This window comes from Piliocolobus tephrosceles, chromosome X (genome assembly GCF_002776525.5).
Source record: "Piliocolobus tephrosceles isolate RC106 chromosome X, ASM277652v3, whole genome shotgun sequence".
Classification (NCBI taxonomy): domain Eukaryota; kingdom Metazoa; phylum Chordata; class Mammalia; order Primates; family Cercopithecidae; genus Piliocolobus; species Piliocolobus tephrosceles.
The window spans coordinates 85,054,431-85,198,609 of NC_045455.1; the positions used below are offsets into that span (position 1 = coordinate 85,054,431).

At 43.4% G+C, this 144,179-nt stretch overlaps 2 protein-coding genes and 1 long non-coding RNA gene across 6 annotated transcripts; all 3 read right to left on the reverse strand.

Moving 5' to 3' along the window:
- Positions 1 to 42,359: 42,359 nt before the first annotated feature.
- TEX26 (testis expressed 26) lies at positions 42,360 to 83,297 on the reverse strand. Of its 4 annotated transcripts, XM_023208668.3 has the most exons (7): positions 83,177 to 83,291; positions 76,154 to 76,238; positions 64,612 to 64,777; positions 60,807 to 60,963; positions 51,428 to 51,604; positions 48,773 to 48,934; positions 42,844 to 43,014 (listed from the first exon to the last, which is right to left on the reverse strand). In XM_023208668.3, exons 1-7 carry the CDS (start codon positions 83,235 to 83,237, stop codon positions 42,953 to 42,955), a joined length of 870 nt encoding a protein of 289 aa, XP_023064436.1. In that variant the 5' UTR covers positions 83,238 to 83,291; the 3' UTR covers positions 42,844 to 42,952. The 4 variants fall into 4 exon arrangements, with proteins under 4 accessions (XP_023064438.1, XP_023064437.1, XP_023064440.1 ...); XM_023208670.2 differs by lacking the exon at positions 76,154 to 76,238 and having other exon boundaries at positions 42,360 to 43,014; positions 83,177 to 83,297; XM_023208669.2 differs by lacking the exon at positions 64,612 to 64,777 and having other exon boundaries at positions 42,360 to 43,014; positions 83,177 to 83,297.
- Positions 83,298 to 91,735: 8,438 nt separating this feature from the next.
- Positions 91,736 to 110,249, reverse strand: MEDAG (mesenteric estrogen dependent adipogenesis). Its single transcript, XM_023208667.1, has 5 exons — positions 109,764 to 110,249; positions 98,677 to 98,786; positions 95,058 to 95,170; positions 94,339 to 94,624; positions 91,736 to 91,940 (listed from the first exon to the last, which is right to left on the reverse strand). Exons 1-5 carry the CDS (start codon positions 110,036 to 110,038, stop codon positions 91,816 to 91,818), a joined length of 909 nt encoding a protein of 302 aa, XP_023064435.1. The 5' UTR covers positions 110,039 to 110,249; the 3' UTR covers positions 91,736 to 91,815.
- A 21,555-nt stretch (positions 110,250 to 131,804) lies between these two features.
- LOC111540398 lies at positions 131,805 to 132,633 on the reverse strand. The gene is made up of 2 exons (XR_002730976.1): positions 132,536 to 132,633; positions 131,805 to 132,101 (listed from the first exon to the last, which is right to left on the reverse strand). It is a non-coding gene; the product is annotated as an uncharacterized LOC111540398 (long non-coding RNA).
- Positions 132,634 to 144,179: the final 11,546 nt, after the last annotated feature.

Consider the following 144,179-nt stretch of genomic DNA (forward strand, 5'->3'; position numbering starts at 1 on the left):
TATGTTAATTATATTTCTATTTTGATAAATACATGTTAATGATTTAAATATATTAATAAATGTATACATATGATATGTAACACTAACATTAATTATATTTAATAGCCTAGATGGTTTGAGGTTGTATTTAACTTTTCATTCAAGTGGTTAAATCCTAGGGAACTGGTGACTTCTGGAAGAGACAAGGTGGAGAGGAGAAAACCCTTGCAAGAAGTTGAGCTTCCAAGGAGTCCGAGGGGTGTCCTAGTGGGCAGTGCTGTGAGAACCTCAATCACTCTCCCTTCTCATAGCCAAGCCCCCCCCAGACTCCAGCACTAAACGGTCTCGTTTTTCAGCCTGGACCCACTCACTCATAATTCATCCTCCTACGGTGTTGAAATTGCTCTTTAAAAAAAATTATTATTATTATTTTGTGGGCAGTGGTCAATGGCCTAGAAATTGCTTTTGCTTCAACGTTGATTTGACATTTTCCGAATTTTCTTCCCACCAAGCCACACCGCCTTTGACCTGGCCTGTTACTGAGAAGAGTCAGGCAGCGCCCAGGACCCTGCCTGTTCGTTTCCATGATGTTGCCATTGATTAAAACCTTGGGGCCTCCATTCCCAGCCTGAGACTCGCTCTTCTGAGGTGCTTCAGCCGTTAGTGTGATCATCTTTCTACTGAGGATTTTATTTTTTGGATCAGTTCAGAGCACTACAGACAAAATTTTGTGGCTAATAAAATAGGAAAACTATGTTGAATATAAACTAAGGTGTACTAAAAAGTACCAAGGCTAATGTTTTTCTAATCTGACCCATACCTTGGCCCCAGAAGTATTCCCCAAAAGAAAACCTCGGTCTGTGCTGGGGGCAATGGCAACATCACTGCACTAGGCTGAAGTGAAAACCTGGCATGGTAGCTTCGACTGATACATGAGTTTTAGTGTTTTCTGAAAAGGGTCTCCTAACTTTATCTTCATACCACAAACATGTATCTGTTTGTGTGCATTCATACATGAAAATGGATTCCATAACACAGTGATTGTTCACTTCTCTTTTTTTTTTTTTTTTTTTTGAGACAGAGTCTAGCTCTGTTGCCCAGGCTGGAGTGCAGTGGCGCGATCTCGGCTAACTGCAAGCTCCGCCTCCCGGGTTCACGCCATTCTCCTGCCTCAGCCTCGGGAGCAGCTGGGACTACAGGCACTCGCCACCGCGCCCAGCTAATTTTTTGTATTTTTAGTAGAGACGGGGTTTCACTGTGGTCTCGATGTCCTGACTTCGTGATCCACCCGCCTCGGCCTCCCAAAGTGCTGGGATTACAGGCGTGAGCCACCGCACCCGGCCACTTCTCTTTTTTTTATTTTACTTTTTATTTGAGGAGTCTCGCCTCACTGCAACCTCTGCCTCCTGGGTTCAAGCAATTCTCCTGCCTCAGCTCCCAACCTCCAGGTAGCTGGGACCACAGGTGTGCCCCACCACATTGCGTAATTTTTTTGTATTTTTGGTAGGTACGGGGTTTCACCATGTTGCCCAGGCTGGTCTCAAACTCCTGAGCTCAAATGATTTGCCTACCTTGGCTTCCCAAAGTGCTGGGATTACAGGCGTGAGCCACCGCTCTTGGCCAATTGTTCATTTCTGGGTTGAAGAGCAGCGTCACTCATCTGGTCCCAGTGATCAGTTTATTGCAGTATAGCATGCTGATGACATCTGTCATCCACCTGGGGTTCTGGATGCTGGCCTTGTCCTAAAGGGTTGAAGGGTGGAAATGAACAAGCATATGCCTTTTTAATGATCAGACGTTTTCAGTTGTCTCAAGCCATTCTTGCCTGTAGGATGCATGTGTAACATAATATAATTTTCTTTATTTTCTCTTTCAAGTGGAAAAAAATTGTTTCATAGATTTGGAGAGTCAACTTTATTCTCTCTCTCTCTCTCTGGGAGGGCATATTCTGCATCCCAAGGGCTTTGGGGCAGCTATAATATCTGGGATAGATTATACATTTCCTGAGGGCAGAGACTGGGTTTCTGTATTCCCAGCACCCAGCACAATGCCTGGTCTGTGACAGAGGCTCAAATATTTGTTAAGATAATAAAAGAATGGCTTTAAAAATAGAACATATCCTGGAATGGGTCAGGCATTGTCATTCCTAAGCATATGTCCCCTGTGCTTTTTGTCTTTTGAATTTCTGATTCTGTCATTCAGTAAGTTCTCTGAAGAGAAGCCCTAACATAGCTACCTAAACTGATATAACCGTTAACGGGGGGAGGAAGGAAAGATTCTTTTCTATTTGTCATTCATTAAGACATACAATAAATCACATGATGGAATCACATGTAATTCATCATTCCATCTGATTTTAGAAGCAAAATGAAGCTTTATCTTGCACTACATAGAGAGATCATATTTTATTTGCATTCTACAGACTAGCAAAATCCAGCATGAATATATTATATTCAAGGACACAATTTATGTAATCACACCACTTAAGAAGCAGTTTAAAATAGCAAATAAAATCAAACTGTAGCACTCAGCATCCTTATCAAATGAAAATCACATACAAAGACCCGCTTTCTTCTTTTCAACTTCAGCTGCAGGGACCAGAAATAAATAGCTCCATCTTCTCTGATCATGATTAAGGTGTCGTCAGGCATAGAGAGGATGCGCAGCACGGGACCCCCATATGACAGCCTCCGCAGCGCAGCAGGCAGCAGGGAGGAAACCTCTTTCTGTCGGGCCAAAGCATTAGCTCGCTCCAAATACTCTAGCTGCAGATACGTGCGGAAGACACCCTGGAGGATAAAGGACAATTCATGAAACGTCCACTGTCTTTCTGGCTTTCAAAAATTCTCCTTACCATCTGGGCATGGATAATTCCTTTCTTGGACATAACATCATTATTAGCACATAAACGCGGCTGCCAAAATCTTGGGGGGTAATAGCTGGGGTGTGCCTGTTGAGCCGAGCCCAGAAGTCTGTTACCTAGCTGCTGGGCTTGCTTCTGATCCAGTTTCTTTCTCTAAAGAGGATGATGATGATGGTGATGGTTGTTATTGAGAGTGTACCATGTTCCATGCAACACAGACCTTCCTCTCAATTCTCAAGATAACTGTGGGAGATAGGTTCTATTGTTCACCCCATTTTACAAACTGGGAAACTTAAGCTTAGAGAGGTTAAATAACTTGCCTACAATCATAACTAGTAAGTGGCTGGCCAGAGACATGAGTCCCCATTGGTGTGACACTCCGCAATCCTACCCACCAGGAAGTTGCCTCATTTCGAATCTTAGCAGTACACCTGCAGAAAAAACTGGTCAGACTGAAGGGGTCGGGGATACTTGGGGCTTGGGAAATCTACGTTTTCTCTCCATGTTCCCCCAAAGCCCTACTTCATTAGAAGCTTTCCTTCTTTTCCCTGGAATCCTGAATGTTCCTTCTCAGATCACATGACAATGAGACTACTTGTATTTAATTTGGTGGGGAAATTGGCCAAAAGTCTGAATAGAGAGGTGTTTTTGTTGTTGTTTTTGGACAGAGTCTTGCTCCGTCACCCAGGCTGGAGTGCAGTGGCGCGATCTCTGCTCCCTGCAGCTTCTGCCTCCCGGATTCAACCAATTCTCCTGCCTCGGCCTCCGGAGTAGCTGGGACTGCAGGCACATGCCAAAATGCCCGGCTAATTTTTGTATTTTTAGTAGAGATGTGGTTTCACCACATTGGCCAGGCTGGTCTTGAACTCCTGACCTCAAGTGATCTGCCCACCTCAGCCTCCCAAAGTGCTGGGATTACAGGCATGAGCCACCACGCCTGGCAATATAAATGATTCCTAAAGGGAGAATCCTTAATTCATTCTAGGATAATGGAAGTACACTGACGGACATGACGATGAAGAATGTTAAAAGTAGCCTTCTTAGCCTCTGGTTATTATACATTCCCAATTTGGAAATATTAATCATGATGATGATCATATTTGCTGAGAATTTATTCTGTGGCATCCCCGTTCCAAACACTCATCTGATTATCACCAGATGCCGCTGCCCATGGCGTTTCTTGCTCACTGGTGTGTTCTTGCTTTGGGGTGAAGTCGTGGATGCACCCTTCAATCCTTAGTTTTAGGATACCCTTCTAGGAACTTGCCTTAGTTACCGAAATTCCTAGTGGAACTACTCCAAGTATAGCCAGACATGGCAAGAATTTGAAGATTGCGAGCAAGCATGTCCCCTTGGTTCAACTTCAGGTTGGCCAAAGGTACTGAGGGGCAAAGGGTACTCCAGAAAGGAGTGGGCTTGGAAATAAATACATTGTGCAAATTCCCTGGAACTCCAAATCTGATTCACAAAAAACCCAGCTTACCCCACTGAATTCTGCCCACTGCTTCACAGTCTGTTTTCATGAAAAGTTATTTTATTTGTTAATACTCTAGAGAGAAAAAAAACCCAAATCTGTTTATAGAAATTACTAGATTGCTGGGGAAAGGGCTATAGAAGGAGGAGGAAATCTTCATATAAATTTCACATTCAAAAATGCATAATACTCAAAGATCTCTGGAACTCCAGAACATTAATAGGACGGTTAATTGAAATTCAGTGCAGACACCAAAGCCCTTCTCCAGTGAGAGACCTGGGCTCCTAGACCTTTTATTTTTTAAATCAAGCCCTAATTAGCAGAAGAAGCTGTGGGTTCCTCAGTGTTCATGCTTCCAGGAAGTCCCCCTCCGCCCTGGTCAGTTCCTGACGAAACACTAGTCTCTGTTTAGGGGTCTCATTTTGAGTTAAACAGCAAACCGAGTTCAAAGGACAAGGGTGGTGAGGATACTCGCTTGGGTGTAAACTGAGACAAAAAGACGTGTAAGTCATGAGAATTATTTTCAAATATTAGCAGGATCATTCTGTAGGAGACAGAGACTTTTTTCTGGGTGGCTATACAGGCAGACCATTAGATGAACCCAGTGATCCCTGCCTCCTGATATTCATGGCCTGTATTATTCTCATGCTCTAAGTAACTTTCTTGGCACCAATAGAATACCTCAACGTTGAGAAGATGTCACTTCTGTGATGACATTACATGAGATCATAATTTGTCTTGCCAGCAGACTCGCTCCCTTGCTGGCTCTGATGAAGCTGGCTGCTATACTGTTAGTTGCCCTATAATGAAGCCTACATGGCAAAGAACTAACGGCAGCCTATGGCCAACAGGCAGCAAGGAATTGAGACCGTTAGTCAGTGAATCCTGGCAACAGTCACGTGAGCTTGGAAGCAGATCCTTCCCCAGGCAGCTTTCAAATGAGGCCCCCAACCTGGTGAAACCCAGCTGAGGGTCTCCCCTCTGAGGACCCAGCTAGGCCATTCCTGGATTCCTCATTTACAAACACAGTGAAACACGAGGCAGTTGGATCACTTGAGGTCAGGAGTTCGAGACCAGCCTGACCAACATGGTGAAATCTCATCTCTACTAAATACAAAACATTAGCTGGGCGTGGTAGCACATGCCTGTAATCCCAGTTACTTGGGAGGCTGAGGCAGGAGAATTGCTTGAACCCGGGAGGTGGAGGTTACAGTGAGCTGAGATTGCACCATTGTACTCCAGCCTGGGCAACAAGAGCGAAAGAGTGTCTCAAAAAAAAAAAAAAAAAAAAGTGTATTGTTTTAAGCTACTACGTTTTTAATAATTTATTATGGAACAACGAATAACTAATACAGTGGCTGAAAAGTATAGAAATTGGGCTAAAGGGTAGAATGTCAATAAGACTAATTTGAGCTCATAGAGGAGAAAAAAATATCTAAGGTCAGAGCTTTCCAACCTTGAAATGGGCTGACCTATAAGGTATTGAGTTCTTTTTACCTGAATGCATTCAAGCACATGCTGGCTCATGGCTTAGCAGAGAAGAGAATTTGAGAACCAAAGGGGTTAAACATTAAGAAAACTCTAAGGTCCTTTCAAGCCCCAAGATCTATAATTTCATGAACGTATTTTGAAGGCAGCTTCAATAGAGCTGGTTGTGTTACATGTCTGTGTTGGGAAGTAAGGTGTTGGTTTTCTCATATATCCCAGGGTGTCTGCCTTTGAGCAGTAATGACAGTTAATTGGAGAATATGAGGTGATGCCTAGTGTCCAACACACCGGGGCATTGCGTCATGGTGAGTCAACACCCGGGGCCAGTGTAGGGGCCATGAAGAAAGACGCTAGCTGTGCAACCAAGCTCAGCACCAGTTCCTGCTAAGTCATGCACCAGTGGAGACATGTCACATTCCCGGGGCGGGCTGACGGTGCAAAACTTCACCATGACCACTAGACAATACCGTGCACACAATATTTAACATATATTTTTGGAATAAATGTACAAACAAGCCAAAACACCCAGAGGTATGGCTTCAACAAGGGTCAGAGATGGAACAGAAAGCAGAAAAGGAGTAGCATTTACACACTGGGCTCAGGCTGCCCCCCAAGATCACCTCTGTGACTGTGGAGCCAAGCCTGGGAGAGCTGTGTGTCCCCCTGGGCACTCTGAGGTTCCAGACAGGATGGCAGCAGGGAAGGGCCATGCGGTGTTGTGAGCTGCATGGTGAGGCTATGGGCCATCAGTTGGGCTCTTGTTGGCCCTGAAGCACTGTGGGCTGTGCCAGAGAGACCCAGCCTCCTCCTTCCAGCCCAGAGCTGAGGAGGAGCACGTGCTTCTGCATGAAAGGACATGATTCTCAGTGGGACACCCAGGGACACTGAACTCTGCCTCCACACAGTGATTCAGTCACTGGAGACACTCAGACTGAGCACCAATGGTAGGTCAAACACTGTGCCAGATGCTGAGGCTTCAGAGCTGAAAGATGTGCTTTTGTGGCATTCACTATCTAGTAGGGTCACAGACAAGCAAACCAACCCTGTAACAGAAAATGGTAAGTTCTATATGGGTAACTGCAGACCACTATCAGTTTAAAAGGAGGAGCATCTAAGTACAGTATTTCCAGGAAAGTTAGGACACCCTCCTGGCTTTGCAAGGAAGCCACAGGGCTTGGTATGCTTCTGGGCTGCGACCACTGTTCCTCTAGATGCCACCTACGTCTGAAACATCCTACACATCGTGCCCTGCCTGAATGTATGCTTTAGCACTCCTTCCCCTTCTTGGCACTAAATTTTGATGAAGTAAGTCAGCATTGCATAGAAAGAGCAAAGGAGATACTTTCTGGTTCTTAGCAGGTACTAGAATACAAAACCCTAGAATAGTGGAAAAGAAATGAACAAAGACCACATTTGCCTGCTTCCTTTGCAGCTAGATATGACACATGATTAATTTCTGACTAAAAAGTTGCAAATGCAAGGGTCATGGGCAGCTTCTGGGAGTTGTCTGTTAAGGGAAGGGGTGAGTTTTTCCTTGACACGCCCCCCCCTTCCTGTTGACTGGAATGAGAGCATGTTATCTGGAGTCTGAGCAGTCACATTGGGCCATGAGGAGGAATGCACAGGCTGAGGATGGCAGAACCACAGAATAGAAGGGGTCTGGTCCCTGAAAGTTTCATGAAGCCACTTGACTCCTGACTTCCTACCTGAGAGAGGAAAAAGCTTCTGCCTCACTTAGGCCTTTGAGGTTATGTATATTCTGTCACCTGTAGTTAAAGCCAATCCTAACTGATATAATGAGCTTTAGAGACAGACTAGAGTTTCAATCTCAAATCTATTCCTTAGTAGCTGAGGGGTTTCAAGCAAGTTACTGAGATTATTTAAACCTCATTCTTTTCAGCTATGAAATAGGGATAAGAATCCTTTTGATGGGGGCTCTTTTGATATTCTGGAGACTATGAAATAAAATATATAAAGACCCTAAAGCAACGTGGACTCACAGTTGGAAGTCAGTGACTGTTTGATACATAAGTGAAGAGAGAAATGGTCTCATGGCTCCTCAGTGATGTACTGGGTAACATTTTGCTGAGCAAAAATGGCCCCAGATAATGTATTGCCTGTCCTGGTCCCCCACCGCCTCTCCTCGCACATGCTCCACTGGATGTGTGTACCAGGCAGCATGCGGACTCTTGCCTCTGTGCTTTTGCACATGCTGCTCCCTCTGCCTAGGAGGCCTTGCTTCTCTCTCCCTCCTTTATGGAGCGATTCTCTTCATCCCTCAAAACTCAGCCCAAGGTTCACCTTACAGGAGGCTCCCTGACTCCTTGGTCTGGGTTGGGTGCTCCCACTGAACCCAGGCTTAATTCTACCGCGGTTCTGATCTTCCCCAGGACACAGACCATAACTTGACTGACTGCACCATGGGGGCTAAGACAAAGCCTCCCACAGTAAATATGTATTGAAAGAAGGAGGGAAAGAAGGAAGGAGTGAGGGAAGAAAGGAAGGAAGGGAGGGAGGGAGGGGAGGACGGAAGGAATAAAAGAATGGGTGGATGACTAGGCAGGCAGGCATTCTAAAAGTATAGGTAATGACACTACTTTGGTTTAAAATATCTGGGATATTGCTAAAACACTGAATAATTTATCTGTTTAAATAAGATGCTCCTCTCTCTTCCTATCAGGAAGTTTGTTTCTTTTCACACAAATGAAGGTGCTGTGGTCTGAATCTTTGTGTTCTCCCAAAATTCATATGTTGGAATCCTACCTCCCAATAGTACTGGGAGGTGGGGCCTTTGGGAGGTGATTAGGTCATGAGGGCAGATCCCTCATGAATGCGATTAGTGGCCTTATAAAAAGAGGACCCAGAGAGACCCCTCACCCCTCACCACGTGAGCACACCGTGAGATGGTGCTGCCCGGAAGCGAGGAAGCAGGCCCTCACCGGACAGTGAATCTGCCTTCATCTCGGACTTTCCAGCCTCCAGAACTGTTAAGAAGCAAATGTTTATTGTTTAGAAGCCACCAAGTCTAAGGTGTTTTGTTATAGCGGCCTGAACAGATTAAGACAGGAAGGGGCACTTTTTAAAATACGTGTTATTTAACATTCCCTTCCCATGGCAGGTGAAACGCTAAGCACACCTAAACTCCCACTGACGCCATGGAATCTGGGGCTCTGCCCTTGAAAAGGGCACCTGGGGACTTCACCAGCCTACAGTCTGACAAGAGTGTGTTTTTGTTCAAACTCCAGGAACGAGATCATAGAGATTTACCTTGAATACTTTTTTCCTATAATTTAAGACATAATCATGAAACCTTAACAAATAGAGCTTAAACAGCTTGTTCTTTTATGATATGTATTTTATTTTATGATATGGGTACAACCTTATTCATTAAGATTTCATATTCTAGGTTAACCAAGGTGGCAGAGAAAAAGTTTAAAATACCTCATTTCAGCAGATTGGGGTAAGGAAAATGCCCAAACTCTCTGGACAAAAATACATATAAACCAGTGATGGAATAAAAGTCTGGTCTCCCTTTTTTTTTTTTTTTTTTTGTTTTTGTTTTTGAGATGGAGTTTCACTTTTGTTGTCCAGGCTGGAGTGCAATGGCTCGATCTCGGCTCACCGCAACCTCCGCCTCCTGGGTTCAGGCGATTCTCCTGCCTCAGCCTCCCGAGTAGCTAGGATTACAGGCGTGGGCCACCACTCCCAGCTAATTTTGTATTTTTAGTAGAGACAGGGTTTCTCTATGTTGGTCAGGCTGGTCTCGAATTCCTGACCTCACATGATCTGCCCGCCTCAGCCTCCCAAAGTGCTGGGATTACAGGCATGAGCCACCACTCCCGGCCTTTTCTCCTTTTTAAGAAAAGTCTTTAAATATCGTGTTGGTCTAGTGTACAAAGTAATTTAAATATATTTTCCCATGTAAACTGTTCAGTAAATCAGATGGGTTTTAAGTAGAAATTACAGTTCAGAGCTGAGAGTGATCTTATAGATAGATGATCTGGCCTAATTGGTTCATGTGGTTAAAGCTTTAACTGTGGTTTCAATGATCCAACTTTATGAAACCCATTTACTTTATTCTGTGACCTCATACTCTGTTTCATTATGCATTTGAAAGTTTCCAGATCCAGCAGCTGTCTTCCTCTCTTTTCATACTCCTGAACGCAAAAAAGAATAATTAGCTATGAACATAAGCTGCATTTTCTTTAGTCTAGGAGCCAAAGTCCAAAGAATTGAATGTCTAATTAGACTTACCTAAACTCTGTCAGTTTCTAACATGTATCTCTTTTGTTCATTTCTCTGATGCATTCACAATTTGTTTCTAATTCCATTAAGAAGTGACAATTTAAAAAGAATTTAATCTTCATTGCTATTTTATAGAATTAAAAGGATTTTCACTGAAAAATCAATCTTCAAAAAGAAAATCAAATTACCCAGATGAATATTTCGAAAGTTCACCTGGCCAATTCCTACCTGAAAGGAAGGGTGCATTTAAGTTTTGTAACTCTTCAAGGGTCATTTGATATTATCTTATCAAAACAAAAAGAAAATAAATTAAAAATGTATAATGCTAATAGTAATATCTATAAAATACAATTTCTGGAAACCCATAATTTCTCTCTTCGTGAGGCCAGTGAGACAAGCTGAGCCTCCAGGTAACTTTGGATATTCCAGCCCTCACTGTTGTGAGTCTCTATGCCAATTCAATTGATTCCACAACCCCAAATTCTAGGGTAGGGTTGGCTTTACTGGGTGGATGGAAGGAGGAGGTGGAGAGGTAGTGGGAGGACACGGAGGTTGGATAGGCTTTGACTTGAGAAAGAAAAGAGGCAGCCTCCACACCCCCTCAAAAAAAGCATCGGGAACTAGACTGAATGAGAAAAGGGAGTCTCCAAATATTTTACTGTGTCAGATTTGAAAGACTCTGTCCCCTGTCAGGGGTCCTGTGTGTTAGAGCTGCCCCTGCCACATCCCGTGCTCCCCAGCCCATCTCTCACCCATGCTGAGCCAGGAGGAGGCCTTGGGGAAATTGACCTGCCATCTCTTTTTCTGGGGTAAATTTTCTGAAGCTGCGGCCATTGGACGGAGGTACTCTGGTGTTAGTGAAACTGGATCTCTTTTAGTCAGTAAACATCACCAGAGAATATCTCCTCCTCACCTTCAGTCTTTTAGCTACTGTCTCACCAATTTGCCTTTTATAAATGAAAATCCCCAAACATCTGGCTTAGAATGAATAAACTATCACGAGTGAGTACAGCCGAGTCAGGCTCTGATGTTGTTACACTGTCTCATGAGGCCTGAGGCAAATAGCAAAGGAGGAAATTGGCTTTTCTCCCAATAGGATCATCTCCTGAAATCTCTGTGTACCAGTCTCCAAGCTGGTGGCCCTTCCTGTGAAACTCAGACTGACACCAAGGCTACTGAGAGATCCGCCATTTTATAAAATTAAAGCATCTTTCAAATTGTGACTTGAATGATCTCACAATTACTTTTCATCGAGGAACAAAACCAAGGACCCAACTCTAGAGTGGAGGAGACATATGTAGCCTGAAGTTTCTACTTGAAAATTCTTTGTAGGGCTCTTCTGGCAAGATCCAAACCCCGGAGGTAATTTCAAAAGTTAACTGGGAGAAAGATCTTACCAGTATTTAAACACATGCAAAAGATATTTCATCAAACTGAGAGCCATTCCCCTTATCAGACAAAAGACATTACCACTGAGTTAATTCAAAGTGTTCTTTGGCCAAAGCCTTCTCTAGGATCCAGAACAGCAGATAAGAGTTTACCCGGCTCACACACAACACATGAGAAAAACATACTTGGGTCTGAGCTTTAATAAAAAGATCCTGTCTCTAAGAACACCTAGATGACTTCTCCTCCTGAGTTCTAGATGTGAAATCCAGAAGGTGAAACAACTTTTTAAGGATTGGAAAATTATTTCTCTTACTTTGGGAGGTCGAGACGGGCAGATCACGAGGTCAGGAGATTGAGACCATCCTGGCTAACATGGTGAAATCCCGTCTCTACTAAAAAATACAAAAAACTAGCCAGGTGAGGTGGCGGGCGCCTGTAGTCCCAGCTACTCGGGAGGCTGAGGCAGGAGAATGGCGTGAACCTGGGAGGCGGAGCTTGCAGTGAGCTGAGATCCGGCCACTGCACTCCAGCCTGGGCGACAGAGCGAGACTCTGTCTCAAAAAAAAAAAAAAAAAAAAAAAAAAAAAAAAAAAAAAAATTATTTCTCTTAAGGTTAGAAAATTATAGGAAAGACACGCTGCTGTCACAGTTTTTCACATTGTATTTTTCTGAGCCCTTACAATTCTAAATATCAGATATAAATACTTTATTAGCCCATAAGTTACATAAAACACATTTGTTTTGTAGATTTGTACAAAGGAATCAAAATATATTGCCTATATATCCCTACCACAAACTTTCATTTTTTCCACTGTACCTGAATATTTTTTTTGTCTTAGTTTCAATACTTCCTGAAATTTTTACTGCGATGGATTGCCTGTCCACTAACTACCATTTTATGTGGAATTGCCCTTTTGCCTTTCTCTACCTTCATCACTGAAAAAGAAAAAACAACAACAAAAATTGCCCTACCTCCCAGGAGGGGGCTCCCCAATCCAGAAAGAGACTAACTCATCTTCTCTCAATACATTTCCTGGAAATGCTGCTGAGAGAGTGGAGTGAAAGCCATCATTAATAATAGCAATGAAGGGCATGAAATCTAAAGGGAGTACAATTATATAATTTATAAAGGGCTTTGCAGTAATTTTCATGTAAGCATAAAATGCAACCAAAAAGCCTTTTTCCCTTCACAAATTCTCCTCAGAGCCATCCCCCACAAACATCCCACCGCACCCCACCTCCACCACCAAACAATCATGACACACCTACACCTGTCACGCCTTTGGAGCCGGGGAGGTTTGCTGTCTGTCCTCTGGGGTCATTTTACCATCACTGCCTCCTGGCCACATCTTCTCTCACTTCCTGCCTCCCTTCTCCCACTCTCCACAAAAATAAGGAAATGGATGAAAGGTAACTACAGAAGATTTGTCAGGCTCTCGGCACAACACTATGTTAACTAAGTTTCCTTTGCACTTAAGAAAACAGTTCTTAAATCTCACAGACCCCATCAAATGTTCATATGTCACGAAGGAAAGCAAAAATCCAGTGATCATTAGCCAACTTCTTTTTTAAAGGCAGCAACATAAATACGTTTTGGAGAAACACAGCTAGAAAACAGGGCCATTATTGTGCTTTTCCTTGAAAATATAAATCAGGCCTTCACATAATTGCATGTTTTTAAGGCAAATTTGGAACACAAAGCAGAGAAAACATATGTCCCTTCTGGGTACTCCTGTGCTTGGCAGGGCTTGGAAATTCGTAACTGCCATCGACAGCAAGTCACATTGTATCACTAAAAAGCTTGAATGACTTGTTTTCCTACAAATAAAAACAGAGGGAAAAGCCTGACTATTTCATATCCAAACTATCACAGCTATAGTGACAACCATAAATAATTTAGTCTGCAGTTGTGGATTCAATTTTTAAAGGTATTATCTACTGCCCAGCAATGCCTTTTGTTTCATTCAAATACAATTTCATAGAAAACTACCCGGATAATTCCCTAATATCCTATATTAGCGGGAATTCACGGAGCTATGATTCTGCTTGTCCTTACGTTGCAGTTTCCCCAAAGCAAGTGGGTTTTATGATTAGAGTGGTTTTCCCATAAGGGTTCATTTGCCTGCTGGTTGCTCATTTGCATTGCAAATGAGCTCTCCTATTGTTACAACCCAGCATCTCCTTGCCTGTCACTGTAAGAGTCTCCTCTGTTGGGGTGGTTTAGGGATAATTTCACGTCTACCACAAGGGAATTGACTAATTCATCGAATATAGTATCCTTTTGAAATTCTGTTTCTTGAGTGGCTGTCTCTACAGCTTTAGAAAATAGACAGATAGAATCAATGGTCTTAAGACTCTGAAAGACAAAGTGACTCCAGAAGATCTGGGGCTTTCCCGGGGTTGAAATTCAGAGGATTCTCTAGCAGCTTGTCCTGATGAAGAGGAAAGGAGGGAAGGCTAAAGGGAGCTCGTCAGTGAATCTAGATTGTTAAACCACTTGTGTAAAAATGGAGACCAGATATTGCTTAAACAAGGGAAGGAGAGCAAAAATGGCGGGGGTGATTGTGCTGGGAACTTTCAAACCTACCCCAAGCTGAAACTTGAAAGAGAGTTGTCTCTTTAGCCATGTTAGGAGCCAAAATTTAGAAAAGTAATTTTAAAATAATGAATGCAGGCTTGGACAGCACTGTTACTAATATCTAGCCTCTGTTGAGGTTATTATGTGCCAAGCACTGAGTCTTTTACGTGCACGTTTCTATTAATCCTCTCAGCAACTCTGCAAGAGAAATACAGTTATCGTCTCCATTTTATAGATCAGGAAACTGAGGCACAGAAAGGTTGATGAACTTGCCTGGCTTCCCACAGCTACTAAGTGCTGGAACCAGGATCCCAGTACAGGAGAGCGACGCTGCTCACCAGTCACTCGAGCCCGGCTCTCCAGCCTCTGCTTGAGGTTCCCCAGCTACCTCCAGGGAGAACACAGATGTATGAGCAGAGGGGGAGTGGTGTGGACTTGCCAGCCTCTAGTGCCCACTATCACCTCTCTTCTCATCCAGTGTAAAAATTAGTGTAAATTGTTCTAACCCAAGTTCCTGGTCCCTTAGAAATGAACCTTAAATGCCTTTACTTGAAGGTGTTCTTCCTTTATTCTTCTTTTAAAATAGTTAAAAGTAATGATGACCATTAAAGAGTCAGATCCTTCCCCTTCCCCCAGTGAGTATAAAAGACTTCCCACCATCAGGATATCACAGCTTATGTAAGCTTTTAAGAGGATCCAAATTTGTTGCAAGGCACGGCCCAAGCGTTTTCCAGCTCACTTCTCTAAATTAATCTGAAATGAATATATTGCTACTTTTCCAGCTGCTCGGGTATATTCCATGGCCTCTTAGTGGCTTAGAAATAAAGAGTGTTGCTTCCTCCAGCCTTACCAAACAAGCATGGCAGAGCTCATCTGGCCTGTGTACACCAGTCAGCTGGTGAAGGGGGACGTTGAGAAGGCTGTTCAGGCAATGGCCACCCTAGTAGGGAAGGTTAAGGTGGATTAGCTCTGTGTCCTGAGCACTGGATGGTGGAGTGGGCCTTAAGCAATGCATCTGTACCATGAGCAAGGCATTGGAGGAAGGCAGAGAAGACGAAGCTGGAAAGCACCAGCCAACCCATAGAGTCGTCTCCCTTCCTTTACAGTGGGGAAACTGAGACCCGGAGAAGTATCTTGTCTAAGGTCACATCATGGATTAGTGGCAGGAATAGAAGGCTTGTTTTTGTCTACATTAGAAATGGGATTAGTTTATCCTCTTCCTGGGACAAGTTGATTGAAACTCCCTCCTTGAATTGAACACAAAATTGGGAAGAACAGGGATATTCCAAGTTGTCAACTTCCCTCCTGTAGATTCCCTCACATCCTCTCTCCTGACTGCCCTCCACCCAGCCCTGCCCTGCCAGGAGATGCCAGGTCCCTGCCAGGTCCTGTATTGTATCTTCTTTCTAGTGGGTCTCCTGAGGGCACCTCCTTGCTGTCCACCTGTAACTTTTCCACGTGTTAGTTGCAATGGGAACAAAGGCTCTAGCCATACCCTCTGGAGTTCTAGGCACCAGATGTTCAAATAAAGATAAAAAAAAGGGAAGGCCAAGAGTTTGGGGACAGGATGAATCAGAGCAAATCCAACCTTCCTGCTCATTGTTGTAAACTGTAAAAATGGCCCACACTCTTTGCCATATAATTTGGGGCTTGGCTTGTGACTTTGGTGAGTGGAAAATTAGAAAACATGATGCCAAAGAGGCTTTAAAAGGTATGCACAATGGGTGTGTCCTCTAGCTCATTTGATCTCCGTGAGAACATGCCCACGCTCGTCTGCTGGAAGCGGAGAGATACATGGAGCAAGCCAAGGGGCCCCCGTTCCCAGCCAAGTTCATCTTAGGCCAGCCAATGGCCTGCTGGGTTTCAGATGTGTGAGCCAGCCAGCTACAGCCAACAGAATTCTCCAGCTGATGAGCAGGCACCTGAGAAAACCAGTGAGTACTGTTGTGTGCCACTGAGGTTTTGTGGTTATGTGTTATGCAGCATGACTCTGGCAATCCATAACTGATACACTGTCTGTTAACTTACATTCTAGTTGGTTCTACCACAGGCACATAGTCTGAAGCATCACCCCTTCCTTTGGTATGTGTTGTAAATCATGACTTTCAAATTTTCTCTTATATCACAACCCTCAGTAAGAATCTGTTAAACATATATATGCACACATGTTATCGATTATATATATATACACACACACACCATATTTTGTGAAACACTATAGACCTTTAATTTGTGTAATGTGCTCTTATTCTTTTTTCTATTCTATTCTATTTCCTTTTCTCTACCCCTAAGCTGTGTCTACTATACACTAAGCCGATGTCATAACTCACTAGTGGGCAGAGAGCTGCAGTTTGAAAATCACATCACGTTTTCCCACGAGACTTTCTTATGTTAGACATTCGACAGGTATTTTCTGTGCTCTTGGTACCCTTCTCAGTAGTGGGCACAAACAAGCACTCAACAAATGTTTGTTGAAATCAACTGGATTGAGAGAAGCTTACAGTTACGAACTTCCTGGGTTTTTGTCCCAAATCCCTGCATTCGAGATCTAACTTTATTTCCCAAGATTTCAGAGACATGACAAAGACGGTACCCTTCTGGGAGTGCTGTATGAGTCATTCTTCATAGTTCTAGCAAATTGAAGAATCATTTCCAATGCTGGCCCTACCGGTGGTCTGTCTGCCCGCTCTTAGTGGACCTGCCTGTAGAAGCAAGGATGCGGTCCTGCATCTGCCCTGCCTGGCTGTGTGAGGGTGGGAAGACGGGGGGCAGGTGCCATATCGTATCACTCATTGCTTCTCTTATGTCAGGCTGGTGTCTGGCACACAGTAGGTGCTCAGAAAACACCTGTCAAATTGAACCGAAGTGTCATCAGGCCTCCAGGTCTGTTTCTTTATCGTTAATGGAAGGAAATTCGACCAGGTTCTTTCCAGCTTTAAAAATCTAATTCTAAGTAGCGTCAACTAGATCTGACTCTCTGCAGAGGTGGAATAAGCAGCTACTACATGCTGTGTTCCAGCTGTGTAAGGAAAGGCCCCTCCCCTTACAGACATGCTCCTCGCTGATGTGCCGGGCAGACCAACTGGAGCGGCACAGCTTGGCATTAAGGCATTCAGTCTTGCCAAAATACAAAAACGTCTGCAAAGGTACATGCAAGCTATTATCAGTCTTTTACACCAGACTGAGAAAGCAACTTCCAGAACTTTCCCTGGGAGCAGACCCTGAGAGAGGGAGGAGTAGTATACAAAGGAGCTGACCTGCAGGTAGGGAAACAAGCTTGGGGTCCTCAGAGATGGAAGGAGTATGACGACACTGAAGGTGAACTTGTACCAGCTCACAAATGGCCCAGTTCAGCTGCTTACTGTCTCCCCTGGGCTCTTTCCCAGTGTCTCTCAGCAAAGAAGTGAGCGGTGAAGCTCAGAACCTCTTCATCTCCTCTATCCAAAGCCAATATTCTGCTCCATGAGCAATGCTGGCTCTCGTATGTTCTAAGGCAAATTAAAAATAGCTGCTGTGTGCTTATTTTTCTGCAGCGAATTTAAACGTGTGCCACTGAGGCCATCCCTTTTTACTTTGAAGTGGCATCATCCCACGTCCTCCCACACAGCCTGGATCCTGCACCAGCCCACACACACCTCACGCTGGGAGCTTCAGATCCTGTCACTATTCCAAGCTGGCAATGACGAGCCTTGGGCCTCAGAGGCACCCCACCAAACACAGGCCAGTCACAAGCAATATGGCTTGGGTAACTGCAGTCCCCGAACTGGCTAACCCAATTAGCAAAGGATGGAAACCAGGTGGAGTTATTTCCGTGTCTTGGCTATTGTCAACAGTGCTGCTACGAACATGGGTGTGCAGACATCTCTTTGAGATCCTGATTTCAGTTCTTTTGGGTATACGTTCAGAAGTCGGATTGCTGGATCATATGGTAGTTCTATTTTTAATTGTTTGAGGAACCTCTATAAAGTTTCGGTTATGCAAGATGAATTAGTTCTAGGGATCTGCTGTATAGCATTTCACCTATAGCCAATGATACTACCAAAGTCAACAATACTGAATGCACTTACAATTTTGTTAATAAGGTAGATCTCACAGTAAGTGCTTTTAACACACACACACACACACACACACACACACACACACATGGCATGGGGAAAGTTTTGGAGGTCATGGATATGTGTATTACCTTTTTTGTGATGGTGGTTTCATGGGTGTATGCATTTGTCCAAATTCATCAAATTACATACATTCAATATGCACAGTTTATTATATATCTAGTTGATAAATAAAGCAAGTTGATAAAGATCAATAAAAAAGCTCAATATTGTATATCTAGTTGATAAATAAGGCTAAAAAAAAAACCCCAAAAACAAAAAACCCAGCTTGACCAGAGTTAAAAACTCACTCTCAACCATGAAATATGCCCCACAGAGCTCCATCATCCTCTGACAGCTACCAAACCTTCCTACTTTATCCCAGCAGACTGAAAAAAGACTTGCTGGGAAAGGGAAGGTTGAAGTGGAGCCAACACAGATGACTTCTGTGTGCCCCAACTTGAGAGGGGACCAGAGATAGATTCCTCGTGAGGCTTCACCATGCTTGAAAGTGCAGGCCGGGCGCGGTGGCTCAAGCCTGTAATCCCAGCACTTTGGGAGGCCGAGACGGGCGGATCACGAGGTCAGGAGATCGACACCATCCTGGCTAACATGGCGAAACCCCGTCTCTACTAAAAATACAAAAAACTAGCCGGGCGACATGGCGGGCGCCTGTAGTCCCAGCTACTCGGGAGGCTGAGGCAGGAGAATGGCGTGAACCCGGGAGTCGGAGCTTGCAGTGAGCCGAGATCCGGCCACTGCACTCCAGCCTGGGCGGCAGAGCGAGACTCCGTCTCAAAAAAAAAAAAAAAAAAAAAAAAGAAAGTGCATCACACAGGCAACAGGTTTCAGACTTTCTTGACTGTGACCATTTCACAGGACTCGAATGACTCCATCTTCACTTGGAAGCAGAAGTTTCACACTGCTTGTGCTTATCCTGGAAGCTGCACTCTGACAGTAACTGTTGGTCAGTATTTTAGATGCCAATCATATTCCAGTAAATCAATTTTCTGACCCATTGATCTCACCCACAGTAGGAAGATCCCTGCCTTCAGGAAAGCCTCTTTTGAAATATTATTTGCACAGGTAACTAAGGCAAAAGGAACAAAACCCAATTCTTAACTCCTTATAATCCATTTCCACCTTACTGTTCAACATTAGTTTTATTTCTGCTGTCCATCAAGGCCCATCTCAAATGCTACCTCCTCCAAGAAGCCTTCCTTGTTCCCAAAACCACAAGTAATTTCCCCCTCTCAGTTTCCCTGTTAGGATTACGTGTCTTTTGGATACAGTCTTCCTCTCCCATTGAGTTCCTGCTTCCTAAAAATCAGCCATGAGTCCACCATCTGCACAGATTTTGCCATTTCGGTGTTATTTACTGAATATTTTTCTTTAAGGAGCCTCACTTATTTTCTATACTACCATCTTTAGCCTCATTCTAAACAAAAGTAATCTTGAAATAATGGATTTCATGTACTTGTTATACTCTTACAGCATGTTAACATGTAAATGACATTATTAAAAATTTTTAAATCTCATTATGGTACCACCTAAAAGCATCTCTTTTGAGGAAAAATTGTGCTAGCTGTGTAAAGCCTTGAGGGGCTGGATGTCGTTTAAGTTTGATTTTTCTCTAGGGCTCAGTCTATGGAATTGCTCCATAAATGTTTGCTGAATTGAAATCAAGTGCAGTGGATTACTGGAAATTATTTACACACTAACATTGTTAGCATGAATCTGATTTATCCAAAGAGGTGATTGTCACTCTGGAAAGTAAAGAATGGGATTGGACTGGAAAGGAAGTGGGCATAGAAAGGGAAGTATTGGTGGGCATGGGAAAGCCAGAGGAAGAAACTGGCAGAAGCACACCACGTGGGTACGGGGGTGGCTGGGAGGTGTGCGAGTTTGGGGAGGGGGGTTATAAGCAGCAAAGGCGGGATGCCACCTTCTGCAGAAGGCCACGAATCACCTGTTCTGGACCTGGGCTTTAAACGGGGTCACTGGCAGAAGGCTAACTTCCTGGCCTTGCCTAGGGGATTCCAGCCCAGTCCCAAGGCCCCGCCTGGCAGACTGCCCTGGCCCACCGATGTGGCTGCGCCCCTACGTTTTCTGCGCTTGGGCTCCGAGCCAGGACTGCCCGGTGCGGAAGTTCCTCTTTTCCCATGGAGTGGCTGGCTGTGTGTTCTCCGCCGGGTGAGACAGGCCCACAGCAGCCAACCCGGGGGTCGGCGGCACTCGGCGGCCTCTGTTCGTCCACCGGCGGAGACCCAGTGGGGCAGGTTTGGGCTAGATGCATCACGGGTCCCTCAGGATCGCCGCTGCGTTCAGGATGCTGCGCAGACCCCACCCGAGACACAGGTCCATCAGGGTCTCGGTGAGACTGGGCCCACCCAGCCCGCATGTGACTCCCTTCTGTGCAGCACAACAGCCATCTTCCCAGAGGTGGTTCCAACCACGAAAATGACTCTAGATGGTAGGGGGATAGGCTCTCTGCCTTTATTGAACAAGATGGAAGACATCAGGCTGAAAGCCCTTTTTCACCCACTTTAGGAAGAAAAGAAAGAAAAGCAGGAGCCTGGCACGGTGGCACGTGCCTGTATTCCCAGCTACTCAGGAGGCCGAGGCAGGAGGATCACTTGAACCCAGGAGAGATCGAGACCAGCCTGGACAACATAGCAAGACTCTGTCTCAAAAGATAATCATAAAAATAATACTTTTGTCTTATTTATTCAAAAATAATGAATGAAAAACAGGACAAGAAAGGGGTCTCTATCCCAGCCACTCATTTCTTAAATACTTTTAGTTCTGCACATGTAATATAATAACTAAGTAGTAAACTACTAAGGAAAAAAATCCACAGTAGGTAAAGATTGTAATCACATAAAGTCTACATCAAAGTGAATCTGACATGTATTTCATGATAAGTTTGATTGTATTACATGGTAATTAGATATGGGACAGTTTGTTTAAGCAATAATCCTAATTACAGTTAATTTTACAACAGCACTTTGGGAGCTGCTCAGGAAAATTCCCAAAGGTGCCTGAGATTGCATTTCTTCCATGTGAGTGTTTATGTCTTGAGGAAACAGAGGCAACAATAGATTCTAGTCTTCTATGCCCCAGCACTGTGCCCTTTCAGATCTGTGCTTAGGAGAGCATCATGCCTACTAGTCCCTTGCTTAAACTTTCTTCGTTTAAAGATCTTGCTGGCTGGATCTTCTTGAAATAGAAAGATTAGGGGAATACTCATCTCTCTGGTTGCCAAATAGGGCCGCAGAAGTTTGCAAGCTCATTTCGTCTTGCCCATAACTTGGCTCAGGGGAAAGGAAGTTGTGTCCTTTAGGGCCCAGCTATAGGTTATAAGCTGGACTGCAGGGCTTCTGTCCCCTGTCATCAGGGGTCTGCCTTCTTCAGGGTTCAGGATTCGTGGGTGATTAATAGTGCCCCCTTTAGGCAGGAGGCTGGGAGCATCGTGATAAAACCTGGATGTGGCTTGGATTCTGCGTGTAGGATCCATTCTACAGAACCCAGAAACCCTTTAAGGACTCGCTTACTCTTGGTACCCTGATTTTTTTTTTTTTTTTTTTTTTTTTGAAACGGAGTCTCTCTCTGTCACCAGGCTGGAGTACAGTAGTGCCACCTCAGCTCACTGCAACCTCCACCTCCCGGGTTCAAGCAATTCTCCTGCTTCAGCCTCCCAAGTAGCTGGGGCTACAGGCAGGTGTCACCACGCCCAGCTAATTTTTGTATTTTTAGTAGAGATGGGGTTTCACCATATTGGCCAGGATGGTGTGGATCTCTTGACCTCAGGATCCACCCGCCTTGGCCTCCCAAAGTGCTGGGATTATATAGGGGTGAGCCACCGCACCCAGTCCGGTGCCCTGATATTTTATTTCGCCGCTTCCAAAGAACACCTAGAGGAAAGAATCCTCTACTAATGGCAGGCCCTACACTCCAAAAGGCCAGACCACGCTTCTCTGGGGTCAGGCAAAGGGAGGATGGAGAGACGGGGTGAAATGAGTGAAGCAGGATTTGGGCAGATGGGAGAGAGGAGAGGGAGTAGAGATGATTCTGGAGCATGGAGCACTTAAACGAGGTACTTGGGGCAACCAAAGTGAGAGCACTGGGACTTGGCAGGGAGGGGACTGACGGGGGAAAGAAGGATAGGAGATGGGAGCATTATAGGTGCATCACAGTTTTAGCTGGGGCAGTCGAGTATAGAGCTACAGCTGTATGGGTTACGATATTTAATTTCCCCAACTGTCAAGTGGTGATCATCACGGTGCCTGCCTCACAGAGTGAAGAGTAAAGCAAATGTTATAACATGTGTGCAGTGTTTAGAGTAGTGCAAGGCATGTAGCAGGTGCTCCATGCATGTTGACTATTATCATTATTATCATTGAAGCCAGGACAGCCTTCTACTATCCTACAAGAGGCTGGTCACAAGCACTTGATGCTCTAGCTCACAGCTGATTGGGCACAGTATATGATTGGGCACAGTATAAAGGATGTCCATCAATCCAAGGACTATTGAAAAGATGGGCTGGACCAATGCAAGTCTCTCTCAGTGTTTAAACTAGCACATTTGCAAAGTATCCTGGCGGGACCGAAAGAAGCAGGTATGTGGAGTGAGCTGGGTTGTATAAACAGTGGGGCTCCAGGGTAAAAATTTTGAGCTATTTGTTCTTGGATCCCTGAATATCCTTTGAATCCAAAGCCATTCTCCCTCCAGCTTAATAAGGACCAGCCCTGAAACAGCTTCTTGCTTTAAGATTTCTGTGAGATTCTTTGTTATTCCACCTGTGTCCCTACCACAAAACCCTTTGGCCTGAGTCAACTCCAGGGGATTCTGTTCCTTGCAATCCAAAAAGCCAAAATAGAAGGAACTAATTGTCTTTCTGGTGGAATGTCCACACATGATTCCTATCTTCTTCTCTTTGCTTTTCTCTTTATTTTCTACAGTGAGTCTAAACAGTTCATAATTTTCTATAATGAACACTTATTTTGTAGCCAGAAAAAAAAGTATTGTTTAAATGAAAGAATTAGCCCATCCATTTGTAGCAAGCAGAAGGTTTGCAAGAAAAAGACCAAGGAACTTTAGGTCAGATATGTGTTCAAGTGACTTTCTTTCTTTCTTTTTTTTTGAGATAGAATCTCACTGTGTTCCCAGACTGGAGTGGAGTGATGTGATCCCAGCTCCCTGCAGCCTTGACCTTCTGGGCTCAAGCTCAGCTCCCCCAAGTGACTAGGGCCACAGGCATGCACCACCATGCCTGGCTAGTTTTTAAATCTTCTGTAGAGATAAGATCTCACTATATTGCTCAGGCTGGCCTTGAACTCCTGGGCTCCAGTGATCCACTTGGCTTCGGCCTCCCAAAGTGCTAGGATTATAGGTGTGAGTCACTGTGCCTGGCTGAAGTGGCTTTCTAACTAGCCAGTCATGTGACCTTGGCCATGCTGCCTCACCTCTGAGCCTTGCTCCTAAAATGAGAAGGTGTGTTAAGGAATCCCTAGGTTTTGTTCTGGTTCTAAATACTGTTGCTATCCCAACTGTTACCCAGCTTAGCAGAATCTGTACCCACAAAGCTGCAGCTAGTCTGCGGGGGATGGTTTACTTGGGAGTCAGCCTCTGTTCAACACTGAAAGCAGCTCCTTCAGAATGGGAGTGGGCACAGTGAGGGAGCACTGCTGGAATTCTTCACTCATGTCTTCCTCCTTCACCTTACTTTGACCAGCATTTATTAAAAACATACCCTACACCAGACAACATGCTAGCTGCTGAGACAATGAAGACAAAACCAAGGACAGAGAGGGGAGCCAACAATATTACAGTGCAGTAAGTGCCATGTCAGAGGCTGTCCTTGGAGCTCTTCAACAACACAGAGAGGAAGCCCTTACCTCTGGCTGCCAAGGTTGGGTGGGGAGGTGCTTCCCAAAGGAGAAGTCACTGGAAGGGTATTAGTTTTTCAGGCAGACAACAGGGGCTGTTCTTCCAGGAACAGACAGAACAAGTACAACAGTGCAGAAGCAACAATGAGCTGGATGCTCTATGTAATCATGGAGCTGCTAGTGGTTAAGCATGAGGAAATTCTGGCACCAGCCAGGAAAGGGAAAGAGATAAGACCAAAAAATGTGTAGGGGTGGGATCCTGAAGGAAAGCGCAGGTCATATTAAGGAGGTTGGATTTCATCATCCCTAAGAAAATGAAGAGCCGTCTCAGCAAGGCTTCAGAGAAAGACAATTTTCCTTGCAGCATGAAGGAGAGATTGGAAGGGAAGGAGACCCTTTGCAGCAGCCCAGGACGGAACTGCAGGGGACCTGCACCAAGGCAGGGCAGGGGGGATGGAGATAAGCAGCAGCAGTGACTGCAGGGCTTGGGGAGAGGAAGGATGGCTCCTGGGCTCTGACTGACACAAGGGAAGAAGCTGTGAGAAAAGGAGAAAAGAAGTGCAGTTTAAGATCGTTGATTCCACTGGAGTCATCAAAGCCCCTTTTGAGATATCTGGGTAGAGAGGCTTACCAGGAAATTAGCAATAAAGGTCTGGAGCTCAGGAGAGCTATGGGAGGCACCATCACAGCAGGGTGAGGTTACTCAGAAAAGGGGTCCCTCAGGACAGAAGGTGGGAAAGAGTGTCTTGTCCTCCTGCAGAAATGTTAGTGTCATTGATGTCTGTGTGCACAAGGAATCAGGCATCTGATGGCAATGGTCGAGATTAGTACTTCAGAGGTGACTGTGCATGCAGATTAATAGAAGATCAGAATTTGGGATCTATACTGGAAAATATGAAGCCAGAGGATTTAGGAACAATGGAGATAAGAGTCAGAGACAAGCCTTGGAGCCAGAGACATTGCAGCTTGCCCTAGCATGAGTGACGTATGGTGGGTGGGGGTCCCACGGATCCTAAAGGTGCAGAGCAGCCTTTCCCTGGAGGCAGGGTTTCTCCACCTGTTGTCTGACTGGCTCCTCCATCTTCAGCATGCTAGGAGCTGCTGCAGCCTCATTCCGTAGGAATGGTCCCACCATCCAATCAGCTGCCCAGCCTCCCAACCAAAATCATCTTTTACTCTCCCAGAAACGGAAGCACCATCTGACCTGCCACCGACACTCAGAAGTCCAGCCATGATTTTCCTCTTTCTCACCCTCATCCCCTTTATCTACCTAGGATCATGTCATTAACTACTGTCCTCCAGTTGTCTGCTGTCACTGTGACCCCCAACAGCAGTGGTTTCTGGGGTCCCCTAACTTTTGCCTTTCTCCACGATCCTTCTGGATCCCAGATCTACTTTCCTGACCCTTCCTTTCCTCATGCTACCCCCTGCTTGGAGCCTGGGGATTCCCCCATCCCGTGGTCAGCACGGCCTGCACTGCCTTCCACCTGCCTCTCTCGGGTTTTCTGACCTTGGGCAAATTACTTAACTTCTGTGATCTGAACTTTCTTGTCTGTGAAATGAGGTGGTTGGACCAGGTGATCTCCAAGAGCTTCCTACAATTTTTCTGCTGCACTTTAAAGAGTTTTCTGATGAGTCTCCCCCACCCCAACTCACACAAACCCCAGGCTTCCAGGTCCCCTTGCCCGCCCAGTCTGCCCTAAAACCTTCTGTTCGGTTTTCCCATCCAAGGCACCTCTCCATTGCAGCAGATGTGGACACGGAGGTTGAAGCCTCTGTTACAGGTCAAAGCTATGCTGGTTCACTGGTGGGTGTGGGACACAGCCCAGGCCTCTCTATCCATCTGTTCCTCTTTGTGTCTGACCAAGACTAGATCCAGTTGAGTAGGGACAGGTCACATGATTTTATCATACTACCTAATTAAAAAAAATCTCTGCATTCTTCATTAAATGTTTTCATGTTTTTGTGAAGGCCAGAGACTTCCTCACCAGGAAATCTCTAATTCAGGCTTCCTTTGACAGTGTATTTAGGTTTGTACTGACATATCCAAATGCAACCATCATGGGTCATTCCTGTGCACTCTCCCCATTCCTCAGTCCTTTTACCAGGACCTGCCTGTCCCCACCTGCTCCCAATGTTTGCGTTTGCCAGACCACCCTCTTCTCTCCTTCCTGCCTTCCTGTTTCTGGCTCTTGTTTTCATAACCAACACACATCCACTCCCAACACCCCGTTACGCTCTTTTATTGGTAAGATCCACTGGGCCCAGTTCTCACTGGGAAGATCCATTGGTTTAGCACCCAGCCTGCCCCCAGTGGACCTGAGCTCCACCCTTGGCTGCTGTGATAACCAGTGGCTGTCGGTGGAGCTCTCATTACCTGCTCTCCTCCTTGCCCACAGGTCCTTCACACACCTCCCCCTCCATCTCCAGCCTGCTGAAACACAGACACAGAACGGAGACTGAAGATGTCCTGTGCAAACAGAAGTTTAAATAAAGCTAACCAGTTCAGACAAGAGCTAATCCAAACCATCACAGGGGTGCATTTGTGTGGCGGTCAGATCAGAGCCAACACTAACATCCTCAGCTCCCTTGAATTCTGTGAATTCTGTCTGCAGAATGTGCTTACAAGGCTGGGAGACATCGGCCTGCTTCAGATCAGGAGCTGGCATGCCCTGGTTGCCCATGGCAACCCAGCTGCACGGGAGTGCTAGCGTTTGTAAATGTGTGTGGGCTTAAAATTGTATTATTGATTCTGTCTGGAAGACGATAGTCTGATTTGTATATAGCTCTGAATAAATTACTCCTTATCCTTTACAGCCATTGGAGTATGAACCTCTCTCTTTCTCCTTTTCTTCTTCTTCTTCTTCTTCTTCTTTTTTTTTTTTTTTTTTTTTAGAGAGACAGCAAATTGTGTCAGCAGATGTGAAATGAAATGTTTCCCATAACAACCATACTAGAGGAATCAACATCCAGGGCACCAGCCTGGAAAGTGGTCCAGGCATTACTGAATAAATAACAAACGGATTTGGGAGAGATGGAGCCTCCATCGGGTAGTCTATTCCAAAGAGAACATACGGTGTAGTCTGAATTACAGTGAGATGCAGCCAGGAATAGAGAGACAGGCAGCTCCACCCTGGACTCCATCACTTCAACCTGAGCCCAGGCTTTCTCTTTTGTCTTCTCCTCTGTGTGGTATATACTCAGGTGGACTGAATTATTGCCCCAATTCCTCCTGCTCCTTGTATCCATACTCTTTGCCCTATAACTCTGTGGATCCTCCTACAAAAGGCATCATGCATTGCCCTTGACTCTGGGCTTGGTCTTGCAGCTTGCTTTGACTAACTGGTAGAAGTGGCAGGGTGCCAGTTGCGAGCCTAGGCTTTAAAAGGTTTCAGGAGTTACCACTTGCCCTCCTGTCATCACTGTGAGAAGAGTCTGCCTCTGGTAGCTGCTATCACTTTAGCTGGGACCCAAATGAATACACATGGGGAGAAGTCACCCCCTGCATATCCAGCCAGATAGACAGCTCTAAGACCTACTCCAGCCTAGACAAGCCACGCCAGCCAAGCAGCAGATGCATGTGAAATAAATGTTCATTGCTGTAGGCCACCAGGATTTTGTAGGTGCTTGTCATGCAGCAGTAGCTGACTTCTTCCATTTTTTTAACATCATGGCAATCAGTATCACTGACAATGGAAAAGACAAGAACAACATACCTCAGCTCTGCATTTCAGCAGTCACTGATCACAGGCCTTATTGAGAGAAAATTCAGATCATGCATTACAATTTCAACTCATGTTGGGTCCTCACTGTGCACTGTGTCATCAAACCTGGCATTGCCACCAGGAGCATTCTGGAGGCCAACGCATCTGAGAAGCTCCAAGTAAATTATAAGACTCTATCTCCACCACCGCTTTAGTGCCCATGAAAGTCTTGTTCAAAGATGGGTGGAATTACACTCGAATCGAGGAGGAATAATGGCACTATACCTCCCAGAATGCATTGTAAACATTGCCTTCAATTAATCTCAGAATGAACACCTTTATCAGAATGCCAACCTCATGCTCCTTCTATCTTCCACATTTCCACCCTTTAGTCAAGTTTCATATTATACAAGTAGGTTCAATCAATTTTCAACAAATATTTATTGAGCACCTAATGTTGACTGGGCCCTTGGAGCACCATGCTAGATAACAGGTTGAACAGAAAAAAAGAAAAAAAGTGGTTGCGTTGCGTCGTTAGGGAAGGTAAGAGTCAAGACTGACTCCTGACAGGGCATCTGTCCTGAACAACTGGGCAGATGGAAATGTCATTTTCTAAGCTGGAAACACTTGGGGAGTTGCTGATTTGGGAAATATCAAAATTTCTGTTTGGAATATATCGTGTTTGAGATGCTTCTGAGACATGAAAGTAGAGATATCAAATGGTTAGGTATCCAGATACGGAGCTCAGAGGAGAGGTCAGGGCTGAGGCTACCAATTTGGAGGGTCACCAGCATATGGATGCCATTTAAAACCACAGGACTGGAGCCTAGGTGAGATTTTCTAAGCAGAGAGCACACATAGAGAAGAGGGCCCATGAGGATATTTAGAGGAGAGGCAGAGGAGGACTAAGCAATGGGACTGACAGGGGAGCAGCTGGAGAGATAGGAGGAATACCAGGAGACTGTGCAGGCAGACACTGGTGCCTGCCATGCTGTGTTAGTTCACTTTGTGTTACTATAAAGAAATATCTGAGACTGGGTAATTTCTTTTTTCTTTTCTTTTTTTTTTTTTTTGAGACGGAGTCTTGCTCTGTCACCCAGGCTGGAGTGCAGTGGCTGGATCTCAGCTCACTGCAACCTCCGCCTCCCGGGTTCACGCCATTCTCCTGCCTCAGCCTCCCGAGTAGCTGGGACCACAGGCGCCGACCACCTCGCCCAGCCAATTTTTTGTATTTTTAGTAGAGATGGGGTTTCACCATGTTAGCCAGGATGGTCTCGATCTCCTGACCTCGTGATCCGCCCGTCTCGGCCTCCCAAAGTGCTGGGATTACAGGCTTGAGCCACCACGCCCGGCCGACTGGGTAATTTATAGAGAAAGGTTTGTTTGGTTTACAGTTCTGCAGCCTGTACGAGAAGTGTGGTGCTGGCATCTGCATCTGGTGAGGCCTCAGGAAGCTTACAATCATAGCAGAAGGCAAAGAGGGAGCAAGACAGAGAGGAAGAAGAGGTGCCAAGGCTCCTTTAAACAACCAGCTCCCATAGGAACTAGCAGAGTGAGAATTCACTCATTACCATGGCAACTGCACCAAGCCACTCATGAGGGATCCACCCCTGTGACCCAGACACCTCCCACTAGGCTCAACCACCAACACTGGGGATCACATTTCAACATGAGTTTGGAGGGGACAAACATCAAACCACAGCACATGCTTTTCCACCCAGCAACCATTCTGCCCATCTTTCCCTGGCTGACAGAAATCTGCCTTCGACTAGGTGTTGGGGGTTATGCCCTTCATGAAAGGAGGAGTTTCTCCCTCATCTCAGTGGGTGAATCAAGCAGCCTGAGACAAGCATGGCAACCCACTTTCCTCTCTGATTTGGGTTTAGTCATAAGTGTTTGACACAACTTTGGCCAATCAGACGTAGGTGGAAGGCTGCTGGGTGACTTTTAGGGAAAGGTTTCTCTGCTCTTAAAAAGTGATAAGAAAGGAGAAAGCAGAGTTCCAGTCCTGCCTCAGAGGGGGCTTCTGCATGGAGGTGCTGCAGAATCTTGCAACCAGGACGAATGTGAGGACTAAAGCTCACACAGTGAGGAATATTTCATTTAAATCACATGTTGAATTAGCCAACTTAGGAGAATTCGCTACCACCTATTTTATGTTGTAAGGTAATTAATTTTGTAAATATTAGGCATTATGGGTCTTCTATGACTTTAAGCCAGAAACATCTGAAATGGTACTTGTGGTTTCAAGTCAACCTGTTAACTTGACCGTTAACCTATAACTCAATGGTTTCTTTTACCTTATTTGGGGAAATAGCAATTACCCAATCTGTTAAGTATATGGTTTGTCAATCTTAACACTAACTTAATATTATGTTTACAATTTGTTTCTTTCAACAGTCAAAAAAACAAATTATTCTGCCAAGCACAGAGCATGTTTTAGCTTAGTCACCACAGAAGAAACAGATCACTTCTAATTATGACATTTCGTCAACACTTGGCAAGTAAGAAAGATGGGTTGAAAGACTGCATCGGAAATATTCTAGAGTTATTTTCCTGCTAACATGGAAACAAAAGGATTCAATGTGAGAAGAAAAAATAGATTCCTAATGGTCAAGAGAACAAGAAAATTAGATAGAAACTTAAATATAAAGTACCCGGAAGTCAAAATGTTTGAAATGACACTTAGCGCCTTAATAAACCAGATTTTAAGATAATGACTGTAGAGTCTGTATCTTCAAATGGTTTGGGATGTCCTTACAGCTCTTTGAATAGTATTCTCTTTATTCAATTAATGCTTCTGAAAGAGCTTTAATTTTACATTAATCAAAAGCCCTCGTGATATTCTCAGGATGTACTCAAATTCAAGAGTTTTTTTTTAAGTGCAATTAAGTTATCAAGGCAGAGGCTCTGATTACAGGGACAAAAATTTCATAGCAACAGCCCATTAAACACACTGAGCCTGATGCATTACTGTACACCCCAGTTCATGCTAGGCTGTGGGCGAAGTGGTCAGGCTTCCCAGTGAATGGAACCGACGTCCCTCTACCTTCCTCCTGAGGAGCAAAATACTGCTTTGACAACATAAACCGTTACCTTATACTACCCATTTTTACAGCAAACAACTCTCCACCTGTAATCCAAGCTAATGGAATTTTTGAAAATTCTATGAGAGTTTTAAAAAGCAAGGACTGAAAATAGCTTTTTCTTACCTGTTAACAGGAGAGGTTTCTAACATTCCCAAAGCAGAACTTCTTCCTCTCCAGTTCATGGTATCACACAGCAATACTTCCCAAGTTCTCCTTTACTGGTTAGAATCATGTACACTTAGTCCCATGGAGCTATCACTAATGATCAGAGAGATGCCTTGGGAAGAAAATTGTGCTGTTTTTATGCTGGGAGCAGCTGATGCTAATGAGATCTACTCGCAGTGGAGGTTCCGCTTCCACTGTCCGTGCCACGGTTTGTTACTGGAGTACCAGGGTAGATTCCTCCTCTCTCCACTCCTCCCCAGGTAAGTGAATCCCGTCACATGTGAAGGTAATTGGTGCTCCTGTGGAGTTGAGGTTAGGGGAGGAAATGTCAGGGAGTCAACAAAGAGGAAAATAACTTTGTTATTGAACGTACTGTCTTATCATCTTGCCCAGCCAGGGTGAAATCAATAATAATTCTGACTTACATTTGGGTGCCACCTGCCATCCAAGACTGAACCCTGATTATCCAATTCCACTCCTCCCCAACCTTCCTTATCTCAGATGCTAACTCCATTTTTCCAACTGCTTAGGGCAAAAGTTTGGAGTCATCTCCCTCCGGCTTCTCTCCCAAACACACAGTGAGTCCATCAGCAACTCCTTCGGCTCTACGTCCATACAGGTGGATTCCATCCGAATCCACCACTCCTCGTTTTCTTTCCCAATACCTCCCAGCACAAGCCACCCATGACTCTCACCTGGGCTTCGCAATAGCCTCCTAATTGGTCTCTCTCTTTCCATTTCTGCCTCCCAACAATATATTCTATGCAGGGAGTGATCTTTTTAAAACAGAATTTGGGCAGTGTCAAGTCTCTACTTAAAACGCTGCCATATTTCTTTTCTCGTTCGAAGTCCAAACTCAGAGGCACACCCTGGTCTATACTTTGACCTGTCAGACCACACCTACCACCAGTCTCCCTCATTTCTCTGGAGCCACATTGACCTGCTCTTAGGACAGGCAGGGCTCCTGTGCTGGTTCCCTCTGCCTAGAAGGCTCTTCCCCAAGATGGTCCCAAGATTCTCCCCTCCTCCCACACCTCCACCAGGAATGAGGTCAGTGCCACATTATGGGGAGGGCTTCTCCTACCACCCTCCCTACAATAGCAACCTCTCAGGCCTCTTTATGCCCTTAGCCTGTTGTATTTTTCTTTATACTTCTGAACTCGACATCGTGATACATATTTACTGGCAGATTTATATGAAATACATGTTTGTATTACATGCATTTTATGTTTTTTCTCATACTTTCTTACCTGTTATTATAGCATATATTTGTTTATTCGTTTATCAATTTTCTCCCTTCAGCATATTAGCTCCATGAATGTACATTTATCCCCTTTCCTGAGGAATTCCCAGAACCTAGAACTCTGCCTAACAGAGTTGAAGAATGAATTGGCACTTCCCAGTTTGCCCATGGCCCCCAAATAGTTCATTTACTTAATCCCTGTAATAACTGCTACAGGGTTGCAATCCTCACCTACATAGGAAGAAAAAAGTCCAGATAAGATGTGATGCATGTGAGGTTTCATAATCAGTAAACAATACAGCCATTTCTTTTTGGAGATGGGCCAGCCCAGCTCTCTGTCCTCAAGTGCAGGGTTCTTTAAACTTCACAAAAATGACCTCTCCCAGCCTTTTTTTTTTTTTTTTTTTTCATTTTTTTTTTTAAGGGTGGGGATGCTCTAATTTTAAATACTACATGTAAGATATCATCTAGTACAGAACTTTGATATCAATTCCTCCAGATGAAGTTCCCTGGGATGGACATCTGTGTAGCTTTGTTTGGGTTGGTTTGTTTGTTCTGCCTGATAGCTTTATTACCTCTGTTTGGCTCACAGGAACTCTCTCCTATCACAAGCCCATTCCATTCAGTTAGGTGGAGCTGACTTCTCTCTGCCTCACTTATTTCCTAAGTTACTATCACCACTATTAATTGGTTAATTTGCTAAACACTTCTTCAGGCTCTACATTTATGTAAAGATGTACAATTTTATACAATGAGATCATACCATTTTGTAACCTGCTTTTTTCACTTAGCGAGATATCTAGACTGTGTTTCCATATCAATAAAAATAGACTTAAACGTGTGCATAATGCTTCATTCTGAATTTCCTGAACGGTTCTGTATTGATGAGCATAACGGTTGTTGACATTTTTTTGGAGTTTTCTATAGTGCTGTGCGTGGGGCCCTAAACAGTTAAGAGAAAAAATTAGAGAACGTGCTTAGTCGGGGTAAAAAGGAACAAATATTCCTAGAAATGGGGTCAACTGCAAAAGGCGCACTAGCACTCAGGCATCCTGTGACATGCGCTCAGCTCACAGCCCATCTATGCCCCAGCGTCCTGTCCACAAGCATTCAGCCTCCTTATAAACTCCCCTGCCAGGCCCTGCCCCTTGGCAGACAGCCTTCCTTCTGCTGTCTTGCCTGTTGTATTCTTGCAACATAACTCCCCTTTCTGTAATAAACCTGCCTTTCTAAACTCATTCCTGTCTTGGTAAATTATTTTACTCCCACCCGGCAGCCTCAGACAATCACTGACCATGACATTTTGATGAACCATCACTACAAAAACCGGTATGTAACTTTCCCATTTGTGCAAAGATGTCATTAGCGTAATTTGAAAATGGAACTCTGAAACATATTGGCAAACTGTCCCTTGGAAAGATTGTACCCAACTTACACCTGTTACGAGTTGAATCGTGTTCCTCAAAAAGATGTGTTGCATTTTCAACCTCCAGAACCTGTGAATGCCACTTGATTTGGACATAGGGTCTTTGCAGATGTAATCAAGTTAAGATAAAGTCCTGAGGGATTAGAGTGGGCCATAATCCAATATGAGTGGAGTTCTTATAGGAAGAGGAGACTTTGGACACAGACACAGAAGGAAGGTAGAGAATGCCATGTGACGACAGAGGCAGAGATTAGCATGATAAATCTACAAACCAAGCAATGCCTAGGCTACCAGAAGCTGGAAGAAGCAGGGAAGGATCTTCCCTTACAAGCTTCAGAGGGGCATGGCCCTGCCAAACAGAAAGAGTGACAATAAAAATTGTAAATACATTTAAAAAACATATTTTTTACTTTTCCTGAAATCCTATTGGACTCATATATTCTAACAGGGAAACAATTAGCCAGAGATAATGTAACCGAACCCACATCCAGCAGCTCGACACTCAAATGCCAAACACAAGGGACAAAAATTGGTGGGAGGAAAAGTAGGTTTATTGGAGAGCCAGAAAACCGAGAGGATGCTGGACTATGGTCCTAAAGCACCGTCTTAAGCCAGTACACATTGTAGGTACTTTTCATGTTAAGGGCAGGGGAAAGAGGAGGGAATTGAGATCAAGAACTAACCAGTAATCACGGACAACTGGGTGCCAGCAACGGTCTGGGGAGGTTGGGAATGTCTTTGTCCTTGGTCAGGTCTGAATGGCCCTATAAATCTTTAACAAAACATAGCTGTTTAACTATGTCTCCTTCAATCCCCAAGTGTTTTGTAAACTTCATGACTGTTGCTTTTGCATATTAGTGCTCTAAAATTATCTTAGCCTATGAGCAGGAATGCGTAAAGGCCTCTTAAACAAAAATGGAGTAAAATAGTTTGTTGTTGTTGTTGTTGTTATTAGGATAACTTAGCAGCCCTTTTAAACATAGCGGGTACTCTTCATTTCACCAGTCACTCTCCCTGTGGTCTCACTCCTGGCCCCCTTCCCTCATTTAAGTTACCTGCCAGGCCCCCTGTGATACTGTGACTTACAATAAGAAATACCTATTTTGGTCTTCGTCCAGTTTGCTGGCACGCAACTCCTGGAATTCTTTGAAGTGATAAGTGATGTGTCTTTTTGTACGTGAATGAGATGTCTGAGATGACTGCTGAGGAAGGAGGGAGGCTTCAGGATAGACTCCACATGCAGGCTGGTTGCCAGGGGAACCAATCCTCATTAGAGAATTGAGACTTTCAGCTCCATCCCCCAATCAGCGAGAAGAACTGAAGTTTGAATTAATCACCAATGGCAAATGATGTAACCAATTATGCACATGTAATGAAGTTTCCATAAAACTCAAAAGGAGAGCTTTGAAGAGGTTTCAGGTTGCTGGACATTGGAGATGCCTGGAGGAGGGTGTGCCTGAAGAAGGCCTGGCAGCTCCTTGCATCTTCCCCCATACTGTGCCCTATGTAGTCCTTCATCTGGCTCTTTCATGTGCATCGTTTGTAATATCCTTTATAATAAACTGGCATGTGTGAGTGAAGTGTTTCTCTGAGTTCTGTGAACTGTTCCAGCAAATGATCAAACTCAAGAAGGCAGTCATGGGAACTTTCAATTTGTAGCCAAGTCAGACAGAAGCTGTGAGTAACTTGGGGACTTCCTACTTCCTGTTGGCATCTGCAACGGGGGGCACTCTTGTTGGACTGAGTGGAATCATCCAGCGGGTTCATTTTGTCTGCTGCCTAGATTGACCCAATTTATCAAGACAAGGAAACTGCAATAGAGAAAGTTTAATTATCACAGAACCAGCTGAATGGGAGACTATAGGTTTATTACTACACAGATTAGTCTATCCAAAAATTCTAAGACTAGGATTTTTCAAGGATAGTTTGATGGGTAGGGGGCCAGGGAGCGGGGAGTGCTGATTGGTTGGATCGAAGATGAAATCACAGGGAATTGACGCTGTCTCCTTGTGAATAGTCAGTCCCTAGGTGGGGGCCACAGGACCAGACCGTGAGTCTGGGTAGAGCCATTGGTCATCAGAAATCCAAACACCTGAAAAGACATCCCAAATCTTAGGCTCTACAATAGCGATGTCATCTGCAGGAGTAATGGGGAAGTTGTGTTTCTTATGGCTAATTTGTTAGTCCTACAAAGGCAGTCAAGTCCCCAGACAAGAAGGGGTTTGTTTTGAGAAAGAGCTGCTACCATCCTTGTTTCAAAGTTAAACTATAAACTAAGTTCCTCCCAAAGTTAGTTCAGCCTATGCCCAGCAATCAACAAGGGCAGCTTGAAGGTTAGACACAAGATGGAGTTGGTTAAGTCAGATCCCTTTCACTGTTACAGATTTCTCAGTGTTATAATTTTTGCAAAGATAGTTTCATGAGTCCTCATCCTGCCAGGTCTGCGCTAACTCCAGGTAGTGTCACAATTGAATTGAACTGTGAGCTAGGAGGACACCTATCTGGGGCTGGAGAACTATTCGGTGGGGGAAAAACCCACACATATGGTCACAGTAATGTTCTGTGTTGCGTGAGAGTAGCTGGAGAGTATAGAAAGAGAAAACTATCTTGCTTTCTTGCCTATGCACCCCCGTAGGCATTTCAGTTTGAAACTCTTGCTTTTGAAAATAGCCTAATTATAGCAGCTGTACATCCAATAAAAACCTGGGCCTTTACCTTGATCCAGAAACCCTTTCCTGATCCTTCAGGCTGGGTTAGGCAAACTCTTAGAAATCCCATAACTTTCTGCACATGGCTCTTTTAGGATGCTACTAAGATTTCCTTCTGTATTTGTTAGGACCCTGTTGATTACAAGTGGCAGAAATCCAGCTCAATCCAGCTGTAGTCAAATCAAGAAATGAACTGTTCGTGTGGCATGGGTGGAGATGGTTTCAAGGATAGACACTCCAATCTCATCAGATTCTTTCATTCCTCATACATCCTCTCTCAGGTCTCCATTCTCTGGGGCTGGTTGCTGTTGTGGGACTGGGAGGAAGACCACGGGCAGCTCTGAACACATCTTCTCACAGCCTCATAGCAATAGTCCCCATGGAAGAAAATCCTGGGCCAAACCCCAACCATGGCCAGAGAGGAAAGGTACCACATTCAGATGGTACCTGGCCCAGGCAGGGCACAGAGAGCCTTCAACTGACATCAGAACCACATGGCTGAATGGGGGTGGGAGAGTATCCCCCAAAGTGAGGCACACTGCTCTGGGCTGGCAAAATTGTAAATTTCATTACATTTGCCAACGTGTCTGTATTCTTTGCTAGACTCTTAGATCTTTAAGAATAGAAGAATAGATTACTGTGTCTTTCATTTCTGTATCTAGTACAGCAGGGTGTCTGGTATGAGAGACTTTAAAAATATTTAAAAATAAATGTTAAATGAAGGATAAAGTTTAAATTGTCATGGTCATATGCCTTGAATTTTCTGGAATAGTCCCAATTTTGGGATATGTCTATGATATCTTTTTTTATTAAGATTATTCTTTAAATGAATAATTTCCCTATTTTATAAAACTTTTTATAAAATTACATTCAAAAGTTTATTGAGTACCTGGCCATACCCTCTGTGGTTTTCGTTCAGCAAGTCTGGCCAACTGTTTCGGTTATATCTTCTTTGACTTTCGAATTCCCTTTAATTGCTTTTTCTGGCCTGGTTGGTGCCACAGGAGGTTAACCCTTTGGATTGCATCTCCGTCAATACCTTGCTGGTAAGCATCCATTGGGCTTGTCAGTGAGAGCCATTGCCAGGAGATCAGATTATGTGAGAGGGAAGGAGAAGCAAGGCTAGAGGAATTTTTCCCCTCTTGTTCCGTGACATGTCCCCCAAAATGACTCTGTCCCTTCCAGGGCACAGCAGCTCCCCAATAGCCCAGGCTGTCACAGGGAGAGATGGTAACAGCCTTTCTTCTCTCTCAAGTCTCTGGGAGCCTTACCCCAGGTTGATGTCCTCAGTAAGTAGTCCCTTTATTTAAGCCCCATCATCTGAAACAAATGGGGTGGGTTCTGCTTCCTGCTTAGACCTTGACTAAACTACCAACTTAACCTTCGCAGGTGCAATTTACCAATTAGATCCCCTCTCTACTTCAGTGGTTCTCACTCTTTGCTGTGCGTGGGGATCACCTGGGGAGCTTTAGCACCTGTGATCTGTCCCCAGACGTTCTGACGTAATTGGTCTGGAAAGTGGCCTCGGCATCAGGATTTAAAAAATCTCTCCAGCTCATTTGATTGGGTAGCCAAGGCTGATAAGCACTGCTCCAGCCTCACACACCTCCTGTACAGAAAGGAGAATTCTAACACGTAGTGAAAACAACTTCCTTTAACCTGCGTTTTATTTCTTACTTTCTTACAAATTATTGAAGCCTTCCTTCTAAAGGGATGTTGTTTTCTGCTTATTCATAAAAGCATTTTTAAACAAAGTGGAACAATTTTAAATGCATTTACATAACTGTTTCTTTAAGAGGTTCAAAACAAAGAACAGATATTTCTAGAAAGCATAGAAATCCACTATATGTACTTGTATTTTGAATAGGGTGTATGCAAGGGTGATGGCAGTGGCTGCTGTCATCATGCCAGCTGCAGCAGGGAAGCGCAGCTGGGGCTGTACACTCCCTGGTGCCAGTGGGGGCCCTGCCTATTCTGAGTTGGGACAGGAGCTCCCCATGTGGCTACAGCCACCCAAACCACAGCTGCAGACCCAGGCCTCCTGCTCTAGGGAGCAGGGAGGAGCCCCACCCTACTGGGTGAGGCTACAGCCGCCCAAAATGCAGCTGTGGATCAGAGCCTTCCTGTGCTCTTGGGAGAACCGGGAACAGATAGGATCTGCCTTCCCAGGTGCTGCTGCAGCTGCCTCATTCGCGGCTGCAGACCTGGGCCTCTTGCTCCAAGAAGCAGGCAGGAGCTGGGGACTAGTGGGAGCCCTGCCTCTTCTGAGTTGGTGGGGCAGAAGCTCCCAGGTGCAGCTGCACTGACCTTCCAGGCACAGGACCTAGGCCTCTCTGCAGCCTACACCCTCGAGTGCCCCAGGAAGGACCCCTGTCCCTGCAGGCTCGGGGGTGTCTGCTCCCAGTGCCTGGCCTCTCTCTGCTCCCAGTGCCCGCTCCAATCTCCCAGCAGGGTTGAGACCAAGTCCCAGTGGGAGGCTGACAGAGTCCTCGGTGGAAGGAAGTGGATCCCCAGTAAGGGCCCACCCTCAGGCCAGGGAGAGCCTGAAGACTAGGGGCTAGGCTGCCGGTCCCATGCTCTGGAGTGGGGACTCAGGGTGCCTCTTCCTGGCCCACCCATGGCCGCCCATGGACCAATCGGCATGCATTTCCTCCCTTCTGAGGTCCATAAAAGCCCTGGGCTCAGCCAGAGCAGGGCAGAGGATGGCCAGAGGACAAAGAGGGCAGAGAGATGATGGGACCAGAGGGCCAGCTGCAGAGAAGAGCACCCTCTCCACTGAGAGCTTCAGAGATGACCTGCCATCAGAAAGGGGCTGCCCACTCCTCTGAGCTGTCCTAACACTAAATGAAACTCCTCACCCTTCACTTGTGTGCCTCATTCTTCCTGGATGCAGGACAACAATTTGAGCAAAGATGCTGTGGCCACAGAGGTTCCCAACCAGAAAAAAATCAACAACACCCCAGAAATCCCCTAACAAGGGTAAGTTTTTCAGGAAGGAAAAAAAAAGAATCAAAGAGCCATTGGGGGATACCACAAGAAAAACAAATTGCAGGATTAGTAACTGTTGAAAAACGACTATCTTACAAATATAATAATAGAGATTCTAGTGCCACATAATTAACTCATGCCAGGTCCATGGCTGATCTGGGTTTGCCGATCTTCTCTGAGAATGAACCAGATTAAAGCACTCACAGCTTCTAGCACATTGAAAAAAGCAGTGGCTACTGGCCTCATGAGAAACTTTAAAGTGTTCCATGTTTAAAACACCCTTGCCATTTGGCAGATTTTAAGATACAAGAGAACCTCGACCACACGCTTTAAAATGCAATTGCTTTTTAAACACATTTGTTGATGGTGATAGAATTTAATATTTGTGAGAAAGAACTGATTCTACAAAGCTTTTCCTCATTTCGAGGGTCCCAGGAATGTTGCATCTAAATAAACGCTGTGCCTCTACCAGTCAGTTATTGCTACATTAGCCTCTGGCATGCAGCAAACAGCATTTATTTCTCATTCACAGTTTGTGAGTCATTGGGGCAGGTCAGCTGGAGTGACTCGTTTTTCTCCTGGGACCAGTGAGCAGCCCGGGTTTATTTCTTCTAACAACCCATTAGCCAAAGAAAGCCTCATGGCTATGCTCACATACAAGGGCAGGGGAAATACATTCCGTCTTTAGTGGGAGGCACTGCAAGGTTTACATGACCAAGGGTGTGGATACAGGGAGAGATGAAGAATTGGGACCAATAATTCACTTTACCACCGTCCCTAAAGCAAAAGTCTGTCAAAGATGACATCTCAATACTGTATTTACAGGTAGAATATCTTGCTCTAGAGTGATATCACTGACAAGTTCTAGAACCCTGTAGGTAAGATGACTTTTTGTGTCTGGACAGATGGCAGTACTCATCCATAGGCTGTCTGCCCCAGGGCAAGGCTTTTCTTGGCTGCCCTACCCCCAGAATACCTAAATGATCTCCAAAGAAGTAATCAGGGTTTGAGGGGAGGAGGAGAGCATTGAACAGGTGGTGCATGGAGAATTTCTGGGGCAGTGAAACTATCCTGTGTGATACTATAATAGTGGATAGCTGGCACTATGCTTTTGTCATAACCCATAGAACTTTATAGCACAAAGAGTGAACCTCAATGTATGTGAATTTTTATAAAATCATTTGGGAGGTGAGGGATCCCATCTGGGACTCCCAAGATGTAGAGATAGGTTAAAAACTTAAGATGCATGCACAGACATGTCTGCAGTGGTGAAAAACTCAAGTCCTACACAAAACTTTGCTACCAAAATTTGAAGAAGACGAATAGTATAAAAACAACATTCATGGGTGATCTGCAACTTGAATCAATAGAAATTTATTGGAATTATATTTCAATAAATTTATAGAAATGTGTTTACTGTTGTGAAATAAGTTACATAGAATACAAGAGTCTATGCTATCAGAAATACAATGGCACTCACACCATGATATGACTCTTGCCTCCTTGATCTCTTTTTGTATGACTTTTCCCTGTCCCCAGCCAACTCACTATGTATGCGTCAACCAGTCTACCTTCTTCCAGTTCCTAGAACACCAAAATCGTTACTATCTTAAGGCCCTTGCCTTGCTGTTATCTATGCCTGGAAAGGTCTTGCCCCATCTCTCCATGTGGTTGGCTCCTTCTTCTCTTGAAGTTTCATCTCAGACAGGACCCTCTTGGTGCCCTCCTCTAGAATGGAAGTTCCATTACTGTCTCACTAGTGCATTATCCCCATCCCCTAAAGCCCTGCTTGGCATGTAGTAGGTGCTCAATAAATCTTGTGGACCAAAGGGGCTACTCATTCATTAATATTTGGCTCAGGGCCCTGATGGAGTATGGGCCTCTGCTTTGGAACGGTTGCTGTGAGGACAGTCAGGAAGTCCCACACTACACACACTAAACCAAGAGAGAGTCCATGTAAAGCTCCTGGGTGGCCACTCTGACAGTCTTAAGCACTCTAAGAAAGGCATAAAAGCAGCTTCATGCTCAAGTATTGACCCAGATCTGCAAAGGACGTTGGGGTGGGGAGACGCTTAGCTGATAAATAGAAAACTACCCCTGTCTAAAGCAGGGATGGTTGGGATATGACTGCCTTGGTACAAAATGGGAGCAGGAAATAGGACAGGCCCAAACAAGGGCTCAAAAAAGGAAACAAACAAACAAACCCCAAAGCAACAACAACAACAACAAACTCTTGCTGCTGGTGGGAAACCTAGAGGGCAAGCTTCTTTTCCACACGAGCCCTGCTGGCAGCTGTGTGTGTGTGTGTGTGTGTGTGTGTGTGCACGTGCGTAAGAGCACGTGCAGGGGATGTAGTGAAAAGTACAGTGTGAAATGAGGAAATAAAGGATGTCTTCTCAGTCAGTAGCCATGGGAGGAACGGGGAAGTACAAGGCCCTGAGAGCATAGAGATGATGGCATTTTTATATACTGGGGGGGAAACCCAAATCTAGTAATGACCATGTGTAATAAAAACTACTAGTATCATGAAAAACAATATACTTCCAAAACCAACATTAGAGGGGAAAATGAAGAAAATTAGGAAAAGTAAAACTAAAAAGAACAAACAGCAAACGGCAAGCAAAAAAAAAAAAAAAAAAAAAAAGATATAGAAAACAAAACCCAGTATGTGAAGCATCACAGTTGCTCTGTACTGACTAAATTCTCTGAAGACAAAGACTGTCATGTTAGTTACAAAATAAAAGCCAGGCATAATTTATTTCTAGAAACAAAGTTATAAAGACAGATTGGAAATGAAAGCAAGGACATACTGAGCAAATGCAAAGGTAAAACCAAAATCAAACCAGCACCAATAGCAACATTAATATCAACTAAAATGCAATTTAAAGCCAAAAAGCATTAACCAGCCAAAGATGAATAACATATAAGGGGCAATGTTAATCAATGAAGAAGCTCTGTATAATTCATAAACCCTAATAGAATACAAAATACAGCAGTCACATACATAAAGCAAAAAACCCAGAAATACAAGGGAAGATTAATAAAAATATATGTATTGTGGAAGGTTCCAATATTCTTTCAGAATTGGACAATTCAAGTATACAATTGAAGATATAAAGGATTTAAAAAATACAATAAACTATAATTTTTTTCTCATATTCACGTAACACACAATCATATACTTGATTAATCGCATTAAATAAAACTGTAATTGATTTCCCAAAAGCAGATTTTTAAACTTTCATTCATTCAAAGAAGAGATAAGCAATAAAATGATTTTTTAAGTCTCTAATTACTGGGACATTAAAAAAATCTCTTCCACGTAATTCCTAGTTCACAGGAGAAATCAAAATTGAAATCACAAATTAAGTATCCAAAAGGGAAAAGAAAAAACACTGTATCAAAACCTATTGGATATAGCTAAAGCTATGTTCAGGGGAAATTTTGTAGCCTTAAATAATTGTATTATTTAAAAAATAAAGCAAAGCAAAAGACACAAATTCATGACTATCACAACATAATTGAAGCTATTTGCATCTCATTTTTCCTTGATAATTGAGAAAATGACTAAGAATGTCCTCGTGCTTCCATTGATTTTCAGATTTTCTTCACTTGTACTATTTTCTCTTTTCATTTCTTTGTTTTGTTAGTGTCACAGTGAGTACGAATAAAGCGATCAATAATTTGTCTATCTGAAAAGTATGAAGAAAAACAGGATGAAAATTTCCATGTAAGTATTTAAATACTAAATTGAGAAATTCTAGAAAGAAGAAAATATCTAATAATGTTACTAAATACACAAATTGGATAAGAGATCAAAATAATAGCAGGCTATTATACCTAATACCTAAACAGGCACAGTTGTGTAATTATTGATTAAGAAGAGTAAACTTAATATTCAAGGGACAGAACACGAATTTCAGAATGAAACAGGCTTAAGTTTCAGTTCTGTGCTGGCAAGTGTTAGCAAATGATTTAACCTCTCCACTTCCTCAGTTCCTCATCTTTGAATACAGCCAGCAGTACTTGCCATGCACAGACGTTGGAATAGATTAGGGATACTGTGTGTGAAGCACCCAGACAGTGCCTGGCCCATCAAAAACAATAAATGGTCATCTTATCCTTTTATTACTGGGTGCATAGTAATAAACAGTGATGATAAACAATACAGATTATTCTTCCAAAATTTTCACAGAAGCCAGGGCTGTTTTTGTACCCACCAACATTGGTAAGCTTTGCTGTCCTTGAATGGTAACTGTCTGACCTTGGGAAGGCCCTTCAACTCCCCTCCCTGGCCTCCATTTCCTGATCTGTAACATTAAGGAGTCTTGTCTGGTTCTGAACATCTATGATTCCCTACTCCTAATCATATATATTATATATATATATATATATATATATATATATATATATATATATATAATACTTTTTTTTTTTAGATGGAGTCTCACTCTATTGCTCAGGCTGGAGCGCAGGGGTGCGATCTCAGCTCACTGCAACCTCTGCCTCCCAAGTTCAAGCAATTCTCCTGCCTCAGCCTCCCGAGTAGCTGGGATTACAGGCATGCGCCACCATGTCCAGCTAATTTTTGTACTTTTAGTATAATCCCAGACTCCTGAGCTCAAGTGATCTACCTGCCTCGGCCTCCCAAAGTTCTGGGATTACAGGCAGGAGCCACTGCGCCCAGCCCTTAATCATATATATTTTTAACAGTACAGAGTGGAGCTGTAAAACTTTATTCACTCCCAGCAGTTATCACCCGTGCAGCCAAAACCAAAAAGGAGTGAAAATGCAAATGATGTCATGCCCATATTCAATGTTCATGTTATCCTGCTCAATGTCACAAATGCCAGTGGAGGCCTGTAGATCAGGGATGTCTGTGTGTGCATGTGTGTGTGTGCATGTGTGTGTTTGTTCCTGTTTTCTCTCCAATTATGTCTTTGTTTTTGTGATTTCATGTTTAATTTTGAAGCATCCCTACCGTACTCTATACCTTGTCTCCAGTATTTTTTTTAGTTGGGTATACTTTTCATAAAGTGAAATTCACTAATCTTTTGTGTACAGTTTGATGAAGTGACATGTGCATTACTGTAATCCATGACCACAGGATGATATAGATCATTCCTTCCATCCCAAAAGACCCTTCATGCCCCTTCCCAGTCAACACTCCCTACTTCAAGACAGCCACTGTTCTGGTTTCTTTCATCAAAGGTAAGTTTTCCCAGTTGTAGAGCTTCAAATAAATGAAATCATACAGAAGGTATTGTTTTGTGTCTGGCTTCTTTCATTCAGCATGGTTTTGAGGTTCATACATTTTGTTGTATATATCAATAACTAATTTCATTTTATTGAGTGGTATCTCATTATGTGAATATGTCACAGTTTATCTATTTTCCTACTGTTGGAGATTTGGGTTGCATCCAGTTTGAGGCTATTAAGAATGAAGTGGTTATAAACATTCTTGCACATGTCCTTTTATGGACATATGGTTTCCTTTCTCTCGGGCAAATACCCAGAAGTGGAATTTCTGGGTCATGGAGTAGGTATATGTTTATCTTTAGGAGAAGCTGTCAGACCTCTTTCCACAGCGATTGTCCTCTTTGATGGCTGGGCACAGTGCCTCATGCCTGTAATCCCAGCACTTTGGAAGGCCAAGGCAGGTGGATCACTTGAGGCCAGGAGTTTGAGACTAGCCTGGCCAATATGGCAAAACTCTGTCTCTACTAAAAAATCGAAAAACAGTTAGCTGGGCGTGGTGGTACACGCCTGTAATCCCAGCTGCTTGGGAAGCTGAGGCATGAGAATTGCTTGAATCCTCAAGGCAGACGTTGCAGTGAGCTGAGATCGCGCCACTGCACTCCAGCCTGGGCGACAGAGGGAGATTCTGTCTCAAAAACAAAAACAAAAATAACAACAAAGGAATGGTATTCAGTACTCTTTAACATTGCCACCAATGCTGTACGGGGTTCTGACTGCTTCCTCTCACTGATATGTGCTATTGTCAGTCTTTCTAGTTTTAAACATTTTAAGCATTGTATCTATTACCAAAGAATTTATCTTAATATAAGAAAAAAATCCTTTCTTCTGATACCAGAGATAGACATACACGGTTCATCAAGTTTTGCATGAATTAGTAAAAAAGGATGAGAGTGTGTAAAATTTAATGTCAATTTAACTGTTCAAAAAGGCTACCAGTTGTAAGTCAATGATACCAATCTTTATTATGTATAAATGAAAATTCATTTCCTCATGATTTTGTTTATGCTGTTGCTTCTGCCAGGAATGGTCCTGCTTCTCTTTACTATGCAGATTCATCTTTAAGACTTAAAGGATCCCTCTTCCAGGCAGCCTTTCCTCATCTCCTGTCCATCCACAGGGTTGGGAGTACCCCTCACAGGCTGCTACCATACCCAAAGATTACTTTGATTACAGAACTGGTGACATTTTAATTACGTGTTTATCTCCCATACCAGATAATGAGTTCCCCGAGAAGAAGGGTTCCTTATTTATCTTTGTATCAACTGAGCATTTATTGAGTAAATACGTTGATTCTTAATACTGAATCACAGGCTAGGAAGAAATACCTTTTGCATGGCCATTTGTGGGAGTTTCAGTTGGAGGAAGAGATAGGGAGGGAGCCATAGCTGAACAAATTCACAGAAAACTGGGTTTCAGATCATTTTACCTTTCAACTGGGGACAAAGTGGACTGATGACACAGTCTTTACCAATAGGAAACAGTTGCCCAATGAGCAAGCTTTTGAGTGGTCTGAAGCAGACTTGGGGATTAAAACAATTTTGAAAGTAGAATAGCCACCAAAGATAACTAGTTCAACCTCCTCAAGTTATAAATAAACTGAATACCAAATAGTGGTGACACAGAGTTAGTGGAAATGAAAGGTTTGCCTTCAGCTCTCTTTCCTTTATGCTTTCACAGCTTTATTTTTTGTCATACTGGAGTTTTCTCTTCTCTGTGTTTCACCCCCTACACACACACTATTTCTCTCCCACACCCTCACCTCCTATCCAACTTTGTCCATTACTTAAGAACTAGCCTGGTCTTTTCCCTTTCTCTCTCTCTCTCTCTCTCAAAATGTACCTGTTCTAGGCTCCTATTCCATCAAAGCCTACCACCTATGAGAGATAATTCTGTAAAATAATTTAAGCTGAGTTAATAATAATTCTGCCTAACACATCTGCCAGGTTCTTAAATTATCTGCATATATACTCAGCTACAAAAGCTCTGCTGTGATATTCACCAGCTGAAAAGCATCAGTGCCACCCCTGACACTAGAAAATGACAAGAGGTTTTGGGCAGAAGAATTCAGAGGGAATCTTCCATTTGTTTTTCAGCTTCTAACAAAGCTGGCATTGATGAGTGGGCCATTCTACAGCAGAGCTTGGAAAGAGGAGTGAAAATCCATGGGAAGCAGATCTTGCATCAGCCCAAGGCAGCACCCAAGAGCAAAGCTCTGGGGCATGAGCCTTTAGGCACCTGCCCCTCGTGCTGCCCCGAGGGAACCAGGAAAGCAGAAGAGCTAAGAAGAAACAAAACCTTAGCTTATTCTAAGTTACCTTGTTAGCTAACAGGTCATACCTCACCTGTCTGGGGAGGAAAGCCCCATTAGGTGGACAGAGTGTTTACCTGAAAGATCAGCTTACGGTATCTTGGTATCTCGGAGAATGTAGATCCAAGGCTGTCAGAGCACTTTGAGGAGTCCCTAGTTCACCCTCAGGGGGCGCCACTAAGGCTTGGATTGCACCTGACACACAGTAAGAGACAGCAGTGCCTGCAGCCACCATGGTTTCCATGGGGGCAGAGAAATGACAGCTGCATCTGCATTGCAAGTCCCTGGGCAGATGGGAGCATCTGCTCAGCAAAGACAAAAATCCTCTTTCTACAGGGCCCAACAGATGTGGATCCTAAAGGTAAAAAGAGCTTCTTGTAAAATGCAGCGGATAATTTAATATACAAAATTGAGAGCAAGAACAGGCGGGCTGACTTGAGCTTGCTGCAAAGCCTTGCCTGGACCCTCTGGGAAGATTGAGCCGGTGGACCCTTAGGAGCCTCTTGGTTTTCTTCTGAAGTGCCAGACTGGCCCAGAGGCATCTGTGGAGAGCAGGGAGGCATCATACTCCCTCCATGTTCCTTTCTCTCAACAGAAAATGCATACTCCTGTCTCAATAGGAGGGAAACACCTGCTTCTTGTACCTCCCTGAAACCCAACATTCAAGTTCTTAGAAGGGTCTTTAGGCTCTCAGCCATAATGTGTGAGAGTGGAAAATACCTCCTTTCTCCCAAAACACACACACACACACACACACACACACACACCCCTCCCTGTCAGCCTTGCCTACAGTAGGTTTTCAGTGTTCCTTAGGGCAGGAGATCCCAAAAACAAGGTTTTCAGTGAGGATTTCCGAGGTGCAAGCTCTTCTGATTGTGGCTGGGGACAGCACCTGGAGGCCCAAGAGAGTCAGACGAGAGACAAAGAGCACTTGGAGGGATCCCACATGGCCAGTGGAAGTCCCAACCTCATCACAGGGCACACAATAAATTAGTAGCCCCCAAATAGCCTAGAGCACAAAATGGGGTACAGAAAATGGTCAGCTGGGTACAGGAATAAATATTAGACCTTTATTGGTATTCGGTTTTTACTTCCTTCTGTAAGTTTGTATGTTTTATAAATGTATGTGATACATTAGTTTAGTTGGCATATGAATATATTTTATATAAATTTTTACATCTGCATCGGGTGTTGTGCCCACAAATGAGGAGGAATGGGGGATGTGTGATCCCTCACGTAGGATGCTGAGAGGCAGGTTACAGGAAGAGCTTAGTCTCCTCTCCTCAAGCTCTCTTATTCTCTGAGTTGACATTCTACACACTCTCAGTTAGACTGACCAGTTGCCCCTAAGATGCTCCCAAATAATTCCAGTCACTTGGCTGCAAACTAGGATAAGTCTTTGTCATGTGGAGTGAAGCGACATCAATGGCATTTGCTCTCCTTGAGAGAGTGACATATAGAGATTCTCCTGTACCTTAAAAAGCCTGTCACAAAAATGTACCAGCAAGAGAAAATAAAGATTAGGCAAACTACAGCAAAACAATGTGACTGTACAAACACCCAGAGGAGAAATCAATTAGCTCTAAGAGAAAGAGGAATCATCCTTGGGCAATTCAACCACAGGCAAAATGAGATCAGAAATGAGTGAAAACTGTGTCTCTTTTTTAATAAGTAGGGATATAGTCACTGGGGCCTCCTTAAAGGAAAATGTCTTTTCAGTGGATTGAGGTTTGCACAACACCATGAGATTTTTTTTATTTTTTGAGGCAATGTTTTCATTTTTGTGGGCATTCAACTCCAGTGGCTAGAACTTGGAACAGTTTCTATTTGGCAAAAGCAATGAATTATGATCTGTAAGTGCATGAAATAAGACCTCATCTTACCTTTGTAAGAAACACTCTGAAGGTACTCTTTGACTTGAGAGGAAGTAAATGAGTTTAAAAGCATTAAGAAATCTGGGTAGGTTTTGTCATAGTCACTTTGGTATGTGGTCTGTTTCTTCGTGTGGTCTTGGTTCCTCAGGTAGCTGTGCAGCACAGAAGGCACTACAGAAATACACAGGGGAGGAGAGGCCGGGAGGCTGGCACCCAAGCACAGCAGTCTTACCCTTATTGTTTGAAAATGACCCTGACAGCCCCCAGCCCAGCTTTGAGCTTAGGCAGTATCCTTCACAATGCTGGTCACTAAGGCTCTGTATTAAACCAATTCTTCCATTGACCAGGGCTAAGCAGAGCTACAGGGACTTCCAGCCTGTTGCTGCTGGAAGGGGCAGTGATGGGAGACAATGACCAGAAGGGTGAGTTGGACCATCACTTTCAGAAGAGAAGTTTTCCCTAAACTTGACTCTTATGCAGGTCAGTGCATTACGATGGTGAAGGAAACTGAAATATTTCACCCCAAATTACACGTCTTTGATATACTTGGAGATGGCTGTTGAGAAGGCCTGCAGATACAAGTAGCCCTGCAAAGTTGTCTTTGAGAGTGGGGTGACCTGCATCCATAGGGAATCTGCACTGATGCAGCCTGGCTTTCCAAGGCCTTCCCTTGTCTGGATCTAAGAAAGATGAACTAAGATCAGACTTTATAGGCCTAAAACAAACCTTTACCATCATTCTCTCTGGGGGCTGCTACCACTGAACAAGACCACCTTTGCTAGCCAGGCCTGCTCTTCTCCCCCTCCCATAACCTGTTTAACCAGCTCTTTCTATAACCTCAAGATGGTATAAAATCATCAACCCTCCCATCAATTCTTTGAGTTCTTATATTTTGCTTGACTGCCATGCATGTTAATAAATTTATATGCTTTTTCTCCATTTAATCTGCCTTTTGCCAGTTGATTTTTCAGCAAACTTTCAGAGGGTAAAGAGGAAGTTTGCCCTTGGCCACTATGATGGTGACATTCACTGCCTGCTTAATAAACAAAGATCCTCATAGAAGCTTCTTTTTCTTTCAGGACATCTCCTGTGCACATTTGGGATGGCACAGTAAGGGATCTCCCTCCAGAGACCTAGGCATCTTCAGATGAGCATTGTGGAAGAACGATGATGTCTACAGTCATGGCTCATTGTCCATTTGGACTAATGGGGGTATGAGGTGCAGGCAACACCCAAATCACTTATATTTGATTATGAATATTGCTCATTTAATGTGAGTTCTGATATTCAAGAGACTACAGTGAAAAAAGTAATAAAATCACGACGTAAAAACCAGATTTTCACAATTTGCCCGATCTTTTTAAACCTTCAGAACAGCTCTCAGCTCCAGGGATCCCCTTTAAGGGGTCATTAAGCAAATGGAGGGCCCAGACTGGTGAGAGGATTTGACGCTGCACCCTGAGAAGAGTGTTTGTAGGGCCTGGAAATGCTCTAACTGGAAAAGAGAAAACTTACAAGGCATATGGCAAGGTTTTCATAGAATAATAGATTTATACTAATTAACATCCATGGGAAGAAGTGGAACCAGAGGCTAGAAGTTTAGCAAGGAATATTGCAGCTGCTAAACTTCTACACAGTTGGAGCATTGGACAACGAGGGGGCATGGGGCTACCCTGAAGTGGATACGCAGGGGCACTGTCACCCCTTGGCAAGGATGGAGTCAGGCAGATTCACACACTCCATGAGGCTCTGGGCAAGGTAATTTCTAGACCACCTTCTAACCCCGAGGTGCTAAGCGTCAATTCTGTGATTATTGTCTCAGGTACTACTTGATCCCAACTCCATGCCAGGAATGAATCATGTCTCAGACTGACACCAAGTTTTCTGCTTAACTAGTAGCTTGGAGGTGGCTTGGTCGTGGAATTTTTAAAAACTTTCAAGGGATGCACGCGTGGATACACTTCCAGTAGAAAATTGAGACTACACTGGATTCCCGCCTCATCTCTTTCTGTCACTTTACAGCAACTGCATCCTTCCTCTCATTTTTTAAAAGGAGGAAGTATCCCATAATCCCAACCACTGCCCCTGCCCAGCAGGGATGACACTCATTTCTTGGCCTAAGCAGTCAGTCATCTTCTGAAATGTACTGGCTCCCTGGGTTCCAGGTTGGGAGCCACAGCCATGAAGTTCTGACTTCATGCCAGGATCCCTGGCTTTCTTCTTGACTATTACGAAAACGGGCTGCCAGCGTCCTCTGTGTTGAGAAGTTTTGGGGCCAGGGGTTAGGATCTATGAGGTTGTTTTAGAAACCGCAGCTGGGCTGGGCACGGTGGCTCACGCCTGTAATCTCAGCACTTTGGGAGGCTGAGGCAGGCAGATCACCTGACATCAGGCGTTTTAGACCAGTCTGGCCAACATGGCGAAACCCCGTCTCTACTGAAAATACAAAAAAATTAGCTGGGCGTAATGGTGGGCGCCTGTAATCCCAGCTACTTGGGAGGCTGAGGCAGGAGAATCACTTGAACCTGGGAGGTGGAGACTGCAGTGAGCCGAGATCGTGCCACTGCACTCCAGCCTGGGCTACAAGAGTGAAACTCCATCTCAAAAAAAGAAAAGAAAAGAAAAAGAAAAAGAATAAGAAAAAGAAATCGCAGCTGTACTCACCTAGACCCTGAGAAGCAACGGGCAAGCTTGAGTAGCATCCGTATTTGAAACTGAAATCCTGAAGCTCAGGAATTTTAGCTGGAATTTGGTAATTCCTTCGGAATTCGGTGTCTGGAGGTCGAGGAAGTAACTTTTCACATTCCAGAGACACGTGAGAACTTTTCTTCATCTTCTGAGCTGGGGTGGAATGGAAATGGAAGGCAATACTTACTCCTTGTGAACAAAGTAGCTAAACCCATTCTTGCTGTATTTAGAGGTCCGGTCAAGGTGCTCTGTATGAACACTTCAATGAAGAAATAATTTTCTGCTTTATCAGTCACAGGAAGTATATGCTCAAATGATCAGAAGTGGTCTCTAGTGAATGTATTTTTATGTCACGAGTCTGCTCAGGGGCAGCAGAAGAGGCTGATCACTCCACGGAGTCTGTCTGGTCCCTGGGGCAGAGGTGGGTGTCAGAGAGATTTTGGATAGGGCCAGGTTGCCATATAAAACATGGGATGCGCAGTTAAATTTGAATTTCAGATAAATAATGACTTTTTAGTGTAAATACTTGCTATCTACTGCATGTCATTATTCAAATTTAACTGGGTATCCCATAGTTTTATTTGCTTAATCTGGCAGGCCTAGATGGGGTGGTGTATATCATCCCCATTATCTGGAAAAAAAAAACATTCGAACTTATCCCTTACTGATGGAGGGTTAGGTAACATCACTGGCATTAGTGGATAGCACCACTATTATTTCTTTGAAATATCTCTGCTAAAACATATTCATTAAATATCTATGAAGCACTGAAGCCAGCGTTACAAACATTATCAGATTAGAGAGGCAAGAGTCACAATCCATCTCACTTAGAATGAGTTCATTCCTGATTCTTGCTACAAAGACTTAGTTCAGAGGCATATCATCTAACACCATCTTTATTCAGAAAGACAAAGATGTCAAAAACATGGATTTCATGAGCAATGTCCAAACAGTGCAAATTACTATTGACACTGAACTCAATTCTCTTCCAAATTAGTTTTCCAATAGATCTTTTCAGAATAAATCCTAATATAAATTGTATATCAAACGATTTACAATGGTACCTACTGGTATACATTTTATATCAAAGGATACATAATTGCATCTGCTGGCACCTGAGAGCATTTTTATATTGATTTTTTAAAAATGATTTCTGTCTAGACCAGCAGAGGAGGAGAGGATTCCAGTACATGTTGCCTCTTACTTTAGATAACTCAGGAGGAGAGGGCATAAGTATTTAATAGCCCTTGTAATGACCTCATAAACTGCCCATACAGAAGACAGGTTATAGAGGGGAGGAATTTGTGGGGCTCAAAATCAGGGCACCCCTTAAGATATTTTGAAAAACCATCTGGTGCTGTTCCTGTAACTTCCACCTATAACTCAGTGCTATGATTCGAATGTGTCCCCGCAAAAGAAAACTTAATCCCTAACGCGACAGTGTTGGGAGGTGGGGCCTAATGGGAGGTGTTTGGGTCTTGGGCACTCTGCCCTCATGAGTGGATTAATGCTGTTATCGTGGGAGTGGGCTAGTTATTGCAAGAGTGGGTTCCTGATAAAAGGGTGAGTTTGGCTTCCTTTCTCTCTCCCACTTTCACGCTCTTGTCCTTCCATTTTCCACCATGGGATGATGCCGCAAGAAGGCTCTTGCAAGGTGCCAGCATTATGCTCTCAGCTTCCCAGCCTCCAGAACCATGAAACAAATGAATGTATTTCATTATAGATTACCCAGTCTCACATACTCTGTCAAAGCTGCGCAAAACAGACTAAGGCACTTGGTTTTTTCACTAGGAGCTTTATAAGCAAAAACAAATTTCCTTTGAAACACTTGATGCTTTTATCTGTATCTCTTCCCTAGAGCTACCATTCCATAGCAAATGTTTGCAGTTCTTATGTCAGTTCTGTGCTATTTGCCAAGGTTACACATAATTAAATCATTGTCCTACCTTAAGACAATTAGTGTGAATACAAAGATATCTACAGAACAAACAGGTAGGGAGTGTGGTAATTCTTGCAACCATAACATTTGGAACTGTGGATTTCACATGGAAATATGACATCAGAATAACCTGGGAAGGGTCTCTCAGAATACATCTGCTGACCCTTATCCCAGACATTGAGAACCTCCAGAAGTGAGCCCCAGGCACTTACACTATGAAAACAAACCACCCATGTGCTTAAGAATTACTGACTCAGGGCTTTGAATAGGGTGCTACAGGAGCCCAGAGAGAATATGAGCAGGGGCTGTGTTGGAGGAAGAGGAGGACGACAGGAACTAAAAGGCCATCACAGTAAGGAGCTTTGACAACAGGTCGACACAGAAGCAGAGTGCATAGTGTGTTTGTGAAACTTGGCCTTGCTCGCAGAAGGGTGGGGCATGCAGGGCAGGGAGGAGGAGCTGAGGGTAAAACAGGAGAGGCAAGCTGGGGCCAGGCTGTGAAGGGTCTGGAACGTCCATTCCACATGAACAATGATGGACCGGCATAGATGTGGAATCATTGGAGATGAAGACCCAGAAAAGGCAAAAGCCAGGACCTAGACTTAGATATCTATAGAATGAACAGGGAATGTGGTGAGTCTTACAACCATAACCCTTGGAACTATAGATCTCACATGGAGATAAGACATCAGAATCACCTGGGAAGAGTTTTGCAGAATACAAAGAGTCTCACTCTTCATTGATCCATCTGTACTTAACACAGTAATAGAACTCATTAAGTATTTACTAAGTTAATGAGTGAATGCACACACCAAAAAACCTGGAAACATAATTGCTATGGATTAGCAATTAATATCTGAAATACACTCTAGTGACTGCCTATGTGATCAATCGATGCTGAAGGTAACTCCTACTAAACTATATATTGTTCATTCCATAGCATGGGCTTAGTTCTTTTAAACTGATGCTTTTGTTGTCTTTATAAAATGTTGTGTTCATGAGCTTCACACGTTATTTGGAAGAGAGGTTCCTGATAAAAAGGGACCTAAGCAACATCTAAAACCCCCACAGTTGTGCTGAAGTATGGACAGAAATAATAACCATGAGTTAGAGCTAACCTGACCCAGTGACGCCTCCCCGCAGGGGTCCTGTTCCTCAGGAGCTCAGCTCCCCTGGGTTTCTTTCCCCCTGGAGTAAAACTGGAATGGTTTAGCCCAAAGAAAGAAACTGGCCCATTTAAGATTAGGTATGGCATCCGCAGAAAGGCCCAAACCAAAAGTCAGTTTTCAGCAAGGACCATTCAAAACTATTAGGACCAGCCGGGCGTGGTGGCTCATGCCTGTAATCCAGCACTTTGGGAGGCCGAGACGGGTGGATCACGAGGTCAGGAGATTGAGACCATCCTGGCTAACACGGTGAAACCCCGCCTCTACAAAAAATACAAAAAAAAAAAAAAAAAAAAATTACCTGGGTGTGGTGGCGGGTGCCTGTAGTCCCAGCTACTTGGGAGGCTGAGGCAGGAGAATGGCGTGAACTTGGGAGGCAGAGCTTGCAGTGAGTCAAGATCAGGCTACTGCACTCTAGCCTGGGTGACAGAGTGAGACTCTGTCTCAAAAACAAACAAACAAAACAAAACAAACAAAAAAACCATTAAGACCATTGACGCATAACCTATAGCCAAATGGGAACTAGCTCCACTGTCTATCAGTTGTTCTGATTCATCAAAGCCACATTTTCTAAGCCTGAATGTGAAAAGCAGCACCTTTCAGTGCTCCTCAGTCATTTACCTTAATTCCATAATGAGGATAAAAAGCTAAGACATGGCCCTTGTGCTTTAGAAGCTTAGATTATTACAATATCATAAGTCCTACAAAAGAAGTTAAGAACCAGGGCTGTTAAAACACATGGGAGGGCCAACAACCCAAAGGTAGAGGATCAAAGAAGGCTTCCAGAAGAGAGGTGAGGCCTATAACTAGACTTAAATTGTGGGTAGACATAGGCTGAGAAGGAAGCGAGACGTGCTCCACAGGGAGGAAGCAATGCGTGCAGCCAGCACAAGGCCACAAGGCATGGAGGTATGTGGAGGGTGTGAGTCGGGACGGCTGGCAACGTCATGAGGATGGGGGCTGACAAGGGAGGAGGCGGTGTGGCGGCCAGGACCATATTGAACAGGACTCATGTAAGGCATTTAGCTTTTATCCTGAGGACAATGAAAATTCACTGAAGGGTTTTAAGCCATAAAGTGACATCAGTTTGCACATCTGGAGACTCACTGTGGCTGTCTTATGGACAGTGGGTTAGAGGGGACAAAACTGGGAAAGCTCCTCTAGCTGCCAGGTGGTGAAAGAATTGGAGGCAACCTATGGATAATGCAGGAAGACTGGCTGCCGGGGGAAGGAGATGAGTTGGAATGCTCATGAGGCTTTTACTCAGCACCCAGTATAGGAAACTGAGGGTCTGAGGAGAGGTTTGGGAAGAGATACAAATGTGGAGGTTCTCAGGATAGTTGCTCTTTAAAGGAATCAGAAACTCTAATAGAGGCCAAACAGAAAAATGACCAGACAGAAGGGTCAAAAAAGTAGGGGGGAACTGGGAGTGTGTGGAAACACAGGAGTGCGAGGAGAACAGTGGTCCGAGAGAGAGAGCAGAAACCACAGTTAATGATGCTCAAAGGCTGGGTAAGATGCAAATGGAAAAATCTCCATTGAAGGTCATTGCAGACCTTTAAAGGAGCAGTTCAGTGAATGGTCGGGGCAGACACCAGGTTGGAAGGGGTTGAAAAGTCAAAGGGTAAGCTTCCCATTAAACTCAGTGGATTGTATACCTGTATTTAGGACACCTCTGTCCCCAAACTCCATTGGAATGATCGTAGATTAGAAATGTTCATACATTTTTAGAAAATGGAAAACAAATGTAGATGTAGCAACAGATTGAGCAAAGTAGAGGAAGCTGAAGCCTAGATGACTGCAGAGGGGAACAGCAAAGACATGAACTAAGTAACCCACACTACGGAGAACTTGCAGGCTCAAAGGTAACAGGTACAGTGGAAGGCAGGGAGTGAGGCTCAGGGCTGAACACAGAGGCTTGGCTATAAACTTGAATACCAAGTGGCTTCCCGGAACAACTTCATAACCCCACTTCATCATGTGACTATTCCTTCCTAACCAGAAGTTTATTCTCTACAAAACTGAACCAAAGAAGCTCTGGACTGAGGGACACCAGGCACAGTAAAAAGTGAGTAGAGTGAGATGCTTGATTGAAAAAAGAGGGTTCAGTGAAAGTCTGCACACCAGCCAGGAAGATCCCAACCCCTTGCTTCGCCGATCCTGCTCTCAGAATGCCAGCAGTCAGAATTACCTCTCTGGAGAGACTGATCCACAAATAATGACATTTAGGGATTTCCTCCAAAAAAGATAGCTCATCCTCTAATCACCTAAGTCAAGTACCAGCTAACAAGTCCCTTCTCTGTACATAGTTTTTAATTATATTTGAGTACCTCATTTGTAGGTTTTTGAGCCCTGGAGTTTAATATTTTGTGTGCACCCACTTTAAGAAAAACAAGAGTTCACAAAAGTGAAACTTGAGTTTTATTAGCTTTATAATAAATCTGCCTGTGGTCCCTTGCAAATATGGACAATCAAATTTTCATTAGACCATTAAGACACTCAGAGAAAAATAGATACGATGCAAGAAACAGATGAAAATGCTGAAAGTATATCATAAATATCTTAAAATTCATGAGAATTATTGCATCTATAAAATAAGAACAGAATGCTGTTTTTAAAAAATAATTGGAGAGAGGAAGAAAGAGAGCTTAGAAATTAAAAATGTGAGACATGTAATAAAATTTATTAGAAGAGCTAGATTAAAAAGTAAAGAAGTTTTCAGCTGGGCATGGTGGCTTACATCTGTAATCCTAGCACTTTGGGAGGCCAAGGTGGGTGGATTGCCTGACCTCAGGAGTTCAAGACCAGCCTGGGTAACATGGTAAAACCCCGACTCTACTAAAAATACAAACAAATTAGCTGGATGTGGTGATGCATGCCTGCAGTCCCAGCTACTCAGGAGGCTAAGGCATGAGAATTGCTTGAATCCAGGAGGCAGAGGCTGCAGTGAGCCAAGATCACACAACTGCACTCCAACCTGGTGGAGACTCTGTCTCCATGAAAAACAAACAAACAAACAAACAAACAAACAAACAAACAAAAAAAGGTAAAGAAGTTTTCAAATAAAGAGAACAAAGATACAAACAGAAAGAAGCTAGGAGAGAAAAGTTAAGATAATCCAAGGCTCAATCCAACTATCCGGTAGTTTCCTAAGAAAGGGTGTGTTGGAGGAACTTTCAAAAGTATATTATTGTCAATCTGGAAATGTCTATTTTTCTTCATTACACTTGCTTGATAGTTTGGCTGGATATAGAATTTTAGGTTGGAAATCACTTCCCTTCAACACATTTTTCCAAATGTCTTCTAGCATCCAGGATTTCTGTGTAGAAGACAGATGCCATTTTAATTTCTGATCCTTTTTTTATGTCATCCCCCTGGAAACTCTTAAGATCTCTTTATTGCTGACATTCCGAAATTCCACACTTACATGCATTAGTGACAGTCTTTTGTCATTCATTATGTCAGGCATTCAGGGGCCCTTTCAATCTAGAAACTCTGAGAATTTTTTCCTGCATTACTCCTTTAATATTTTTCTCTCCTCTCTTTTCTCTGTTCTATTCTGTCATTGTGTTTGGGAAAAAATTTGGTAAGTGTACAACAATGTATGGAAAAAAATAGTGACGGGCATGTAGAAAACTAAATACGTAGAGAAAAACAATTAATTCTGGTAAAAATAAGAGAAAACAACAAGTAAAGGAAATAATGAAATACAACTTGGCTCAGCAGCAAACGTTTACATACTCGTGTAATCACAGTATGTCATATCATAATATATACACTAGCAATTGAATTTAAGAAGAAATCTGTAATATAATTATATTGACATGATAGATGGAGGACCAGTGAGACAGAGTTATAGGACAGCCAAATCCTTGACTTCCAAAACAGAAGTCAATAATGTCTAAAATTTATGAATGAAGGAAGAGTAGTAGAAGCATATTATTTTAAAATCACATAAGAAGAAATAGTTAACTAGATTGAAATTGACTGCCAATGAGAAATAGGAGTAGGGATGGAGCAAGGTAGGTCAAGGAACTACTGTTGTTTCTTTATAAGCCTCTAAGTAATCATTTAAGTATATGCATACATTCGTTTAATAAAAGTAAATTTTAATTTTAAAAAACTATAAACAAGAAGTTAGGAATTCAGAACACCGTGTATAAACTGACTCTTGAAGGAATTTTAGCTGGGAAGGAGGTAGTTCTAACAAGAGAAGCCAGACTGCCTGGGTTCAAATCCTAGACTCCACCAGTCCCGAGCCAGGCAACCCTGGGCATGTTGCTTAACCACACTGAGTTTTAGATCCCCCTCTTTGATTGGAGGTAATAACTTCACAGGTTGTGAAAATTAACTGTGTTAATTTATGAAAAGCTAAGGTCTTAGTAAACGCTGGCTGTTTATGAAGGGAAGCAGAGAAATGAACAGTAGCTAAAAGAAGAGATGGAGCTGAGGGAAAGCTCTGTTTTTGTTTTCATCTGGAACATGCTAGATGGGATATACTACAGTCAATGTGCATGCCGGTGGGGTGGGATTAATACTTTAGAGATAGAGGGATGACGTTGGAGAAAAGGCCAGAGAACTGGAAAGATAAAGTTCTTGTTTAGGGGACAGGGATACAGATCCACAACTCACAAGGATTGATGGCTCTGTTGGGGCAGGAAGGGGGATGTAGGATGAAAGTAGAGACACCCAGGCCTTGCGAGGTGTGTCATTCTCCTCTCCTCAGGTGAACAGGGGCCTCAGCACTCCCTGGCTTGTGTTCAGAGCCCACAGGGCAGCCAGCCTTCCTCAGCTGTCACTGGGTGTCATTATTTTGTCACCAAGAGGCAAGAGAACACCAATACTCCAACTGCTATTTTGTCACAGGGCTCAGAACCGTGCACCAGCATGTGTTGCTTTCTCAGTAACTTACGAAAAGGTTTCCATCTTTGAGTTTAAAAATACAATCAATTTTCATGAATTCTCAATAAAGTAAATTTCCTGCTGATAAGCAAGAACAAAATTACGTTGAATCACCAAAGATGTCATTTCTGGAAATGTGTCGGTATAGATGAAACTCATTTTTCACCCCTGAGACATGGGAGCTATGATGTCATCTCTACTTACCCTGCTAAAAACCAGTCAAAGGTGTTCCCAGCCCCAGAGCCCTAAGGGCAGAGCCAGGTGAAGCATAAGAGAATCTAGATTCTCACAGGGGAATCTGCATAGCAGAACTCCCATCCCATGACACATGTGCTCTTCCAGGAAGTAGGATGAACAGCATGCTGGACTTTTCGTCTCTAACAAGGGAGAGAATAAAATGGCCCTCACTTCATCCTCTCGTGGTTTCCTACTTATCTACAGAAGACACCAGCATCCCATCCACATGGAACTCCAAGGCAGACTCCTGTTACTCCCTTATCCCTGACATCTGTCAGTCACTCATCCCTATCATTCATTTATTTGTTCAGCCAATATTTATTTTCATCACCTGTGATAAGCCAGGCACGGGGGTGGGTGCTGGTGAGACAATGTGAGCCAAAGAGCCACAGCCCCTACCCTGGAAGGGGCTTATTGCTGACTGAAGTGCCCGTGCCCCCACCTTGCAGATCTTGCTTCCACCTGCACTGCCACAGCCCTATGTCAAGTGACCTCACTCCTTTCTGCACTCCTCTAACAGGCTCCTCCTGTCCATCTTCCTCCTGAAGACCATCTCCATTCTTCACTCTGCAGCCAGTGTGAGGCTTCTGAAAGCCGACATCTGAATTGTGTTACTATCTTAATAAAAACCTCTTAATTGCTTCTGGGAGGAACTCCAAACTCTTTAGTGTGCCCTGTAAGGCCCTTCCAGACTGGGTGGTCTCTGCGCACGCTGATCTCCCTCAACCCTACCTTTGCCCTTGATGCTCTACTCTTGCCGAAGTTCTTTCAGTTCCTGAAATGTTCCTCCAGGGCCTTCAATCCTGCAACAACACTCTCCCCTACCTCCTTGCTTGGCTCATTCCTCTTCATCCTTTGGGCCAGGCGGGGAAGCCTTTCCTGACCTCCCGTCCCACACTAGGCTGGATGTCCTCCTGTATGCCCATAGCAACCCTCATCTCCCACAAGGTGCACCTTTTGATACTTGATGGTTTTCATTTGCAAAATTGCCTGTTTCCATGCCTGGACTTGGAGTTTCTTGAGGGAGAAGAACACACGCATGCTGCCGAACACCGCAACTCCAGTGCCTACTACGTGACCCGGCAAAAAAAAGGAAAACAAATGTGTTTACCTTTCGATCTGTCCACAAAGTCTCTCTTAGTAAGGGAAATAAACTGATTTGATAGTGCCTTGTTAACTTCTTTCATTGAAGCAGGGATTTTCCAAGGGAGGCTGTTCTTTAGTGTCCTCGTTTGTTGACAGTGAGGTAGCGTCCACAGGAAAATGCCCTATCAAAGCAAACACAATTTTCAAGAAAATCCATATGGGTTCACCTAATAGGATCAATAATCTGAGTGTCTGTGTGCACATATTCTTCAGAATCCTTTAAACCAGCTGCCACTGCAGGTGCGTGGATGCAGGGAGCTGGTCAACAGGAGCCACTGGTTGACCTAGCTGAAACGCAGGCTCTGTACATTTCTTTGACTTTTCACATTGAAAATGAGAAAATGAGATTGAAAACTTCAAAGAGTTGTGCTTCCAACCAGAAGCCTCCTACAGATAAGACCAGGGGAAGAAATAACCCATGTTAATTCTAGTTCTGGCCATTCCCAAGGAGCACAGGCAGTGACTGCTTTCCCCTTGGGAGCCCCTGAGGAAAACCCTGCCTCACATGCAGAGGCCTCAGCACCTTCCTGGAGGACAGGGAAGGGCTGGCACTCTTCTCACCTCCAGAGAGATTTTAGGATGATAAAACTTGAAACCTCCACCTCCTCTTGCCATCATCCCTCTTTCCCATGATCTTGCTTCCTACTTCCCTGAGAAAACTGAAGCCACCAGAAAAGAACTTCCACAGGCCACCAACCGTGTCCCAGCCACTGCACCTGCACTCACACATGCTGTGACAGGAGGGGAGCTGCAGGTGCCCTCAGCAAGGCCCAGCCCTGCCTGCAGCACCAGATCGCTCTCTACTGAGTCTACTCCAGCAAATCGCTCCAACAATCCTCACTTCTCTCTTGCAACTTGAATCTCTTCCTTTCTGCTGGGTCATTGCCGTCAGTATCCAAGCATGCGTTTATTTCTCCTATCTTAAAAACAAAGCACTCTCTTCACTCTACTTCCCCTTCTAGTTACTAAGCTATTCCTAGTTTCCCTTTGCACCAAAATTCTTCAAAATAGTTAGGTATACTCACTATTAGGTATGTCCCAAATTTGCCTCTTAAATCTCTTTTAATTTTCAAGTTCTTTCTTGATCCCCTTCTTTCCCTCACAATTTATCAACTGGAAAAACCAATATATAAAATTATAATTTATCTATTGAAGAAGTCATTTGATGTGCAGAGGTCCCCAAGTCTGGATTTTGTTGATTGCATATGCATTTGTTGTTTAACAAGTTCCTCTGTCCCCTATATTTCCTGCAAATTGGCAGGTGGATCCAGAGACTCAAATTCACCAAACTAGAAGTCAAGTGTGTCCAATCCGCAGCCCCATCCCGGATGGCTTTGAATGTGGCCCAACACAAATTCATAAACTTTCTTAAAACATTATGAGATATTTTCACGATTTCGTTTTTTAAAGCTCATCAGCTATCATTAGTGTTAGTGTATTTAATGTGTGGCCCAAAGCAATTCTTCCAATGTGGCCCAGGGAAACCAAAAGATTAGACATCCCTGAATAAATGGTGTTTCACAGGGCTGTAGGAGGCGGATAATATATGACTGTTTTTCTTGTGTAATGTTAGCAGTTGTTGACATTCAATGCCTAGATTAACAGGAGCTGCCGTCTGGCATTTGAACACTCATTGACTGAAAACACACAGGACGGTCTGCCACACTAGCTCTCATTGGTTGAGAGCCTTCAATAGTACTTAGAGGAAGCGAAAATTATATGGTCGTGTGTTTGTGGGTGTATAAATACTGTATAACATTGTATACATACAGTATAATATTGTAACCAACTGTTTTACATTAATTGTAAAATATAAAGGATGACCAAGCATAGTGTCTCATGGCTGCAATCCCAGGGCTTTGGAAGGCCAAGGTGAAAAGATTGATTGAACCCAGGAGTTTGAGACCTGCCTGAGAAACAGAATGAGATTCCATCTCTACAAAAAGTAAAAAATTAGCTGGGCATGGTGGCATGCACCTGTACTTCAAGCTACTCTGGAGGCTGAGGTGGGAGGATCACTTGAGTTCAAGAGTTCAAGGCTATAGTGAACTCTGATTGATTGTGCCACTGCACTTCACCCTGGGCCACAAAGCAAGATTTTGTCTCTAATATATATGATTATATGTAATAATACATATGTTAGAGACATATTTATGTATTACATATAAATTATATATTAAATATATAATTTATTTATTATATATTATATATTAAATATATGTTATATATAAATATATAATTTATATATATATATAGTTTTTAGAGACGGGTTTTATGTATATATCTCCAGGACATATATACATATATATGTATAAATATATGTATAAATCTATACTTTTTTTTCAGGATTGAATAGGTTACAATGAATGGATAACACAAGGAACCAAATTGAATCGGCTATATGTGTACATTCTAATGACTTCCAAGTCCATATGCCTAGCTCATCTGTCCACCATGAGCTCCAGACCTGTCTATTAAACTGCCAGTTGGACATATCTTCAACCAACATGTCTTCAGCTAAAACTACATGTTCCCCCAATGCCCTTCTCCACCCAACCTAGTCCTCCTCCATGTTCCAGCTGAGTAAACAGTGTCTGCATACACTCAGCTGTCCAAGTAAGAAGTTGAACATTATACTTTCCTCTTCCTTATCCTTTGCATCCTTTTAGTCATCAAATCCTGTTCATTCTATGCCTTATCATCTATTGAATGCATCAAGGTGGCTCCATCCTAGGTGGTCCCATCCCACGTGGCAGTCAAGTAAATGATACCCTTTACTACAACCAAGCATTGCCTTTTGTGATGGGAGAAGGGAACAGAAAGCCAAGAAAACACACAGGGAGAATCAATTATTTCCATCCAGGGGAGAAGGGCTTTCTTTAATCCGAGTCTCAAAGAAATATAGGGATTTCCTTAGGGCACAGGATAAAGGCATTCTAGGTAGAGGAAACAGAATGATTTTAAAAATGGAGGTTTGAAAGTGCACGAAACATAAGGCTAAGCACAAATACTTGCACGTGGCTGTTCATAGCAGCACAATTCACAATAGCCAAAAAGTGGAAACAATCCAAAGACGCATTAATGGATGCAAGGACAAACTGTGGTTTATCCATGGGAGAGAATATTATTCAACTGTGACAAAGAATTGGAAGTACTGATATTTGCTACACGGATGCTACATCTGTGGTCTTCATAATGGTGCTTTTCCTGTCATCTTTCTAGTCAGATAATTTCTTAGCTGATGAACCTTGAAAACATTATGCTAAGTGAAAAGAAGCCAGACACAAAAGGTCACCCATTCCACATAAAATAGGTGGAATTCCACACCTATTCCACCTAAAATATCCACAAAAGGTAATCCACAGAGGTAGAAAGCAGACGGTGGGGAGTGGAGTCGGGGGTAATTGCTTAATGGGTATGAGGTCTCCTTCTAGGATGATGAAAATGGTTTGGAACAAAAACAGAAGTGACAGCTGTCCAACAACATGTATGTACTAAATGCCACTGAATTGTTCACTTTAAAAGGTTAATTCTATATTACGTAAATTTCACTTCAAGTTTTAAAAAGTCCTTTTTTAAAAAAAAACTCCAGGGGATAGAATATAAGTGGTTAGAAATAAATGTGAGAAGGTAGACAGGAAATAGTCTGAAAAGAGTCACGTATCCCGTAACTGTAGAAGCTGGAAGATCTTTGTGACATATTTAAACTCTCATTCTTATGGGTTGTTGATACAGTATTAAATTCAACACATATGTAGACATTATCTTACTTCATTGAGATGAGATTTGTGGCTCTTGATTCCTCTCGAAGCCTCAGTTTTGATCAAATCTTCTTTGGAGTATGATTTCCAAGTATACTCATCATTATATTGTGTCTGATTGAGAATAGGATCACTAAGTGAATATGTGTATCCTAATCTTCTGATACCGTTTTGGCTACAAAAAAACAAAAACAAAACAAAACAAAACAAAAAACCAGCAGAAATTAGAGTCAGAGGCTAAATACCAAATCTCACAAAAGTACACGTCAAATCATTTTACTCATTACATTTTTTAAAAAGATAGATTGACATAAGAGTTGATGCCAGAAATAATTTAATTTCAGGTTTTCCTTGAAGGAAAACAATGCTGTATTTTAGGATGGCTTTTAACAAAAGTACAGAGGCCTAAAATAAAATTTAAAAACATAACAATATGATATTTATTTCATTAATTTTTTTAAGAACTGAACACTCTCCAGTACAAACGGCACTTCAGTGTAACCAAATAGCTGGTGAAGAAAAGCTTCTCTCTATAGAAATCTTTCATCTGATAAAGGGAAGAAATACAAGAATTGAAATATCACTAGTTTCAAGCACCTAATGAAATAACGAATCTAGGCAATGACCAGCAGGGTCCACTCGCAGCTCCAAAAGAGGAGCACCAGATACTACGAGCTTCTGAGTGAATACATGCACTGCCACGTATTAAATATCTTTGCCAAAATGCAGAACTTGAATCAGATGAAGTCTTTACAATGTTGGATTACAGGAAATATATGAAAAGAGAAATCATTTAAATGGCAAATGGCATCATGGAGATAAAAAAAAAAAAGAAAAGAAAAGAAAAAGTCCCAGAACAATGATTCTGTTTGTTCAACAGCGAATTTGTCAGGAAAAAAAAAAAAAAAAAAAGGTTCTCTCTCTCTCTTTTTTTTTTTTTTAAGATTAAATGAAGTAAGAGACATAATAACCAAATGAAATGTATGGACCTTTCCTGGATTCAATTTCAAACCACTGCCTTTATAAAAAATTTATGAGACAATTGGAGAGATTTGATTGCTGATTGGCCATTTGATATCAAGGAATTGGTTTTCTTAAAGGTGAGATAATAGTATTGTTACAATTTTTAAAACATTTTTTATCTTTTAGAGATACATACAAAATCTTTAGAATTGAAAGGATACAGTGCTTGGGATTTGCTTCCACATACTCCAGTGGGAAGGATGAGTGGAGGGTGCAGGTAACAGTAGCTAACCAGCGATGATTGCTGTTGCTGGCTCATAGTGGGGGATTCCTTGTATGTTCCTTTGTGTATGTTTAAAATATTTCATTTTGACTTATCTTTAAAAGAGGGCTAGATAGATTCAGATTATCTCTGTAAGAAACAAATATCTGGGCTGTTGGAAACAAACAACCGTATGATTATTTATTGTCATTCAGATATAAACTGGAGAGTTTTCAAAGGGAGAGGACACAGCACAAACAACTGTTTTTTGTTTTTTGTTTTTTTTGAGACAGAGTCTTGCTCTGTTGCTTAGGCTGCAGCTCAGTGGTACCATCATAGCTCACTGCAGCCTCAAACTGCTGGGCTCAATCTATCCTCCCATCTCAGCCTCCCAAGTAGCTAGGACTTACAGGCATATACCACCACGCCCAACTGATTTATTTTTTATTTTTGTTTTTTGAGATGTCGTCTCATTATGTTGCCCAGGCTGGTCTTGAACTTCTAGCCTCAAGCGATCCACCTGCCTCAAGTAGCTGGGACTACAGGCGCATGCTACAGGCTGGGATTACAGCTGTGAGCCACCACACTTAGCCACAAAAAGCTTTAAAAGAATCAATTTTCAGATCTCAATTTCTCAATATACTCTTTCCTAGAACATATCTGCCTGAGAACAAACCAGCAAATGTATGTGGGTTCTTTCTTCCTACACCCCTTGCCTGATTCTCTCTTCCCCATTTCACCACAGGCTCTTTCTATGGTGCATTGCCTCGAGGAATAAGCCTCCAACCGTGAGGGGGGCCTCCGGTGAAGGGAAACATGGTCAGAGTGATTTCAGACACACCTCCTTGTAATCCAAACTCCATTTGGAACCACTTGCCTGGGCTTGTGGTTCTCAATGTCATGTGTATTTCTAGAGAGTGAAGCGTTGTGCTATACCCAGGGTACTAGTTCTTTGTGGGTGGCTCTGAATTTAGGTATGTCATAGAGCATGGCTGAGAGGAATGTCTGGTTTTCTATCTCCTAACAATTACGAAACGTTCACATCCTTTTAGGGAGAGGCCTCTGAGAGAAGAGCAGAGGATGCAGAATGCTTAAAATGACTCCTTTCCTCCCACATTTAAAGATAGGCATTTATCAGCTTATCTCTAGGACATGCCATTAGCTGGAAAGAAAAGCAGCTCTGAGGTGGTGAAGCAGCACAGGTTGGTCACACTGATTACTTTAAATATAACCAGAATCTTGCCTTTTTTTTTTCTTTCTTTTTTTTTTTAGACAGAGTCTCACTCTGTCACCCAGGCTGAAGCAACCTCCACTTCCCGGGTTCAAGCAATTCTCCTGTCTCAGTCTCCCGAGTAGCCGGGACAACAGGCACATGCCACCACACTGGGCTAATTTTTGTATTTTTACAAAATTACACCATATTGGTCGTGGTTTCACCATATTGGTCAGGCTGGTCTCAAACTCCTGACCTCAGGTGACCCACCTGCCTTCGCCTCCCAAAGTGTTGGGATTATAGGAATGAGCTACCATGCCCAGCCCAGAATCCTTTTCGAGACAGCAAATTTTTAAAGATACAATGGATAAAACTGACAAATAGAAATCTTGTATTTTTTTTCAGGTTTTGTATTAATCATTCAATAAAGTATTTAAATTTTATTCTGAAACCAATCATGTTACACAATACTCCAATACAGCCAAGTTTCATTTTATTTTATGTTGTAAAATATTTAACAATAAATGAAAGTATAGGCTGACCTGCTACACCAATTTTAATTTTCACTATATGTAACTTTCTTTCGTTGAATACTAGTAAATATTTGATTTGATGTCTGATGAAATTAATAAAATTGTTTCTGTTTTTATACATGATAAGTATTTAATCATTCCCAAAAGGAAAGCAGCAGAATTTTATATACATGAGAATATATTTAGGAAACATCATGCTTTTTATTATACTCTTCACAAACAACTTATACATTTAGCTACACATTTTATTGCATTATTTTTAGATATGATGCAATGAAATGTATAGCTAACTGTATAGGTTACTTGGATATAATTAATCATATCAGACTGAAATCTTTTAACACTTCTCTTGTGTACTTTTAATTGTCTTCTCTATAATATGCATTCCATAATTTATTTTTCAGTGGTTTTTATAATATTCTCAAAACACATATTAACATTTATTTGAATTGAAAGTGTAACTAGATTTTATTTGGACAGGAAATAAACCTGATTTTACTTATTGATTTGAACAACAAGGACTGATTTTACCAACTAGGTAAAGATGGTATAAACTGTATGAGCTAAATGTTCAGCTCTAAGATTTTGATAAAAATATATTCAAAGTATGATAAAAGCCTTTTATCAAAAAAAGTTTGTATGATAAAAATTTATTAAAATTTGTGTTTCCATTTTCCAAATCCTTTTTGAATATAGAAAAGTAAACAAGTTGCCGCCGCCAAGTGAAATAGTAACAGGTGCAATTTAATAGTCACGTGTTAAGACGTGTCTTTTGGGCATATTCTCAGAAACTGAGATAGGGAATAACTCAATGACTGGATGATAAATCATCTTATTAATTGCTTTCAGCAAAATTGAAGGAGTACTCAAACTAAGCTGTCAGCTGATCAGTCATTAAAAATCACATTGTGATTTCTGGGACATAATTCAGAAAGAGTTCAGAGTACTGAGTGACACTGCTATACTAAAACTCCTTTCATTTGCACCTACTTATTTAAGTATATATATATGAACAAGGTTTCTTAACATTAGAAGCAGAAAAAAGTGATGCTGAGTGCAGTTTCATTCTAAAAATAACAACACTCAAAACTAGATATATGAACGAATTGAAAACTAAACAGCCACATTTATATCTCATTAAGATGCAGTTGCAAAAAAATTTACTTTTTGTATTTCATAATTATGAGTATTTATAATGTATTTATTGCTTTGAGCAATTGTGTACTAAAATAATTGTGATAACTCTATACTTAGGGTCATATAACATGTTTAAAAATTAATTTCAATTAATATACTAAAAGAGTTGCAAAGAAGTATAATAGAGTGATCAATAAATTGCTTTCAAACAAAATATATTACAGCAGGGAAAAATTCTATGGAGGAAGTGGAGTGGGAATGAGAGTTCAAGAAGAGAAAGAAATGAAATAAATGATCAAAGAAGAGCTTATTTGTGTGTTTATTTAAAAGATCATGGCAGGTATTAATTTGCTAAAGCATTCAGAGTATTCATTGGTTTTATTGAAAAGTTTTATTTTAAAATGTCAATATGTAGGATGGGGAGGAAGTTGAATCTTTTGCAGTTATTTAAATTTATGTTGACATTTGACAAAGCCATCATACAAAGACTCTCTATAACCAGGGAACTTATACAGAGTCTTCATGCCTGAAAGCACCAAGAGCCAAATTAGGCTACAATAAACTGTAAACATTAAGGTCACATCCTTAAGAGGGGAAAAAATAAATTTTTAAAAATAAATTCAAGAATAATTAGAATAAATAGTCTACCCAAATGAGAAGGAACCAGAAAAATAATTCTGGCAATATGACAAAACAAGGTTCTATAACATCCCTGAAAGATCACACTAGCTTTCTAGCAATGGATCAAAACTAAAATGAAATCTTTGAAGTACCAGATTAAGAATTCAAAAGGTTGATTATTAAACTACTCAAGGAGATACCAAAAGAAGGTGAAAACCAACATAAAGAAACTAAGAAACAACTCCAGATATGAATAAAAAATTTTCTAAAGAAATAGATTTTTAAAAACCAGAACTTCTGGAAATGAAAGACACATTTAGGGAATGACAAAATGCAGTGGAAAGTTTTAACAGACTAGAACAAGTAGAAGAAAGAATTTAAGAGCTAGAAAACAAGGCTTTTGAATTAACCCAGACAAAAATAAAGAAAAAAGAATAAAAAGAAATGAGCAAAGTCTCCAAGAAATATGGGATTATGTAGAATGGCCAAATCTAAGAGTAACTGGTGTCCTGAGGGAAAAGAGTAAGCAAAAAGTTTGGAAAAATTATATGAGGGAATAAATGAGGAAAACTTTCCTGGGCTTGCTAGAGATTTAGATATCCAAATACAAGAAGCTCAAAGAACTCCTTGGAGATTCATCACAAAAAGGACTTCACCAACACCCATAGTCATCAGGCTATCCAAAGTCAATGTGAAGGAAATAATTCTAAGAGAAGTGAGACAAAAGCATCAGGTAACCTATTAAAAAATAAAACAAAACAAAAAAACCTATCAGACTAACAGCAAACTTTTTAGCAGAAATCTTACAAACCAGAAGGGATTGGGGTCCTATTTGTAGCCTCCTTAAAAAGAGTAACTGTCAGCCTAGAATTTTTCATCCAGAAAAACTGAGTTTTATAAACAAAGAAGAAATAAAGTCATTTTCAGACAAACAAATGCTGAGGGAATTTGTCACTACCAGGCCAGCCCTACGAGAAGTGCTTAAAGGAGTTCTAAATCCTGAAACAAAAGATCAATATATACCAGAATAGAACCTTTTGAAAAGGCCTATAAAATAACACAATGAAGAAAATAAAGTATCTAGGAAGCAATTAACATGATGACTAGAACAGTCCCTCACATCTCCCTATGAACATTGAACATAAATGGCCTAAATACTCCACTTAATAGATTGGTAGAATGAATTTTAAAAAATCCACAAACCACAAAATATCTGCTGTCTTCAAGAGACTGACCTAAAACATAAGGATTCATATAAACCCAAGGAAAAAGGGTGGAAAAAGATATTCCATGCAAGTAGAACCCAAAAGCGAGCTGGAGTAGCTATTCTTATATCAGATAAAACAGACTTTAAAGCAACAGCAGTAAAAAAAGACAAAGAAGGTCGTTAAATAATGATAAAAGGATTAATCCAACAAGAAGATATTATAATCCTAAATTTGTATGTATCTAACATTGGAGCTCCCAGATTCATAAAATATTTGCTGCTAGATCCAAGAAATGAGATAGACAGCAACTCCATTGACAGCACTAGACAGATCGTTGAGACAGAAAGTCAACAAAGAAACAATAGACTTAAACTACACTCTAGAGCAAATGGACCTAACAAATATTTACAAAAAATTCTACCCAAGAATTGCAGAATACACGTTTTTTCTCATCAGCACATAGGGCATTCTCCAATACAGACCATACAATAGGCCACAAAACAAGTCTCAATAAATTTTAAACAAAGTCGTATCAGGTATCTTCTCAGATCACAGTGGAATGAAACTAAAAATCAACTCCAAAAGGAACTCTCAAAACTATACAAATACGTGGAAATTAAAAATCTGCTCCTGCATGATTTTTGGGTTAACAATGAAATCAAGATGGAAATTTTAAAAACCCTTTGAAATAAATGATAATAGCGACACAAGTTATCAAAACTTCTGGGATACAGTAAAAGCAGCGCTAAGAGGAAAGTTTATAGCACTAAATGCCTACAGCAAAAAGTCTGAAAGATCACAAATTGACAACCTAATTTCATACTTCAAGGAACTAGAGAAACAAAAACAAACTAAACCCAAAGCTAGTACAAGAAAAGAAATAAGATCAGAGCAGAACAAAATGAAATTAAACAAACAACAAAAAAAAAGATCAATGAAACAAAAAGCTTGTTCTTTGAAAAGGTAAAATTGATAGACCATAAACTAGATTAACCAGGAAAAGAAGAGAGAATATTCAAATAAACTCAAATTGAAATGGAACAAGAGACATTTCAACCGACACCACAGAATTATGAAAGATCATTCAAGACTACTATGAGCACCTCAATGCACTCAAACTAGAAAATCCAGAGGAAATGAATAAATTCTTGGAAACATACAAGCCTCCTAGATTAAATCAGGAAGAAATAGAAACCCTGAGCAGACCAATAACACACAGTGAGATTGAATCAGTAATAAAAAAAGCTGTCGACTTCAAAAAAAGCCAGAGCCAGATGGATTCACAGCTGAATTCTACCAGACGTTCAAAGAAGAATTGGTGCCAATCCTACTGAAACTATTCCAAAAGATTGAGAAACAGGGAATCCTCTCCGACTCATTTTATGAAGTCAGTATCACTCTGATACCCAAAACCAGGAATACTGGTCTGTAGAAAACTACAGACCAATATCCCTGATGAACATTGATGCAAAAATTCTCAACAAAATACTGACTGAATTCCATAGCACATCAAAAAGATAATATGCAATAATCAAGTGGGTTTCATCCCAGGGACACAGGCATGCTTTAATATATGCAAGTCAATAAATATGATATATCATATAAATGGAATCAAAAAACAAAAATCACATGATCATTTCAATAGATGCAGAAAAAGCATTCAATAAAATCCAGCATCCTTTTATGATAAAAACCTTCAACAAACTAGGCATCTAAGGAATATACCTGAAAATAATGAGAGCCTCTATGACAAAACCACAATTTTCATTACACCAGATGGGGAAAAGTTGAAAGCATTTCCTCTGAGGCCTAGAACAAGAAAAGGATACCCACTTTCACCACTTCTATTCAACATAGTACTGGAAGCCCTAGCCAGACCAATCAAGCAAGAGAAAGAAATAAAGTGTATCCACATTTGAAAAGAGAAAGTCAAAATATTGCTGTCTGCTGATGATATGATCATATACCTAGAGTTTGGATAAAAGAATTCAGTAAAGTCTCAAGTTACAAAATCAACGCACACATATCAGTAGCACTATACAACAATGACCAAGCTGAGAATCAAATCAATAACTTGATCCCTTGTACAACAGCTGCAAAAAATAAAATACCAGGAATATACTTAACCAGCGAGGAGGTGAAATATCTCTACAAGGAGAACTACAAAACACTGCTGAAAGAAATCATAGGTGATACAAACAAATGGAAACACACCCCATGGTGATCTGAAGAATCAATATTATGAAAATGACTGTATTGCCCAAAGCAATCTGCAGAGTCAATGCAATTCTTATCAAAATACCAATATCATTTTTCACAGAATTAGGAAAAACAATCCTGAAATTCATATGGAACCAAAAGAGAGCATAAATAGCCAAAACAATCCTGAGTAGAAAGAATAAATCTGAAGGCATCACATTACCAGACTTCAAATTATACTACGAGGCTATAGGTACCAAAAGAGCATGGTACTGGTTAAAAAAAAAAAAAAAAGTAGGTACATTGACCAATGGAACAGAATAGAGAACTTAGAAATAAAGCTAAATACTTATAACCTAGTGATCTTTGACAAAGCATACAAAAACATACATTTGGGAAAGGACACCATATTTAATAAATGGTGCTGGGAAAATTGGCTAGCATCTCTCACCTTGTACAAAAATCAACTCAAGATGGACAAAAGACTTAAATATAAGAGACGGGAAACCCTAAAAATTCCAGGAGATAACCTAGGAAAAACTCTTCTGGACACTGGCCTAGGCAAATAATTCATGACTAAGACTCCAAAAGCAAATGCAAAATAAATAAATAGAACCTAATTTAACTGAAATGCTTCTGTACAGCAAAAAGAATAATTAGATTAATCAGACAACCCACAGAATGGGAGAAAAACGTTTGCAAACTGTGCAGCTAACAAAAGATTAACATCCCAAATCTACAAGGAACTCAAAGAAATCACCAAGAAAACAAATCCTATCAAAATGTTGGTAAATGACATGAACAAACATGTCTCAAAAGAAGGTATACAAATGGCCAAAAACATATGAAAAAAAATGCTCAACTGGTCATCAGGGAAATACAAATGAAAACTGCAATGAGATACCACCCTACTCCTGCAAAAAGTATTGTTGAATTTAATTATTAAAAAGAAAAAAAAGAAACAATAGATGCTGGCAACGATGTGGTGAAAAGGAAACACTTAAACCCTGATGGTGTATGCTTCTATGGCAAACAGTTACAGTATGAAGATTTCTCGAGGAACTAACAGTAGATCTATCGTTTGGTCTAGCAATCCCACTACTGGGTATCTACCCAAAGGAAAAGAAGTCATTTTATTAAAAAGACAACTGTACGTGTATGTTTATCACAGCACAGTTCACAATTTTAAAGATATAAAACCAACGTAAGTGTCCATTGATTAGTGAGTGGATAAAAAAAAATGTGGTATATACACAACATGGAATATTACACAGCCATAAAAAAGAATGAAATAATATCTTTTGCAGCAACTTGGGTGGAGCTGGAGGCCATTATTCTAAGTGAAGTAACTCTGGAATGAAAAACCAAATACCATACATTCTCACTGAGAACTGGGAGCTAAGCTACAGGTACCCAAAGGCCTATAGAGTGATATAATGGACTATGGAGACCTAGAAGCAGGGAGGGAGAGGGAAGCGAGTGAGGAATAAAAAATTACATATTGGGTGCAATGTACACTACTTGGGTGATGGGGACCCTAAAATCTCAGACTTCACCATTATGCAATGCATCCATGTAACCAAAAACCACTTGTACCACAAAAGCTATTGAAATAAAAAAAGTTAAAATTTTTACACTGAAAATTTTTGTGAGAACTTTATAAATATATAAATTCAGACATCACTGACCTAGACTCCCTAAGTTATCTATTTGTTGTTGGCTTTCATCCCCTAAACGTTTCTTCTTCAGGCAACTGTTACAGTCATATACCTGGCACTTTCATTACAATCAGATGATAAAATTTCCCAGTTACAACAGGACTCACTGGGATAGCTAGTAACTCAGAAATCTGGAATCTTGTAGCCTTGCACTTTTTGGAAATTTATCATATACTATGGTGGGAAAAATGAATGAAAATGACTAACTTCTTTGTGTTAGTCACTATCCTAGTGCTTTGTGTCCTCAGAACAGCCACTTTAGGCAGGTATCATTGTCCCCATTTCATCAATGACAAAACTGAGCCCCAGATGGCTTGTTAACTTGTGCAAGGTAGCAGAGATAATACAGCTAAGAGCAGAGGGCTGAGGATAGATGGCATTTCTGCCTAACTCCCTAACTCCATAGCCATGGTCTTACTAACACTCCATTCCACTTCTCAATATCTTGAACTTTTAAGGCAAAAAGATTTTTTATTTTATTTTTTTTGAGACAGAGTCTCGATCTGTCGCACGGGCTGGAGTGCAGTGGTATGATCTCGGCTCACTGTAACCTCCGCCTCCCAGGTTCAAGCAATTCTCGTGCCTCTGCCTCCCGAGTAGCTGGGATTACAAGTGCCCACCACCATGCCCGGCTAATTTTTGTATTTTAGGTAGAGACAGGGTTTCACCATGTTGGCCGGGCTTACGGTGAAAAGATTCTTATTGGACACAATTCACATAATGAAGATGATAATTGAAGGCTCTCTATGCTGATTTCACACCTACCAGTGACACAGTGAAAGATGATGGGGCGGCTGGGCGCAAGGGCTCACACCTGTAACCCGAGCACTTTGGGAGGCCAAGGTGGGTGGATCACAAGGTCAGGAGATCGAGACCATCCTGGCTAACATGGTGAAATCCTGTCTCTACTAAAAATACAAAAAATTAGCCAGGCATGTTGGCGGGCGCCTGTAGTCCCAGCTACTTGGGAGGCTGAGACAGGAGAATGGTGTAAACCCGGGAGGCAGAGCTTGCAGTGAGCTGAGATTGTGCCACTGCACTCCAGCCTGAGTGACAGAGCGAGACTCCATCTCAGAAAAAAAAAAAAAAAGAAAGATGATGGGGCTCCCCTAATCCCGCTCTCACTCACCTATTGATGAGCTTAGAAGCTCAGAAAGGCAGCTGATGTTTAGAAACTCCCACTACCCTCAGCTCAGGTTGAATTGGAGAAGTTGAAGCCAATATTGCAGTATCTGGAGGAGTGGATGTAAGAATAGGGGGACAGTGGCCTTCTTCCAGCTTCCAAGACTAGTCTTGGTGATGCTGTGATAACAAGTATTTGTTCATCCATTCATCTATTCACTCAATTGTCATTGCCTGCCTACTATATATAAGGGAATGGATTCAAGTCACATGAATGTTTAGGTAGCACAACCTTATTAACCTGTATATTAGGTCTGCTGTAAACCACAATACACAGCAACTTTATGAAAAATTAGTAGCCATTTTCTTGGTTTCCCTATAGGAGGTCTGGATACTGTTTGAGGGGAGGGGGTACCACTGACACTTGGAGGAGAGCTGTGCACACAGTAGCCCCTACCCAAGAGCATTTTTATGAGGCTTCTCTAATTACTGTCTATGTGTTTGGATTCTGAGTCATAAAAGGCAAGCCAACAAATTAAAACATGTATATCAATCCAACTCAAATAATGATCTACCGAATGAAGGCAGGCACTGCTCCTGTTTTAGGCGTGAATGCAGTCCTCATAGTGGTAGCATAGGAATCCCAGTTGGGGCCACCTGCTAAAAGTACAATAAAGCAGTTTTAAATATGGCAAACCTGAATGTTTTGATGAAATGTTGTTTTAACAATTAAGATAATCTTGAAAGAGAAAAAAAACATTTTGGATAATTTATCTTTAGAGTCTAAGGAATAAAAGCCAAAATACAGCCTCTAATAGGAATGAGGGAAAGCTTGACTTATTTGTGTTTTACCCCAAAATAAAAGATAGTTCTACTGTTTCTCCTGAGCATTCATGCAGGCTATTTTAAAGAATTAAAGACAGACATAAAAATATAAAGAGGAAAGCAGTTCATCTGAAATTCTATCATCTTAAGAGACCCACCATTATGTTTTGGTCACCAACTTTACATGCATCATCTTAGATGTACCTATACTTGCATCATACTAGATATACACGTGGAATGATATTACACACAGGGGATCATATCACATACATCAAGTTTTATAATGGACACCTCCTTAATTCTTTCTTTCCCTGACATTGCCACTCTCCTTCCTACCCCTCCTCCCAGGCAGCACATGTTAACAATTGTGCCTGTTTCTTTGCATACATATGGAGGTATCACATGCTGATTTATACATAGACATACTGGGTTTCAGTTATCAACCTTTTGTTTCACAAAAGTGGGTTCATATGACACAAAGTATCTTTTTCTTATATCTGTCACTAACAGTGTCTGATAGAAAACCCCTCCAACTTATCTGGCGTGGTTCTAATGCATGTCTTGTAATGGTTGTGCAAAATCCTGTGGTGTACATGCTATTTAAAACTATGAGAGTGGGGAGATCAATGAGGGAGGGAGTAGACTTAGAGCAGAAGTTCCAAGGCTGACACCTGAAACACTTCAATGTCAAGAATTTGGAGAGAGAAGGAGGAACCAGTGAAGGGTCTGAAAAGCACTGTTAGCAAGGTGATGAAGAAACCAGGAGCCAGTGGCATCCTGAAAGTCAAAGAAAGTGTCCCAGAGAAGGGAGTTAAATACTGCTGATGGTTCCAGGAGGATGCCAGCTGAGAACTTACCACTGGTAGTGCTATTGTTTGAATGTGTTCCCCAAATTTTGTATATTGGGAACTTAATCCCTAAATATATACGTTGATAGCATTTGGAGGTGGGGCCTTTGAGAGGTAATTAAGATTGGATAAGGTAATCAAAGAGGGGTCCCCAGGATGGGACTGGTGGCTTTATACAAAGAGGATGAGAGACCTGGGCTAGCACATTCTTGCCCTGTCATCATGCAATGCCCTCCACCATGTTATGATGCAGCTAATAGGCCCTCACCTGATGCCAGTGCCATGCTCTTGGACTTTCCATCCTCTAGAACCATTAGCTAAATAGTATTCTTTTCCTTATAAATTACCCAGTATGTAGTATTCTGTGATAGCAACAGAAAGTGAACTAAGGTAGATACGAGCAACAACACTGTTTATTTGCCCCAACCTCCATTGTCAACAAAGTACCACCAAATTTCTCAGGAATATACATTTAAATTTAAAATTCAGTCATTCTCTCACTCTTCATATCTGGGTAGCTACCTGCTGCTTTTTAGATGTCATGAGAACCCGATTGAACGTCTCTATTTTTTGAATACACGGTGTTCTCTCGGATCTATCACTTCATCCCTAGAATACTGTAGCCAGTATTCTGCATACTCATTGCCTGTATTTGTTCCCCTTCATGTGTCCTATTACAATTGTTACTAAGTATTTTTCTTCAATTTCCCTATTTTAAAAAGCTAGATGCTACTGCTTAGCATAGGGAGCTCTGGCCAAATATTTATGATTCCTGTTATCTGTGAACCTCTTAATGTTCATCTCCTCATCTATCCCAATCAAGTCTTGTTTATAATTTAACAGACTCTCATTTCCAATCAGGATCTGATCATCCACAACTATTACCTGTGCCCTTAACCCCGGCTGAAGTTCTACCTCCACTTAAAAGCCCCTTAGAGAACCCAAGCCTTAGCCCCTTGTATTCCCCACTCTGTACCTGTGCTTCTATGCACTCCTAGTGTCTGCTCTCTAATCCTGCTCTACAAGAAATGATGTCATTCTCCAATATTCCTGCTTTAGTGGGCATCACTTTATGCTTGAAAGCATTTTATCCCAATAGCAGAATTCAATGTTCTTTGTTAAAAGAATTACAAGTGTGAACAAGTAAAAGGGAAGAAATTGTGAGGCATGCCACTCATAAAAGAAGCCTTCTCTAACCTGATTTGAACTTCTGCATTGGACTTCTGGAAGGATCGGAAAGGATATTCTACACAAAAGCCACACATAACTTCTCCTTTTCTAAGGCAAACAACTCTAACAGTCCAGATCACATTTCTATTAGGCTCAGATATGCCTCAAAAAGCCTGGCAGAACAGCACTCCAGGCAGCACCTCCCAAGCAATCATGTGGGCAAGCACGACATGCCTCTCTGTGCTCCCATCTAGGATCCTATCCCTTCTGAAGATAGTTTGGCAGCTGGGGTCACCAATTGCCAGGTGCCTGTATCAGGAGTCTGACGGACAAGAGCAGCATGCCTCACTGCTTCCAGGAACCGAGGCCGTGCAAGCCTCCCTCTTCCCGTGTTACATTTGTACAGATCAGGCACTCCCTCCACTCCCTAATCCTTACTTGCTTGGATGCACACTTTATCTTTGGTACATCTTCCTTTAATTTCATGTTAATGATTTCCCTTACTACAACCCTTTTTGTCAGGGCTGTAATTCCATGCTTTTTACCTCCATTGGCAAAGCTTCTGAAAGTACAGTATGCTATTGGAATTAATCTTCTTCATTAACAGAAATGTTCATTGAGAAACCTGCAATCACAATATTCTGAAAATCTGATTCTAGTATGTTCTCTGCATGTCACTACTTTCTTCTCAGTGTCTCAATGTCTTTTTCTGTAGCTCATATCCATCCTTCCTGTGATTATGTCTTCCTCTTTCTTTCTTCTCTCATTTTCTGTTCCTCCTGCAAACAAGTCCCCAAGCTCTCCCATGGACCAAGCCCTGTGGGGCACTGGGACATAGAGTCTTGACCTGGCCTTGGAGAAATCATAAGCCAAGAGATAAGCTATGTATCCTATGAGCACAAGTTTAATGTGGTGCTGATGGCCTATGTGACACAGGGAACATGAAGAGGGTGCAATTCTTTCTGCTTGGATGAGAAGATGGTGCAGCAAGGGCAGGCCCAGGGGTCATCATAGCATAGCTGGCACCTGAGCTGTGATTTAATTTAGTAGATGCTTGAAAGAGAAACACAGGACATGAAGTAAAGCAATTTACAGAGGAAGTAGCAGGAGGTATGAGAGTCTGAGATGAGACAAAACAAATAGCCCCATGTGAATGGAGCAAAGGGAAAGATGGCTAATGACAGGTCGGCAAAGCATCCTAAAGCCTCATTCTGCTAACCTTGACCACCCACTGGATGTGTTCACCATTAGGAAAATATAAAGCTATAAAAATATTATAAAATAGTAACTAATATGTATATTCTATCATACTTTGCAAAATATTTTCACATACGTTGCTTTATTTTGTTTGCTCATTTTGTTTAAGGGATTCAAGCTATCGATAAATATAAGTTGTTTGTAATGTGCCACATGGTGACACTACAAAAAAGATATGTCCATGTCCTAACCCCCAAAACCTGTGACTCTGATCTTATCGGGACAAGGGGTCTTTGTGCGGGCAATTAAAGATCTCGAGATTAGGAAATCATCCTGGATTATCCTCGTGTACCCTAAATGCAATTAAAAGTGTGCTTATAAGACAGAGGCAGAGACCTGGAGTAATGAGGCCACAAGCTAGTGTTACAGGATCTCTGGGGTGTTGATTTTTCTGGCTGGAAACCTCTGTGGCTGCAGTGCCTTTGCCAGCCTTTGCCAGAGTTTGTCCCGCATTGAGGTACACAGACAAGTGAAGAGTGAAGAAGAGGTTCAGGGTGAGAACAGCTCAGAGGAAGGAGTAGCTTCTCTCTGGAGACAGGTCATCCAGTCAAATGTTCAGCTGTCAGCAGAGACGAGGCCCTGCAGAGTGTAGCTCCTCTCCATAGGCAAGTCATTCGGAGGCCTCTGCGGGTCTCTGAAGCTCTCAGCAGAGAGGGTAGCTCCTCTCTGTCAGCAGTGGAAAGGGTACTCCTTCCTTTCCGCAGCTAGTTGCCCCATCCCCATCATCTCCAGCTATCAGCAGAGAGCATACTCCTCTACAGATAGTGGTTCCCTTGTCTCTCCCTGCCCTCTTCGGTCTGCCGTCCTCTTCCCCGCTCTGGCTGAGCCCAGGGTTTTTATGGACTTCAGAGGGAAGAATGTGCATGCTGATTGGTCCATGGGTAGCCATGGGCAGGCCAGGGGAGGCAGCTTGAGTCCCCACTCAGGTTCCTGACTGGCAACCTGATCCCCGGTCTTCAGGCCCTCCGTGGTCAGAAGGTGGGGCCTTATTGGGCACCCCAGCCCCTTCCACCCAGGATTCTGTCTGCCTCCGGCTGCCACTCACAGCCCTGGGGCTTGGCCCCAACCCCACTCTGAGATCAGAGCCAGTGGAGAGAGGCCAGGCGGTGGGAGCAGATACCCCTGAGCCTGCAGGGATGAGGGTGGGGTATGACCTGGCAGTGGGAGGAGATACCCCTGAGCCTGCAGGGATGGGTGGGTGAGGGTGTCCTTCCTGAGGGGTTCAAGGGTGCAGGCTGCAGAGATGCCCAGGTCCTGTGCCTGGGAGGGCAGCCACAGCTGCACCAGCGAGCTCCCGCCTGACCAACTTGGAAGAGGCAAAGCTCCCGCTTGTCCCCAGCTCCTGCCTGCTTCATGGAGTAGAAGGCCCAGGTCTGTAGCCGTGGGTTCCACAGGGAGGCTCAGAGGCACAGGGAGGCTCAGACCCACAGCCGCAGTTTGGGTGGCTGTAGCCTTGTCCAGGACGACGGGGTTCCTGCCTGCACCATAGAGCAGGAGGCCTGGGTCTGCAGCTGTGGTTTGGGCGGCTGTAGCCGCACAGGGAGCTCCCGTCCCGACTCAGAAGGGGCAACTCTCACAGGCTCCATGGAGCATTGCAGCCCCAGCTGTGCTTCCCTACTGCAGCCAGCATGATGGCAGCAGCCACTGCCATCACTAGCAGTGCTCATGGCCACCTGAAGCTGGAAGACATAAGGACCACTTCTCCCCCAGGGCCTGTAGAGGGAGTGCAGACTTTTCCAGACCTTGATTTCAGGCTCTCGACCTTCAGAGCTGTGAGGAAATAAATTTTTGTTGTTTGAATCTACCAGTCTGTGGGAACATATAGCAGCCACAGGAAGCTAATACAGCACCTGAGAGGCCCATCTGTAGTAATTATTCAATAGCAGTTAGTCATCAGTCACCATCAACCTCATCCTATTTTGGACCAAAACTGGGCAGTGGTGACACATCAAGCCCACCTTTTGGAGGGTGACTCACCCAGCAGTGGGGGATGAAGTGGCACAGACTAGCCATTAGAGGCCCGAGCCTGGAGGTAAAGGGGCAAATTCACCCAGGGGAAAAAGAGCTTTGGAGGCAGAATCAAAGAGAACTGGTGATCAAACTTCAGTCTCAAGGAAGCTGCCTTCCCTTCTAAGTTGAGGAGCTAGGACCCTCTTAACTGAACTCTCAAATTCTGGAAGGTTTGAGGAGGACAAGGAGTGTGATTTTGCACATGTCAAGTTGGAGGCCCTGCTGCGACACCCACATGGAACTGTCTGGTAGACAGTTAGATATTCTGGTCTGAAAAATTAGGAGGAAAGCCCAAGTCAGAGATAAAGGTTAGATAGTTGTTGGCACCTTTATGCAGCACCTGAAGCCTGCGGCAGGATATGGTCACAAAGAGAAGGTAAGCCTAGAAGGATCAATCTTGGAAGACTCTAACAGTTCCCAGACAAGAAGGGGATGTAACGGGGAGGCAGTGGGAAAACAGGGTGGTTAGAAAGGGAAGAGAAGCATCCAAAGGGGTGCTGTTGGGATGCTAGGAGGGGATCCTCCCTCCTTTGTCTCTCCTGTTTGCCTTGTCATCATATAGAAACTGAGTGTATTAGATATTTTCTGCACTAATTAAGTATTTTCATTTTCCACTCTTAATTCACAATGGAATGAATTGGAATGAAAATAGGCACTTCATTCATTCTTGTGGGAGCACAATTCTAGGACATTTGTACTTGAACAATCCCTCACTACTCCGTAGCCACTGTGGAATTACAATTACCCAGCTATACAGCAGCAATGGGCAATTATTGCCACAAGAGACCATGATGGAGATGACTACACGGTAATCATGCCACTAGCATCACAGCTAGAGTGGCTCTCCCTCCACGGACCCAAAAGGCTGAACTGGTGAACCTGCTGCATCTGCCGGTAGAATTAGGATGAAAAGCACTACCTCTGTGAAATACAAAATCTCTGTGGAAGAAAAATCAGTTCGGGTTAGAGGCGGCAGCTGAAGGCCATGGCTCCCAGGCTGTGTGACAGCCCAGGGAGGGCCCCGCCTCTGCAGACACCGCTGGGACTGCAGCCAGCAGCCACCCCCTCCCCCACTTTCTTGCTGTTTCCTAGACCCTGTATGGGGATCGGGACTCATGCAGGACTTGTTCTCTTCTGATCTTCCCGGACTTCTCTTTCTTCTTTGTCTTTGGCCCTGTTTTCCTTGGAAAATCACCAGTTCTCCCTTTTTTCCTGTCCCCTCTTAGCCAGGCGTTTCCTTGAGTGTTTAAAACTTAACGCTACGCGTTTTCGGGAGCGGGGACTTGGCAAAGGGTACGCGAAGGACTGAAAAGGGGCAACGTCATGAATACCCTGTAATTCTCCCTCCCCTTCTTTTCCTCAGTTGAGCGTACTCCTAAGAGCGATGCCACACCCTTAAAGACCTAAGGCCCCCTTTTCTCAACAGGACCGTTTCCCCGGGAAAGACCCCAGCCCCACCCCGCAGACCGGCAGAGTCTGCTGTCTTACTTGGCCGGAGGTTGTGGTGGCAGAGAGAGGGATCCCGAGCCCTGGGCCCGGGCTGTTCCATTCTGCCCGAGGAGGCGGCCACCGGACCCTGGCTCCAGCTGAACTCAGCGCTGCGGGAGCCCCGGGCCGCTTTGTGACTCGTCGCTATGGAGACAAGGATCGGGTTCCAGGGAGTTCTGCCCTGCCAACGGGTGCTGGCCACGAAAGAGGCTTAACCTGGCCAGCGCGGGAATGGGGTGCAGAGAGCAAGGAAATGTGGCTTTGATCCTATGGACGCCTTACTTTTTACATTATTTGTATAGTTCCTGCAGTGAGCTTTCCCGACCATGGTCTCCTATGTTTCCTAAGAAAAGCAAACAGGGAAGACATTGAAGAGAAAGTAGTAGTGTCAGATTTTCAACTGCAAACTTTCATCCATTAGCTTTCAGCTTAAGCAAATGTGGGCAAAGTTGTCAGGGATCTTTGCAGTAAGTAAGAACCAAGCAAGAAGACTGAATCCCAAGTTGTCTGGTGTAAATGGAAGCAGTTTCTGTGATAGTTCCATGCAGTCAGAAGGGTCATCCTGGCTTAGGAGAGGGGCAGAAGGGGAAATCCACGGGTGGAAACAGGAGTGGGCAAGGAGGATGTGACACTCTCCCCTTCACCAGGCCACGTTCCTGGCACCAACCATAGTGTTTGTGAGCGTCAAATTAATTGTTCTTCTACTCTCATAGAGGAAGCTATGTCTCTCATCCTTTTGTAAGAGTTTTCACTGATGAAGGGGGTCTTTTATCTTCATATCCTGGGAACTACTGAAACTGTTTCAAAGAGTCAAAGACACCAATAACAGAGATTCTTGTTTTCAGGGGCAGATTAGAAAAGAAACAATTTGCTGAAACTCCCTCTGCTTATAACAAAACTGATTGAAATCAGCTGGAATCAATAAGGCCAAATGGAGTTTGCCCACAGCAAGCTTGCTGATGTCACAGCCTGAATTACTACCACTTGTTTCATACCAACTCCCTCCGAATTTGCACATGGGACCTGTGAGGAAGCTTGAAGAGAGAACCATGCATGCCTGAAGACCTCCCAGATGTCCCCTTTGCTTCCACCAATTAGCTGCTAATGCCAGGATCCACCCCTAAACCTTTTGTAATAAAATTACTGCTTTAAAGCCAGTACAAGCAGACAGATTTGAACTGGGCTCCTGTTTCCTCAGAAGCTGACTTGCAATATGAAGCTTTTCTTTTCTCAAAAACTTGGTGTCATACTGTTGGTTTCTAGTGCAGTGAGCCCCTTTTGCTGGATAATACTACCTGGTAATTTGACATACTAGGTGGTTAGTAACTACTGACTGCCTCCAGGTTACAACACAGTTATTCCCCACCTGGGTGAAAAGAGAAGCCAGGAAATACATATTGGAGTCAGCTGGCAACCTGTTTACAAAGCAATTTACAACAGTTCCTTATTCTTAAGGGGTTGTTCTAATGTAAGACCTCAGAGAAACAGTGCAGTGTAACAAAGGAGGAATTTATCAAAAGACACAGAAAAAGCATCAAGATAAGGATCCCAAATCTATACGCAAGGAATGTCTTTAAAATGAAGAGCTGAACTAGAATTTTCTGAAGGTAGAGTTCTATCCATATAATGGAATGAATATAACACATTCTAAACTCTCCTATTTTGAAGCAATGGAGGGCGGAACACATTAGAAGGCATAGATGTTATTAAAAGGAATGAGTCTAAATTAGGATTTAGTAGTGGCATCTAAATTTAAAAAGTCACACCCAATAACAGATTACTGTCTGGAAATGGTAGAGCTAATTAGCATAGCATAATTTAAGAGAAATATATTTTTAAAATAGAGCAAGTATATAGAATTTTGAAAGTGAATTCTTATTAATATCTTACGATTTGTCTCATTTTAGGCAAGCTGTGAAATGGTGGGGTGGGAACCAAAGAGAGAGCCAAAAGATCTGTCACTGCAGCCCCTTAGGGTACGCAGACCCTTCCCTGCGCCCTGGTCTCCTTGTCTGTCACTGAGAATGCCGACACCCAGCTCACTGTGCTGTAAACATGATGAGTTCCAACAGTAATTTATAAATTGTAAAATCACACAAATCTAAGGTATTGCTCTTGTTGCTATTCTGATCTTCATTCCTTTCACAGTCTTTCATTTCTGCTTCAAAGTGTATTTTTGCGTGGATCCATTTAATGGCAAGCGGTATAGCGCTATTCCTGCCTTTGAATTCTGGTTGCCTGAGGCAACTCCTCTAAATGATGAAGTAGAGTATTTCCCCCGCTTTCTTCTGTCCCTCAACAAATACTGACTGTGCACTGAGTATGAGCTGTATGATGGCATTGGGGCAATGCCCTGATTATTATAGTGAACGAACTTCCTAGAAGAGGAGGTGCCTGAGTTGGGACCTCAACGGTGCTTGGAGTCAGCCAGGTGAACAGGGGGAGGTGACGCAAACTAGCTCAAGGGCCAGAGGCATGGAACAGTGTGTGCAGTCCCAAGACCTTTAGTAGTTCAATATTGCCATGTTGTAAAGTGTGTCAGGGGAAACCGAGAGCCGGCTGGGGTAGAATGCCCTGCAGGCCATCCTGAGAAGCTTGGACTTCACCTGAGCATGCTTGAGTTAAACAATGGCGTGAAGGGTCAGGTTGGAAGTTTAAGTAAATCCTGGCCTCTCATTCCAGAAGGAGGAGAGGCAAAATTCCACATCGTTCTGCCAGAGTAAGTGAATCATTCAGAAATTAAAGCATCTACGTTACTAATTTAGGTTACTGGTATGTGTTTAGCAGAGTTTCAAATCGATCCAAAACAATTGAGAATAGTTGTATTGAATGGGTGAAATGTTAATTGGTTATTTTCAGTTGAAATGATTATAACCGGGCGTGGTGGCTCAGGCTTGTAGTCCCAATACCTTGGGAGTCCAAGGCAAGAGGATCCTTTGAGCCTAGAAGTTCGAGACTAGCCTGGACAACATAGAGAGACCCTGTTTCTACAAAAAATGAAAAAATTAGCCCGGCACGATGATGCACATGTGTCGTCCCAGCTACTTGGGAGGCTGAGGTGGGAGGATCCAGTAAGTCCAGGAGTTTGAGGCTGCAGTGAGCTGTGGTGGTGCCATTGCACTCCAGCCTGGGTGACAGAGAAAAACCCCATCTCCAAAAACAAAAAACGAAAACTTTGTGACAATTTCTTTCTGCATGCACACATGCACCTGTGTGTGCATGTCCGTGCACGCACGCGCACACACACACAAACACACACATAGAGAACATGATATGAAGTAGTAAAGACTGGGATGGGTGGTAAGGGTGAAGAGACAGCAAATATAGAACACTCAAGTTTAAACTGTAACAGAGAAGAAAACCTTTAACCGGGCTGGAGGAGGGGCTCAGGTAGAGTTACTACTTAAAACAGTGAAGGAGTAACCAAATTCCTAGGCCAAGGGTCAGGAGCAGAAAGATAGAGCTTGAAGCTACAGGAGAGAGCAGATGGGGCCCAGGCCTGGAGAAGACAGGTGTGCTGGAGAGCCACTCCCCAATCTGAGTGTGCCTACCTGCCCCTGGGCGTGTGTGAGCACACAGATTCAGATTCAGGAAGTCAGGCGGAGCCTGAGCTGCTGCATTTCTAGCAAGATCCCAGGTGATTCACAGAGTTTGAGATGGACAGCTCTAGAACCTTGCTGTGCTCCAGTAACCTCAGCAGCACCTTGTTAGAAATGCAGACGTTCAGGTCCAGCCCAGAGCTGCTAAATCAGGATCTGCACTCCATCAAGATCTCCGGAGGATTACTAGGAACATTCCAGTTTGAGAAGCACTGCTCCAGGTCATACGAGAGGCAAGGTCATCTCCCGAATGAGAGGGAGAGAGGAAAGAGTTGAAGGCAAAAATTCAAAGAGCAAGCTAATAAAGAACGGGTAAAAGAATTGACAGGTGGCCACTGCCAAAAGCCCAGAAGAGGTCACAGACAATCTGCCACCTTGTCAACTACTTTGGATACAAAGATACAAAGTGAAGCTTCTCTGCCTTTGCTCTTATATCTGGACAAAAGACTTTCTATTAGGATGCAGTCTGCAATGCTTTGATTCGAGTATCCTTAAATAGAGATTTCTTTTAAGGAATTGTCTCACACAGTTGTGACAAGTCCAAAATCTGTGGGGTAGGACAGCAGGCTGGAGACACAGGGAAGAGTTGATATTGCAGCTCGAGTATGAAGGCTGACTGTTGGCAGAATTCACTTTTGCTGGGGGAAGCCAATGTGTTATTCTAGTTCCTCCTTCGACTGATTAGATGAGGCCCACCCACATCAGAGATGGCAATCTGCTTTATTCAAAGTCCATGATCTAAATGTTAACCCCATCCAAAAACAGTCTCACAGAAATATTCAGAATGACTGTTGACCAAAGATCTGGGCACTGTGACCCAGTCAAGTTGACACGTAAAATTAACCATCACAGACTCAGATCTTGTTGAGTCATCTAGGTCATAGTTGCCACTAAGAGGGGTTGTAGGTAAGTAGTCCAAGAATGATTTCAATCTTCTTATTGGAAATTCCAGAAAAAACAATTATATAGTTACTTTCTTTTAGGATAGTCCAATTTAATGGGGTAAATTCTAAGCTCTGCTTCTAACTTGCTACTTACTAAATTTACTTATATTTCATCTAAATAAAACCATAACAGCAAGTTTAGACTATTGATTCTATCAAAACCTCATCAATCCCTTTTATATGTGACCTCCCTCCTCAGCCAGCCCTTCTCTCCCTAATTCTTCCCTGAACCCTTTTTTTTTTTTTTGTATTTTTTTGTAGAGATGGGGTTTTACCATTTTGCCCAGGCTGATCTCAAACTTCTGGGCTCAAGCAATCCACCCACCTCAGCCTACCAAAGTGTTGGGATTACAGGTGTGAGCTACAGCGCCCAGCCTCTTCTTGGAGCACTTAAGAAACACACAGGCTGTGGGGCGGCCATGGGTTAATTATCAATGCCTTCCATTGTTAGTTCTTCTCTCAGGTTTATGCAAGTAGCAAACAGCAAAAGTGAACAGTAATTTTAAATCTGTTATACCAGCACTTATCCATCCAAATGAATGTTCTCTTTTCCAAAGTAATCATTTATTTGAATCCTGCTTGTATTAGTTTGTTCTCACACTGCTATGAAGAGATACCCGAGACTGGGTAATTCATAAAGAAAAGAGGTTTAATTGACTCACAGTTCCACATGGCTGGGGAGGCCTCAGGAAACTTACATTCATGGAGAAAAGCACCTCTTTCACAGGGCAGCAGGAGAGAGAACAAGTGCCCAGTGAAGGGGGAAGCCCCTTATAAAACCATCAGATCTCGTGAGAACTGACTCACACTCGTGAGAACAGGATGAGGGACCCACCCTCATGATTCAGCTATCTCCACCTGGTCCCTCCCATGATCTGTGGGGATTATGGGAACTACAATTCAAGATGAGATTTGGGCGGGGACATAGCCAAACCGTATTACTGCTGCTATCGCTTGAAGCATTTTTAGAAATTCTTTAGAAACTCCCTTTGAAAACCGGCACACATATTATTTTGAATTTCTTCAACGGGGGCATAACTTTGCTCTTTGAGGATAGATTGGATATTTGAAACAGTAAAACGGCATTCAAGCTGATAATTAAGGTAGGCGGTCAAGTTGAGGAACGTTATCTTTTAGCCAAAAATCAATCTAGTACCATCAGGCAATGAGAAAAAAACAAAACAAAACAAAACAAAACAAAAAACTCCCTTATTCTGTAAATCATTTCTGGACTTGCATTCTTGTTGGAATAAGTGACTAGCCTCCAAGATCACTGAGAGCTTGGGTAAATCAATCACTTGGATCAATCAATCCTTAAATATTTGTTTTAAAACTAAATTTTGCCAGGCATGGTGGCTCACGCCTGCAATCCCAGCACTTTGGGAGGCCGAGGCGGGTGAATCACCTGAGGTCAGGAGTTTGAGACCAGCCTGGCCAACATGATGAAACTCCGTTTCTACTAAAAATAGAAAAATTACCTGGGCATAATGGTACACGCTTGTAATCCCAGCTTCTTGGGAGGCTGAGGCAGGAGAATTGCTTGAACCCAGGAGGTGGAGGTTGCAGTGAGCCGAGATCATGCTGCTGCACTCCAACCTGGGCAACAAAAGTGAAACTCTGTCTCAAAAATAAAATAAAATAAAATAAAATAAATAAAATAAAATAAAATAAAATAAATAAAATATAAAATAAAACAAAACTAAATTTTACATTACATGTAATTGGTTTTTATCTCCAGAACTGGATTACAAGCATCTTAGATGTTTTCCTTTTTGAATTTATCTCAGAGCACTTGTTTTATTAGTCTTATTAGCTTATACAAGGGTCTTCTTTTACATGAGTGGAAGCTCCTTGAAGGCAAGGGCCATGTTTAGGCACCTTTGTATGCCTGCCAGCATCTACCTAGTATGTGCACTCAAACATGTGTGTTGAATGAATGAAGATGAACTGAATGAATGAATGACTTGCTTAGGTCATTGTTGTCCTACAGATTGTATTGACCTTAAACTGTTAAAGTATCAGCTTGGGCCACATTTATACTCAGTGTGAGGCCTCTTTTACCCAGGAAGATCTGCTCCTAGACTTTTCATCAATTTTAAAGATTGCCCAATATAACTTCTTTGTGATAGTTACTAATAAAATACACTAGCACAGTGTATATTTCTTATAGGCAATCAGTAAAACTTTGCTGAGTGAATATTGAATGGGTGAATGCATTTTGTACAGATTTGACTGAAAAGAAGTTTTTTTTTTTTTTTTTTTTTTGAGACGGAGTCTTGCTCTGTCACCCAGCCTGGAGTGCAGTGGCCGGATCTCTGCTCACTGCAAGCTCCGCCTCCTGGGTTTACGCCATTCTCCTGCCTCAGCCTCCCGAGTAGCTGGGACTACAGGCGCCCGCCACCTCGCCCGGCCAATTTTTTGTATTTTTTAGTAGAGACGGGGTTTCACCATGTTAGCCAGGATGGTCTCGATCTCCTGACCTCGTGATCCGCCCGTCTCGGCCTCCCAAAGTGCTGGGATTACAGGCTTGAGCCACCGCGCCAGGCCGAAAAGAAGATTTTAATGGTGAAAGAGACTTTCCAGATTTTTAGTCCATTCCTGGGGTGATACTGATGGTTTTTCTCAATTCCACTGCTTAAAAAAAAAAAAATCTTCTTTGTCAATTTTGTGAATAGAGTTGCTGTTTCCTTTGGGAAGCATTTCATATTTGATATCCACGTAAAGTTTGTTTGCAGTGGTTAACTTAGCTTACTGTTAATACTCTTCATGTTTTACTGAGTGTAATAATAAATGTTTAACCTCTTCTGTTACTAAGTAGCATTCCCCTTCTCTTTTCTGAAAGATCAGTATCAAATTTTATTTCCTTTCTTCAAATACTTCATAGCCCTGTTCTTCCAAAGGCTCTTCTTGAGAAAGTGGCTATGAAAACCCACAATTCTTATTGTAATTCACTAAGTTACAAGGCAAATACACCACCCACAAACCACAATGGAAAGCTCACATGAAGCCTCAGTCATACATTTAATCAATTCTAGTTTGAATGCTAAGAAAAGTTTTAATTGTGAAAATGTGGTACATAATATTTCAAATATAAATGGAAGGATCATCAGTAGTGTTATCAAAATGCATAACACAGAAACTTTTTAAGAAAAGATAAAAAAAATTACACTCAGGACTTATAACTCTTCCTCATTATAAGCATATGTGATTCATTCATGCAGGTTTTTATATGTAGATAGGATTTTTTTCCTTTTCAAGAATTCCATTGTAGCCATGAGATGAAAAATGTACATGGTGATGGTATAGCTTTCTTCTATTTTGCTTTTAGTGTTAGGATTGCTAAAAGCTTATTTAAAATTCCCAACTGACATAATGTGCTTTCAATAAGGAGGACACTGCCTTGTCCACTACCCTTCCCCTCTCATTGTTCGGTACTATATCTCCTGGCTTCATTCTACATGGGTCACTTAGTTAAGAGGGAGGCCAAGGGAGTTCCAATTTCAGGCAGCGTGTGGCAGGGTTACTGTCCTAGCAACCTGGCTACTCCTCCAGTGAATCTCACAGTGAACGTTTCTCATAGGTGTCATATGGCAGGATGAAAAACACATTTGCCTTCTGGTGAAAGATGGCACAGGCTTTTGCCCAGCCAGGTTGGCAAGAGAACAGAACTCTTATCCCCTGGCGCAACAGGTTTGAGTTCAAGGGGTTGGATGCCCCAAGCAGACGGCCAAATCCTGATTTATGAAGTATGCTGGGTCAACAGCCAGTCAGACCACTCTCACACAGGCTGCCAGGAAAACTCTTCGGAGGAGTGTTCAAAGTAGAGAATATCCCCCAGCCCCACCCAATGCCATGGGACCAAGGCCTTTCCATCCTGGTAATCATAATCTTTAGGGGAATCAGCTGCCCTGGGAATCGCCTGCCAGGGCATCACATCCACAGAAGCAGAAGAGAGCAGCCCTCCGTAGAAGCCATGGAGGAGCCAGAGAGTGACACGCAGATGGAAGTACCTGCCTCCCACCTCCTACCCTCCCCCAAGCTCATAGTCTAGCACAAGCCTGGAGTGTAGGAGCAACTGCTAGAATATTCAGTCCAATCAGATAAATTGGTTGGGTGTCTCTTCAGATTCCAGAACACTTGGAAATGGTAATTCTGCCAAAAGAGGCTCTGTCAGAGACGATCTGGGTGACAGATTGCAGTTAAAAACGTCATCTATTGAACCTAAAAAACAGTAAACAAGGCATGCATTATTACTATCACTGAAAGAAAAAAACAAAAGCCAACAGTGCCTTTCAAAGTCATGCAACGTAACTATTTCAATAATTAATAGAGAATCCTGGCTTCCTCAGAAAAATTCAAAAGGCTAAACAGAAATGTGTTGCTTTTTCTTTATTAGTAGGACAAGATTGTCACTTGCTTTCTTGTGGGCTGGAGTAAACTTGCAATGAGCTTAACATACTCTTTCACACTTGAGGGCCAAAGGCTTACATTTTGGGAACAGTTACTGAGGACAGAGGCCAGTTTTTGCAGGGGATGGAGCCAGGTTAGCACCCTGGTGGCCCTGTGCTCTGCCTGTTGTGGTGCCAGGTTTGGACTGCGTGACAAGCAGGAGGTGCGTCTTGGCTGTGCTGTCTGCAGTGCATGATGACAGCTTCCAGGAAGGACCGTGCCACACTCCTCTGAAGTTGAAGTGGCCCCGGGGCCGGCTTAGAGTAAACTTTTAAGGAAGCTCTGCCTAACTTCAAATGTTCCTCGGTGTTCCAAAGATGGGGTGGACATTCCAGGCAGCCCACAGGACAGAAGGTGAGCCATGGTGAAACCGGAAAATTCTGCCCAGGCTGCTGGGGCTGATAGGTGAACTGAGGGGTGTCAGAGAAAGGCCCAGGCACATATGGCACTGCAGCAAAAGGGCCAGTGACTCATCCCCTCCAAAAGGATCAGAGTATAATCCTCCACATGATTGCAATGGAGCAGAACACAAAGGCATCTTTGTGAGGAACTCCCAGGCAGAGAAAGCTGAAACAACATGGGAAGAATAGAAAGACAGAGAGACAGAGAAAGAGAGGGGAAAGAGAGAGAAACAGACAGAGACAGAAATGGAGATGGAAGAGATGGAGACTGAAATGAAGACAGAGATGGAGAAAGAGCAGGAGAGAAAAACACACGGAGAGAAAGAGAAAGAGATAGAGAGACAGGGAGGAGGAAGGAGGGAAGGAGAGAGGAAGAGAGAAAGAGAGAGACCACGTCTAGGATAAGAAATAGCTAGTAGCAAGCATTTTTGTTGTAAACATTTGAAGAAAGAAACACAAGCTGTGGCCAGGCATGGTGGCTCACACCTGTAATTCCAGCACTTTGGGAGGCTGAGGCAGTTGGATCATTTGAGGTCAGGAGTTCAAGACCAGCCTGGCCAACAAGGTGAAAAACCGTCTCTACTAAAAACGCAAAATTATCTGGGTATGGTAGCACACACCTGTAGTCCCAGCTACTTGGGAGCCTGAGACACGAGAATTGCTTATGTCCAGGAGGAGGAGGTTGCAGTGAGCCGAGATGGCGCCACTGCACTCCAACCTGGGTGACAGAGCGAGACTCCATCTCAAAAAATGAAAAACACACACACAAAAAAGCAAAAAACACAGGCTGTAAATACAAGTAATGAGGACTCTATATTTTACAGGTGAACTCTGAGAATACCACAACTTCACAGAGACTGCTGGTTTTCTGCAATTAGCAGCAAGAGTCCTGACTCAGGGAAGTTGCTCTACAGTCCAGGCTAGCAAAAGACAGACGGAACGGTCTCTGCAGAAGACACCTCCAGACAAGCCGTGATTCATGCCACCTGCAGCCACAGGGGTGTCAATACAAAGAACTTGCCATATGTCATCAAGAGTGTTAAATGAAACCTTCTCAAGAGTTATTCTTTTGTGCTCTGTCCAAATCTGGAGAACCCTTCCAAATACAGTTAAAGACTGATATCTTGGCCGGGCGCGGTGGCTCACGCCTGTAATCCCAGCACTTTGGGAGGCTGAGGTGGGCAGATCACAAGGTCAGGAGTTCCAGACCAGCCTGGCCAACATGGTGAAACCCCATCTCTACTAAAAATACAAAAATTAGCCAGGCGTGGTGGCAGGCGCCTGGAATCCCAGCTACTCGGGAGGCTGAGGTAGGAGAAGCTGAGGCTTGAACCCAGGAGGTGGAGGTTGCAGAGAGCCAAGATCTTGCCACCGAATTCCAGCCTGGGCAACAAGAGTGAAACTCTGTTTCAAAAAAAGATTGATATCTTGACCACGCAGACCCCTCCCAACTCACCATTTAATAATTGCCAATAATATTTAAATGATCATTAATACTCATTTAAATTAATAATACTCTTTAAAGTTATTTTGGATTATACCACATAATATAATCCTGATGTCAGAAAACTTAAAGGGGCCCAAAAGGAAAAGTCACTACATTTGTTTTTGGTTATAAACATGTTGCACTTCTTATTTTCTGAATTTTGAAATCTATTTCCCTTTTATTAATAGGTCTTGCCTTTTGAATCAATTGACTCTCTTCCATTATTTTATTCTACCCTTTTATTTAACTACTTTCCACATGTCCTTGGGAATTTTTAACATACCTCTGGAAGTTACACTGAACTTTCGGTCCGAGAAACTGCTCCTTCGGATTAAAGGCTCACTCATTTTTTCCAGAAATAACTTAATCGTCTCCTTCTTTTCTGGACTTGTACTTGACAAATTCAGAACCTTTCCATTTACTTTTACAATGGAATTACTGAGCCCAAACCAATAGAAGAAATCAAATAATGCGTCAGCTTTGAATTCATATGCAAAGCTTAAGTTTTCTCCATTAACCACTTCATTTCCTGGGGGGAAGAAATTCTTCACTGCCTCTTGAAAATCAAACTGAAAGAGAGAGGAACATTGCATTGACTTCCTGGACATACGTATCCTGTTGACATTGTGGAACTAACAACCGCCCAAATATCAAAACATCATACCTCTTATTTCCCTTTCACTCTCACAGAGATTTTTAAACTGTTGTCTTTATTTTTTCTAACAAAACTTTGCATTTGCATCGTATTCCATCTAAAAATTCTGAACTGCTTGGCCAAAATTACATGTATTCTTACCCCATTTCGAATAGGTTGCTAAGAACTAAACTCATTTCATTGGTAGCAATAATGCTACTTCGAAAACAAGGTGTCTGGATGCACTTTGTTTTCTAAGGGCCATTCTCTTGGCCTAAGCCAGAGCAATAGGGCCTCAGTTCCTGCATGAAATGCACAAGCTCCTTCCAAGTAGTTGACATTCCTGGATTCAGACAGGCTAGGCTTACCTGAAGCCGGTAACTTTCTCCAATCACTGAGGAGATGACCATGTCCATCCCTTGCTCTATCTGTCTTCTTATCTTGGGGTGCCTTGTGTTCACAAGAAACGCATATGTCCTTTCTAGAAATTAGCAAGCAGAATTCAGAAACAAGTATGTCTATGTGACATAAGCATGCTTCTTAGAATTTGCTATAGCAGTGGTTCCCGCCTCATTTGGAGATTTTATTCATTTATAACCTTCCTCTCTGCTCCCTCACATCCTTACTACAAAGCCTCGCCAGATTTCTAGAAGTGTTTCTGAGAATTTTGCAGATTTGAAGGAGGTTCTGGGCCGCTATAAAGGCAGGCTAGACAATCAGCTCCCACAAGGCTGCGGTCTGTCACTGGAGTCTCAGAAATCAGAAATTCCACTCTATAATTATCACAGATGAGGAGCGTGCCTCCACAGCATGTATCCAGTGTGGGGAAGGAAAGTGAAAGATCGAGATAGCCGGTTTTCATGTTCCTGCCGTGCTGGATTTTTTCTTCTTCTTTTTCTTTTTTTTTTTTTAGACAGAGTCTCTGTCACCCAGGCTGGAGTAAAGTGACGCAATCACGGCTCACTGCAGCCTCAACCTCCTGGGCTCAAGTGATCCTCCTGCCTCAGCCTTCCGAGTTGCTGGGACCACAGGCATTCACACCACGCCTGGCTAATTTTTGTATTTTTTTCAGAGACAGGGTTTCATCATGTTGCCCAGGCTGGTCTTGAACTCCTGAACTCACGCAATCTGCCAGCCATGGCCTCCCAAAGTGCTGGGATTATAGGCATGAGTCACCATGACTTGCTAAGTATTCAAATCACAACTTGGCTCTTACAGAAACTTTCTTCTTTGAATAAGAAAATTTGCAAAGGTCAGGAAACAGGGCTGCTCCATGCTTTCCACCTCCACCCCTACCCCCACCCCATGCCCTGCTCTCCCCATTCTCTCCAGGGACCAGACATGCTTCTGACAAATGGCTAGTCTAGGGTTCTATGGACCAAGACAACTGGAGGTTGATTCTTCTCCCTGCCGCTACCTCTAACACAATCCCAAGTGGGAAACATCTCCCTCTCATTGTTTAAATAATACCATGTGTCTGTCCTGGCAGACAGATTTTTTGGTTGTTGATTGATTAGTTTGGTTTGGTAACCCCTCTTGTCCAATTCTGCATGATTTAAGCCAAAAGAAGGTTGTTTACTCATTAGGAAATACAAAATATTAAATATTAGTAACCAGCGACCTCTTAACTTTTCCAGTCCCCAGCATCAAGTTCCATCGACTTAATTACTCAGTCCTTGGTCTAAGGAGACACATAGATATCTGTGTTCTCCTCCATTTAACAGCCAGGGACCAGCCACTGTGTGATTTTTAGAACTCAATGTTTTATACTGGCTTTGAGATATCTCAGAGACAAACCTTTGGTCCACCAACAGCAAGTGTTTACGTCCTCAAGGGAGGCATTTTAAACTAACCTTATTTATCTTGTTTTTCTTACCCATGTTTTACTTTCTCCCAAATTATTTTTTGGGCACTTTAGATATAAGCTGCCTTATATCCTCTTTAACACAATAGATAAACAAAGTAAGCAAACTGCTTGATACCTTGAGTTAAATCTCACATAAACCACACCAACACCTCTGGGCTCATTCTATACTCATGGCCAGCACACTCCACAGTTGTGCTGATGGGGGAGGTGTATGCTGCCTAACTCGAGAGGCTGTCGCTCACATGTAAAGACATTATTTGTATATTATGACAAACTTGTGGGAAGCATTAGTAATCATCTTGAGGAAATGGTAGCTTTTTCTGATTTGCACAAAGTGCAGTTTAAAATAACAGCAAGACTGGACATATTGCCTTAATCACAATTTTGCAATTTAAAATTGATCGTCTTAAGCTTTGTGTCATGGAGCCTCTCCATTTTACGGCTTTTATCACAATTAACTAGTACCGGGTTTCTGGATTTCTGCTGTGGCGATTCATTACATTATAGCATGCCTCAGACACACGCCTCCTTCCATAATAGCTGTTCGACAGCTTCATACATTCTGTAGGCTACCTACAAATTCCTCCTTGTACCACTACCTATACTTTCATTAAAATGTTAAAATGAAGAGGGCTCTTACTCTTTTTTTAGATTCCTCCTGAGTGATGGATGCAGGAGGTGTACTTGATACAGCTGTGAATTACATTCCTAGAGAACTATCTGACTTTCTGGTTATAATTAAGCCAAGGAACACGTGGGCTTCAGATGTTCTAATGAGCATTTCTTGCTACTGGGCGTTCTGTTCCTGGCCTCTCCTGCAGAAAGAGCATGGTGACTTTTTACCGTCAAATGAGCAGAGAGAGCTCCACAAATCTGAATGAGAGTGAATGTTTGGGCAAATCTATTTGAAATTCGCAGATCGTTTCTTAGTCCCTTGGACTCATTTTAAGAATGTTAGTTAGAAGCAAGTTTAAGAAATTCTACTTCTATTACAGAACGTTATGCCCATGACTTCCCCCACATATCATTCTGAGCAGGCGGAGGAAGGCAAAATGGAGACGTTTTCATACTGAAATTTGGTTTAATATAGTTGTTACCAGCTAATCTAATTTCTTGGAAGAAACAATAAAGAGATGTGTCTAAACACGACATTCCAACATCATAGCATGAAACAGAAAAGCATCCACAACTGCTATTTATTTTCTTAGTTTCCTCATCTATGAAACGGGAATAGTGTAAGTACCTCCTACGTGGGATAATTATGCATCCTAGTCTGCCCGGGTCAGTTTAGACCTTTATCCCAGAATAATTATTGATAGTAGTGATGTTCATGTTCATAACGTCCTCAGTTGATAAGCCCTACAAAGTTGTGCTGATCCATTACATTAGAGCACTTCTTAGACATAGTGTTTGATATGTGGTAGAGCATGTTATATATCATCCTCATCACTCTAGTCATTTCTGCAACCTCCAAAGTCTCAGAAAGTCAGATCACTTCCCGCCTAGGCAGGAAGTAGAAAAGAAACCACCCAGACAGGTAGCTTCTGCCCTAGGATCATTGAGGGGTTTGTTCTGCAGGCCTGTGCTGTGCTTCAGGTGGCCTCACACACCAGGCTCCTTGCTGTCCACCTCGTCACTAGCTGATTTCTGCCCTGCTCATCAGCATGCCTCAGTCCACACCCCAGCCCAGTTTGGTCCCAGCGAGGACCAAACCAAAACTATTTAGATACTGATATGGTTTGGATTTGTGTCCCTGCCCAAATCTCACGTCGAATTGTAATTCCCAGTGTTGGAGGAGGGGCCTGGTGAGAGGTGACTGGATCATGGGGGCGAATTTTCCCCTTGCTGTTCTCATGATAGTGGGTGAGTTTTTGCTAGATCTGGTTATTTAAGAGTGTGCAACACCTGCCCTTCCGCTCTCTTCCTCTTGCTCCATGTAAGACGTGCCTGCTTTCCCTTCACCTTCCAGCATGATTATAAGTTTCCTGAGGCCTCCCCAGAAGCAGAAGCCTGTATAGCCTGCAGAACCATGAGCCAATTAAACCTCTTTTCTTTATAAATTACCCAGTTTTAGGTATTTCTTTACAGTAGTGTAAGAATGGACTAATACAGATACTTACCTTTTGAGGTGTCTTTTTTGGTCTGTACATTAATAAAGAACAACATTGGTTTGCTCAGTATAGTTTCCCTGTAGTCTTTATAATCACAGTAGTTGGTCAGTTCCACATACCTATGAAAAAGCAGAGATCATTGCAAATGTAACATACCGTTTCATCTAAGTTAGGAAGGGGATGTACTGGACAGGTATCTGCCACAGCCACAGACCTTGGAGGGAAGTTCCTTGAAATGTGTCCTTACAGAGGTCACTGTATAAGTGAATCTTTCTGGTCATGGCTGATTGGCTGAAGGATCAGAGTGCAGCCCACAGGCAGCCATGGTCCTGGGGGGTGTCCTGGCATCGATGCTTGGCTCTCAGATTTTACCAGATGATCATCAGTATCATCTGTCATTTGCGCTAAAAGGGTTCATTTGAAGCAATAAGAGCTCTAAGTCCCTCTGAATTGAGAACGAATTCGACTTAAGTAGAATTAGCTAAACTTTCTCCAGTGGAGTCACCCTGTCTAACTTGTGGGCCTAGAATTTTCCTTTCCTTCTCCCCACTTCCCCTACTATTCCCAAGATAAACCAGCCCCCTCCATAGATTACCGAATCAACCAATATTCATATGAACTATTACTAATTCACATCTCCCCTATGCTGAGCTTGTGTAATTAAAAAACTAAAACAACTGATGTTGGACTTTTCACTACATCCTTGTTAAATTTAGCCTTTTTGGTTTTCATTCATTATTCTCATTTAGGAAGATCTTTCTGAATCCTGACTCTGTCATCTAGCATGTTAGCTTTCTCCCCTGCCCTTCACATCTTCCAAGCAGCCTAGCTACGTCCCTATCTGCATTGTTGATAAAAAGGTCCAAGTGCAGATTAGCTTCCTTCAAGAAGCTGGCTGATTTTCTAACTAAACCCAAACTCAGATGCCATGTGGATGTAGGCAAGCTGAATGGCCCCCAGCGGGCTGAAGGATGCGTTTGCCGCAGTCTCTCTGAAACATGGAGCTGGTTCCCCATTGACACAGCTGCGAGCATCTGCACGGAGCGAATGGCTGGCTGAGCTGAGCACGCGGGCTGCCTTTTGCTACACCACAGCGTGTTTGTTTCTTATATCTAGTCATCAGCAGAGACAGCTCCAAGCAATTCTTTCTGGCTGGTTGTCTTTCCAGTGCCTGACATGAAAATCACAGCCTTGGAGAGAAAACAGCCGCTGCAGGGAGTGGTGGCCACAGTATTCTCAGCATCCCTCCCCTGCGTCCACTTCCCAACACCCCTTGGAGGGGCCAGCACACAAGACAGTGACCAGGGCATGTGTCAGGAGCACGCGAGAGAATATCTACCCTGAGGCAGGAAAACACAGCTTCCACTTGACTGTCTCCCAGCTTGGTTTCTTAGAAATCTATGTCATTATCTTTCTGCTGGGATTGTCAGACCTGATTTTGAGAGCATTTAAAACCTGACCCCTGATGGAGCCTCTAAAATGCTTCCTGCCTTCTATTTCACCAAGATTTTAAAGCAGTCTCCACCTCCCGCCACATCTGTAGTGGTGGCTGCTTGGGGGCTGTTCCTGGGGTTGGGAGGGAACATGGGGCTGCAGTGTTCCAGAGAAGAAAAAGGCCGGTGTGGAACTTGATGCTCACGGAGTGGGTGAGGATGGCAGGAGTAGAGGAGAGGATGATGGGAATGGAGGAGGGGCGCTGGGGTGTTACAAGGGAATGGACGGCCAGGTAAGAGAATGTAGACCCACACAGGGCGTTGGTATGGTTCTTCCTTCACCCCTCCCCCGCCCTCATCCTCACCGGGGCAGACCAGGAGAAAGGGGGTAAGACGGGGGAACCTCAGGAGACTGAGGGGAGTGGTGCTGGTGTTGCACATCAGCTGGGAGAGAATTTTCCTGCCCTTTTTATCCCAGTTGACCAACTGCCAAAAGTTACTGGAGAAAGAAAGCAAAGGAGAAGGTGGGAAAAAGAAAACCACCATTTGCTGGGCTCATTCATTCATTCACTCAGCAGCTTCATTGAATCCTGCTGATGAGCCGGACACCAGGTGAGCATTTACATGTGTCTCATTGCCTTATCATGCTGGAGGGGCTCAGAGCCCAGGAAGGGGGCAGTGGAAAGAGGCAGTGCAGGGTGCCCCTGTGCTTGCCCATCCCTCTTGCCATCCATCTATTCAGCTGCCAAACGCCCGGCACAAATATAGATATTTCAGAATTACTAATGCAAATATTGCTTCTACATGTTGAATATTTATCATAGTTGCTGAAGTTATCATTAGGCAGGCAGGCAAGAGTGGCTTGGGAAGCGGGTGAAGAGAAGGTGAAGTCTTGGCTACACGGTGGGGTGAGGATATAGGTAGAGAAAAGAAAAAGAAAACCCCTGTAGCAAAAGAGGAAGAAAAGGGCAAGTCTGGTTTACATAAACATAAAGAGATAGCTGGGCGATGCGGGGGCAGGGGCAGGCTCTACCTGTGACCCACTGCAGGCAGGTTTCCCTTTCTCCTACTACCCTGTTTACACGGAGTTCAGTCATGGTCATTTTAGCTCCTTTAGTATATTCCTCAGGTGATTCCTCTATTCTCTCAATATCTGGAGTCCAATTGTCATTCTTAATGGAAAGCGCATGGCATTTGTGTACAATGCATGCAGAGAATCTGCAGTTTTGATGCCTTTTCTGATGACACAAATACCAGTACAGTATTTCCTTCTGCATACAAAATTGATTGATAGCTGATGGGTCGGTGGTCCCACAGATAAAAATCTCAATTTACAAATGATCTCTGGTTCAGAGAATAATCAGTTTTCCCTGGAATTTGGTGGAAGGTTTTTCCGAATGCTACTGGGCTCAAAGAGCGGGTATTTGGCATGGTCCCAGAAGGAAACCTGCTGGATAGCCACATGTTGAGTGTAATCTATGACCCACACATGAGCTATCCATTTTTGAGCCTGAATTTCATAAAACACCTTGGATAATAAAACTACATGCAACATAATTTAATCTGCCTTTGATGATTCAGGGGTACTTGAATTTCAGCTCCTTAACAGGCTGTAAACCTCATCACAGCACATGCCAGTTATCACTGTACCACAGATGTGTGAAAACACTGCTTATAGAAGATCTCTGATGCCAGAATCTACAGACAAGAGATTGTGGCAAGATCCCTACTTAATAAGCTCCCTATCTCTAACCAGACCACAGATAAGGAATACCTCATAAATTCATCCATCCCCAGCCTCCCGGTTATGGTCCAATTGTTAAACACCTTGAAATTCCATTGAAATAAATAAATGTGAGCATTCACTAAAATACAATAAGATCAGAGAATTCAGTTGTTAAGGGGCACAGATATTTAAGTTTCTGACATGTCATCACTGCTTTTAGTTTAAGACTATCCTTACTAGATTATATTAGGGACTAGTTAGTTATTCGATCTTCTTTGTTTGTGTGTTGTTTGTTTGTTTGTTTGTTTTTTGAGATGGAGTCTCACTCTGTCTTCCAGGCTGGAGTGCACTGGCACAACTTTGGCTTACTGAAACCTTTGTCTCCCAGGTTCAAGCAATTCTCCTGCCTCAGCCTCCCAAGTAGCTGGGATTACAGGTGCACACCACCATGCCCAGCTAATTTTTGTATTTTTAATAGAGACAGGGTTTCACCACATTGGCCAGGCTGCTCTTGAACTCCTGACCTCAAATGATCTGCCTGCCTCAGCCTCCCAAAGTGCTAGGATTACAGGCATGAACCATCACACTGTGCCTTTAATCATAGATATTTCAGAATTACTAATGCAAATATTACTTCTACATATTGAATATTTGTCATGGTTGCTGAAATTATCATTAGGAATGAAAAGCAAACACTTTAAGATAGGCTCTTAAACTCTCATTTCTTCATTGCTTTATCCTGGCCCCAAAATGCTTCTGGGGTGAAAGTTTCTAAGCTTGGCTTCAATCCAAAGATTAAAAGGCAGGACAAGTCTGGGCGTGGTAGCTCACATCTGTAATCCCAGCACTTTGGGAGGTCAAGACAGAGGATTGTTGAGGCAAGGAGTTATAGACCAGCCTGGGCAACATAGTTCCGGACCAGCCTAGGAAAACCTTGCCTCTACAACAAATTTTTAAAATTAGCGAGGTGTGGTGGTGCGTGCCTATACTCTTAGCAACTCAGGAGGCTGAGGTGGGAGGATTGCTGGAGTCCAGGAATTCCAGGTTGCAGTGAGCTATGACTGTACCACTGCACTCCAGCCTGGGTGACAGAGCAAGACCCTATCTCAACAAACAAACAAACAACCCAAAGCAACCAACCAACCAAAAAAAAAAAAAAAAAAAAAACCCAGCAGGACAATGTAATGGGAAGCACAGTATTTCAAAATAAGATTGAATTCATGTCCTAATTTGCTGGCTATGTGAATTCAATTCCAGAGCCACAACTCACTGTGACCTTGAGGGGCTTCTTTAACCTTCTGCACCTGTTCACTTATCTGTGGAAAGGGCATAACAGTATTTTTTTTTTCTCTCATGATGAGTAAATGCAGTACATGCAATGTGGACATATGAATTTGAACCCATAGTAGATGCTTAACAAACATCATGAGCGTCTCTAATCCTGGCCAACTTGGCAAACCCATAGGATGAACTTCTGTAAACTTCTGACTCCCACCCAGGGCTGTGTTCATTTAAGTTCCCAGGAAATTAGGAAAATATCAGCATCTGATAAATGAGCAAGAGTTGCTCCTTCCTTGTTCCAATTTCTTTCCTTATTTTTTCAGTTTAGGAGGCTAAAGGGAACAACTTAATGACAGCAACATCTGAAAAGGAGGACCAAAAAAGAGCATTGTGTTTTGCTTCTAGCAAATCAGGAGTCACTGAAAGATGGCCCACCTCTAAGACACCCACCTTTCAAAGCTGCCCCAAATTTCCCTTGGCTCTAACAATTTCTGCTCAATGACAAATAGGAATTCAAATCCCCCATGAACTCCATCAAAGGGTGGAGTGTGTGTGTGTGTGTGTGTGCGCGTGTGTGTTCATTAAAAAAATATATGGACAGTTGAGCAGAGACAGAGACGAACACACACTGCAATGGTCTGTGTAGGAGGCCCAGCAACTGCTTGCCACCTTCGTAATTCTCTGCTGTGGTAGATATATACCCAATTTTTGGTGACCATCTAGGATGTTCGTGAGATACTTGGACCCAGGTTAAGAGTCCTTGCTCTATTAATTAATTAGTTCTTTTTAACTCAACAAATATTTTCGTAAACTCACGTTGTGTTTACGACATGGGCGAAAACCCTGATCTTGAAAGAAAAAAAATAAATACAGATCTTGCCGTAAATCCTACAAAATAGGACAAATATTTTCAAGTAGGTTCTGGAAGGAGCTTTAGGGCTGGTGGCCATCACTAAACCTTCCCACTATGCTAGATTTCCTTAGTTTACTTAGTAGGTATGTGCTTGTAAAAAGTGTGTTCCAGCCTGCCTGTCCTCATTTTAACTAAGCAAAAACTTGCAGAGCCATTTTACTCTTGGGGGAAGCAGGATGCCCCTGCCATGACTTTCCAGTGTCAGCTTGATCGCCTTACACAGAGTCTCGCCCTAATCTCTTTTCCCTTCTTCCCTCCGCCTTCTGCCCTAGTTCTAGTGAAACAAAGCAAAATTTTTAGACTTCTTACTCTAATGTCTGTGGCTCACACAGACATGATTCAAGGGTACACATGTTCATGCATTCATTCCTTAAGGAATTGTTGACACTTAGTGTGTGTGAGACTCTGATGGGGGCAGAGGATGATTCATTCATTTATGCATGCAAGGAATGATTACTGAGCACCTCCTGTGTGCTGGGCACTGGGGACACGGAGATGAGAAAGGGAATAGCCTTGCTTCTAAGAAGCATACAATCTCCTAGGGAGACAGATGAGAAAACACACGATTTTGGTATGAAATTATGAATGTGTAACCTTCTTGCTCAAAGTGTGATCCCTGGACTAACAGCACTGGAATCACCTGGCATGATGAAGAATCTGGGGCTCCCCCCAGAATCAGTCAGAATCTGTGTTTTAACAAGGTTTCCAGGAGACTTGTATGCTTATTTAAAGTTTGAGAAGCACTGGTCTAAGACATGGTCCCTTCTATTCATAGGCTTGCAAACTGGTAAATCATTCAAACATACTAACGCCAAAGAAATGCATAGTTCTCTGTATTCATGTGTCCAGGCTCCACTGGGTTCTCTCCTTGTCTGTTAAGCCAAAGGGAGCAAGTCAGGAGGGGCGGGGGGTTAGAGCCATGTATTGGGGTGAGATGGGTAGTAGGAGAGAGATTGTCCTGTCAAGCCAAACAACCCGCAAGGGTTGGACAACAGCAGGGGCAGGGGCACCCCAGGAGGAGTCACAGTCTAGCTCATCCATGGGGACTACAGGATGGCTGCATGCAGGCAGGCAGGCAGGTAGGTGGCAAGGACCAGGGGAGCTGAGAATAGAAAGGAGACCCAAGTGTGGCTGCAAGTCCAGAGCCTGGCTCTGAAGAAGGCAGGCAGGAGAGAAGGCTGGGAGGCACATCGCTGTGGAGTCATCAGATCTGAGTGTGATTTTTGTCTCTGTGACCTCAGCTAGTGTTTTAACCTTGCAGACATTCATTTTCCTCACCTACAGAATCTGGCTAACAAAAGGTACCCCATGAATGGCTAAGAGATTAAACAATGTGTGTAAAGCTCTTGGCTTCTGGTACTGCTTCAGTATTATTACTAATTACCACTTTATAGTTGAGGAAATGGAGTCCCATGGACAGTAAGTAAATTTCCCAAGGTCATTCAGCTAGTAAAGAGCAGGGCCCTTCCTCTAGACTGACTCCTAAAAATCTCACAGCTCAATGCATGCATGGTTACTATTCCACCAACATCACTATGTGTCCTGCTAAGGGGCTGCTGTCCTAAGCAGATTGCTACATCTAAGACCACATTTTCCAACCTCCCAGCCTCAAGTCGAACTCTCTTCTGAGAACTGGGCCTGAGCTGGCAGACAGAGCCCAGCACCTCCCACTGCGGGATGGAGGTGAGGCTTCCCCCAGGAAACTTCCAAGTGTGTTCCAGCCTGCCTGTCCTCATTTTAACCCCATGAGTGCCACTTCACCTCACCTGCATTCTCCGCCCTGAGTACTTGTGATTGTCACCCACCCAGGAGCAGGTCACAGCTCTGCTTTTAGTGGCTTCTTTAAAATCACTGCACTTACTTCCTTTTGTAGGCTGATTGTACAAGATATGCACTAGCTGACATAATTCCTGTTATTTATTTGTAGATTCAGGAAATGAGTGATAAAGCAAGATTATTTCAGGTTCGAAGTAATTTGCTGAAAGCATAAGTTCTCCTGGTTCTACTGGTCCTCCCACTTAGCAACATCTTACCTAGGTAAATGACTTAAGCTCTGAGTCCTAATGCTTACATCTGTAAAAAGGAGCAATAGTGCGAACTTTGTAAACTTTTATGAGCTAAGAGCTGAGAAATACTTTGCACCATTCAAGTAAATTGTTAGTACCCACCATTACTATTGTATTTATTTTTATTCCCCAAGCAGCTTCTTTCACGCTAGGGGAGCACCAAAAAGAAGGGACTCCAGGTCTTCTTTGCCAAACGTTTGCCATTATACTTCACCAAGAGGCTGCTTTATAGGAAAAATAGGTGTGTGTGTGTGTGTGTGTGTGTGTGTGCACGCGTGTGTGTCACAGTTAATGGTAATTTTGACTTTTAAGTATTGAATGAATAGCTCCCCGAATGACCATTACCCACATCTTGTGTCCTGAGCACGTTGTGTTTACGACATGGGCGAAAACCCTGATCTTGAAAGAAAAAAAAAAATAAATAAAGATCTTGCCGTAAATCCTACAAAATAGGACAAATATTTTCAAGTAGGTTCTGGAAGGAGCTTTAGGGCTGGGGGCCATCACTAAACCTTCCCACTATGCTAGATTTCCTTAGTTTACTTAGTAGGTATGTGCTTATAAAAATGTTCAAATATTAGAAAATGAACCTAAGTGGTGCTGCTAAAATCGTCCTCTTGCTCTCTTAACAAGTGAATCATCTGAAAGTCAAGGTTGGTGGCTCTTAGCCTTTCGGGGTTGCTTGGAAAAGGGCCTCATGAAAGCCACAGTACACACATGTGAGGTCCCAGAAAGAAATTCTAATTACACCAGGGGCTTATCCCGTATGCCGAAAATATTTGTTGAGTTAAAAAGAACTAATTAATTAATAGAGCAAGGACTCTTAACCTGGGTCCAAGTATCTCATGAACATCCTAGATGGTCACCAAATATTGGGTATATATCTACATTTCTGGGGAATCTACATACAATTCTCAAAAGTTCTATGGTCCAAAATGATTAGGAATCATTCTGCCTTTTGGGATCCCTGGCCATCTCGGTGGCTGTTTTGGTTAGAGGCCATCCCACACCCAAGGCCAGAATATGTTGGCCACAAAGAAGATGAAAAGTCACTGGAGTCCATCCACTCCAGGCTCCAACCCACTAAGAAGGGTGGAAAATACAAGCTGGGGTAAGCCAGCTCTGAAGATGATAGACAAGGCAAAGTGAAACTGGTCATCCCCACCAACTGCCTGGCCTCGAGGAAATCTGAAATACAGCACTAAGCCACACACTCTCAAAACTGCCATCTACCACTCCAGCAGTAATAACATTAAATTGGGCACAACATGTGGAAAATACCATAGGAAGGGCACCCTGGTGTCACTGATCCAGGGGATTCTGAGACTTTTTTTTTTTTTTTAGACAGGGTCTCACTCTGTTGCCTAGGCTGGAGTGCAGTGGTACCATCTTGGCTCATTGCAACCTCCACCTCCAAGATTCAAGCCATCCTCCTCCCACCTCAGCCTCCTAAGCAGCTGGGACCACAGGTGCATGTCACCACGCCCAGCTAATTTTTGTAGAGAGGAGGTCTCACTATGTTGCCCAAGCTGGCCTCAAAGTCCTGGACTCAAGCAATCCGCCTGCCTCAGCCTCCCAAAGTGCTGGGATTACAGGCATGAGGCACTGCACCTAGCCCTGAGATCTTTAGAAGCATGCCAGAACAGACTGGTGAAAGAAAATCAGGCAAATCTTTAATAAAACTGGCCAGAGCTTATTTTTCAAAAAGAAGGAAGGAAGGGAGGGAGGGAAGGAGGGAAGGAGGGAGGGAGGGAGGGAGGGAGGGAGGGAGGCAGGAAGGTTGTATGCTATCCCTAAAGCCAAGACAACTGGGCAAATTTGGCAGCTCAGAGGAGTGAAACTTTAGATATCTCAGTTCTGGCTTCAGTGTGCCTCCCACCTCCTGATTCACAAGGGCAGAACCTCTCACTGCTGCCCACAACCCAGTCCTCTCCCTCTGCCTAGAAGGCTGTCTCCATTTAGACCAGATTCCCTCCTGGCCATCCTTCAGGACTGCACACTCAGTTATAAAAGCCTCCTTCCCTGCCTGAGGACAATAGATAGCTCCTTCCATCACCCAAATTATTTTTGGAGGCTCCTTGCTATTTCCCAGGTACAAAAGCCCTCACAGTATTGCTTATACAATGATAGCCTATTATTTGTTGGTTTGTATTTGCACCCTGTCTATGTTACCTGGTCATTGTGGCCCAGTTGTTTATTCTAGATTCAAAGCTGTCACGGAATCACCGCTGTTTAATTTTCTTTTGTGTAGGAGGTGTTCAAAGCGAAAGTTAGATGACAGACTTCAAAATCATTTCAGATTCTGCAGCACTGTTTGCTACAATTAGGAGAACTGGTTCTGTCAAAAGACTAACCTATGGCTTCAGTTAATTCTGGACATTTTTATTTTTCATACCCTGTTCTCAAATACAATGGATAGCTTCTTTTTAAATCTGTGCACATCTGATTTCTGACTCAGTTCCTCCCACAGTCCTCCACTTATGGTTTGGGATTGGAATTTTCATTTCACTAAGAAAGGGAGAAATTCTTGCTGGGAAATGGTTCTTCAGGCATTCAGAGCCCTCACTATCTCTGTCTGGAAAAGCAAGGTTTTTTTCCCCAGAAGTTTTGAAGACTGCACGTTCAATATCTCATTTTGTTTGCTTGCCTCTCTTGGCTCCCTCCTACCCACAGGGTGCCACAGCACGCTGTCTTTCCCAGTAGCAAAGGCACTGTGTCTCGAAAGCTGGCTATCTTATTCATCTCTGAGTCAAACTCTAGACCATGCTTGCCTCTTCAGGCACTCAGCGCTCTCAGCACAAATGTAACAGGGCTTTGCCCTCCAGGCCCTTGCCAAGGGTGACCTCTGGAGGTCTGAGGCCATGTGGAATCAGGCCTGAAGTGCCCTCCTTTACCCCGTGGCACCAAAGCCTGCTTCAGATGGCTGGGCCACATCCTGCCGGCTTCATGTCTGCCAAGAAGAGCTTGGGGGCACTTTGGCCACAACAGTCAAGCATCCTGGGGGCCTCCTTCCAATTAAGGCCCGTAGGTTTCACACTTACTTCCCCAGAACTTATCTGTGCCTTCCACAGCCCACATGGCCCCAGTCTGGACTTTCAGGGCCTTTGTTCCCTTCTCAGTTCAGTTTATTTGTTTATTTTTGAAACACGAAGGGAGACCAGAGATGGGAAACTTTGAGCTTTTGCATGCTTCTCCACTCGGTCTCCTCACTGGAGGGGGCTGGCGGTGCTCAGAATGGTTCATGCTCCCTGCTCCCCACAGCCACCCATGCTCCAAAGCCAGGATGTGAGTCTCGCAGCGCTGCAGACAGCCCCTAAAGGGTGTGCCCCCAATTTGAGCTCATCTGACCCAGTTAAGGAGCCAGAATGGGAGAAGCATCCGCCAGTCATGAGCTCTGACTTAGGGCCCCTGCCCTCCCCCTCGCGCCCGGGGCCTGATGCCCTTCTGAGCCGCTTCAATCAGCAGCTGCAAAATATCAGTGCAAGAAGCAGAAGAACCAGGGCGAGCGTGCAGGCTCCCGGTGATGGAAGCAGAAGGAAAGTCTAGAAGCACACGGAGTAGTGGGCCACGCGGGGACGCAGGCGGCGAGGAGAGCCCAGGCTCCCAGAGACCGCAGCCGGGTGGAGGCGTCAGCGGGTACCAGGTGACCGGCTGGGGCGCGCGATGAGGCCACCCACCTCTTGATGTAGCTGCTGAGGCGGTAGAGCTGCCCGTCCAGGCGCACGAGGCCGTCGCCGAAGACGTTGAAGCCCCCCCGCGCCGCCGGCTCCCCGGGCCCGGCCACCACTAGCTGGTCACCGCGCAGCTGGAAGGCACCCGGCTGCAGGCGCAACAGCTGTGCCAGCGGCAGCAGGGCCAGCTCGCAGTCGCAGGTCCACAGGCTGCGCAGCTCCCCAGACGAGATGGAGGTCAGGCTCGGCCTGGCCACCGGCTCGCAGGCCGCCCCCGCCATGCCCGCGTCGTTGGTCCTCACACCGCCTGCTTCCGTCCCGTCCCTGCTTCCCCCAGCCAGCACTTGATGGTTCCCAGGAGCGGCAGGGCGCCCTGCCTGCGCCAGCTGCGCCCGGGGTGCGGAGGGGGTCGGTCTGCCCGCCTGGCCGGGACGCGGTGGCCGCTCAGGTGCCAATCCGACCACCCGGACGGCCCCTCCCAAGCAGCCACTCGCTGGGAGCCCTGCAGGCGCCGCGCGGAGAAAGCCGCCCCGGCGCAGCGCGGCCCCTTTTATCCACCCTCCCGACGCCCGCCTCGCCCCTGCCGGCCCACGGCCACGACCCCAGAGGCTCCGGGCGAGTTATCATCGTCTCATAACTTGGCATGCTCGTGTCTGTTCGCAGCCAAGGCTTAGTCATCCCCCTGGGGTCCGCTACTCAACACCAGGGCTGGCCCCCGCCCTGCCTGGCGGACTCTGCCGGAGATTGGAGGTGGGGAGAGTCCTCCCCGAGTTCCCAGGCCCTGCCTCTGGTGGGCGGCAGGGCGCACAGCACCCACCCTTGCCGAAGACTCCACACCCCTGGTGTTGATTGGAGAAGAATGCGAGGGCTCTCGCCCCACCCACTCCACCTGGGACCCAGAGGCTGTCAAAAGGCCAGTGCTAGAACTCCGATCCCCACCTCAGTACCAGACCTCTCACTCAGCCTCAGTTTTCTGCCATTTTAACTCCATCCAGATCGTACCCTGCAGTTCCCTCCTTTCAGCCTTTCCTTCAGTTGGTTCCTGGCCCTGGATCCCTTCCCCCTAGAAATCTCACTGATCACATCACTTCTCCATAAAGCCTTCACGAATCCCATGTGGGTTTCATCGCTTTGCTTCTCCTTTCTGCTGCACGGTGAACCCCAGACTGCAGTGTGCCGTGTAGTGGGGATAGCAGGGTCCTAGCATCCTCCCACCTCCCCTGCCTCCCCAGTAGGTCGTGATCTCCTTGAGCCCCAAAATACGTTCATTTGTTCAGTCTATAAATATGTGAGTGCTAGCTATGGGCTCATTGATCTCCTGAGGTATGAAAGGAGGACTATATTATTCTATTTAATTAAACACCTATTTCTGTTGCAGAGAAGCCTGGATGGGATGGGAAGAGAATCTAGCCCAGGTTCGAGGCTTTCTGTAGTACTGTGATTTAGGATTCTAAGCTACATCCTAAAAGTTGAGTAGAACTTAACAGAATATCTTTAATTTGTCTTTGTGTGCCCCCACATGAACTCTTGTGTAGGTTTAATCAGATGGAACGAAGAGTCCTCCCGCCATATCTCATTTAAATCTCAGAATGTAAATGAGCCCCACTCTCTTCTCTTCTTCTAGGTGCATACCTATCATTTCTTCAGACATGGATCTTTTACCCACGGGATCATTACCCCATCTCTGGGCCTCTCTGAACAAATCTAATTCACTGAGCATGAATTGATCACTATTGACTCAATCTTTTGTGGCACAGGAAGGAAAAAAAAAAAAAAAAGCATCCAGAAGATCTTCTTGCAAAGGGAAGTTTGAGGATCCCTGCATACAGAATGGGTCTGGTCGTGGGCTGAGACCACAGACAGGACTCAGAAGCTGGGGCTGTTTTCAAGGGGAGGGATTTGGTGCCAGCAGTTAAATCCATCGTGCCCTATTTAGGACTCCACTCTTGTCCCAAACATTGACAGTGTCATCACTATACACCAGGGACCATCTTAAGCTCTGCGGTCACACACACACACACGCACACATGGACCCAATAAGTGCTACCATAGATGTACGGACCAAGCACTATGAGAAATAAGTGGCTCTGCCCCAAGAAGGGTGCTCAAAGGAGGTGACACATAGCTAGACTTCGAATAGAGAGTGGAAGCTCCAAGGGGAAGGAGCAGCAGCAATAAGGAGATGAGAGAGAAGATTCTGTACCCTTCTATGCAAAGAGAGATGCTAGCTTCCATCTGGGGGAGGGGGGATATTTTTAAAACAGCTAGAGCAGACCATCCTATTTGGGATGAGAGGGGTGAGTTCTATATGAGATGAGACCAGAAAGGGTTGTTGGAGCCAGACTGTGACAGGCCCTCTGAGTTGTCTGGGAATTTGGATTCTTAAGGCAATGAGGAGCCTTGGCATGTTTTAAAGAAAGGAAGTGGCATAATTATGCCTGAGTTCAGATAGACACCTTTGGTTATGACCATGTAGAAGATGTTTTGAAACAGGAAGATCAGAGGCAGAGAAACTGGTTAGGAGATTGATGTGATAATCCAGATAAATATGATGAGAGTCTGAACAAAAGCAGCTGTAGGAATGGAGATAAGGTTTCAACATTTTTGAGTTAGAGTCAGCAGGAAGGATCTCATGAGTAAATAAATGAAAGAGAGCAGGAAGAGAACTTAGTCTCTTGCTTGGGTACCCAGACAGATGGTGACACTGTTAACAAAGCAAGGGTTCACAGGAGGAAGGGTAGGGGTTTGGGGGGAGATAGTGATGAGTTCAAGGGGGACATACTGGGGTTTGGGGGGAAGATAGTGATGAGTTCAAGGAGGACATACTGATTTTGAGCTACTTATGGAACATCAAGGTAGAAAAGTCCAGGAGGCAAGGAGTTAGCTGGGTCTGGCGTTTTGGAAAGACAAGGTCAATGATTGAGATTTGAAAGTCTCTGGATCAAAGATGGGGTTGAAGCCAAAGAAGTGGATGGGAGCATCTAGCTAATACTTGATAGGGTAGGAATTTGAATCCAAGCCTTTAGTTTACTTCAACACATGTTAATTGAGCGTCCGCTATGTTCAGTGCTTTGCTGGAGATACAGAGTTGAATAGAGGATGGCCCCTGTCCTCAAATAACAGAGAGAAATGCAGGAATCAGCACGAACTAGTCTTCTGGCACCATGTCCAAACATGTGGCTGAAATCTAGTTATATTTTGCCTGTGTCTCCAACCTGCTGGTGGAATACACCCTCAACAACAATAACAGCTGCAAAAATTGCTTTCAGTTAGTTAGTCAATGAGGGCAGGTCCACTACATAGCCCTCACCAGCCCCTACCTTCCCCATTCCACATAGATCAAACTCAACTACTCACCCTGTGAGCTTCGCATAGATCAAGCTCAACAACTCTTGATTGCCCTTAAACCTACACCACACTGTCTATGAATGATTTGGCTTTCTTGAAGAGTAAAATGTTACATTAGGGTTTTATATCAGAATTATATGCATTTGTTTAAGATAAACATACCAGTCCCTCCCATCAAAATCCGTTTCCTGGCCGGAGGAGGTGGCTCATGCCTGTAATCCCAGTATTTTGGGAGGCCGAGGTGGGTGGATCGCCTGAGGTCAGGAGTTCCAGACCAGCCTGGACAACATAGTGAAACCCCGTCTCTACTAAAAATACAAAAATCAGCTGGGCATGGTGGTGAATGCCTGTAATCCCAGCTACTTGGGAGGCTGAGGAAGGAGAATCGCTTGAACCTGAGAGGCAGAGGTTGCAGTGAGCCAAGATCACGCTATTGCACTCCAGCCTGGGTGACAAGAGCAAAACTCCGTCTCAAAAAAAAAAAAAAAAAATCCATTTCCTTCTCAATAAGGTATCAACACTTAGATCTGAGTAGAAGAATTAAATGAAATTTTTCTTTACCTCTCCACAGTTCTGTGATTTTTACAATTTCCCTGTATTTTCCAAATAATTGTGTGTTGTTTTATACAGAAAAATGATGTTGAGCGTAATAAAAATATTTTAAAGATGCTTTCTTGGTATGTTGTCTAGAGGTTTCATTTGATGCATTTTCAGGAAAACACCTGCATTTCTTTATGGGTAATTTATGCATTACCAAAATGCCAGAGGAAGATATGAAAAAGTGAATAGAAAAAAATAGTAATCAATGCAATGTAAGCCATTGCTAATCAGCGGAGAGCTAGAGAGATCTTTTCATGTTTAGTGTCTTTTTCATTACCCGAGTACCAACCAGGCAAACAATCACTCCTGGTGAAGACCTTTTCAGTCTTTTTTTGGGGTTTGCTTACATAGTTGTGTTCCTATTGTAGAATCTTTATTCTGCTTTGCATATTTAACATTATATGTATATTATGTTATGAAAATTGCATTTTCCTTGAGAGTAGTATTTTAAATCGCTATGCTGTTTTCCATTAAGTGTATACTCTATTGTTTGTCTAGACATGTCTTCACTCCTGAACACTCAGATTGTTTCTGGTTTTTCCTTATAAACAATGCTGCAATAAACATCTTCAGACTCTGATTTTGTTTTTCTGTATCCAAGCTCTCAGAGATGGAATTACTGGGACAAATGATATGAGAACGTGTATTTCTCTGGAAACCTGTGCCATTATTTCCCTAAGGGCTTGCACCAATTTGTCTTCTCACCAGCAGTGATTTCTCATGGTTTTAAATCTTTGCAGTTGGAGTAGGGTACCTCATAGCTATTTACACTACAAGTGAGATTAACAGTTTAGCTGTAATGTTACCACTCAAATTTAGAGACTTTATAGCAAGGCAATCACCCTTTGGTGAGTCTGTGGCTATGCTCACAGGTATAAGACAAGATAAAGATTTTGCCATCCTCACGTGTCCCCATTAAGGTAACTGTGCTTTGGTGACATCACCAGTTTGCAGGCTCAGTTTCTCAGCTTTGGAGGTCCAAAGTTCATATTCAGAAACTTTGATTCAACCTTACCAAATTCACAAGAGATTAAAAATCAATTAGGTACCACCACTACCACCATTTTTGGATTTTCTGTCAACATACAAACATCTACAGGTTTCTTTTGTCTTAAAAAAAAAATAACTTTTTAAATATTTTAACACCTCACTTTCCCTTTTAGTACATTTCCATGTATCTTCTTCTCTCTATGATCAAATTCCCTGAAAAATATTCTCTAAATTCCTTGCCTGACATTTACTCCTCAAGACTTTACACCTTGACTTCCGCCCATCACGCCTCCTGAAACTGACCAAGTCTCCAATGACCCCCTTGTTACTAAACTTCATAAACACTTTCTGTTTTGATCTCACTAGACTACACTTGTCCCTGCAGTTCTCTCTCCCCTTAGCTGGTGAAGAACTTGCACAATGTAGTGAAAGCTGCAAAGGGTTTAGAGTTGAAAATCTAACTCTAGCATTTGCTAGCCATGTCATCTTGAGCAAGTTTCCTAAACTCTCTTGTCCTTCATTTTCTCATCTCTACAATTAGGGTAATAGAGGGAGAGGCAGGAGAGCAACACGGTTAAGAGCTCAGACTTTGGTGCCTTTTCACCTGGGTTGGAGTCTTGAGTCTAGCTCTGCAGTCTTGAACACATTACTCCTATGTGCTTCAGTTTCCTCATATGTGAAGAGTGAGGTTTGTGAGGATTTGATGAGCTATGGCAAAGAATTGCCTGGCACATAGTAAGTGCAATGTAAGTGTTTCCTTGATGCCTACATCAGGGGACTTCTGTAAGAGTACAATGAGGTGATCGCCCACGCACAGCATCTAGCTCAGTGCCTGGTTCTCCAGTAATAGTGCCAGCTCCCTGTCTTCTCCCAGTCTTTGTCTCTCATTTCAGGCCACTCATTTTCCTAAGCTGCAGAGTTCTGTCCTTGTCTACCTTCCCTTTACCTGGATGACTTTGTCCCGATATTTGGCTCTGATGACCACTTATAAGCTGATGATGTCTGAATCTCTAGCTCCAGGCCAGATTTCTTGTCAGGCTCTCCAACCAATCTGCACAACTTCCTGCTAACCTCTCCACGTGATTTCCCCCTGGCACCTGCAACTCATCGTCTTCCTCCTGCCCAATGTGCCGTTTCTCCTGGGTTTCTCATCCCAGGGAGGCATCACCACCCCTCAATCCAGCACTGTGAGGGCATCCTAGACTGCACCTTCTCACTTCCTCCCTCCACCCCTACCCTCTTCTGCTGTTCCTCCACCCCAGTCCTCCTAGCCAACTATCTGCCTCCACCCACTGACTCTGCCTTCTACAAATCTCAGGAATCTTTTGGTTCATTCCCAACCCACTGCTATTGATTTCACTTAGCCTTCTGCCACTTTTTCTTGGGACTATCTCAGTAGCCTTCATACCAGTCTCCTCTCTCCCAATCCCTCCTCCCACGCCCCCCAGCAATTAATATACTGAAGTCCTAACACCCAGCACCATGGGATGTGACTGTATCTGAAGATAGTTTACAGAATTCATTCAGGTCAAATGAGGTCATAAGGGTGGGACTCTAATCCCATAGGACTGGTGTCCATATAAGAAGAGAAAGGCTCTAGAGTTTATGGGCATACAGAGGAAAGACCACATGAGGATACAGCCGTCGGCAGCCGTCTACAAACCAGGGAGAGAGCCCTCATCAGAAACTGAACTTGCATTTTGCTCTGGTTTGAATGTGTCAAACCAAACCCAAGCAAAGTCCATGGATAGGAGACTTAATCCCCAAGGCAACAGTGTTGGGAGGTGAGGTGTAATAAGAGGTGATTAGGTCCTGAGGGTGCTGCCTCATGCATGGATTCATGTCATTATCTCAGGAGCCGGTTTGTTATGGAGAGTGGGTGTGTTATTAAAGCAAGTCTGGTTCTCTCTGATCCTTTCACCTTTTGCCATGGGAGGACATGGGAGGACACATCAAGAAGCCTCTTCCAGAGACTAGCACCTTGATCTCGGACTTCCCAGCCTCTGGGTCTGTGAGGCAAATACATTTCTGTTCTTTATAAGTTACCCAGTTGGTGGTATTCTGTCATCACATCCTAAACCGACTAAGACATAAAGCTGGTGGCACTTTGTGATGGCTGCCCAAGCTGTCTAAGCCCCTTCCTCATGCTCAGATACACAGCCTTTGCTTAAGGATGTGGAAGACGGCTTGCGGCTCCCTGAGGGTGCAGCTGGCTTTCCCTTGATGCTGTGGACAGGCTGTTCCTGCCACACATTCCTCCTGTCTTCACAACCCTTCACTCATCTTTCAAGACCCAGTTTCAACATCACCGACTCAAGGCTAATTTTGGTGTCCTTCCTCTTGTCCCATAGGACAAATGATACATGTTGTGTGTCCCCTTATCACATCATGTACTATAAGCGCCGTGTTATTGATTTACTTGTCTGTCTCACCCACTAAGCCCATGAGAAAAGAAAACGGCATCTTATGCCTTTTTATTCCTGGTACAATGTGGTTTCACAGAAGATATCAGATTTATTTTTATTGAATGAATGAATAAATGAATGAAAAGCAGCATTGAGTCATGGTTATATATAAAGTTCTGAGAACAGTGCCTGGCATAAATAAGCACTATTGAGTGTTTGTTAAATAAATGAACAAAATATATCTGAACATGTCTCAGATCATTTCTCCTGCAATTGTAACTGTAAAAAGTCTTGTGAAAGCTAAAGTAGGAACATATGGGAAAATAAAAGCCCAGATTTGCAAAGAGATCCACTCATGCAAATACGTTCAAATTCGAAGTTATTGCACTGATTCCTGACAACTTTAGTCATGGCTAAACTAGAATGGAAAATTTTACTTCCTTCCCTCTGCTTACCTCATTGGGCTCTGCCTGTGTTATTCTCTGAGTTCACTGCTTCCTGTCTGCCCAAACAAACACTCGCTTTTGGTGGCAGGGTTCACACAGAAGCCTTCCCAGGCCAGTCAGTTGATTCTGGTTACGTATGTGCTTTGGCACTTTGGTTAAACCTCTTTAATTGCTGGTGGGGCGTTCAGTGCTGTGGGGCACTGGGGCAAACGTAGGTTAGGACATTGCAGCAGCTGGGAGCATCTGGTACATGGAGAGGCTGGAGGAGGCGCAAGTGACTTTGGAGAAGAGTGAGTCTGTTGATGTGAACTATGTGTGGGAACCAGGGGACCACTCAATTCTACAAACACTGATGGAATGCTGGCATGGGCGAGGAGTGTGGGACTCCAAGATGCCTAAGACCTGTTCCCTGTCTCCAGGGGCCTCAAGTCAAGCCAGCTACAAGTGGTCAATAAGTGTTGGAGGACAAGATGGAGGACCTAGGAAGGGGACAGGAGCACAGCCAGTTATGTAGGGGAAAGTCAGGATGGAGGGTCTCTAAGCCTAAGAACAGGAGTGTTAGTTAGGTACAGGACACAACTGAGGGTTCACCTAGAACTTCTAATGGGATTGGATGCAGTTGAAATCACATTTGAGAGGGTATGTTGCAAAGACTTTAAAATTTTCTGTATATTGTGATGTTTTGGCATCTTAAAAAGCCTTTCTGGTTGGGGAGAGATGGCCCCTCCTGGATCCAGCCAATCCTCAGACAAAGGACTCAGACTGAAGCATGCCTTTGATGTGCAAACTAACCAGGGCAGTGCCAGACCTCCTGTATCTGGCCAGTGCATCCCAGGAGGCTGTATTCCTCTGCCTACATCATCCCAGGACCAGGTGCCAGCAACAGAGACCCCTCATTGTAGCCCAAAGCTTGCCAGGATTTTTCAGTCTAGCCCATCCAAAACAGTTCACCCTGCCCTGCCTTGCCTTTCCCTGGAAACCCCAACAAGGGTTATGGCTTAAACCTCCTTCTCATCCTGTCTTCTGCGCACTCCACCCTGGTGTCTTTCTCATATGGACCAACATGGCGTATGTACCCCTTGTCCCTAGGGGTATAATATAATCAGCTTTGCTTTTTCCTGAGCCTCTCCTGCATCTCCTCTTGTGGTTGCAACAGACTATCTTATGAAAGAATAAAAAATAGAGGGATGGCTCTTAGTAATGGTGTCTACAGATAAGATTGGCTTTAGAAAGGGGGTTGCACTAGAAGATGCTTCCAGCTCTACAGATTTATTTCCCTAAAATGGGCAGATTGGGAAAGTCAAGGGATGAACCCAGGACATCCCATAATACTGTCAAAATCATTGCTGCTCCTGGAACAAAGGGCCAAACTCTTTCTGGGATTTCATGTCTTTCTCCACCCCATTGACAAACAGCATCAACCACAACAACCGTAATGAGAATGGCTGATATTTAGTGAAGATTTCTCTATGTCAGACACTGTTCTAAGTGCCTTCAATGGATGATTTTATTTACTCCTCCAAACTATGAACTAGTTACATTCCCATTTTATAGAAGGGGAAATAGAGGCACACAGGGTGCCAGTAACTTGTAATTTGCCCCTCCATACAGTTGGTGCAGTGAAGAAGCACTTTTTATAAACCTCTTCCTACCCAAGCCAGCTGAGCTGACAATATGGAAAAGATGAAAAGCTTCACTCTTCACGTCTGTCTGGACTATACAACAGGGGCGGGAAAAGTATGGTCCACCATCCAAGTCCAGCCTGCTGCCTATTTTTGTATGACCATGATTAAGAATGTTTTTTACATTTGTATAGAGATTACACTGAATCTGTAGCTCATTTTGGGTATTATTGTTGAATAGTTGGGAAAAAAACAAAAGAAGAATAATTCTGTGACATGCAAAAATAATACAAAGTAAGCTCACATTTCAAAGTCTTTAAATAAAGTTTTATTGAAACAGAGCCACATCCATTTGTTTACACATGGCTGCTTCCATGCTACAAAAGCAGAGATGAATAGTTGCAATAGAGACTCTCTGGTCCTTAAAGCCTAAAATATTTACTGCCTAGCCTTTTCCAAAGAAAGTTTGCCATGCCCTGCTCTAGAGACCAAACTGGAGTTTAGAGTAAGTTATTCTGTCTTCTCTAGGCAACCCTCGGCACCCTTCTCTCTCTCCAAAACTATTCACCCTTCACGTTTAAAAGAATCTAGACCAAAAGAGAATAAAGCCACCCAAAACCCAGACTGCTTATCCCTCAAGTCCTTGTCTTAAAGTTTTAAAAGGAACTTTACACAATGGCCTTTTTTCTATTGTTCACCCCCTTTGGCATGTTGGTGAGGGTTGTGTTCATGCATTCATTCACCCAGTCATTCATTCATTCATTCCATAAACGCTGATTGAGCCTCTTGGCCCCGGTGCTTTCCAGGGTGGATGAGGGAATGGGAAGTGGGCACTAACTCTCCACAAAGTCAGTAGCTACCTCTGGTCTTAGACCCGAACTGCATGGTCAGGCACACACTTCGAACTTGGACAGACCTGAGTTAAGATCCCAGCACTTCCACGTCAGAGCTCTGCGACTCCATGGCAGCCAGGAAACCACTGGACCCTGCAAAAAGTGGGGATACCCTTAACTCCTTCCCATGCATGCTAGGAGCAGTCAATAAAAACAATGCGCACAAGCACTTTGAACAAGGCAGAGCACACGGCCAGTCCCCAGAAAATTGTGACCGTCAGTATGACTGTCACCACCATCACGGTCCTGAAGAGGCTAAACAGGTCCACCCCGGAGTCGATGAAGCTGACACAGATTTCAGAAATCTGTGTTCTCTTTTAAAAACTTCCATTTATTTAATACCAGGAAACACTGTACTATTTCTAGTCCCCTTGGTATTTGTCACAATCATAAAAGTCAAAACTTTTTGAGTCACCAAAAAAAAAGAGAGAGAGAGAATTTTCCTCACGTTAAGATCCTCTGTGATTTTGAAAAAAACACTGGGCAGAAATAACAAGAAACCTGGCAATGCCTGGCTGACAACAGCCAGAGTGGGAGGCCCCTCACATGAGTGGCCTGAACTCCCGGCCTGCATGTCAGGTCTTTGGAATGCTGGGCCTAATGCAATAGTTCCTTTACTAGAAAAAACTGACAGGCACAGAATGTTCAGAAAGAAATAAAATGAAAACAAAAACGCAACCCCCCCCCCACACATTTTGTGACTTTGTGAGGCTTCACAATCAAGGGCTTAGCAGAGACATGGAGTGGGGAAAGCTGGGCCAGCCGTCCCTTAATCCGATTTTGGCCTATAAGTTACCAAAGCAGTGGAACAAGGGCAGAAATCCACATTTTCTAAACTTTGTAGTTAAAAAATTAAACAAAACAAAAACATTTGTTTTGCTTCACCACTAAGTGATTTGTAAGTGCAGAAAAATCAGAAAGTATTGATTCAATTTTTTCAAATAACTAACAGAAGTCCCCTCTATCACCCCGCCACCCAGAGGTAAGCACTGAATGTCAGTTACTGTGCGTCCCCCAAGCCTTTGTCTATCTGTTTAGAGCACAGGGCATAGAGCTCCCTGTGTCACCCAGGGCAGCCGGATTGGTGCTTAGGACGGGAGACTTAGGAGCCTCAATATCTGGATTCGAATCCTGGCTTTGCCATTCATTAGCTATGTGATTGTAGGCAAGAGCTTCCCTCTTTCTGCCTCAGTTTTCTCATTTGTGAAATGGAGTTAATTACAGCACTCACTTCTTGGGGTTGTAGGGAGGATTAAATGAATTGTTATATGTAAAGCACTGAGAACCAAGACTGGCACTGTCTCTCTCTCTCTCCCTCCATATATATACACACATACACATGCACACATAGAAATATATATAATTTATATGTACACTATGATATATATTTATATATGTGTGTATTTATTAATATGTGTGCATTTTTCCTAAATAAAATTACATCAAACTATTCATGGTACTGTATTTTGTAGCCTTTCTTTTTATGGCTTAATTACTTAATTATAACATCTATGACCCCATATTACCAATATTTTAAGTTGTTTCTCATTTTTCATGATTAAAATAAACATTTTTGCACTTGTATCTTTGGCGACTTGTCCAATTACTGGCTGATAATTCATCCTTAACCTGGATCAGACGTTAATGCTCTTTTTCAAGGATTTTGATATGGAATGTCAAACCACTCTCCGAACTGCAATTCCTAAAACCATAGCGTCAAGTTACCTATTTCCCAAAGTCCTTGCCAAAACTATACATTATTATTCTATTTTATTTTTTCCCCACCAGATTGGAGAATTTTATTGTTTTAGTTTTTTTAATTTGTTACCAGGAAGGTTAAAACTTTTTATATTTATTGGCCATTTTTATTTTTTGTACTGTGAATTTGCAATTTAGATCCATTGTTAACATATGGAGACATCTTTTCCTTATTGGTTTGCAAGAACTCTTTATATATTAAACATATTACCTTTTAAAATTTTTATCATTTGCCTTTTTGCTTGATAAATTCCAAAACATATCAGAATATATGTTTTATCATTCAGAAATTTTGAATTTGTGTGTATGTGTATGTGTGTTTTAAGCCCTTAAGTTTAGCAATATTTTTCACTGTGACTTTTGTCCTGGGATCCCCAGTTATAAAGTTTTTCTCTACCTTCCCCCAAATCATAACAATATTTTTAAAATTTTTCTTCCAATGCATTTATAATTTGATTTTTTAAAATTGAACTTATCTCAAACTTAACTTGCAACTTAAAGCTGATATGTGTGGTTTCTTCTCTAGATTCAGTGATTCTGTAAATTGATTAATATCCGAGACTGTAATAGACAGATTAAACAAAAATTTGTCAATTTCTTTGAATACCAATGTTCTCCTCTAAAAAGCAAAAACAGCGAAATCTCCTCTGCTTACAATATTGTGGATAAACATGTTTTGAAAAGGGTCAAATGCTATAGCAGTATAACAATTATGACTAAATTCAACTTCAGGATGAGATAGAAGTGAGACACAGGAGTACAACATTTACGTTCTCCCAAGAAGGGAGAATACTCAGCTATAAGTTTCTTTGATTTGAATGACTGATGAACTCACTAAGGTTCCTAAGTCATGTACTTGGGAGCCATTGGGGGTGGTGTAGGATAAAGGTATTTTCTGAGTATGTCAGTGATACTTTATACATATCACAGATTTGACTTAATACTGTCAAAAAAAAAAAAAAAAAAGACCCACCAAGATTCAAGTTTAATAACTTAAAAAGTAAGAAGAGGTTAATTACCAGGTATTTTATATGAAAAAAATTTCATTCCTTAAGTTGTTTTGAGTCTCCATAAACCTCACGCCAAATTTTTTAGATTTCTGTAAAACTACCACCTCTATTGCACAGTATTTGCAAGCCTTCTCCCATTTTTTTTTGTGTCTCTAATCAGAGTAGTGAAGACGAGATAGGATCAGAAGCAGCAAGCCAGGCCACCCCACTCTTGTTCCAACATTCTGGGCTGTGCTCAGAGCCGCCGCCACCCACACCAGAGCCTTGCACCAGAATTACGTGTGCTGTCACTTGGCGGCCTTTACCGGAGTGGCCAGAGGGGGCGCTGGCGAGAGCTAACAGCCTCCCACTCCTGTGCTTCTTCCATTGGCCCTGGACGTGAATAAATCATGCCACTGACATCTGATGGGACTCAACTTCAAAGATGAGAGAAATTACCCAAGGGGAAATAGCACCAAGTTTATGAGTGAAGAGTTAAGGAGCTGTTCTTAAAGTTTCTGAAGGGATACCAAGAATCTGCTGAATAATCCACAGTCATTCATCTCTTTTAGAGTCAGTTTGCTCAGGGTCCTGAAGGACATTATCAGAAACATGAGACATTTGGAACAGTATTCAAGTATTTGAACTAAAGTGTCCCTCATTCTCTAAGATGAAAGCTAGTAAATGTAGCAATGAGAGATACAAGAGAGCTATGTTCCAGCCTCATTAGCTCATTATGGGGCTATGACTGAATTTGAGGAAAAAATCTTGATTCTACAAAATGTGCCCTTCATTTTCTTTTTTCTTTCTGTGCTATTGAACACTTTGAAGATATAGCCTTTTTTTCTTCTAAGAAAAGCAAAAAATAAGTGTGACAACACTTCTTTCATGACTCTAAGTTTGTTCTACTTATATAAAAAGTACAGAATAACAGCTACCATTTCCTATATGCCTGGCCCTATTAAGGTAAATACTATCCATTTTCTAGACAAGGAAAATGACTCTCAGAGAGAGCAGGTTACTTGCCTCAATTGTTGGAGTTAGGATTTGAACCCTGCTCTGTCTCACTCAAAAGATTTTGCTCTTTTCAATACTCAGGGCTGAAAAGAGGAAATGGAACCTTGCTGAGTTTTTAAATCCTGAAACAATTTTCATCTATCGATTCTTGGAATCTAATTTCTATTAGATCTAAAGAGCTAAATTTCTTGGTTGTGGCTTCTTTCATTCCATCCCTGGGGAACTATAATTCAGGCTATTTCCCTGACTGCTTGGTTAGCTGGTGCCTCATTCCCACAAGGTGATCTTCCCTCTACTTTCTTGTTACTTTGCAATGTGATGGAATCTCAAATCTATATATTGCCTCACTCATGAAGTATGGATTTTTGATCTACTATAATACATGCTAAAATAGTAAAATTCAACTCCTAATGGTCCCCAAGAGATTTGAATGAAAGGACATTCTAACATACTGCCAGAGAGAGACTTAGACATCAAGAAGAATATAATTCAATATTTGTGAGGTAATCAGATGGTACTGAGTACTTACAACATGAAACAATTAGCATGACTTTCTACCTCAGAGATCCCCATTCTCAAGGCGAACACGGCAGCAACTGTGGATATATGCAGTAGAAAAGGGATTTGAAACAGCCAGGTGCAGTGGCTCATGCCTGTAATCCCAGCACTTGGGGAGGCAGAGGCAGGCAGATTACTTGAGGTCAGAAGGTCAAGACCAGCCTGGCCAACATGGTGAAACTCTGTCTCTACTAAAAATACAAAAATTAGCCGGGCAAGGTGGTGGGTACCTATAATCCCAGCTACTTGGGAGGCTGAGACAGGAGATTCGCTTGAACCCCGGAGGCAGAGGTTGCAGGGGGCCAAGACTGCTCCACCGCCCTCCAACCCGGAAGACCAGAGTCAAAATCCATCTCCAAAAAAAAAAAAAAAAAAAAAGAGAGACAGATTTGAAACACAAGGACCCTCCCTACCAAGTCATGGCAGGACTTGATATGTAAATACTATAATCGTTTAACTCTCTGAAACTTTAAAAAGAGCATCAGAACATTAGAAATATCAATTTTCTTTGTCTTTTTCACTAGACATACTGGCACAACCGCGTCTCTTACCTCTACATAGGCATTAGGTAAATATTTGTTGGAAAAAATGAATGATCAATTACAGCTAAGTCCATTATTCTTTTTACTATTACAGCTCTATTATTTGATATATTTGTTCAACATATTTTTATTACATTGAATTGACTAGCACCTTAAAAGATGCTGAGAATACAACTTTAAAATAAACACATTCTTCCAGTCCTCATATAACTTTCCTCTTCTACTTAACCATCTGTTTAACCTAGGGCAATGCTTTCACGGTCCCTTTCTTCATATAAAACAAGAGGAGTAACAGCTTTTCTAAATACCTCTGTGGAGATGTTGTGACAATGAAGTAAGATAATACAATTTCTAAACTGTGAAGTTGTATACTAATATGTCATCTATAAAGTATACAAGTTAGAATGCAACCAACAGACAGTTCCATTCAAAATAGCTTAAACAATTAAGGGAATTCGTTGGCGCAGGCAACTAAAAATGCCAGAGGTAATATTGGCTCCAGATAAGGCTTGATCCAGGAGCTCAGCAATGTCATTTCTTTCTAGTTCTTCATGTTGCCCTTTTTGGGGCCAAATTCTAAGGCTGACTCCCTTTGAGGTCCCCTATGGCTTCCAGCAACTCTCAGGGCTGTTACTTCCTCATTCTAATCCAGAAGGGAAGCAGGGAAGCAGGAGAGCATTACTGCCTAATGTTTCCAAGGAAAATCTGAAAATTCATTCTGATTGGACACATGCCCCCTCTGCAGCCAATAGCTGTGTTCCAAGAAATGGAAGGCACTGATTGGCTTAGCTTTGACCTCATGCCTCACTCCCATTGATAAAGTCAGCTTCCCTGGAATCTCAAGGATCCTCCAGTGGAAGGTGGTGGGCTGCTTAGAAAAAAGCACAGATAAGAGAATAGATGATGAATATGTGACAAACCAACAAACTGCTTGATTTGCTGGAGTTGAAGCAAAAATCAACTAAATAATACTGCCTAAAATCCATTTTATGATCACAGGTAACTGAGAACAACTCAATATTTGGAAAAAAATAGAGGCTTGAGTAGACTTTCTATGGTGTATATGGAAATGATGTATGTAAATAGGACTCTGAAATGTAAGATAGTTAACAAAATAATTGACATAACTCACTATTCTACTCCAGATAATGGAAATATAGTTTAAATAAATTTTTGACACAGTAAAATTTTGCCTGTCCAAAAAGATACTTTCAAGAATTTAAAAAAAAAAAAAAAAATTCTGTTTAAGTCTCTTACTCAAATCACTAGTTGGGTATGATGATTTCTTATTTCTCTAAATAAATAAAATGTCTTCTACCTCTGAATAAGTTACCTGAATAAGATTGGGTCATGCATAGACCAGCCTTGGACAGAAATACAACCAAGAGAGAAGAAAGTCTAAATCCTTAAAAGTTTTGAGGTGATATAAATCACTGAAGTTATCTCAGTGGCCCTGAGGAAGGCCTTACACAGAGGAGTACACAGCAAAACATCAACAATCTCTGCATTCAACCATTCCCCGCTGTGTGCATGAGACAAATGGATTTCTTACCTCATATCCACAGCTGGAGAGTTCCATATAAAGTAATTTAAAAACACCTCTTACATAGGTGGAACTCACAGCCAGTATATTCACTACATATTGAAAGATTATGGTTTGGGGTGGTATGAAGATCCACTTTACTAAGTCATCAGAGAGCACTTGGGGAAGTAGTTGGGCTTGATACACAGAGACAGAAATGGCATGATAATTTATTGAGCTCAGAGAAAGTCAGTTCTGATAAAAGAAAAACTTTATAGAAAGTAAATTCAACAGAATTGACTTGAACAAAAAAGGATTCATGAATCAGGCAGCACTCAGAACCACAGAGGTTCATAGAGCTCCAAGTTAGCAGCACAAGCTGTGGCTTTTATAGGCTGAATGCAGAGGTGAAGTGCAGACATAACTTGATTGTTTATGGCTAGGCATTTGCCTTACTAGGACATGGTCTGATCAGCTGACTACCTGTGAATGGCTGAAGCTTGGCTGCTTGTGATTGGTTGAGACCGGCTGTTCCAAAAAAATACACTCCTAAGTTAGGTTCTCATTTGTTTATATACCAAGTTAGGTTGCAGTTCATTGTGTAGGAACCCAAAGTACCTGCACAGCCTCAAGCCAATGGCCTCCTACTTATTATGGTTCTTTGCAAATGAACTCTCAGATTAAAAAATTGACATTTCAGAGAAAGTCCTAAAAGGGTCCCAAGTTTCTAAATTTAAAAAAGTAGTCTGTCACCGTTGGAGGAATCAGGCTACCAGGATCCTGGTGCCAACTATCAAATCTATTGTGATGCTAACACGAAGCCACAATAATAACATGGGTGGGTGGTTTACATGCCAGGCTCCGCAGAGCCTTGGGTGTTCTTTGCAGTCTCCTCACAGGCCATTGTGAGGGAGAAGGGAAGCAGACCTCTGGGGCCTCCACCTCTGCTTCAACTACAGTGCTGCACTGTGTCTCTTACATCCTGAACTTCTAAGATGTTATGTGAAGCTTTCCTTTTTCAAAATGGTGGCCCAAACACATACTACTGCCTTCCCTTCAGCACTGGGTTCTCAGACACAATAGAAAAAATATGTAACAGGCCAGGCGTGGTGGCTCATGCCTGTAATCCTAGCGCTTTGGGTAACCCAGATGGGGGGGATCATTTGAGGTTAGGAGTTCGAGACCAGCCTGGCTAACTAACATGGTGAAACCCCATCTCTACTGAAAATACAAAAGTTAGCCAGCAGTGGTGGCACTCACCTGTAATCCCAGCTACTGGAGAGGCTGAGACAGGAGAATCACTGACCGCGGGAGACAGAGGTTGCAGTGAGCCGAGATTGTGCCACTGCACTCCAGCCTGGGCAACAGAGTGAGTCAAAAAACAAACAAACAAACAAAAAAAACAAAAAACAAAAAAAAAGGTAACACTACTCAGAAAACTAGAAGGGAGATTTTTTACGGAAGGGAGTTTTCAGAAACTGAAAATCCCTAAAAGAGCCACCAAAACGATCAGAGGAAGAAAAAAAAAAAGCCTGAGGTGTGTACAAGAGAGTCTTGCTGCAGAAGGGACAGGTGCCACCAAACATTTGTCCCACCTGGTGGTTGGAATCCAGGAGCTGGGTAGCTTAGATACAAGAGTCAAGGTGCCTATTTGGGAAGGGAAGTACAGAGCCACATTGGTGGAATCATTCCCCCATGGTGTCACTGTGAAGAGTGTGGAGCACAGAACGAGGTGGCTGCATCCACCTCTCCTATCAGTAGTCAGTGTCAATTGAATTAGTTTATGTCACTGTTAATAAGGGAACCTGGCTGAGCACGCTGGCTCACGCCTGTAATCCCAGCACTTTGGGAGGCTGAGGCAGGCAGATCACCTGAGATCAGGGGTTCAAGACCAGCCTGGCCAACATGGTGAAACCCCGTCTCTACCAAAAATACAAAAATATTAGCTGAGTGTGGTGGCAGGCGCCTGTAATCCTAGCTATTTGGGAGGCTGAGGCAGGAGAATCCCTTGAACTCGGGAGGTGGAGGTTGCAGTGAGCTGAGATTGCGCCATTGCACTCCAGTCTGGGTGACAAGAGTGAGACTCTGTCTCAAATAAATAAAAGAAATAAATAATAAAGACACCTAAGCAGGATGGCCAAATATCCAAATGAGTCCAAATGCAAGAGGGAATCTCCCAGAAAGCAGGGTGCAGGGATAAAGAAATGGAATGGAAGAAGGAAAAGTAAGAAATACGGACTCTAGACACAGGAGGTTAAAAAGCCCTCTTTTAAGGATTCCAGTAGGAAAAAAAAAAAAATTGAGAAGAGGGAGCAGAACTAACAAAGAAATTACAGAGAAGAATTTCCTAAAACTGAGGTCCTCAAATTGAAAGTTCTCTGTAGGACAAAGCAAGATACATTTTTAAAAAATGAAACAAATAACCCCCTGTAGATCAGAGTAAGATGTCAGAATATCAAGGATAAAGAAAAGCTAAAATCTTTAAGAGAGAAAAAGCAGGTCACACACCATGGCACGTGAATCAGTCTAACATCACACTTCAACTAGCAACACCCAGCAGAAGAAGACAGTGGAGTAGTCACTTTCTGAAATGCTGAGGAAAAGTGGCCTTGTTACAGAATTCTCTTCCCAATCAAATTATCATTCAAGTGTGAGGGGTAAAATTAGATGTTCTTGGACATATAAGACCTGAGAAAATGTCCCAACCATCAATTATCCTGAAAGAATTGCTGGAAAGTGTAGTCCAGCAAGAAGCAAAGACATTAGCAAAATTTATAGTTGGCCTTAATAACTATTGAGTATAAAACGTGTGTATGTGTGCCGATTTGGAACGACTTGTTTTGGCTTTAAAAAAAGCTTAAAAACCGCCGGGCGCGGTGGCTCAAGCCTGTAATCCCAGCACTTTGGGAGGCCGAGACGGGCGGATCACGAGGTCAGGAGATCGAGACCATCCTGGCTAACACGGTGAAACCCTATCTCTACTAAAAATACAAAAAACTAGCCCGGCGAGGTGGCGACGCCTGTAGTCCCAGCTACTCGGGAGGCTGAGGCAGGAGAATGGCGTAAACCCGGGAGGCGGAGCTTGCAGTGAGCTGAGATCCGGCCACTGCACTCCAGCCCGGGCGTGACTCCGCCTCAAAAAAAAAAAAAAAAAAAAAAAAAAATAAAAAAAGCTTAAAAACCAATGGAAAAAGGGATGAGGTCAAACTTCTGTCATATAGCACCCTCTGTATTCATTCTGTATACACAGGGTGTTTCTTCTCTTACCCTCTGGAGGAGCCAAGTGAATCAGGAGAGTTTCCTTTATGGTCCCTGATGGGCACAGCCTGTCCTCTCTGCCATCTGGATGGGACAGGAGAGATGAACTCTCAGATAGATGACCCTGGAGGAGGAGGTGGACACCTCATCCTTCATCCTTCCCAGGCCATGTACCCACTGGGAAAGGGCCTTTGAGGGATCTTCACACACTGCAGAGGTGACGAGGGGCATGGGTTCCTCTTCTAAGTGCTGGCAGTTGTGCCAATAGGAAAGGGGCTACCTGGGAAATAGGCATATTCAAAATGGCAGCTTTATCTTCCCTTTTCCTCGCCAACCACATGTGCAGCAGGGGGCAGACAACATGGAGCTAGTCAGGCAAATAGCCCATTTGCATAATAAGATTAAAGTGGGGCGGCCAGCTTCCCTCAAGCTATGTACACATCACACCTGGTCCAACCAATCTTCGGGCCCTATGTAAATCAGACACTGCCTCCTCAAGCCTTTCTGTAAAACCCTGTGCACTCTGTGACTGGCCAGAACTCCCACTCCGGTGCCCTCTCTTTCACAGAAGAGAGAGCTGTTTTCCTTTCTCTTTCTTTTGCCTATTAAAACTCTGCTCCTAGACCCACTTCCTGTGTGTCTACATACTCAATTTCCCTGGCATGAGACGGCGAACCTCAGATATTTACCCCAGAGAGCAATGTTGCTTCAGAATTGCTGAAACATATGGTAATTCTATGTTTAATTTGTTGAGGTACCACCATATTGTTTTCGATAGTGGTTGCACCATTTTACATTCTTGCCCATTCCCAATGCATCCGGCTTCCAGTTTCTCAATATCCAACACTTGTTATTTTCTTTTCTTTTCTTTTTTTCTTTTTTTGAGGCAGAATCTCATTCTGTTGCCCAGGCCGGAGTGCAGTGGCACGATCTGGGCTCACTGCAAGCTCCACCTCCTGAGTTCACACCATCCTCCTGCCTCAGCCTCCTGAGTAGCTGGGACTACAGGTGCCTGCCACCACGCCCAGCTAATTTTTTGTATTTTTAGTAGAGACAGGGTTTCACTGTATCAGCCAGAATGGTCTCAATCTCCTGACCTCATGATCCACCTGCCTTGGCCTCCCAAAGTGCTGGCATTACAGGTGTGAGCCACCACATCCGGCCATTATTTTCTAATACTTTTTTTTCATTAGTAGCCTTCCTAATGAGTGTGAAGTAGTGTCTCATTGTGGTTTTGATTTGCATTTTCCTAATGATTGATTAGTGATGCTGAGCATCTTTTCATATGCTTATTAACCATTTGTATACACATCATCTTTGGATAAATGTCTATTCAAGTCCTTTGCCCATTTTTTATTTGGACTGATTTTGTTGTTGAGTTACAGGAGTTCTTATTTCTAAATGTTTAGCTTTTTTTTTTCCTTTTTTAAAGAGAGGGCATCTCACTGTATCAGCTCAGCTGGAGTGCAGTGGTGAGATCAGAGCTCGCCACAGCCTCCCAACTCCTGTTCTCAAGCGATCCTCCTGCCTCATCCTCCCAAGTAACTGGGACTATAGGTGTGCACTACCACATCCAGCTAATTTTTTTTTCTTTTTGTAGAGATGGAGTCCTACTTTGTTTCCCAGGCTGGTCTTGAACTCCTTGCTTCAAGCAATCCTCCCATCTCTGCCTCCCAAAGTGTTGGAATTACAAGCATGAGCCACTGTGCTTGGCCAGGAGTTCTTTATATATTCTGGATACCAATCCCTTATCAGATACATGATTTGCAAATATTTTCTTTGATTCTCCTAGGGTTGCCTCTTCACTGTGTTGATTGTGTCCTTTGATGCATTTGAAACCCTCCTGAGCCCTTCCCTCTGGTATCCTGCCCTTACTGTCAGGCTGCTCTGCACTTCGCATGGGGTTTTAGGGTATTGGGAATACTCCTCGACCTTGTATCCTGCTGCCTCCCTGGGTGGGCTGCACCCACTGAGGGATGGGGGAGTGGCAGGAGCTTCATCCCTCTGTGATTTCTGCCCCAGGTCCTCTTTTAACAAACGCAAATCCTATTATGAGAATTTGCTAACACGTTTTAAAAATATGCAAATGGATTGGGAGCTTATTTCAGAGACTTTTTTTTTAAAGAACAAGTAACCTATATATTTTTAAAATCTAGAGAATGTACAACTCCTCTGCCACAACATGAGGGAGAAGAGTCTGCAGACGGCTGATTGGTGACGACTGAACATGATGGAAAGGCAAGTCGCTATGCCGGAAGCCTTTGAAGGGAGCCAGCAGGGTCTGTGGGAGGTTCAGGACACATACCTACAGCCCTGCTTCCGGCCCCACCCTTGGGGAAACCTTTTGCCAGTGATCTGGGACTCCGCTGGGAAGGCCCCAGGAGGTGAAGCATCCTCTGCAGAGGAGATGACACATCTGGAGGTAGAAGACAGACCTCCATCTGGGCTCCGTTTAACTGCTGTGATTTGGGATTGTAACTTACCCCATGAAGCCTCAGTTTCCCACATGGAAAATCAAATCAATCATTGTTATAACATTTTACTTTTTTGTTATGTGATGTAATTTACACAGTGCTTTCGTAGACATTATCCAATTTAGCAAAATAATACAGAGCAATGCACTTTGAAAAGAATAAAATGCTTAACATGTGTGAGGAATTCTTTTCTTTCTTTGAAAACTACTCCGGATGGCTTGGCTATTGTTTAGTTAAGAGAATTACACAACTTTTGAGACATGGTTCCTTATCTTGTGTAGGCTGAAAGGCAATTAAACAATTATTCATGTCAGAATCTGAGGTAAATAAAAGGCTGCTTCAAAGAGTCCACTTACGGATTGAAAAGCAGTTGAGTAGAAACAGAGAGTGGTCTGTAATTTCCTTCTGGAAGGAATATCCACTCCATATGGCCTGAAGCAAGAATTTCAAACTCCTCTGTGGGGAGAAAGAGACAGAAATAAAAACTTTAAGTTTTTTTACTCCGATTTGTCCCAGCCATTTTCTGAACAGCCTATGGAAGCCATCCGCTCCTCTAAACAAAAATAAGCTAAGAGACAGAAAGAACGATTTGATTTCTGTGTGTAGAGATTGTTCGGTCATAAATCAGTGTCTTTTTCCAAGAGGAAGGTGCCAGCAACAAAAATTGGTCACAAAAAGGACATTAAACTTTAGTAGTCTCTTCACTGTTCCCTCCCACATCCAGCTGCCAACAGCAGAGACAACTGTGAGACACAGTGACATGAAGTGACTGCTCCACTGCCGGGCAACAGGCGACCTGGACACCAGGCTCCCTGGCGGAAGAAATAGAAAGTCAATAGCAAACACGGATGCCTTCCTCCCTACCACATCACCTCCACTTTTCACCATTGCCTGTGCGATACACCCGCCCCACAATGCCTTCCTCAGCCTTTTACTACTGTTTCCAGTGAGTCAAGAAAAACTTCTCCAACTTGCCCTATGGAGATGAATGAGCCCATAATCCACTTACATGTGTGACCTTTACACAGCCTGGACCCCCACAGAGCAGCCAAACATGCAGTCCTGCAAACAAAAGGAATTTCAAGATAACTCTGATCTTTCCCTAATTATCCCAAAACCCAAAGGGGATCCATACACACAGTCCGAAGCCTGCTTTAAGGAGGCATCGTCCCCTGTGTATTCCCAGCATCCTGTAGTTTCCCACTCTGCAACTCCAAACTCAGCTTCTCCCATCACCAGCCCCCAGCCTCTTTTCTTTCCCTCTCCCCATGCCCCACTGCCTCTATTTTTTATTATTGCAGATTGACCAAGTGTCTATGAAGCTGCAGCGAGGTTTCTTTTTTGGAGCAGGGAATGGGGAGTGATTGGGCTTGGCTGTGACAAAATGAGTTTTGGCAGGCTCAGTGGGCAGAAGCCATGAACACCATCCCAGTAAGTACAAGGGACTCTAGAAGCGTAGAGTTCCCTTAGTTCCTGGCTGGAAACCCAGCTCCCCACCTCCTCCCAGCCATCAAGCTGGGAGCCGTGACGATGTCAGAGCATGAGCTCCTGCCCAGACTTCTGGGCGAAGTGGTCCCCTGGAGCAAAGCTTGGTTTGGAAGATTTGGAGAACGTGAGAGAACATTCTCTTACCACAACCTCTTCCTCACCACGGACCCTTCCTAAGTTGCCATTGAAATCTATTTTTGCCAGGGCAAAAAATAGGGGCAGTGGACAGCTTCTGCCAACAGTGAGTTTGTTCCAAGCCCACCCCACAGTCATGGGTCCCTTGGAGTGTCACTGAGTCACAGGACTCATGGAACTCTGCCCTTGTCATGAAGACAAACTACTGTGATCACTTTAAAAATCTTTCTCATCATGTCCTTGGGAAGATAAAGGGGAAGAATTGAACAGAAAGGGGCAGAGGGGGGACTTTTTTTCACTAACCTTAACCTTCATGCCAAGAACAGAGATCTCTGTCTGAAAGCACATCTCAGATGACCATTTATTTGCTCTGCCTGGTAAACCTTGGTGTGATGCGTGGCTCTGAGCATTAGTCATTCCCTGCTGGGAAGGAGGTTAGAACTCCAGAAACAAGGCTATTGCAGAACTGGACTGTGTGGGTCACTAAACCACAGGGGAAAGGGTGGAGAAGCAGCTGGTGTCCCGCTTAAAGGTCACAAAGCATTATTTCTACTTTAATATCCAGAGTTCAAGTGGAAATAAACTGAGAAGGTTAAGATCTAAGTGAAAATTAACTGAAGGCAACTGTGCCATTTGGACTCTGAGAAGTGCTTGCTTGGGAGAGGGCAAACCACGCTGGCTATCTTTCCACGAGCACAACTGAACAGGAAGAGGCATTAATAAGGACAAACATGAAGAAAAAATTGCTAATTATTGGCAGAGAGTGCCAAGAAAAGTTGGTGGAATTCTCTTCTTTGGGGACCCTGGGAAAAGAACAGTAACAGTTAGGTACAGAGGCACCTGGAAGCAAAGAAACTTCTCTCCCTGGGACAGTGGCTCTGTGCTGTGTGTAACTGAGTTCTTTAGGCCACCGTAGTCTGGGTGAGTCACTCCAGGGTTATAGGATTCAATAGCCATGCTAATGAAAACTCACTGGTTCTGAGCCCCCTTCCAGAAGAACTGTGGATACTTTCAGCCTCTTTTCTCCCTGCGGGGTCTCAAAGAGCTCATGTTCTGTCCTTCGTGATTAATACAGATTTCTTGGCTCTTCCCAGCCTGCCAGTCAGTGGCCTTAATTTGCCACTTCTGTTGCTAATCCTCACTCTTGCCTCAGCATCGACCCAATCATTCTTGCAGCTATAGATGTTGGCCTTCCTGTACCGGATGCTCGCAGAGAGGGGAAGGTGCTCTCCTCATCACCGTTTCTAATAAAAAAATGAGAAGCTTGCATTCCCACTTTCTTGCCGAGCTTCTCCTGGTGGAGCTGCCCATGAGGTTCCTGATGGCTGGAGGAAATATGAGGATACCTTTCCCTGAACACCTACCACACCTCTCTCAACAATCAGCTCATGTTCCAGGACAGATGCTGTGAACAACAGCAAATGTCCAGCAGGTACTTGAAACTATGCTCAGTGCTTTACACAGATGATCTCATTTCACCTTTACTGTAACCCCACGAGATAGGTACTATTATGGTCCCTATTCTGCAGATGTGCAGAGAACCAGCACCTCAACTGTCTGATCTCAGAGACATCACAGATCAGGGGTTGGCCTGGTTGGTTCTTCAAGTCAAGAGGACTTTTTCTTCTGTCCCAACAAGTGTCCTTTGGGTCACCAAGGCATTAGTTCTCAGTGGATATTGCTGGTGTGCCTGACGTAGGTGGCCATTAGACATTACACATTGCCAATAGCTCTTGGTTTTCTTTTATTTGCAACACAATTCAAAAATGTGAATAAAACCTCGAAAAATAGGGAAATGAAGTCTGAACAATAAAAATAGCTGAGATACTGAGTATTTAATGTTGCCAGGCACCGTTTGCCAAGCACTGTTCTGTGAAGACAGCGCCTGGCAACATGAAATACTCAGTATCTTAGGAGGTCGGTACTATTATTATCCCCATTTTACAGGCCGCCAAGAGGTGAAGTAACTTGCACAAGATTGCACAGCTCTTAGCTGGAGCAGCTGGCATTCAAATCCAGCAGTAGCATCGGCCTGTTCCTTGCCAAATACAACAAGGCTTTCTACCTTCTTGGATGTTTTTTTCCTACCACACTTTTAAAAACAATTCACCAAACACACAAGAAGTAGCTAAAACAAGGGGCTCACATTCAATGAGTAATGTAGAGGTGCAGCTTTGTGGTTGGTTCCTTCTCTCAGTTCAGTAATGAAAATAATACAACACATAAAAATATAACAAAACAGAAAGAAGGAGTGCCCTAAGGAGGATACAAGTACAGCCCTGTGGAAGCTACGGTGATGGAAGAGACCTGCTGAGTTAGGTCCCAAAGAATCACTGGGATCTCCACAAACAGAGATGGGAAACACAGACAGTAGCACTGTAAGCAGAAAAAGAACTTCATGGTGGAAAAGTGTCCTGGGGTCCAGAAATAGTGAGATACTGATATCTGATGGATCAAGTAGGAAGTCATGGATGATTCCAGGATGAGAAAAAATGCATAGATTCATCACAGGAATTAACAGGTGAAATTTAGTGATATTTTCAACATACACATGGCCTTCAGAAACACTTGGTAGTGGCACATGGGGCAGAAGAGTCCCACATATATGGATGTCCAGGTTTACACCAGATGTCCTGGCAACCCATTTGGTTAGCAACCCTAACCATTCTCAAAAAGATCCTTGCATGGGCAGTAAATTATATGGCCACCCTGCATCTGGCAAATTGAAAGACAGGGCTTATCACTTAGGTGTAATAAAGGTGCTTAAGAAGTCATATTATAGTCGGGCATGGTGGCTGACGCCTGTAATTCCAACACTTTGGAAGGCCGAGGCAGGAGGAGCACTTGAGCCCAGGAATTCCAGAACAGTCTGGGCAACATGACAAAACCTCATCTCTACAAAAACAAACAAACAAACAAAAAACAAAACAAAATTAGCTGGGTGTGGTGGCACACAACTGTAGTTTTAGCTACCCAGGAGGCTGAAGTGGTAGAATTACTTGAGCCCAAGAGGTCAAGGCTAGAGTGAGCCGTGATAGTGCCACTGTACTCCAGCCCAGGCAACAGAGTGAGAACCTGTCTCAAAACCAACAAACGAAAAACCAAAACAACCCCACAAAGAAGTCATATTTTAAAAGCCTACAGCTCAATGCCTAGCTAAGCTGTATAAAGAATGTGGGTTCTTTGACACTTGTATACAATTGCAACCATAGTTGGTTTTGGAAGTGTCAGTTCTTTCCCCCAATCCTATTTGGTGTGAGCCATTTTGCACAAGGTAACCCAACCAGTGTCTGCCACAGAGATATGCAGGAAAAGCCAGCCTTAATGTATAGTAAAGAAAAAACCTGGCCGGGCGCGGTGGCTCAAGCCTGTAATCCCAGCACTTTGGGAGGCCGAGACGGGCGGATCACGAGGTCAGGAGATCGAGACCATCCTGGCTAAAACGATGAAACCCCGCCTCTACTAAAAAATACAAAAAACTAGCCGGGCAAGGTGGCGGGCGCCTGTAATCCCAGCTACTCGGGAGGCTGAGGCAGGAGAATGGTGTGAACCTGGGAGGTGGAGCTTGCAGTGAGCTGAGATCCGGCCACTGCACTCCAGCCTGGGTGACAGAGCGAGTCTCCGTCTCAAAAAAAAAAAAGAAAAAGAAAAAGAAAAAACCTGGTTAAACACACACTGACATAAACTGATAAAGCTAATTTTTATCCAAGCCCACTTTTGGATTTCAAACAACTGAAGTCAAAGAAGTTAATTAAAAACACATAGAATTGTCAATGAGTTTAAAAATAAAACACAAATTTCTTTGAAACAATGAGACTTAATTAACTCTGTGGTAGACTAGTTGGCTAGTCTTTTGCAGAAGAGCCAACCTATTTGTATCTGAGATAAAACATATTCAGGAAAGAAGGAAAACTGCAAAGTGATCCCAGAATACAGAAAGCAACAAGGAGGAGGCAGTTTTAACTGTCCTTTCAACTTTGAGGTGCAATCTGTCTACAGGGCTCCCTTGGGGGAAGCACAAGCTCTTTTTTTTAGTGAAGTCTGATTTTGTTGATTGATGCTGTCTGTGTTGTTGCTGGATTGTATTACTACGTGAAGTTGAAAGGCTTAACGTTAATGTGTCTTAAACTTTAAGACTTGGAATGCATGCTCCCATTTAAACTTGACTGTTCTGGGCAATGTGTTTTGATTGGCTGGATGTCTAGCTTGTGCATTTCTGTCATTTCCTAATGTGTGTGGTATGCTTTGAGCACTGCAGACAGGAAACTCACTTTTTCTCTGGCTTTCTTCTGATTTTTCTGTTTCTTGATTATTGGAGAAATGAATAAACATTGATAAAAATAATAATAAAGTGCCACCCCAAAAGTCTTATCTTTAAAATAATGTGGAATGGCAACGCTAAAAATAAAGCAACTTGAACTAATTTCCACTATGAACAGGGAACAAAGAATCTGCACCTTCCCTGATTTTGGATTCCAGATTCCAAATATTTCATAAATAAAATATGACCAGCTGCATGAATTGTAAGGTACATATCATGTGAGTTACATACACAGGGAGAGGTTGTTTTTAAAATTTCCTGCTGGCAAAATCAGACTTATTCTCATTGCCAATTTTAACCCTGTCAGATAAAACCATCCCAGGATGAAGTCGGAGATACGTCATAGTACATTTTAACCCATTTATGCCTGAGGATGCAATTTTTTGAGTGCGAAAAATCAGACCCTGGTGATAACTTTGAGCAGTAGGATATAAATAACTCCCGCATACTTAGTGTTCCAATAATGGAACACTAGACATAAATAGGTTTTAATATAAAAGCTTAAAATTTGTACTCCAAAGCAGGGAAAACTTGATTATATTCATTTACTCTCTAGTAGGGGCATCACATCAGCTATACTTTTAAAGGAAGAAAAAGCATGTCACTTCTTTTGTATGCATATCATCTAAATGGACACTTGGAAGTCAGTATCAGGTGGCACTGAAATGCCACATGATGGAAATAAAATCATCTACATATATAGTTGTACTCCTATAAATACTTAACTTTGTAGCCTCATAAATATTATGAAATACATACGTGAAAGGTTATCTCATAAATAAATCCGATTTATAATCAGACACTGAGGGTCTGAAAAGACCCCATTCTGGGGAGAAAAAAGACCTTAAAACATATTTGCCTTATGCTTATATGATTCCTGCATACTTAGCATGTGATAAGTTGAAATCATAGTATAAAATACTCTAACAGAACTCCCTAAGGAAAGCAAGAAATTATTTATCCTAATTAGCCTAGTGGCTTATTTCATAGTCAAGGAGTATCAAAGACATTGATTGTATTCCAAACACATACCACCCTTTATTGAGATCTGGGAATGGAGCAGATAGAGTACCTGGGTCCAAGTTTAAATCTAAACCATCAAAAACAAATACATTAGTGACTATTAAACTCGGCACGCCAGGCACTGTTAGATGCAGAGATATAAATGAGCAATACTGTGGGGGGTTAAACGGTGGCCCCTGAAAAATATACCCGCATCCTAATCCCTGGAACCTGTGAATGTAACCTTCTTTGGAAAAAAGTCTTTGCAGATATAAGTAAGCTAAGGATTTTTAGATGAAATCATCCTAGATCAGCCAGGTGAACCCTAAATTCAGTGACAAACATTCTATGAGACAAATAGAAGAGTCCCACACAGGAGGAGGAGAAGGTTGTGAGAAGATGGAGGCAGAGGCTGGGTGATGCAGCCGCAGCCACCAAATAACTGGAGCCACCAGAATTTGGACCAGGCCAGGAAAGGTCCCCGCTAGAACCTTCAGAGGAACACAGCCCAGCAGACACATTTATTTCAAACATCTGGCCTCCAGAACTGTGGGAGAATAAATTTTGGCTGTTTTAAGTCACCAAGTTGGAGGTAATTTGTTATAGCAGTCCTGGGAAACTAACACAAATAGCATCCCGATATCTAGGAGCTGAAGGACAATATGCAGATGGGGACAAGCCGGAGGTAAGTTACTTATCTGAAACTCATACCTGTAATCCCACCACCTTGGGAGGCCAAGGCAGGGTGACTGCTTGAATCCAGGAGTTCAAGACCGGCCTGGGTAACACAGCAAGACCTTCCCTCTACAAAAAATAAAAACAAAAAAATTAGCCTGGTGCAGTGGCATGAGCCCATAGTCTCAGATACTCAGGAGGCTGAGGTGGGAGGATCACTCGAGCCCAGGAGTTCGAGTCTGCAGTGACCTGTGATGGCACTGCTGCACTCCAGCCTAGGCAACAGAGCAAAAGCTACTTCACTACCAGCAGAACAATAGGCAGAAAAATTTAACTGTGCGAATTTTTGAAAATCCACGTTAGATGAGGACTCCCACACATATCTCTTCCAGAGGCCACTGCATTCTGGATCCTCCAGCTCCAGGTACTGGACTCCTGGGCTCGCTGGGATTTGAAATCAGGCCTTGATACTCCGTGTTTCCAAGCAGAGTTTTTGAGAGGTCTTGAAGAACAGGCTTGAGTAGAAAGTCATATTTTTTGCACACTTATTTGTTGACAGCACATGTGGAATATGGGCTTTGAAGACCACTGTGTGTGTTGTGACAGCCTCAGCGTGGCCTGGGACACACCCACGGTGAGGCTTCTGCCGTGAATGAGCGTATCAGGCTCGGTAGTGAGCCAGGCTGGACTGACATCCACCGCAGGGGCTGAGAAAGTTCTCGAGAGAAAATTCCTGTGAGGAAGGATTCTCTCCCGAAGACCCAGAAACTCCTGAGTTTGTCTGTGAAATGTTACCTATATGTTCACTTTTCTGAGAGAATTGCTGGGGCTTTTATCATCCTTTGAAAAGGTTTCACAGCTTAAGAAACCATGCCGTAAGAACCCAGAGTGAGATTCGGTGAGCTTGACCTGTCAGAAAAGCCTCAGTTGTCACAGCAAAGTAGGATTCCAAATACAAAGACGTGGCTTTTACCTGGCACGCTTCTGGAGCCGTCCCCTGGGGGCAAGGCTGGGGCTGAGGGAGGACAGAGCAGACTGGAAGCAAAAACTGGACGGCTGGTCAATGAAGGCCCAAGCAGCCTTGCTGTGGAGCCCCACACAGGGACTAACACAGCAGAGAAAGCCGTTGCCCGCCTCCCCCCAGCCCCGGGCAAGGCTTTGACACTCTAAGCCACCAGCAGAGATCGGCTGCACTCTCCAGAGTGGAGCACATGTGAGATGCCCCCGACACCCCCAGAAATCTGGGAGCAGAACTGCAGGAAGCTGCACCTCCTGCTTCAGCCCGAGGGGATAACGAAGTCAGCAGAATTCAAGTTTTCAATGTTACTGAAAACTCATTTTCACCCTCAGGCGTGGGAACTTTGGGGCCACACACCATTATGAAATTTGACAGAGGATTTATACCCCCAAAGATTATTTATGTTCATTAATTCACATTAAATTCATTTCAAATTTTAATATTTAGTACCATGTGGAAAATCCCATAGATTCCTGTAGATCTAGCTACATTTTTCTGTAGCTAAAATGGCAACGTTAATGCTGGTTCCCTAATAAACCCCAGATACTATGCTTTTCCGGCGCATTACAGAATGAAGGAGAGGTCTGTGCATATGAAGAACGTTGGAGATTATAAGAATATACACAATTCTGCCAACTATGACTGGGCATCATTTTCAGACTCCTGGTACACCTCCACGGGGGCAGTAGCAGGCTAGACAGGCCTGCCTTCCTCTGGGCTTGATGCTGCAGGCATCTCTGCTTCAGACTACAATCATTTACCCAACGCCTTTTCATCTTTTCACTGAGGAAAACAAGAAAACCAGATCCCTTCTGAAAACACTTGCAGGAAAAGAAAAAAAAAGAAGGAAAGCAAATGCACAGTTTTTATTGTGTTTTGTTGTTTTATATGGTCTCAATAGAGGCAAGTAACAATAGATGATATATTTACTTAGAATGGGTTTCCAATAAAATGGGGAAAAAAGGCTTAGGGAGTTCTTATTTTGTGATTTGTTTAAAAAAAACAAAAAAGCTCAAGCCTCAGCCCCAGTCTCTATTGAAAAAAAAGGAAAAAAAAAAAAAAATCAGAAAAGAGGAACTTGTTGGGAAGTGGAGTGAATGCTGGCTTCCCCCAGGCCCACTCAACCCCATCACCATGGAGACTCCTGAAGGTTCCAGGAATGACTCACGGGATTCGCTGGCGAAGCCTTTGAAATGGAAGCAGCACCGGAGCACAAAGACGAACTTAGTCTGCAGCCCTTGAAGACTATGCCTTTGACATACATAGTCATGACTGACAGCCTCGGATGCGGATGGCAGGCTACAGAGAAGGTGCCCTTCCCTTCTTCCAGGTCCTCATGACTTGGGGGCACTTTGCTCATGAGAGCAAAGGTCAAAAAATGGTTTTGCCTTGGATTGGCTCTTGCCCCACTATTGGGGAAATATTGATGTAAACCCCCGCACCCCACCCCCAGAGTGGGAATACTCTTCAAAGGGGAGGCCAGGGGCCCTTGGGATTAGAGAGAGGGTGGTTTTCAGAAGCACTGGGCTGGAAAAAGGTGTGGGGGAGCTATGGGCCAAGTTTTTGCTTGGGCAGCTGAAATGTATTCCCCTGGCTGTCCCTCTGGCTACATAAAACTGGCTCACATGAGGTTCCTTCAAAACTCAAGAATGCAGGCTGTTATAAACTGGCTTTGGGTTTCATCTCTGCTGTAGCAAGGCTCTAAATTCAGAGAGCCACCAGAAGACTCCTTCAGAGTTTTATCGGCTGAATGTCTGTACATCACAATTGGCAATTTGTAGAACAGGGAGAGCACCCTGCCCAGGCTGCAATGAGCTCCTGCCCCTGGGAATTCACACGGGGCGAGCACAGGCATGGCTGGTGCCCTCCCAGAGAAGCCCCCTTGCTGAATATCTGAGGTGCCTCTTTCCCAAGGGCCTCGACTATGCAGCAGGGCTTCTGACAGGGAGTTCACACAAATGTCAAAGTTTCTGTGCCCAGCAGGCACCCCGGGAGGCATGCCAGCACCCCCCAAGTGCCAGCTGCCATTGCTAACCCAGAGCACCCGGTGTCCTCCCGTCAGGAAGCTCGGCCCAGGCTCAGACGCGGGGTCAGGTTGGGCTGCCGACCCACTCACCCGGCACTGCCACGCTCACCAGCCACTGTGGAAAACCTAAGGAGGAAGAGAAACCTCTCTGGTCGGGCCCAGTCCTTGTCTCAGACTCAACAACACTGAGTCCAAAACTCGAGGGAGTTTGCCAGGGTTGCCTCCATAACACTTTTCTAAAACAGAAGCTCACCAGAGTTCCCTCCTCCAAAATGCATAGAAAATACCCTTCTTTCCCTCCAAAGGGAGAACCACCGTGAAGATGCGTATTCTCTCCTTCCCTGCCCTAAATATACATCCTGGTGACTGCAGACCTGCTTAACCACGAAAACAAATAAGAAATAAAGGTCTGAGCAAAGCTGCAGTTGCCTCCTCTCAACTATTTATTCTGATTTCTCGACAAGTAAGTTAATTGGATGGGCCCTGTGACAGACATTCCATACTAAAATTCATAGCTTTCTGCCAAAACAACATATTGTGTGCTGCTATATTTTCCTTGTTGGAACTTGGCGCTGACGTGGGTCCCGAGCAGTTTCATGCGGGAGTGGGGAGACTGAAGGCGCTGAAACAAAGGCGGCACCCGCTGAGGCTCCCAGCCGGCCTGTCCTCCGTCCTCTGCAGCAGCACCTGTTCCTTGGCTTTTTTATTGTTACTTGGGCTTTGCAAGGTTCAAGTTCAAAGGGAGCCCCAGGAGTGAAGAAACAGATGCCGGGTTTGAGGCCACACCAGCTGGGGCCTCCCTGCAGCCTGGGAAGGGTTTGGGCTGTCTGGCAGCCTTGGTGGGCCCAGCTGCCCCGCGCAGGCCGGTCTTCTCTGTGGAGCCCTGTCCCGGTGCCCCAGTCCCCATGCGCAGGTCCCTGTGGGGAGGTCCCGTTGCCCCAAGGGAAGGACCGGGCCGGTGCAGGCTTAGGGCCGCGGAGCACACTCGCCTGCCCTCAGCGGCCCAGCTGCTGCCACCATCGCTGTCCTGCAGGTTCCTTTCCCTTTCAGCAAAAGTCAGCAGCTGCCTCCTCTGATGCAGGGATGTTCCCCCTCTGAAATAGCGCTGTCTTCATTTTCCAGGAATTTCTACCCGTCTTGGTTCCCTCCATCCACCCGCCAGGGCCCAGCATCCACCATCCCTCTGCGTCCTGAGATTCAAGGAGCACTGTGCGGACATGCCCAGGCTCCTGCTGTCCTCTCAGGACAGGGAGTCAGCCTCCGCACCTTCTCCACTCTGTAGCCATGTCGTGGGCCTTAAACAGGTAGAGAGAGAGGTGGGCCTTTGCTCCCCAC

Excerpts from the sequence above, each read along its gene's own strand:
- MEDAG (XM_023208667.1), bottom strand. The coding sequence starts at position 110,038 with ATGGCGGGGGCGGCCTGCGAGCCGGTGGCCAGGCCGAGCCTGACCTCC. Across the intron at positions 98,787-109,763 it reads CTCAGCAGCTACATCAAGAG|GTATGTGGAACTGACCAACT; the intron begins GTGGGTGGCCTC and ends GCTTTTTCATAG. Across the intron at positions 91,941-94,338 it reads GTTCAGTGTAACTTCCAGAG|GTTCAATAGATGACGTTTTT; the intron begins GTATGTTAAAAA and ends ACTGTTTTTTAG.
- TEX26 (XM_023208668.3), bottom strand. The coding sequence starts at position 83,237 with ATGGAACAGCCCGGGCCCAGGGCTCGGGATCCCTCTCTCTGCCACCAC. Across the intron at positions 48,935-51,427 it reads CGTTGCTTCTCAGGGTCTAG|TGCCTTCTGTGCTGCACAGC; the intron begins GTGAGTACAGCT and ends GTATTTCTGTAG. Across the intron at positions 43,015-48,772 it reads TCAGAGTGTTTCTTACAAAG|ATAGACAAATTATTGATCGC; the intron begins GTAAGATGAGGT and ends CATACTTTTCAG.